This window comes from Astatotilapia calliptera, chromosome 18 (genome assembly GCF_900246225.1).
Source record: "Astatotilapia calliptera chromosome 18, fAstCal1.2, whole genome shotgun sequence".
Classification (NCBI taxonomy): Eukaryota; Metazoa; Chordata; class Actinopteri; order Cichliformes; family Cichlidae; genus Astatotilapia; species Astatotilapia calliptera.
This window is the reverse complement of record NC_039319.1, coordinates 34902471-35015313: the sequence shown is the minus strand read 5'-3', so window position 1 is coordinate 35015313 and position 112843 is coordinate 34902471. Positions and strand designations below refer to the sequence as shown.

General features: G+C 40.2%; 4 protein-coding genes across 6 annotated transcripts in view; 3 read left to right on the top strand and 1 right to left on the bottom strand.

Moving 5' to 3' along the window:
• Window positions 1-2075, top strand: part of cahz (carbonic anhydrase) — a 9603-nt gene extending 7528 nt beyond the window's left edge. Inside the window, exon 7 of the mRNA XM_026150266.1 lies at window positions 775-2075. Within this exon, the coding sequence (XP_026006051.1) occupies window positions 775-894 (120 nt within the window). The 3' untranslated portion in view covers window positions 895-2075. The remainder of the gene's footprint in view (window positions 1-774) is intronic.
• Window positions 2076-16559: 14484 nt separating this feature from the next.
• LOC113011398 (uncharacterized) lies at window positions 16560-24995 on the top strand. 3 transcript variants are annotated; one of them, XM_026150963.1, is made up of 7 exons: window positions 16560-16640; window positions 17399-17680; window positions 21735-22532; window positions 22653-23657; window positions 23738-23827; window positions 24240-24302; window positions 24860-24995. In XM_026150963.1, the coding sequence occupies exons 2-7, from the start codon at window positions 17410-17412 to the stop codon at window positions 24886-24888; spliced, it is 2256 nt and encodes a 751-aa protein (XP_026006748.1). In that variant the 5' UTR covers window positions 16560-16640; window positions 17399-17409; the 3' UTR covers window positions 24889-24995. The 3 variants fall into 3 exon arrangements, with proteins under 3 accessions (XP_026006748.1, XP_026006746.1, XP_026006747.1); XM_026150962.1 differs by adding an exon at window positions 17135-17198 and having other exon boundaries at window positions 16565-16640; window positions 21735-23657; XM_026150961.1 differs by having other exon boundaries at window positions 21735-23657.
• A 7684-nt stretch (window positions 24996-32679) lies between these two features.
• Window positions 32680-67465, bottom strand: gad3 (glutamate decarboxylase 3). The gene is made up of 16 exons (XM_026150915.1): window positions 67425-67465; window positions 65208-65312; window positions 59835-59941; window positions 56826-56961; window positions 54634-54724; window positions 49720-49832; window positions 49271-49386; window positions 48168-48247; window positions 47759-47813; window positions 47566-47682; window positions 46753-46817; window positions 44687-44765; window positions 38971-39120; window positions 38569-38676; window positions 33692-33781; window positions 32680-33359 (listed from the first exon to the last, which is right to left on the bottom strand). Exons 1-16 carry the CDS (start codon window positions 67444-67446, stop codon window positions 33186-33188), a joined length of 1608 nt encoding a protein of 535 aa, XP_026006700.1. The 5' UTR covers window positions 67447-67465; the 3' UTR covers window positions 32680-33185.
• A 13242-nt stretch (window positions 67466-80707) lies between these two features.
• On the top strand, window positions 80708-94614 carry LOC113011412 (cysteine-rich secretory protein LCCL domain-containing 1-like). Its single transcript, XM_026150983.1, has 15 exons — window positions 80708-80931; window positions 81273-81570; window positions 88083-88201; window positions 88691-88823; window positions 89173-89288; window positions 89653-89753; window positions 91550-91717; window positions 91801-91861; window positions 91976-92042; window positions 92128-92258; window positions 92374-92417; window positions 92501-92573; window positions 92826-92895; window positions 93179-93312; window positions 93434-94614. Exons 2-15 carry the CDS (start codon window positions 81304-81306, stop codon window positions 93483-93485), a joined length of 1536 nt encoding a protein of 511 aa, XP_026006768.1. The 5' UTR covers window positions 80708-80931; window positions 81273-81303; the 3' UTR covers window positions 93486-94614.
• Window positions 94615-112843: the final 18229 nt, after the last annotated feature.

Here is a 112843-nt window from a genome sequence, read left to right as displayed (position 1 = left end):
TGTTCAACTAATCCTGTCCTGGGAATCCTGTGAAACAGTGGTGTGAATGTTCTCAGAAAAGTGTATGAAGAAAAGTCCTTTTAGCTTCCGTTTGGTTAAACCAATGCCTTCATCAAATTGGACCAAAAAGCCATTTGACATGATAAGGGAATGCTAAAGAGGAAACTTTTATTGGATGGGCCTCTCCCACATACCAACCACTTGCATGTAACAGTAATTAATGACACTTCAATGGATGTGAGGTGGATGAAACATTATTTCATTAAAAGGTTTATTATTTGCTTATGCATGTATTACTGTTGGGTAGAAGTGCACTGTGAGCGTACATGTAAAATAGGCTGTTTTATATGATACTCAACTGCAAACGTCTTTCTTTCATTTTAAATAAGGCTTAGATGATGATTACAATTTGAAATAGCTGTTTGTTAAATATGTCTGTGTGGGAACATTACGGTGAAATGGTTTTGTTCACCTATAAAAATTTAAAAAGTAATGTACATCATGTAGTACTTTTTGAAAGGTAGTGTACTTGCTTACTAGATACAGTAACTGGTTACATTGCAACACTGACTTTGTAATTTTGTAAGTTATCAATATAACCAGCCCTTGGTGATACTACAGAGTATACATTCACCTCTCACTTGTAATCTCCTAATCTAATCTGCTTGGTGATGATTGCTAGAAATTGTACTAATGCAACTCCAAAATTCTGCAGAAGTCCATGGAAACATGATCTTTTATTACTCTCCCTTTGTCACTTTCCTTCCTCATTAGATGGCCAAGTTTCGCAGCCTCCTCTTCACCGGAGATGGAGAAGCTCCATGCTACATGGTGGACAACTACCGCCCTCCACAGCCTCTCAAGGGCCGCCTGGTCCGCGCATCCTTCAAATAAGCCCTTCTTCCTTGTCAGATCCTCTTACTCTTTTCTTCTTCTTTTGGTGAACATTCCTGTTCCCTGTGTGCAGGCTTTACTTACTTTATTGTTGCTCTGTTGAAATCACATGGAAAATTGTAACAGCCAATAACAATGATGTAGGACTTCTAGTTAGATTAGATTAAATAGATTTTTTTTGCAGTATCTGCATTTTTAAAACAACAACAACAAACTCTTTCCAAAGTGAATTATTATTTATAAGTAAGTGTCAGTAAACAATAATATCTAATATCTAAACAATAATATATAGTTGTTATCAATTTCATCAAAAAGACACTGTAGACTAGGTTTGCTTTTAATTTGTCATATAAAGCACAAATGATCTATTCATGAACAGTTTCCTGTTTATGAAGCAAAAGTCTGCTTAATGTTCTTCTTAAAGTCTTCTAAATCTTTCCTCGTGCTTAAACTTTGCCTTTATCAACATTTTGAAGCTTTCTATGAATTGATTGTGTTGTGATTTGTGCTGCAGACAGCTGCTCAGATTGTCAAAGGCTTACCGATGGCTAATTCTGCCACTGGTCAGTAAACCGGTCAGCAAAAACAGGAAGTTACTGAACTTGGATATGACATTCTTCTGTAGTCGTACTCATCATTTTACACACTATACAGCAGTTGGAGCCACCACCTATCAGGTAGTGCTTTTACGTAAGTAGATTTGACTTTTGACCCCCCCATTATGGTACAATAACAGAAGTAAGTCTGTAATTTTCTTTTCTTCCTTTTTTTGGTTTGTTTGTGTACCGGTCACCACAGTGCCTTAACCACGGTCTTGAAGGCTATTTTTCCATTCTTTCTTTTTTTGGTTTGTTTGTTTGTTTGTTTACTGGTCACCACAGTGCCTTAACTGCTGTCTTTAAGACAAATTGGAAAGAAAGTGGCATCATTTTATGGCTATGAGCATTGTTCCTTTTTACTCTTTTTTTCAGTGCCTTTAACTTATTCTCCATTTAACTAAGCTTAAATAAATAGCAGGTATTTATGAGAGACCAGAGCAATGTAAGTTTTGTTTTTCATATCAATTGTTTTAGGGTGTATCTATAGTAAAACAGGTTTAACTGCTTATAGTCACATTACACGTGTAAATGCCTGTGAGACTCTTTCACTTAATAAATGGAAAAGTGCAACAATTTCAAAAACATATGTATTATTGTCTTATTTCACAGCAATATTTGTTCTTCTTTTGGGAATTAACTGGATTTACTACAGTTCATTTTATATATGCTTGGTTTCCAGAGGAAGACTTATCTTAAAATCTCTTGTTAAAGAATAAAAGTGATCTTCTCACTTGCATCATTTAGCAGGTTTAGTTTTTACTTCTTTAGTAAATTATCAGTGAAGGATCAAGGATTAGCACATAATTTTCTATCACATTCAAAATCAATAGACAATGAATCCTTCTGACTTTGTTAATCTTCCGTATATCTGAAAAAGACAGGCAATAATTGCATCATTTTTGTCAAATATTTTGTCAAGATATCAAAATCCATGCGTCCATTTTGTCCTCCTTATTTGGGTCTGGATTGCTTAGGAAGCAGGCTGAGTGGAGTAGCTCAGGCTTCTCCCTCCCCGGCCACCTCCTGCAGCTCATTCAGGACAATACCAAGCCTTTCCTAGCCAGGAAACGTAATCTCACCAATCTCTCCAGCATGTTCTGGGTCTACAACAGGGCCTGGAACATCTCTCCCTGGAATTTCCCATGAAGCATCCTAACAGCTCCCTGTATGACTTCATCTGGCTCGTTTCAATGTGCAGGAGTAGCATTCTGTCCCAAATCACTGAACTTGTCACGCTTTGTCTAAGAGAAACACCAGCCACCCTTCAGAAGAGCTCATTTCTACCACTTGTAACCACAATCATCAGAGCAGAGCTTGAGATTGAATAATGGATTGGGGCAGTTCCAATCTGTTGTGACGATGAAAAAGCTGAGCATAAATGCAAAGCTGCTGATTTCCGGAGTTACTCGGAAATCTTACAGAGGAGGGGTGTGTTTATACATTAATCAGAAATGGTGTAAAAACTTTATTGTCCGTGAACAGGTGTGTCTGCCGGACATTGAGGTTCTCTCCATGTCTATGAGGCCATACCTACCGAGGGAATTCCCGCAGACCAGTGTCACTGTTGTGTCCATCATAAAGCGAACCCAAAGATTGCGGCTGACACCATCTCCAACGTTGTGTACTCACTCCGATCTCTCTCTCCTGAGGCCCCTAATATTATTCTGGGGGACTTTAATCACTGTAATTTGAAGAAGACATTGGGCAGTTTCTATCAACATGTGAACACACTTCAATAAAAGTCTGGATCTATGTTATGGTTCCATAAAAGGTGCGCAAACATCTGTGGCAGGCCCCGCCCTCGGATCCTCTGACCACAACACGGTGCATCTCCCGCCAGTTTGTGCTGAGGAGCGAGATGGTGAGGAAACACCACATAAAGGTTTGGAGTAACAACGCCTCTACAGGGATGCTTTGACTGTACTGACTGGTTGGTGTTTGTGGAGTCATCCAGAAACATGAATGAACTGACGGACATTGTCTGCAACTATATCTCCTTTTGTAGAGATATGATTCTTCCTTCCTTCAAGTTGTGCATTTTTTTTCTCTAATAATAAATCAGCTCTCATGAGGCTGATTTATGAAAGGAAGAAAGCTTTTAATTCAATTCAATTCAGTTTTATTTATATAGCGCCAAATCACAACAACAGTCGCCTCAAGTCACTTTATATTGTAAGGTATACAGAGAAAAACCTAACAATCATATGACCCCCTATGAGCAAGCACTTTGGCGACAGTGGGAAGGAAAAACTCCCTTTTAACAGGAAGAAACCTCCGGTAGAACCAGGCTCAGGGAGGTTACGTCCGATTGACGTAACCGGGTGTCATTACTGCTGACGTGAATTAAAATTTTAATGAATTGATGTTTATCCTTAGCCAGCAGTTTTAAATTTCTCTCAGTGTCGCCTGCTCTGGCCCCTGGAAGACAATTGACTATGGTTGCCGATGGGGGCTTCTGTTTAAGACTATGCTTCCTCCTCACCGTCACCCAGCCGCCCTCTTTCACCAACTGCTTGGGGTCTGCCGGGGGACAGCTAGCGGGGCCTATGCTATCTTCGGCTGCACCAGCTACAGGGGCCTGGCTAGCTACGGGCCTATCAAGGGTGCGAAGCTGAGTCTCCAATTCAGTAATCCTGGCCTCCAGAGCTGCAAATATGCTACGTTTGTTACAAGTATCATTACTGCTAAAGGAGTAACTAAACATCTGACACAATGAGCAGGAAAGTGCAGGAGGGACAGGTGAGGAGGCCATGCTGCTAGCGAGTCAGCTATGAGCTAAGCTAAGCTAGCGAAACAGTAAAGACACAGTGAATGAATACTTTGGCACTGAATTAGGGAGTGAGTACACAGAGAGTGTGCTTCGGATGAAGCGCGTGAAGATTATACTATGAAAACAGAAGTTATCTAAAAAATTTTAATTAAATTGCTATGGAAATAATCTATTCAAAAACACCACTGTGTGTTGGAAAAGGAAGGGATACTCTACCGCAGAGAGAGCAAACACCAACAGCAACACCAACACCAAGTGACAGCGCCACCTGAAGGAGGCCCTTTGAAGGGAATATCTCTAAAGTGAATCTGAGGTGAAGAAAATTAGGAAGGCGATCAGATCCCAAATAAAAAAGCCAAAATAAAATGCAAGCATAAGGTAGAAGTTGAGATGGGGAAGCTATGACTCCGGGTTGCCTGGGCAGGCATGAAACACATGACTGGTCACTCTCATGTAATAAGTCTCCCTGGTTTTAGCTCAGAATGTCAGTTGGCTAATGAGCTGAAGAGATTTTACTTGAGAATTGATGATAATCATAATTTTAGTAACGCACTGGTTTTGCTAAGAGAGTATTGTAATTTGTCTTTGACCAATACGATCAGACTTTGTAACCTGGTTAAAATGGCTGGTCAGATTTCAGGGAGGTCTCAGGTCCAGCTTGTGGGCTTTTATAACAGGCATGTGCTGAGGAAGGCAGCCTCGGTCATATTATGTTCAGACCATCCTCTCTTTAATGATTTTCAGCTGCTTCCCTCAGGTCGTCGGTATAAAATGCTTGCATTGAAGACCAACAGACAAAGAATGTCTATTCTACCGGCTGCTATTATCATGCTTAATAACACTAAACCACGAGTGTTGTTGCAATCACTACTGCGCATTGCACTTTGTTAATGCTACTAATGAAACTTGGGCCTGTTCTACATTTTTTTTGTTGCTTTTTTGTATATGTGTTGTTTGGTGTGTGTCTGCAAATCAATTTCCCATTGGGGAAAATAAAGTTACCATTGACCATTACCAGTCAGTCTACATTCCTATATTACTTACTTACCCTATAGTCATGAGCTCTGGGTAGTTACATAAAAGAATGAGGATTCCTTGTATCCTTCAAAGCAGATTAGTTTTCTTTGAAGTTTTTCTCATCTAGATTCACTTCTGTCAGTGCGCCCCAGGGCAGCTGTGGCTACATGTAGCTTGCCAACACTGGTGTGTGAATGTGTGTGTGAATGGGTGGATGACTGAATGTAGTGTAAAGCACTTTGGGGTCCATAGGGACTAAGTAAAGCGCTATACAAATACAGGCCATTTATCATTTACCATTTATCCAGATTAGACCAGATACATACAGAGAGGAGGTTGCAACAGAGTCACCAACCTGTCTCTGAATGTGGACAAAACAAAAGAGATGATTTTTGACTTCAGGAGAGCACAGAGAGATCACTGTCCACTTAGCATCAATGGATCCTCTGTGGAGGTCTCCAAGAGCACCAGATTCCTTGGTGCCCACCTGGCGGAGAACCTCTCCTGGTCTCTCAACACCAGCTCCATAACTAAGAAGTTCCAACAGTGTCTCTACTTCCTGCGAAATCTGAGAAAAGCCCATCTCCCTCCATCCATTCTCACCACGTTCTACAGAGGGACTATTGAGAGTGCCCTGAACAGCTGAATCACTGTCTGGTATGATAACTGCACCGTATCGGATCGCAATACCCTACAACGGATAGTGAGAGCAGTTGAGAAGATAATTGGAGCCTCTCTTCCCTCCATCATTGACACTTATAGCACCCGCTCCATCTGCAAAGCCACCAGGATTGTGGAGGACCCACACACCCCTCACACACACTCTTCACCCTGCTACCTTCTGGAAAGAGGTACCAGAGCATCCGGGCCCTCACTGCCAGACTGCAGAACAGTTTCTTCCCCCAAGCTGTCAGACTCCTAAACACTCAGTGACTGGGATGACACACACACACACACACACACACACACACACACACACACACACACACGCACGCACGCACGCACGCCTTCAGACACCAAGGTCCTTTTTGCACAGTATTTTGCACATTTCCATTGCACTGTCTTGTGTCTGTACTGTCCTGTTCTGTCTATTGCTGCACTGTCTTGTCTTGTTTTTTTGCAATGTTGGAACATTGCACTTTACGTAGTCCTGTGTTTGTCTGTGATATGTCATATGCAGCACCAGGGTCTCAGAGGAACGCTGTTTCGTTTCACTCTGTACTGTACCACTGTACATGGTTGAAATAACAATAAAAGCTACTTGACCTGACTTGACTTGAGATACCCCCAATACAGGAAAGTTTGGAATAGGCTCTCAGTTTAAAAAGTCCAAGTTTATCCTGTCTTATCACCCACAAGGCTATGCAGAGCTTAGATGCAGCCAGAGAGGAGACTCGCTCAGTGTTAACTGCTTTTTTGAAGTTCTCCAAATGTCCATCCTGCTCCCTCTAAAGGCACTGTTGCCTGGCTGTCCTTGCAGGTCAAGTACAATCCTTCTGCCACATTAAAATTTAATGGCCTGGAAAATAGCCCCAAGGATCTGTTCATTTTCAAGGCTAGAGTAAGCTGTAAGGACCCCTGGAGTGATATTATAACAATAGACAGGCTTTTAACTTTGTTAACCTAGTTTCACAAAGCATGAAAACAGAATGTCTACAATTTAGACGTTTTGAATGCAGGATATTTTATTAAACCAAATTAGCAGGACCAAAGCAAAATCTAAATCAAATAATAATAATCACATAGTAATCACTGTAATCGTTCTTATAATAATAATGGATTGTATTTATATAGCACTGTTCGAGACCCTCGAAGCACTTTACAATTCCACTAGTCATTCATACACTGGTGGAGGCAGCTACAGTTGTAGGCACAGCTGCCCTGGGGCAGACTGACAGAAGCAAGGCTGCCATTTCGCGCCATCGGCCCCTCTGGCCAACACCAGTAGGCAGTAGGTGAAGTGTCTTGCCCAAGGACACAACGATTGAGACTGTCCGGGCCGGGGCTCGAACTGGCAACCTTCCGATTACAAGACAAACTGCCAACTCTTGAGCCACGATCGCCACTTATCCAATTAATCTCCTCGTAGTTAATGCTGATTTCTAATACTAATCTTGAGAAGAGTGAGAGTGAGGAAAGCAGGTACACCGATGCACTTATCTCTGTTCTGTGTCGATATAATCCAGCAGGAAACCAGCCAAATCCTTGTAGGTTATAATCCAACATGGCAGAAACGTACATTGTGCTGTAGTGGTATATAAACACATGGGGAGTGCATTACATGAGTACTTCTGTCCCCGTGCATGTCCTGCACCATCCTTGTATATTTCACTGCCACCCATGACTTCCTCATGCAGTAGCAGTTCCATCTAGATGCACAGCATCACAGTGAGGCTCCTTCTTACCTTCTCTATACTTCTCCATCAACACTCTCAAAGCAAACATCTGTAGAGCTCTTTCTCAGCATGAAGCAGCATGAAGCCATACACTGCTCACTGATCTTTAGCTGTCCGTTAACTCCGTGTGTGTTTGAGTACTTGTTTTATTCACCTGTGTGAACACTTGTGCATACACCTGTTCGTGTGATGCACTTGTATTCATAAAGTTTCTCCATGTAAGTGTCTAATAGCCCCCCAGGACATGAAGCAGGCATGGAGGAGATCCAGGCTCCAGACATCCAGAGGCCCCCTAGAGCACAAGAACCCAAGGAGGACCACCGCAGCAGTTGCACCACCCACCTTCAAAAGAGCTGATTGTCTTATCTCGCCTATAACGTGTGTTTGTCTGGTCTTTCTGTGCTCTCTTTTTTCCCTTCACCTACCAATCACTTGTGGCAGATCCCATTATCTCCTTCTGGTTCTGCCAGAAGTTTCTTTTTGTTAAAGGGGAGATTTTCCTTCTCACTATTGCAAAGTGCTTGCTTGCTTGTGTGCTTCCAAGAGATTTCTCCAATACTGTACTTACAGTACACAGTGCCTTGATGACTGTGGTTCTGAAGTTGTGCTACATAAATAAACCTGAATTGAACTGAAATGACAGCAAGACATAGAAGAGGTGTGTGTATACTGGTAATCAGCTCTGAGCCCCTTCTTTCTTCCAGTGGTGATGGAGACCCTGACAGATTAACTCAGGAGAGACAAGAGGGATGAAAGTCAGTAGAAGCAAGACACAATGCAGACAGGTGCAACAGTGATGCAAGGAGCAGAGGTAGTGAGGGTGGACTGCTGTAAATATTCTCTATTTGAAAATAAATAAAAAGTGTTAAAATGAGATTTTTTCATTTTTTCTGTTTGCTTGTTTTTGTTTTAATGAAATTCTGTTTATGATACTTGTGTAAAGAAATCCTTGTTAAAGATGTTGAAGACCCTGGTTAAGTGTAATAAGAGGCTGTATGGTTTTTCGGTCAACTTGGAGAACATCTGACATAATGCCCCTGAGCTCAGTTTTGATTTGCAAAACTTTCAAGCATTTTTTCCACATAGCATTGTGGGGTATTTTATGTAGAACTGTGACATGAAAAGTCATTTTGGAATCAGGCTGTAACATAAAAAAATGTGGAAAAACTGAAACACCGTAAATATTTGCTGTAGGTCTGTATTTTTTGTTTTCTTCTTAAAGAATAAAATTGTCGTATTTTTTAGACCACATTACGCAAATCAACCACTCCAGAAATACTTTACATTAAAGCAGATCTGTTGCGTTTTCAAAACAAATTTGATTATTTAATTTTATTATTAAACAGCCATTTTGGTCCAGAGAGCCAATTAGTGATCACCTTTATCGATTCGAGTTTTGCCATTACATATTAAGAAACATACAATTTAAAGGTGTTGGCTCACCAGGAAACGAGTTTATCAACATTTATAAATGCAAACATTTTGACTTTTTGGGTAACATTTAAAACAGGGGGCATTAAAAAGCTCATATATAAGATGGTTAATAATAACACTTTCATACTTTATAAATGTTGGATTAACTATTTCTAAATTATTATGTCAAGTACAAACCAGTTATTTCGGAGCTAGTAATGGTTAGCAGTGTGATTTAAAAAGTCTAAGTAAATAATTACCAAAGTATTTAGAATCACATTTGTATGCCTATTGATTAAGATAAGTACTAATTAACTGTGTGCGTTATGACCTAATCTGAAGGGAAGACTATTTCTGTGTGCCTTTTTTGATCTTTCAAATGTTTATTGCACGATCTTAGGTCTCCTACTTTCAGTCTGCTAATCCATAGTGTCATCATGTCTTGGTTTTCTGTCACATGCTGCACGTGTATAATCTTGTTTAGGGTTGGCTGCGTGGGTGAGGCTCCATTTTTATCTAGTGACTCCAGGCTCTAGGTACAGAATGAGCAACATTTCTCAAAACATAGTTATCAGACTCAAACCCTAACATGCAGTGGCGGTCCTAGCCTGTTCGGCGCCCCAGGATAACACTCCCTCTGCCCCCCCCCCCCCCCCCCACACACACACACACACAGACATAAAACATATTAAAGATTGTACATTAACATAAAACTGTTGAAATTCACCAGAGAAGCACACACACGAAGAGAGAGAGAGTATGCATTGTATGCAAACAGCTACCAAACAGCCATCATAATTCGTCAAACAATGAGAACAGGACAAATCAACAACTGACAAAGACTAATTAATATTAAAATCTGTAACATAATGTATTGTTTGGAGTTTAGTCTGTTACTGTTACTATTTTTACCATTTCTTCTTGGAGCAACTGTAACCCACATAATTTCCTTAGGGATTAATAAAGTATTCTGATTCTGATTGGTTCAGGATGACCTGCCATGATCCAATCACACATCTGCTTACCTGCATCTTTTGCTCGTTTCTCCTCCTCTTCTTTTCTATTTTTTTCTAAGCTGAGCACCTGACGGCTTTGAACTTTTCTTGTCCATCTTCCATTGGGTTTCATTTTGCACTCCAGTGTGAACACCCATCCCCCAACCCGAGGATCACCACAACATAACCTAACAGACCTACACCTTAGTTCACAGATTCACTTTGTCTAAGGTGTATTTCTGGGATTTTGCACAACCCAGGATTCAAATCATGAATACATCATTTACAACATTATGAATGAAATGTGCTCTACTTGGAAGCAGCCCCTCCCCTTTCGACGGGTTGTGTGTGTGACTTTAAATCATCAAACTGTAAATTATACATTTTAAATTGTTATTGATCCCTTTACCACGAGTCCTAAAGTGTATATTTATTTTCTTACTCTTCTTACTGTCTGTAGCGGAGATGACAATAAAGTTTACTTTGACTTCAGCAGCGAGCAGGTGTGACCTCTGTGTAGTGTCTTCTCTGGTCTGCATTCACAACAAAAAGGCAATGGTTAGAATGCTCTCCTTTTAATGTCGTGGGCAATCAGCACAAAATCTAAACGGGAAAGCTACAACAGAGTTAGCTATGCTCCCATTTTGTTTCCTCTCTTCCCAATAAAGAAATCTCACCTAAACATGCACTCAATTCTACATAAAGACTGGAGAAATGACCCGCAACAAATGATGTATAAACAACAAAAATAATCGGGTCAGACTGTATTACTTTAACAACCTGCGATATGATTTTTCTTCCCCCCGACATTTGCACATTCCTTACCTTGCAGGAATCCTCCATTATTCTGAGGATTACCCAGAATCCCTTGCCCTTTGTGAATGTTGCAGGGTGACTTTTTCAACAGTAGGTGGTGCCAATGTCCCATTTAGCGGGATTTAACTTCGACTCTATTTAACTATGTTACACAGGCGCACCGAGGGCTCTCGCGCTCACTTTTCGCGTACAGAATTTCGAAAAAACATCGGTGCAAATTATAAGTCTGTATCATGATGTCTGGTGTTTTCGTGTTTGTTGGTTTGTTTTCATTTTGTTTTATTTTGCGAGTTGGTTATTAGATGCTGCTTCCCGCCGCCCTGCCCTCTCCTCCCTGTGCCGCAAGCAGATGGGTTTGGCTATTGTGTGTGGACATAATAGCCAAACCCATCTGTTCTCTGACTGGATTGTTAAATTTGTGATTGACATGACATTGACCAATCAGATGAAAGGAAGAAAAATAGGGTCAAAATTCATACTTGTAACTTGAAACTTGAGCGCAGAGTTTCACACGTATTTTTTGGCTAAGTCCACATACAAATCTTTTTTACGCACACACAAATTCTTTTTACGCATACAAATCCTGATTTACAAGTACAAAATATTTATGACCACAATTTGAGCCCATACAACCCCATTTACAAGGCAAGAAATTCCACAAATGAACCCTGACAAGGCAGACCGGTGGTCACCTGAATGTAGGTTGCCTGTAAAGGAATTTCTTTTGTTTTTCTCTTTGCTACATAATTCCATATATCCTGCTTCATATATTTGATGTCTTCAGTATGTTTCTACAATGTAGAAAGCAATAAAAATAAAGAAAAAATATTAAATGAGACGGTGTGTCCAAACCTTTCACTGGTAGTGTACATCTATTTCCTGATCTATGAAGTATGACTTGAGGTCAATATTTTGAAGTGGTTACAGCTCTAGATTTTACTGATCAACAATCCTCTGTAGCAGTGCACAATTTCCAATTTTTACATTCAAGAACAAACAACGAACACCTTTAACCGGTTTTACTTGCTAGCAAGGGAGGCTGGTCAGAACCCGGCTCTTGGAGCTGAACGCTCCTCACCCGCCTCCTAGCCAGCATCAAATAAAACAGCCTTCCTTGCTGCCTTTTACTGAAAACAGTTACAGTACACACAAGCACCACCCACTGAAACTGGATAAAGACTAAACATCCATATTCACAATATCAGCAGACTTCAATTATGTTTCTCTCTTATTACAAATCCTGTCTGCTGAGACATTGTGATACTAAAGTTACAGTCAGGAAATGGACACCTGATGCTACTGAGGCTCTAAGGCTACGTTCACACTGCAGGGCCCTATTTCAGGAAGCCGGTTTAGAAAACTCAGAGTGAAAAACGATACTCAGGGTTGAGTAACCCCGAACTGTCCAACTCGGAATATTCGGTTTCAGAAAGGCTGATAACAATTAGTTCAGTCAACGCGGAGTTGTTTTAACTCCAAGTTAAGCGCGCGCACGAGGATACATAAAGCCCTGATTAGTGGAGCACAGATTAAGCGAGTCACCATGGAGACGGAGGGAAAGAAGGCGCGGTCAATGTATTTCACAGCGCTTGAGGCCGAAATCCTGATGGCAGCATATGCCGATAACATGCAAATTCCGCAGAAAAAAGGTAACACAGCCACAGCTGCAAAATACAGTGAACTTATTTTCATGTTTTAAGAATCAGTTTGCGATTATTTAAGATTCTAGATTTGGCAATGCCTTTTCCTGCTAGAAAGATCCACATCAACAAGGTATTTTCACACAGAGAACTGCTGCTCACTGGATAGCTTCTCTTTTTTGGACCATTCTCAGTAACCCTTAAATGTTCTTTCTTACAAGGGATACACATGCAAGTGATATGAAACTGCAATAATTTTAGAAGCTGCATTACAAAATTAATGTAAAAACTAGACTTAAAGGGGGAAAAAAATAAAAAAATAAACCAAAAAATAAAAAAAATAATTAAAAAAAACTAGACTTATATCTAACACTGTAAGTTTTTTACAGCTTTGTTTCCTTAATGCCATAGCTTTGATGATCTATAGTAACTGTGTCCCCACCAATAGGTAACAGGTGAAGTGTCTTGCCCAAGGACACAACGACCGAGACTGTCCAAGGCGGGGCTCGAACCGGCAACCTTGCGTTTACAAGGCGACCTCCCAACTCTTGAGCCACGATCACCCCCATAATAGTGACCTGTAAATCCTTTCCAGCTCTCTTTTTAGCCAGTTGCCTAGATTTCATGCCTAATTGCAATGCAGGCTACAGTGTTGGCTGGATTTGGTGCAGGAAATCCTTTCTTAGTGTCCTTTGATATAAAATACCTGGATGTTAGGCAAGGATAAGTCACTCCATAATATGGCCCGCGCCCTGGAAAGTACAGGGTACTTAAGATGTAAGATGGAAAATATTGTTTGATTTTCTGGAAATTTACCATGAAATAACCCAGTACATAAAACTACTGTTGCTGTAATTAATTTTACTTACAGTGCAATTATTCTATTGTTTGGTGTACAAAAGCAACTACCTGTAATTACAGGTACCTGTGGTCTTACAGTGTAATTATTTTATTGCTTCCTTCAAAAACCTCAATTGTTACACAAAATTACATGGAATTTACAGGCTACTTTTGTCTTAGTTGTGGGTCCAACAGTGTAGTTGTTTCATTGTTTCACAGATCTTGCAGGTGACTCCATAATACGCCTCGCATTCCAGAAAGTACGTTGTACTTGTTGAGCCTAAATGGTGGGTCTTACAGTGTGATTGTTTCATTGTCTCCTGCAAAAACCTGACTCGCTGCCTGCAAAATGTGCGTAAGAACTGTTGCCTTATTTGCAGGTCATGTTATAAAGTGTTACTGGAATCTGTATTAATGCATGCTGTATCCTCCTCTCTGCAGCTCTGCAGCTTTTTGTGAAAACAGTCTTTAAGGGCATTTGTAGTTCCATTTGCTATTATGACATTGATATCAGGTGTCAGGAGGCAAGTTAGGCTGATCCATAATCTGCTTCTCTGCTTATCTGCTGGGTGTTCTAAGATGAGAGTTTTATCAACATACTACTCTAGGCAGATTTATAAAGTGAGAACAGTGGCACCCTGCAAGAAATTCTTATGAACTCAGGCACATTTGATGTTTTTGTGTTTATATCTACACAGCCAGTAATCCTGCTCCGTATTCAAATAATAAATAATATTACTAAATAATATTATTGTTGCGCTGGGCATTTGTGTTTCTTGGGATAAGACTGAAAAAAAGCAAATAGGTTATGATGTGTTGTATGTATATGTATGTATATATATATATATATATATATATATATATATATATATATATATATATATATATATATATATTAGAGATGGACCGATCCGATATTACGTATCGGTATCGGTCCGATACTGACCTAAATTACTGGATCGGATATCGGAGAAAAATAAAAAATGTAATCCGATCCATTAAATATCACGAAAGCACCTCACAAAACTTGCAACACGCCGTAACTCACCTCAGAACGTTAGCAGTCGGAGCAGTATGCATCACGTGATAGAGCAGCTGTGGCATGCGGGACCTGTCGGTGGTCTGGATAGCATGTGGAGCTTCGCTAGCTACCCGGCATTTCATCTCCGACAAAGTTATCCCCAAGAGAAGTAAAGCAAGTGTGTAAGTCCATCTCTGAATGTTTTTAACGCATTCCCACGTTAAGCTTAACAAGCGACTGCCTCTCGCTCTCCGGCTGCTACTTCAATCTTGAAACTGCTTAAATGATCAGCTGATCGGCTTTTCTGTCGCGAGTCCGTCTCTCTTGTTTGTTTTTGGCCCACTTTGCACCAGAAAGAGGAAACCAGCGGCTGAACAACAGCAGCACGTTTAAGCTTGATCAGCTGTTGTTAGAATGTATTTAATCTTACTTTCTACTCGAGGATCTTTTTCTACGTAGCTGACGCTGGTAACTGTGCAGGGGCGGATCTAGCAAAGTTTAGCCAGGGGGGCCGATAGGGCATTAACTGGGAAAAGGGGGCACAAAGACATACTTTTCTTTCTTATTCTCATTTAAAATGTCAAGCTTTTAATAAATAATTATCTGACACCCAAAGTTTTAATTTGATGTAAAATGAATAGAAGTCAATTACTGTATATAGTGACTATTAAGTCTAATATATACCCTAGTAAGCTATAGTACTTTTTACTTTGGGAAGGTACCATCTGTGCAGTCTGCAATTTTGTTGAAGAAAGATGTTGAATCTATTTAATATTTCTTGAAAAATAATTGATTTCTGTGCATTTTTTTTCACACTGCATCAAATTAAGGTTGATTACGTCGATTAAGCATCATGAGGTGGCGCGTGAGGGGTGGTTCCTTATTTTTTATTTATTTATGTTTGTTGTTGCTGGGAGTTGGAACCCTATTAGTTAGGTTGCTTAATATTTACGCTAAGTACTCTTTAAAATACCAGAATAGGGAGGATGGTGTAGGTCTAAGTTTATTAGATTGATCAGTATTGCTGAACTATGAAATATTTTTTTTGTATACAGGTATAACAGAATAGCTTTAGTGTAGTTGTTGTTTTAAACTTGAGTATGAACTTGCAGACTTGCAAAATGCAGCAAGATATTTTAAAAAACAGTTTTGTTGATTAAAAAACACTATATCGGATTCATATCGGTATCGGCAGATATCCAAATTTATGATATCGGTATCGGTATCGGACATAAAAAAGTGGTATCGTGCCATCTCTAATATATATATATATACATATAAAAGATGGTCATTGTGTTTGCAGTTTTCTGACGTGATGTACATTCTGTTTGAAATGTTACATTAAACCACCAATGATCCGTGCATCACTTATAGGAATCTATTTTGAAAGTAAAGTAGATATCATAGATATTTAGTATTAAACAAATCTTTTCTGCCCTAGTCCATGTGCTTGGGGTCTTGGCTTATGCACCTTCTCAAAGGTCACATTGACAGTACAAGCTTTTCCTTCTCCTTGTGTTTGAAGTACCAATATTGACACTGATAAAACAGCAAAAGAAACCTCACAAGATAGCTTGATTGTTCTGTAAATGTCTGCTGAGATCAGATATGGACCTTTTCAGAGTTTATCTTCTGTGGACAGCATTAGAGGATATTTTCTGGGGCAGTGGTAATCCTGTGTTAAGGACAAAGAAGGGTTAAAATCTAAAATTACATAATCCAACACATATGGGATCCTTAACATGGCAGAAGAGTGTTTAAATAGATTTCCTGGCATGTCAATATTTATAGTTTCTTTATCATTTTAAGGGGTAGAATATCACTTTGGTGGCTACTTTTGGACTGTGTGCAACCGATGTCCCAGTATCATACTTTGGGCTTTTGCCACCAAGTTAGTGTATGATGAAATGGCTTATATGAGCACAGGTTAGTTTTCTGACACTTCAGTGCAAAAAAGTATGCAGATGTAATTGTAGCAAATGTTTCATAGAAGACTGAAATCTATATATCTGCCAGAACAGCCTCATTAGATTCATCATTTGTCTGAAGTTTGGCTCCATCTAGTGTTTAGATGTCAGTCTAACAAGACATCTTAGTGTTAGAGACCTGCTGCAAACTCCAAATCAGCACACAGTAGACACATGTGTCTAATCAGGAGCTACTTAAGATCAGGTGTTCATCCCCACTTCTATTTCATTTGTGTTTGCTCTGTCAGTTAACCATTCAGGTCCTTGACAAGGTAAAATTGATAAATATATATGTATATTTTATTATATATTTTTTAAAATGTATCAAAGCAGGATTTTGAATGGTGCTAGTATCACAATGACTGATGAGCTTTTTCCATCTGCTGGTTTCAAGGTTCAGTCCTTTTGGTTTTCTGTTTCTGACTCATTTATTCTCTTAATTAGGCTTGGATAGAAAATGCTGTTTATCTTTGCAAATGTGTTCCATTTCATTGATCATCCCATGGTGGGTCCTAAATCTTACACTATAGCCCACTTTTTTTTTTCTTTTCAAGAAATCAGCTGATGTATGAACACTACTGTCAAGCCAACTTAATGTATTTCTTAAACTGTTAACCTTCTGAACACTTAAACCTGATGCTGCTCCTTGCAGAAATGTTAAATTGACAATGGTGTACAGGTTTTTTGAGTTACAAACACACAGCTTCAAACTAAATGAAAATTTGGTGCCATAGTAAGGATTTGGGCTGTATCAAATCTGTCATAGATCCCACTGGGTTGAGAGATGATGGCTGAAGACCACAGCGCAGGTTTCTCTCTTTCCAAACCAGGTCATTTACTCTCTCCTTGTATGTGGTAATGTTTCTGTATGGCATATGCTGAATGAAGAATAATGACCTTCATTCCCTGTGTGTAATGTCTCTAAGATTTGTCTTACAGGTAGTAAATGTCTTTTCCTTTTTTAAAATTGTTTTTTAAACTGTTCCTATTAATACAACATAGATTCATAACTGACACCCCTTCCATGTAGGTTGACTGAACATGGCAGCAGCGGTTAACACGCCTCCTCTGGCTCCTGAAGGGCCAAGTGGAGCGAACCCACACGTTCAAGTTAACGCTGACGTTGCAAACTCTGCACAGCAAGATCCAGGACTACACAGCACCAGCCAAGATCCTGGACCATCTCATCCTCAACACCCTGTCTTTCCTAGACCTCTCTTTTATGTTCATGCTCCACCGCTACCCCCATTCCTCCAATACCAGTGGCCCATGCCCTTGCCTTATAATCCCTTTCCAGGCTTCCTAGGCATGGGTAAGTTGAGAATTTTCATTAGTTTATAAATATGTTAAATTGGTGCTGTGCCTATGGACTCAAATTGTGGTCATAAATCATTTGTACTTGTAAATCAAATGCGTATTTGTGAACTGGGTTTTGTAACCTTGTAAACCAAAATATCTGCATTTTGTTTGCGTATCTGTAGATGAGAATTTGTGTGTGTGTGTGTGTGGGGGGGGGGGGGGTCTGGTTGCACATGCAAAGCAAAAAAACTACGTGTAAAACTCTGCGCTAAAGTCCCTTCACTTGCGTGCTAGTTTAAAGTTACAAGAACAAATCTTGTTCTTCATTTTGAACCTGGAGGATGTCTTTGTAAATATCCCATAGGGGTCATACAAGCCTTTCAGTAGCTGTTGAAAGGGTAAAGTTTTGTTATATCAGTGGCTAGAAATACCATTTGTACTTTAGGATTAGTCTAACACAACGTCAGGGCTGACCCGGGACCACTGCTGTGAGTCAGTGTGCGCAGCATGAAGGTCCTTTCACAGCGGATGCAGCATGTCCTGCTAATGCTAAACAAGCGCCAAGTATCCAGAATTTGTTTATCGCTAATTCATAACAAAGAAAGCTTTGTAACTATCCCCACTAGTGAAGACTCTTTTTCCACAAAACTGAAAATGCTGGGTTGGCATGTAAAAGGTAGTGGTGTGCGGATCGATACTGAAACATCGATTCTTCTGATACCAGTAATTTGTTCTAGAATCGATTCTCATATTAAAATATCGATATTTTAGTACTTTGGGATAAATTTGCAGGAACACAGTGGAAAGAAACTATCATTCGGATCGTCCAAATTGGAAGGAACTACTTCCTTTTCTGCCTTTCATAGTCATATGCAAAATACGGCTGTAGAAATGTGTCGCAGCCCCTGGCCTTAGTGGCCAAGTATAGTATATTATTCTTATTACTGAATCGAGTTTGAATGAGTCGCTCACCAAAATGAATCGGGTTTGAGTCACTGAGTCAGTTGCCCAGAGTGCAAAAAATGTACATTTTCACTCAAACTTAATGTTTCTCTTTTCATGTAAATCCTACTGCTAAGATGAGTGATTGAAAAACAACTATTTTTATAGAGCAAAAATAATTTAAGATTTCTAAAGGGAACATTTATTTTACTTTTATTTTATTAGTATTTTCCTCAAATGTGTCAAATATATTTTCATCTAAATGTCCACTGAGCTGTGAGCCAGGGGGCGGTATTGAACGATTGGGTCATGATTGGCACATCACTACCTGGCGTGCGCACTCACAACAATGGCTGAGCGTAAACGGAGTCATATGTGGACGTATTTTACCAGAGGTGTGGACTCGAGTCACATGACTTGGACTCGAGTCAGACTCGAGTCATTAATTTTATGACTTTAGACTTGACTTGAAAAAATGTTCTAAGACTTGTGACTTGACTTGGACTTTTACACCAATGACTTGGGACTTGAATTGGACTTGAACCGGTTTACTTGAAAAGACTTGATATTTTACCCCAAATATAAAATTTAACATGTATATTATATAGAGATTGAAAATGTGACGTCATTCACGGGTAGAACCGCAAAGGATTCTGGGAACTCGTGGCAAGCGGTACTAGTGCACGCAGGCTTTCAATTGAAATCAGTTACACAGCGATAAAAAAAAAAACACAAAAATGTCAAGAAGCTGTTGTATTATTAACTGCAATAGCCGGTCGCATGACAGCCACGGGAAGCCGACGGGTAAAGAGATCGGTTGTTATCGGATTACGTCGTTGAAGAGAAATTGTTCGAGCCATGTTTCCGAAGTAACAAAGAGGCGACTGGATTGCAGCCATTCAAAGATCAAATATAACGTCCTAGAACCCTCCAGCTCACAGGTTAGTCTGCTCCAAGCATTTACACAAAGGTCAGTCTGCTGTTGTAGTTAATGCGTCATTTTTCTTAACATAATTGGTGATATAGGTTACAAGCAAGTCTGTCGCTGAACAGAAATTGTCGCGCTATGCTCCTTTATTTATTGTGCATAAATAGTGAATTGTCCTGACACAATATTGCGTTTCGCTTCTGTTATTATGGTACATTAACAAAAACATATACTTTTATTCACAGGATAAAACAGGTTTTTTGTATCACTAATTGCCCAGTACGATTACAGCATACAATATTGTTGTCACTGCTACATTTCTGTGATGCTACCAGAAATTATTTCCACTACTAATTAATTACCATTGAGCTCAAAGGTCCTATTAATAAACGGTTAAGGAATGTGTATTTATGACGACGATTTGTGAGACTGGTAAACTTATGATACGTACGATGGTCTTTCGTTCTACACGGTGCATTTCAAGGTCCTGCACCCATCCGTCGGTAAACTGTACCTGGGCTTGTTGCAGTGACCTGAAGTTACTAAACTTCATGAGTGTATGCACTCACTCCAAGAACCGTATAATTATAAATATGCATATAAATATGCTACGATGAGATAGCTGACTTCATCTAACTAGCAAATGTTGTCCAGGCTACGTTGGTGATACAGTTTTTTTAATGTGTATGATATTTTTGTCATGCGATTTTAAAGCTGGTCCTACAACCGCATCCAAGAATAACATGCAGCTTATCTCAGAACTGTCGGTGAAAATTATTCTTGGAGCTAGGTTTAATTGAGCTGCATTTTAAAGAGGTGCAATTTCACAATTTGTGTATATTTTCTAAGTTCACTATTTTGTCATGTGTTGAGAAAAACACAGATTAAAAAATTACATGGTCTAATATTTACATTTAGCATAACTGCAACATTATTTTTTCGTTTTTTTTTTTTTTTTTTTTTTTTAAAGACTCGAAAGGACTTGAAATTCAAAGTTTCAGACTTGTGACTTGACTCGGACTTTTACACCAGTGACTTGAGACTCGACTCTGACTTGCCTGACATTACTTGAGACTTGAGGATAAAGACTTGAGACTTACTTGAGACTTGCAAAACAATGACTTGGTCCCACCTCTGTATTTTACCTCCACAAACAGCCAAGACTCGGTTTGCGATACATGTGGCAGGACAGTGAGGTGTTGTGACAACACCACTAACCTCGTCAAACACCTCACGGTAAATCATATCACAGAATGATTATGTTGAGGAGGAGCGGGACAGGTGCTACTAGAGACAGACTTCTCTCGCGGAGTCCTTTAGTCCTGCAGGTAGGCAACATGCTCAAATAGCGCACAAGTTCAGATTTTTTTTTCTATATGATAATTCTGCATTATTAAGCAATAAGAACAAGTAGTCTGATGTCCTGTAATCATTATGAAGCTATATTATTACAATTTCATAATACAATTACATATTGTATCATGAAATACCATGAAACATTAAGTTTTTGTACAGTGTATCGGATCAGTATCATCGATACCACCCTGAATTTTACTTGGGATTGGAAAGGAAATCGGTGGTATCGCGCAGTAGTAGTAAAAGGGCATTTATTCTTCCAGGACCTGAAGCTCAGTAAAGCACCTCTCCAACAGCCAAACCCATCTGTTCTCTGATTGACCAAATTTAACAAGCCAATGTCATGTCAATCGCAATCAGCTGAAAGGAATCTGGTCAAGTTTTGTATGTGTAAGCTGAGTAACAAACAGCCAGGGAATCTGAGCGCAGAGTTTTACATGTATTTTTCTTTTTGCTTTGTGTGTGCAACTAGACCTTAATGAAAAAATTTAACTTATGTAAATATTTTTACACACACAAATATTCTCATCTACAGATGCACAAACATAAAATTTTCTGATATTTTGGTTTACAAGGTTACAAAACTCAGTTCACAAATGCCCATTTGATTTAAAAGTACAAATTATTTATGACCACAATTGGAGCCCATACTGTACCCCTTGTGCGCTCTACATGTATGCATGCAAGATTCAGTCTTTCTAACATGTGTGAAATGGCTCTGCAGCTCCTATCATCACATACAGAGCAGTAACATGTTTATATCTTGTAGAGTAATTAAACTGTAAGGTGGTACTGTCTGTATATTATTCCAAAATGATCACCTTCACTCTTTCTTTTTAAGGATATGGTATGGTCATGCCCCCACTTCCCCCTCCCTCTTACCTGGAGTCTCCAGCTTACATTGTACCACACCCTCAGGTACAACCAGTCGACTATAGACGCCTGCTTCATCCCCAAGTCCACAGTCATGCTCCTTGTGGATCGTTTCAAAATTTAAACCAGACTCGCAGAATTCGCCTGCCTCATACTACCCCTGTTAGAGAAACTGTGAATTCTGAGGTCCAGACAGAACCCATACACAGAGGTGGAGGTGGCTATGATGAGGGATGCCCAATTCTCAGCTCAGACTCTGGACGTGCAACTGCCTCAAATTCTCCTTCATCCTTAAGCTCTGGTTCCCAAAAACAAGGCTCAGCTGAGGTCGAGACCTATATGTTGGCCAGTACTGAGGCAAAGGAACAGGTCAAAGGGGATGGCACAAACAGAGTCATACAGGACTGTCACATGGTGCATCCTACAGGGATGACTGTTCAGTCATCTAGAAGGGCAACTCAAGAAATGCAGGGATGTAAGGATGGTGCTGTTCAGGAGTCCTCTCTTATCCCTCCTTGCAGAAATGCACATTGCAACATGTGGTCAGTGAGTTCTCAGGATAGCATGGGGCCAGTATGTAGCTTTTCTCAAAAAGAGGATGAAGTCAACGAGAGGCGCGTCTCTGTTCCTGACATTCTAAGCTGGGGAGGTGATGCATCACAGAAAACGATGACAATGGCAGCTGAGACACTCCTTCAAAATAATCTTGAGATTCCATGTTATGAAAATGAAGTGGAGCATGAAAAGGGTTTTTATCAAAGTCCAAGTAAGCCAAAGAATGATGTAGTGGTGGTTAGCAGTGCTGATGATGTCGATACCGAAGTTATTTCAAGTTCTAAGGACAGTGAAATGATCTTTAAGATCCTTAAACTTCCTTCTCTTTTAGAACCCTTTTCACTGTCAACAAGAGATGCAGATTCTGTGGAACTACTTGTTAGACCTTGCCTGTCTAATGGAGATGAAATTCTGCAGGCACTAAATGCACTCCGCGAGGGGACAGAAAATGGCAGTGAGACGCATGAAGAGTCTACAGAGACCACTCCAAAGCACACATTTTTAAGTAGATGTCAGATGAATAGAAATATTAATGAATCAGTTTGGTCTGTGGAGTCTCTAGCTCCTTTCATTCCTACTAAGGAGTGGCTACAGCAGAATGGTGTATTTGAACCTGAAGTCATTGTAGAGATGGAGAGGGCTGACAATGGTAAATGGTTAACCAAAAAAGATGACCTAATTGGTACATTTGCTAAAGAAAGAAGGCAATCTTCAAGATTTTCTTCTCCGGACTCTGTTCTGGTGTCAGAAAGTGTTCTTACTTTTAGTACCCCAGCTAAGAAGCAAAGTCCTCCAACGACCCCAGACATGGTGTGTGAAACTGAAGTCTCTGAAACAAAAGGAACTGAAGAAAGCCAAAGCACAGTTCCTTCAGAAAAGTATCCTTTAACTTCACTTACTACCCCACAGGGTACAATTTTAACTGCCTCCAGTGATGAAGAGATGAATGACCATGGGTCTTCAAATCCTGAGGCTAACCAAAGCCCAAACCAGGGAACTCTTATATATGAGCAAGAGGAGAAAAGCTCAGTTGAGAGAAAGGAAACCTGCCCCATTAACTCTGCAGCAGAGGACAAAGTCTCATCCACTTCCCAAATGACTCTCCAAAATGACACACAAATGGAGGTGGCGACTGGCGCACAAAAAGTAGATGGTCAAATGAGAAATGTGGAACTGGGCGTGCCAACAACTGACCAGAAGACGGCTCAAGTGACACCATCAAAGGGAAATTTAGTAGACTGTGCAATCCAGTGTACTGAACTACAGGGTCTAAAGTGTTTATGTGAGGAGTTAAAGGGAGGCGTGGGATCAAACAGAAAACCTCATAAATATCCAGGTGGTCTGATTTATTTAGTTTTTTAATTGTTTTTTCCTTTCATGCGGGTATAGTGCTCTAATTGTAATTTATCTCCATAGACTGGAAAAAGGCAAATGATGGAAAAGCTGAAGTATTCTGCAATCAGAAAAATTCAAAGAGGAATGGTCAGTGGCGAAACAGAGGTCCAGGTAATGAGATGCAAGCGTCACATTAAAATAATCATGGGTCATCTGAAGGCCTGCCCAAAAAGACTCGCTGTATCTTTGCTGTCACATTTTTCTAGTGCAAACTTGTTCAGTCCTACAGTGACTTGCGTAGCTTCATGCCCATGGTGAGCAAGTTTGCTGCACACGTGCAAGGCTAACTTTATTCTCAGATGGCCTTAGCTTCAAGTCTTTGATTTATATATTTGACGGCCAGACGAGACTCCTTAATTTGGGAATGCACTGTTGTATACTGTACCTAGAACTGACGCACTGTACTTTAATAACCTGATGAAAAATTGCAGCCGAATGCATCTGGGCCATTGAATGAAAGAGTGGCCATGTAGGACCAGTCATTCGTATTAAGTTAGAGACAACACTACTTCTTTGTTGACAGAAAAGCATAACGGCCAGCAGGAAGACTGCAATGGATACGGAAGCAGACCTGGGAAGTTGAAAGGTGAGTCACTAAATGATCCTGGCTTGTCATTGGATGGAAAATTGTGCTCACATGGGGCAGATCTGATTTTAAAATTGAGTACCAATTGGTCATTTTGGTTTGTTTAGCTGATCAAGTAACATTATCAATAATTATGCAGTAACTCCACAACTCAAACTGAGGTAAATATTGTGTATAAAATAACGTTTCACTACAGTTCTATATCACAAGATCATTAACTTGATATCCTTAATGGTGGGCTGATGGCATCTGATCTTGGAAGCTAACAAAGGTTGGACCTGGTTAGTAGACCAGGTCGGGAAGTTGATGGTTTGATCCCCAGATCCTCTGGTCTGCATGTCCAAGTATCCTCGGCATGGTTGTGAATGTTGGAAAGTATTTAGACATAGATAAAAGTACTTTATGAAATTGTGAAGGTTAAGTCTTTAGAAAAAGAAAGGGGTGCTTGAATGAAAACAAAGCATCTTTGCATAAGAAAAGAAGTAGAAAAGTGTTTTGTGTCAGTTTACCACAATTTCACATCTTACTGAAGTTTGCATTGGTTATTCCTCCTTCAGGTGGGAGTGGAAGGTACCCACGGTACTGACAGTGACCACACTTCACCACAAGTCAACACTTGGTTTTTGTTTTTAATTTAAATTGAGTCATTAAAAAGTTTCTTACTTTTCAATAAAACCCTTGTATTAAACATGATTTAAGTGTTTTGTTTTTTGTTTTACGCCATCTTGCTTGTCAGACATTACTTTGGATGCACAGGTTTCTGACTGGTATAGCAAACTTAACCAGTTCTTCAGGTAAATGACAATGGTTACTTAACAACATTCACCCCAAGTCAGTGATAATTTCACAGCGGTGAAATTGGGTGCTTAGAAAGGTGAGAACTTTTTTTTTTTTTTTTTTTTTTTTTTTTTTTTTTTTTTTTTTCCTCCAGAATTGGAATTCACACTTGATGCAATCATTAAATGTTAGGGTTAATTGGAAATTACTTTTAACACCAATTTATTAATTGGCACTATAAACTTAACCAAAACCTAGTTACCCTCATTTACTTTCACAAATTTTCCCACTTCTCAGTGGGGCCAAGCAAGGATGTCCTCCTCTTTGCTTTGTTCATGGAGCCGCTAGCAACAGTAAGAGGAAAATATATAAAGTATTTAAACAGTCACTACAGAAAACAAAACTATGGACCTTTGTATAAAGATCTCCTTTATACAGTGTTTTATTCAAGATCCATCATATCTATAGTTGTTTAATATGTTAAATCTTAATCCAGTTAAATCGCAATCATTCATTGGCTTGTGGAATTAAAAGGTATGATAAAGTCATCTGGATCAGAACCAAAGGATAGCGTCACCCCCCCCCCCCCCCCCCCCCCAACTAGAACCACAGCAGCCTCTAGAGAAGCCTTTGACAACATCACCAGTCCTACAGAGGATTTGAGAAAGAAATGCGGTGTTTATCTTAGTTTCCAAGTGTTCTGGCAGTAAACTAAAATCTATGAATTAGACAGTCCAAAAATTACTTTGTGGAGTTGCTCTGGAGCTGATATGGTGTCAAGGTTAAAGACTGACCCAAATCTTTTGATAATTTGATCACCAAATTCAAAAGTGTTTAAGGGCATGAACCCTGATCTGGCTGTTCATAGACATTTTACGTCGAAACAAGGTTACAGGAGTGTAGCAGACTTTTAAGTAGATTTTTTTGATACTCTTTAAAGACACCTTGCACTCCTCTGGTTCTTGGTCACCCCTGGTTAAGCCTCCATAACCCAAACACAGACTTGAGCAAAAACAGTAACCTTGGCTGGATTATCTGGTGTCATCACCATTGTTTGAAATCAGCCTCTCCTTCTGTTAACTTGGACTCTCCCTCCATGTCTTTAGATCTTCCTCTGGGCCTTTCTTAATAATTTTCTTTGTTTATTTGGATGACATCCTGATTTTCTCCAAGTCTATCCATGAAAATTTGTCCCATGTCAGGCAACTCCTACACCCTTTTTTTTTCTTTTCTTCTTCTGTCCCATTTGGTTCTTTAGCCATCAGAATTGTTGTCTGAAGACCAACAAGGATACCCAATGGATTTACTTTGCCAAATGGATCATCACGGTCTTGCCATATTAGTCCATTTGATCAACCTTTGTTGTTATTGTTTATTTTATTTTCAGTTGTTACAGATGGGACAGACATGACTGAGGGATAGGAAACAGAAAGACAGATGAAGGTAAAGAAAAACAGGAGTGAAGAGGGACAGTGAGAAAGGAAACTTAAAAAGAGAAAGAGGAAAACAAATCTCCTGGATCACCTTTTGAGAGAAAAAGAGAAAACCAGCAAAACAAACAAAGCAACATACTAAACACGACACCATCACGTTAATCTAGCTAAGTGTAAACAGCAGTAAATACTAAACATTCAATGTTGTTGTGCAGCAAGCAGGACCGACAGCGCACAATGTGCTTGGAAATAGCAGCCAATAAAGGTGTAGTTTATGTCTATGAACAGTGAACACCTGTGTGCACCTGTGTGAATCAGCGCGCTTGTATTCAAAAGGTTTCCCCATGTAATGGTCTGCTAGAGGGTGTAGAGAGCCATAGCCCCGTCTCCCAGGGCATGAAGCAGGCATGGAGGAGATCCAGGCCCCAGACATCCAGAGGCCCCAGAGTGCGAGAGCCCAAGGAGGACCACCGGAGGGGCATCGTGCCACCCTCATGGGAAGAGCTGAGGAGAGCCCCAGATGAGGGGTCACCCAGTAGCCACGCAGCAGAAGCCAGAGGGGGCGCCCGCCGGCTCTGCCGGCAGCCAGCTGTGCCAGAGTGAACCGAGCCGCTGGCCCCTTTGCCCCGGAACAGGCCTGACTGAGCAACAGGCACCCGCCAAGTAGTCACCGGAAGTGAGGTGGTACATCCCCTACACCTTCTTGAGAACAAGCTCTATGGCAGGGGTAGGCAACCTTTCTGATGGCGAGTGCCATTTAAAGTTTCCTCAGAAGTCAGTGTGCCATACGATTGCACTAGCAAAGGCTAGCGAGGCTACAAATACACACAGCCGCTCTATCACGTGACACGTACTGCTGCAACGTGCTACGGTTATGAGCCGAGGTACGCCATGTTGCAAGTTTTGTGAGGTGCTTTTTTGATATTTAACCCTTGGAGATCCCTAAAAAAGACATCCACCTTGATCCCTAATGGACATAAATGTCCATTCCCCAAAAAGTGCAATAAAAATATTATATATTAATATTTTTTTCCACTTTAAATTGGTCAGTCTTTTAAAACTACTTCTCCCTGAAATATTCATATAAAGTTTTAATTATATTTTCGTTGTTTTAACCCTTTAAATCCCAGTTTTACTTCATGAGCGCCCTGTTTTTTTAGCCCCCAAAAACAAAAAAACTCAATATTTAAAAAAAAAAACATTTGAAGTAATATTTGATTGTTATTATAATTAGGCCTTTGGATGGACTAAAGATTGGCACCAAGAGTCATTTCGATCGCCTTTTATTTTTTTTCCAGGAGCGCATTTCATAAAATGCACACTATCGACCACGCCCAAAAAGTGCAATAAAAATATTAAATATTAATTTTTTTTTTCACTTTAAATTGGTCAGTCTTTTAAAACTACTTCTCCCTGAAATATTCATATAAAGTTTTAATTATATTTTCGTTGTTTTAACCCTTTAAATTACAAAAAAACGAAAAAAAAAACTAAAAAACTAAATATTTTCCCAAAAAAACATTTGAAGTAATATTTGATTGTTATTATAATTAGGCCTTTAGATGGACTAAAGATTGGCACCAAGAGTCATTTCGATCGCCTTTTATTTTTTTTTCCAGAACCAGAAAATGGTCTCCAGGCGGCAAATGCTGCTCGTCGAGGCCGAAATGAGTGCATTCTCCCGGGTTAACTCGCGACGATGATCGGGGCATGTTGCGTCGGACTCCTTTTTCCAGCGCACACTTCCGGTACCACGTGACAACAAATACGTCATTTCCTGTTGACTACAAAAAAAAATGCACCCTCTCATGGTCCTAGGGACCGAAAAATGGCCCGCACGATCAGCGGGCGAATCCGCTGCTGCACGCCGGAAAAGAGGCGTCATTTCCGGCAGGTCTGTCCAAGCAGCCCGCTGTTTTCCAGCAGAGGTCAAATGTGAAGCAAGGGCGCCACCCGGTGGACAAATAAAAAAATTACAAGTCTAAGGCCTGTAGTCCAAAACGAAACCTAAGCTGGAGACCTGACTTTCGATTTGACCGTAAATTTTCTGGCGTGAAAAATAGCGTTTATAATGGGTTTCAATGTGGACATTTTTGTCCAAAGGGACTAATGTGGATGGATTGCTGTAACTTAGCCATTTTAGGCTGATTTAATGAATTGACACCACAATTAAAAAAAATAAGTAAAAAAAACATTCTTTGACAAATTTGGCTATATTCCACTCAACACAGTGAAGATGGTTTAAAACTAAAAATAAAAAAGACAATAAATGTCCTTAGGGATCTCCAAGGTTAATGGATCGGATTACATTTTTTTATTTTTCTCCGATATCCGATCCAGAAATTTACGTCAGTATCAGACCGATACTGATACGTAATATCGGATCGGTCCATCTTAAAATCAAAAGGGCTGTATCGCGACTGATTGCGCCCAGACGCCAAGAGACGGTACTTGGAAAAAATAGCGTGCATCGGTAATGTGGACCCGTGTGAAAAAAGGCAGTGGAGTGGAAACCCAGACGGCGGTAGTTGTCCTATCCCGATATCTTCATGTACCTTGTCTGTGGAGTCAGCGCATACACGGCGAATCATTTTCGAAATTATAAATTCCTGGAGGCGCACATCTAATTCACAAACTGTTGGGTACAAGATTTGGCCGTTTTTAAGCCTCCACGTTGTGAGTATGTTGACCATATGACCAAGATACAGCCAGAGGTTGCCAGCTGTGCGTTGCCATGTAAATAGTTTGCATTTCATGTATATGCACTTGCTAAGTACATGTGAATAGATCTTGAATAAAAAAAGATAAACATACTTTTCTTTTCTGTTTCATATTTCATATGCTGGTTTGCCTGCAATAATGCCAAATAATAAGCTACTCTGTCAACATGACGTGGTTCTGCAGCATCGCACATTAGGATGTTTTATCTAATGATCTATGACCTCAGTGCATTCAAAATAACACTAAAACCCTATTAAGCGAGATATGAATTTATTTAGAACTCACCGGAAAGAAAATGCTGCGAGCAAACCAACAAAAAAATGGGGATGGCAGAGAACTCGATATCTGCTCGTAGGACCGCTGCGATCCAAGCCTGACGTTTAGTAATATCGGATACATGAGATCCCTCCCGTTGCCTCCAGGAGGGGAAACAATGAAAAGAGAGCCCATTTTCCAGCTTCTTGCCTTCCCTATCGTGTGATCTAACGTTGCAACCGACAACACAGCACGTACGAACCATAGCTGACGCTTCCGTGTGCTTTGTTTGGCCTACTGTCATGGCGGGAGGGGGCGTGACACCACGCTCCAAAGCCCTATTGTAAGACCAGGAAAGATGCCTTTCCTGGTCCCCGTATTGAGGAGTCTTTAGATATTCTTACAGGCGCATGTTGGTCTTCCACATTGGATTTGGCTAGTGGTTACAACCAGGTTCCAGTTGCTGAGGTAGATCATCCAAAAACTGTTTTTTGTCTCTTTGAATGGACACGCATGCCTTTTGGCCTTAGTGATGCTCCTGATGCAGCAGACCTGTCTGTGTCAGTCACTGCTCCTATATCTGGATGACATTGTGGTCTTCTCTTCTACTGTTGAGCATGTGGTGGAAGATTTCTTTTCTGATATATTGATCACATATTTTAACCATATCACTTTAGTAATTGTAGACTAATATTGTCACCAGTTGTATGTAGAATAGCACCACAAATTGGTCTTATACTCTATCACTCACATACACATAAACAGTCGGGCCATTGTAAGTTCATGGGAGATGTTAAGCAGGTAGTGGGACTCCTTCTGCTTATCAGGGATGTAAATTTCTAGGTGACAGCTAAGCAGAAAACAAGGTCATAGTTCTCTGTCTCTGAAGAGAAGGTTTCCAGGATGAGCTGAGCTGAAGGTGTAGACTCACGTGATGTGTTGTGGAATTTTCTTTGTTTGAAAGTGTCTGTGTGTGTATAGAAGATGTGAGGGAGGCGGCCATCGTCAGAGAGCACCCTGGAGTTTGGCTACAGTGTTTCTCTCCACGTTGCAATGTGTTTATTAAATTCACTTCACTTTGCTCACGAGGTGTGTGTGCCGGTTATTTTAAAACATCCATGATAAGCAGCACATGGAAAGGTTGGAGGTAGTGCTGGGGAGGCTGCATAAAGAGGGTCTCAAGGTAAAGCAGGCCAAGTGTGCCTTCTTCCAGCAGGAGGTGTGTTACCTAGGACATGTATTTCATGCATCAGTAGTCATGCTATTTAAACCAGTGAAGTATTGAGCTGGGGGACCCCATCACCCCTGCACAGGAAGTGTGGATCAGCTCTCTGTCTAACTAATCTGAATCTTTGATCATGTGGGTCTTACCAATAGCCAATACAGGGCTTAGATGGAGTTGATGGGTGAAGGGATTCACCCAGTACTAACTGCCTCAAAGCCCCCAGGTGTCCACCCTGCCTTCCCTGGTATATATAAATATATATATATATATTTATATAAAAAAAACAACAACACAGGAACTTTCATTAGACTTGCAGGCCTGGTCCTACCAGCCACACTCGTTAACAGCAGGTCCCCAACTAGTAGGTCAGTGCTCTTGAACTATAACTGGGCTTAGCTTAGCGGCTTGCTAAACTAAGCTCCAAGGGTCTGTTACTTTTAAAGGCTGGGGTAATGTGTAAGAGCTATTTGTACTAATGTAGATTAATACTCAGATTTCTACCTTTCCTTTTTCACAAAGGGCAAAAAAGGGAATGTCCACAATTGAGACTTTTTAATTGCATGTTTTATTAAATGAATTTAGCAGGAGCAAAGGAAAGCAGAATCAAATAATGATAAAAAGAGAATCAAATCACTTATGTTTATTCAATTAACCTACTCTGATCTAATGCTCGCTTTGTTCTGATCTTTGTGAGGAGAAAGGTTGGAGAGAGAACACCAAGCCTGAGGATGTGCTTATCTAGTGCTCCATGCTTAGTGGAGATCCTCTTGATTTTATAATCTAACAACACAAAAGTAAGCATAGAAAAACCGGAGCAATACAAAACCAATTTAAAAGTTGGGGCAGTGGTACATCCCTCTCATATCTCTGTTGGGTTATCCAACTGTGAATTTCTGAGATCCAATCTTCTGTACTGCTCATCCCACAGAAGACAAAGAGAAGAACAACTTATCTCTTCTGCACAACACTTTTATACCCGGTCATCCTTTCTCCTCCCTTTCTTACTGTATGTTGCATCTTATGAGATGACATCTGGTCTCACCCACGGTGACATCCAATCACCATTGTTAACATTTAATCACCCAACGTCCAGCCACACCTTATCATCCTCTCTCTAACGTTAACACATACTTGATTTAACACAGTTAAAGTTTGAAATCTTTAACTTTAAAATCAATTTATTACATTTTCTTATTTTCTGTGTTATTCTTAACATAGAAAGCTGCACTACATATGAACACTCAGTCACATATGAATATGCTTCATGTTACATTAATTATGCAATCTTACTTAATTTATCGTTAGCTCATTCTCACATGAACATTCATTTAAACATAACTGCTTTTAATTCACATATATAGGAAAACATTTTCTCTTCAAACGCTGTTTGTCAATCACAAAATAATGCAATTTCTTTTAATAAGACATGCCGTTCATAGCCAGACGTTCTTTTGCTGCTCAGTGCTTCTCACTTACTCACTCCTCCCATCCTTCTTGTCCACACACACACAGTTACAACACTTAATACCCTTTCTCTTTTTCAGAATTATGTATAATGATGGGCTGGCAACACAGACACACACAGAGACTAATCTGTCTGTTGAAACCGGATCATATCTATGCATACAAAATCCACAAATTAGAAACGTTTTCATTACTCAACTCATTAATGGTAAATGGACTGGTTCTTATATAACGCTTTTCTACACGCTTCATACAACTAATTCATTCACCCAATCACACAAGCACTTCTTCTAAGCTCTTAAGTGCTCTATCTAACATTCATATGCATTCACACTCCGATGGATGCATCAGAAAACAACAAGGGGTTAGTATCTTGCCCAAGGATATTTGGCATGCAAACTGGAACCTGGGATCGAACCACCAACCTTCTGGTTAGTGGCTGACCTGCTCTGCCACCTGAGTTACAGCCACCCCGGATTTATCAGACTTATATTTTAATTCATGTCTTTGATTAAGAATAAAGATGATTTATTTAAGATAACAAAACCACATGTAGATAGACTATTCTTATGCACTCCGTATAATTTTTAATATAAATGTCAAGTCCTGAATGTTGTCCTTTTACGCTGTCTCAGATGTAATGAGAGGTAAGCCAGGGGACTTCCTCCCTCGACAGAACACATCTTCCACTATTGTTTCTTACACATCATAACAATACATAAAAAATGTTGAGAACAATGAAGATCATTTGATCATTTGGTTATTTCAGATGGTTTCTGAAAGTTAAAGGGCCTGTTGATTAGACAAAAAAATCCATAGTAGAAAAAGACAATAACAGTCAATACTGAATTATTAAATCTGTGGAAAGCTGGAATATAAATCAAGAAAGTTTCCTTAAGCTTCTACACTATCATCAGGCTTTACTTCAATGCATATTATGTAGGCTAATGGAAAACTAAAATTACTTTATGCTTGTATAAATATCAAAAACCTGTTAACTTAAACATTTTAAAGGTCAGCACCCAGCTGGCAAATCTCATCCAGCAGAAAGTCGATGTCCTCTTGTTGAGTGGCAGGATTGGAAAACACACACCTGAAGAAATTGACTTTGGTTCCCAACGGCTGATAGCCAATCAGAACAGAGCCCTTTTCCATCATCCTGCCTTTGATCCGAGGAGCAACCTGCAGAGAAATATATTAAAGATCATCATTGGTAGTATGAACACATGAAGAAACTGAGACAGAAGAGGTCCCAGATGCAGACTAAAAAGACAAATCGTTATCAAAATAACACAGGAAGTAACATGACACAAATATCTAACACAAAGACGACAACCGCCTAATCATAACAGTCACTAATAATAATAGCCTTACTTTTAAAAGGTACCAAAGCTAACTCAGAAACCTAAGGATAAAAATAAGAAAATAATCAAAGAAATAAACCAAGAAATATCTACTACAACAATAACACAAAGCTTAACCAGAACTTAACCACTGTAATGATGTGCACTGACCTGATGGAGTCTTCTATCTCTGTCAGGTCCAGGTGGCAAGCTTCTCAGACTGGGAGGGATGTACCAGAAACACACATTACTGTGCTCTGGCTGTTTGAAGGAGGAAAAGGGACAGACCATGTTTGTTCATTTCAAAAGATGAGAAACCAAAGAGCTAAATAAAGTAAAGAGAAAAAGAGAAGAAAAAAAACAAATAATATCTAACTAGTTAGATACTAGTTAAACTAGTTAAAGGTAAAACAAACAAACCAAAACATGTATGTCCTACAACAGTTCCTGGTTACATGTAAGTTAGACCTGGTTCAGGTTCAGATGGGTTGTCACTTTGCTTATTACTGCCACATTACAGAGCACTGTGGAATTCTGTCCATGTCACACATTTGTCTCTAAACAATCTGTGCTGCTGCGTGCTAGGTGTGCTTAATTTTTATGTTTTGTTGTTATCACCGTTCAGCTAACCAGCCAACAATTTGTCACTGCTGAAATATTTCTTGCACAATTTTCTTTAAATTCTTTTTAATTTTAGTTTGATACATTTCTTTATTTACCGTACAAAATTAAAGCACACTGCACTAGTTTTCATAAGGTAATTAGCAAAAGCAATATTAAAGAGCTGTTTCTGGTTGGTCAATTATCCATCTCCCCATCCGGTGGTAATGTTTGCAGTTACATGTTTACGGCACACTGAGCAGCAGTTTGTTGACAGGTTTAAATGTCTGTATTTTGTTATAATTGCTAGAATCCCAATGCACACACTCACACTTGCTGTTATGAGTCTTTTTTGTTTGTTTTTTCTTTTTAACACATCTTGAACATTAAGCAATACAGTGGTCCCCCGTTTATCGCGGGAGTTACGTTCTAAAAATAACCCGCGATAGGTGAAATCAACTTTATTTTATGTTTTTTCTTTTTTTTTTCTTTTTTTTTACAATTATTATAGATGTTTTAAGGCTGTAAAAGTCCTCACTACAAACTTTATAAACTTTTCTCAGACAAGCATGAACGTTTTCACACTTTTGTTTTCATGTTTAAACACTCTCACAGTCCAAACCTTCGTAGAAAAATAAGTCCAGTATTATAGAGTGAAGCCAAAGGCACCCGCGGCTGCCTTTGACGGTGCAAAACGTTTCATCGACATTGTTGTGTTTGTTGTGGAGAAAACCTACAAATTTACAGCACTTCAGTCACACTGCTAGCGATCGAAGATTTATGTAAATTTGACAAGCTGAACGCATTCTGTACTGTACAAGATACACGGCACAAGATTGATTGACAATCTATAGCCAATCAGGACGCAGAACATGATGCGCTGTAAAAAACAAACAAACAAACAAACAAAAACTAGAAAAAGCTGCATTTCCTGCGAAAATGCAGTGTGAATGCCGTGTAGTGGAATCTGAAAAAAGCCGAAGGAGAACTATCTGCTCAAAACACTGTGTAGAAGCTGAACTCTGCTGAAAACTCCTTTATTTGAAAGACTACACTGAAGAGTGTCAAGAAAGCAGTGAAGATGTGCAGCCAGAGCCAGAGGTAGGATTTCAACCTGCGCTATATGGTCTTAAGGCGGCTGCTCATCTCACTGAGCCAAATTGGTTCTCAGGTGACTAAAAAGAGATGAAACTGAAAATTGTCCTGAAAAAGAGGTGAAGATGCTAAAAATTCTATTGAAAAGGGCAGAAGAGGTTGAGATTTGTGCTGATAACAGGTGAAAAAGCTGAAAATGCCACTGAAAAGAGGTGAAATTTTTGAACTTTCTGATGAAAATAGATGAAGAAACAGAAAATTGTGCAGAAAAGAGGTAAAGAAACTGAAAATTCTGCTGAAAAGAGCAGAAGAGGCTGGGTTTTGTGCTGAAAACAGGTGAAAAAGCTGAACATTCTGCTGAAAATAGATGAAGAAACTGAAAATTCCGCTGAAAACAGACCAACAAGGTAAAAAAATCTGCTGAAAAGACGTGAATCAGCAGAATTTCTGCTGAAAAGAGGTAAAGAAGCTGAAGTTTGTGCTAAAAACAGCTGAAGAAGCTAGAATTTGTGCTGAAAAGTAGTGAAAAAGTGAAAATTCTGCTAAAAAGAAGTGATAAAGCTGAAATTTGAGTGGAGAAGAGTGTAAACGGTTGAACTGTTAACTGAAATTTTTTTTGTCATAAGCGGGAATCGAACCCGGGCCTCCTGCTCCGAGAACGGCTGCTCATCTCACTGAGCTAAAACATGGCTCAGCCTGGCAAGCAAAACTGGTGATCACACTGATAATGTGGTCCTATTCAGCAAAACAACTGATAAAACAGAATTATGTGCTGAAATGAGATTTAGAAGCTGAAGTGCTCGCTGAAGATGGCTGTATGTGAAAGGGTACACTATGCAGTGTCAATAAAGCAGAGTACATGCAAGTACGGAAGATGTGCAGCAAATGTCACATGTTCGATTCGAACCTGTGCCACTAGATCTTACAGCGGTTGCTCTTCCCATTGAGCCAAACCAGCTCTGGTCTCAAACAAAGATATGATGAGAGAAAAAATGTTCACTGTAAAGAAGAAGCTAAATGGTGCTGAAAAGAGGTAAAAAAAATGCTGAACGTTCAGAAAAAAAAAGATAAGAAACCTGAAAATTGTGCTGAAAAGAGGTGAAAAAGCTGAAATTCTTCTGAAAGAGCAGAAGAGGCTGAAAGTTTTCAGCTACTCATTGAGCCAAACTGGTTCTCACGTAGGGCTGTGTGATATGACCAAAATCTCATATCCCGATATAAGAATTCTATCGTCCGATAACGATATAAATCACATAAATGTAACATTTTCTGTAGATTCTGTGAATCTCGGGAAGCTCGTCTTGCGGGAAGTGTTTCCAGCTGTGTGTCATGTAGCTGGATTAACCGATGCATGAAACGATACATTTTTAGACATAAGTTGTAACAGCCGCCGTTTTCTTTGTGAGTATTTATTACACGGCGTGCTGCGGGGGAAAGCCTGTTCTAACGTTTGAGTCTAAGGTTTATTTTTTAGCACCTGGCGGCTCTGTTTTACTTCTCATCCGTAAACACTCTGCTCTTTCACGTGATTCCGTTTATTTTGAAAAGCCTCAACAGGATCTTGAGCTTTATTCTGAAAGGTTTATGTGGAACATAAACAAGCGGACACGCGATGCTGTTACCGTCGTTGTTGCTAACCACAACACATAAAAACAGGCGCTTGTCCGTCCGTAGTGTGGTTATATAAAATATAAGAGAAAGAGAGAACTTTAAGAAATTAATATAGCCACTACAGTGACCATCAAAACGATGAAAAAATATTGCCGTAAACAGTTTATTTTGCGACACCACGAAACAAACGATTCTGCTGAAAAGAAGCTAAAATTTGTGTTAAAAAGGCTGAAGAAGATGGATTGTGCTGAAAAGTAGTGAAAAACTGAAAATTCTGCAAAAAAAGGTGATAAAGCTGAAATTTGCATGCAAAAGAGTTTAAACAGTTGAAGTGTAAAGCAGAGTGCATTCAAGCAGAGCAGAAGTGTGCTAACAGCCACAAGTAGGATTCAAACCTGCACCAACAGATCTCACAGCAGCTGCTCATCTCACTGAGCCAAAGCAGTTCTTGTCCCAACAAAAGATATGACGAGAGAAAAAATATGCAGGGGGCCCAAGAAGCTGAATTGTTGTGAAAAGAGGTGAAGAAGCAGAACTGTATGCTAGAAACAAGTTAAAGAGCTAAAATTGTGCTTAAAAGAGGTGAAAAAGATAAAATTCTTCTGAAAGAGCAGAAGAGGCTGAAATTTTTCAGCTACTCATTGAGCCAAACTGGTTCTCACGTAACTGAAAAAAGGTGAAAAAGCTGAAAATTCTGATAAAAACAGCAGAAGAGGCTGAGATTTGTGCTCAATTTCAGTCCACCAATCAGAGGTGCTGCTTCTGTCTGCTTCATCAGGCTGTGTACTTGTAATTACAGGACTGTGATAGTGTATTAATTTATAGTGAAAAAAAATGTTAAACAAGGTGGAATTGAACCCATGACCTTTGGGCTGCAGACCCGTGTCATTACCAATTGCGCCACCTGGAATGGGAGTGGGGGCCTAGAAAACAGAGTCATGAGCAGTCAGAATTAGATCGCGCTGAGAGGTGAAAAACGCAGTTTTTTGGTGTTACAAAACGTCGTGTAACTCAAAAAGTAGGTGGTATAGAAGCATAATTGTACGCGGATCTCTGAGTTTTCTCGCGTCCCTCCTTTTATCCGTGGGGTGAGGAACCGCGACACAAGAACCACAACACAAGGAGGTGTGGCATCGTCCTCAGAGCAGGGACCGGCTGGCCGTGACCCTCCGCCTTCTCTGGCCGCCCAGCGAGGTTGTCCTCCATCAGTGTAATGGCTGCCTCCAAGCTTGCTGGCTGGTGGCATCAAACCCACCATGCTGTCCCCTTGGAGAGCCCCGCCACAAACTTTTCCAGGACCATCTGGTACCTGTTGTGTGGGATCTCTGATCTCTGAGTGATGTGAAATTAATCTTTCACCTGTAGACATGGAGTGGTTTGGCAACCATGATACTGTGCAAACACAACATTAGGATTATTTTAAATTTGATGTTGAATTCGCGATCATTCCAGCATTTTTGGTATGATGTGTTCTGGACAGGAAAAGTATTTTGCTAAAGTAACAGTAGATACTGTTATAAAGTGGAGGTTTAGTCCAACCTTCTTTGTCACCTCTAATATAATATCTGAACTCAACTTACATAGAAGAAACATTCATCATTTTAAATGGCCATGTACCACGTACACCCAGTCTCCAACATAAGGTCATGTTGCAGTGCAAACTGAACAGAAAATTGGTTTGGCATATAGTACTATCAAAGAATCAATATTTCTGGAAAAATATCTGTGAAGAGCACACTCACTTTGTTTTTGAAGACTAGTTCAAATTCTGTCCTTTTCTGCAGCTGATCATAGAGATACTCAGCATTCTCCAGACATTTGTTGACTTGAGATCCAAAGCCGTCTGAGCCCTCACATATTAAATAGTGGACATAGTGAGAGAGACAAATAGTTATTGTTAAAAGGGCATAAAGACATCTCATAACCTGGTTTTGTTTAGGGAGGGAATTGAAACCATTTGCAAAAAACAAATTACTACAAAAAATAATTCACGATATTCTATTGTATTTCAATAATTTTACTCTTGTTTACTAAATGTTTGATATGCTTATACTTAAAGGTTATGTTAGAGAGGTTATGTTACTGACACTATCGCACACACACCCACACCAACATTGCGGTTTTAGTTGTACTTTAAAATATACCTTTGCCTTCCACATCAGCCAGAGTTTAAACACATCAACGTGTCGGCCACACTGGATGCTTTTATCTCCAGTGTCATAGCTCACATCGTATGGTTTGTCCGTCTGAAAAAGGTACTGGGCCCCCAACTTATTACACTCCTGTAAGAGACCCTGAAGATGAAAGAGGCAGAAATCATTCATACAAACTAAAGCGGAAACTACACAGATGGGCCACTACATCCTGACTACCTGCCTGCCTACCAGAAGCTTGCTAAGGTCTCAGCTCTGAGCTATGTTTCCTATAAATTGCATTTGCATACAGTTAGACTGCATTCATCACATTTTTTGTTTGAATAGGCAACTGGCATTAGCCTGCACTAGGCCTTTGTCTGGTTTACAGGGTGATCGTGGCTCAAGAGTTGGAAGTTCGCCTTGTAAATGGAAGGTTGCCGGTTCGAGCCCCGGCTTGGACAGTCTCGGTCGTTGTGTCTTTGGGCAAGACACTTCACCTGTTGCTTACTGGTGGTGGTCAGAGGGCCCGGTGGCGCCAGTGTCCTGCAGCCTCTCCTCTGTCAGTGCGCCCCAGGGTGGCTGTAGCTGCCATCACCAGTGTGTGGATGACTGGATGTGTAAAGTGCTTTGGGGTCCTTAGGGACTAGTAAAGCGCTACACAAATACAGGCCATTTACCATTTTTAGCACTAGTGGCAGCTTTGTCTTGGAAACTAGTCATTTGTCCAGGAGGCTAGTAACACTAATTATCACTGGCTACCTGTTTTTCAGAGGTGTTATTGCTTGCTTGAATTTACTTATTCATTTCTTTAGATGGCCATGAAATCAAAATATATTGGTACATTTCCTGGCCTTTGCTCAGTGATTTAGAATCTTGACTACCAATTTGAGGTGTGATATATTGTTATTACTGTTAAATATTTAAGGTTATTGTATTTGTGTAAATAAAAAAAGTACAGTTTGTGATAGCTTTTGTTTGCATTTTCTATTTAGAGTTTAGGGTATGGGTATGTTTGTAAACACAGTTTAATTATTAAATAAACTGTAATTTGGGGAGCTGACCATTATTAGCTACCTGTTGCTACTTCAATCATGAAACTGATCTGCTTTTCTCTCTTGCTTGTTTGTTGCCCACTTTGCACCAGAAAGAGGAAACCAGCGGAGGTCGCGCTAAACAACAGCCAAGAGCCAATGTGGGCAGGTAAGTGACGGAAGTGACGGAAGTGACGGGCAAGGTAAGCGACTCATGTTGTAACTGACGTCAGACGCCGGAGATTTTGGCGGAAAATTAAAGCGAATGGTAGTTTAGAATTGAACAAATTCCTTTAAGTTTCAGTTTTACCAAATACACTTATCAATTGTCTTATAACTAACAACATTTGTCTAAATCATCTCCAACACCCTGGAGTTTAGAGGCTCTCCAAGATTACATTGATCAGTGCTTCCAGGATCTCGTAATGAAGAAGGCGCAGAGTGCATCTTCCCTGGCCAAATCTGAGATGCCGTCGTCGAAAAGATGTCACCCGGCAGATTCCCCCGGCACAACATCCCCAACCGGCAAAGATATTGCCGACATACTGGAGTCAATCGACCAACGATTGTCCAGTTTCGATGCGAGGCTGTCCTTGGTGGAGATTCTTCACCGAGAATTTAAATGCTTGCGAGAATCCCTGGAGTTCAGCCAGCAGCAGGTGGAAACGCTCGCTGCTGAAAATGCAACGCTAAGGGAGTCGGTGAAATGTCTCACAGACAATGTTACTCAGCCAAATAGAGAAAATAAAAAAATAAAAGAAACAGTTATTGATCTACAAGCTCGTAGCATGCGTGATAATCTGGTATTTTCTGGTATTCCAGAAGCTGCTGGAGAAGACTCGGAGACTACAGTAAAAAGCTTAATCAAAACCCACCTGAAGCTGCCAGAGGACACCGTAAAGAATATTGTATTTGATGGAGTGCATTGCATCGGCCCCATGCGGTCAGCGGCCGGGAGACCACGTCCTATTGTGGCCAAATTCAGCCACTTCAAACAAAAGGAACAGGTGAAAAGACGCGGCAGGGAATTAAAAAGAACGGACTTCAGCGTAAACGACCAGTTCCCCAAAGAGATCCTGTGTATTAACTTCACACCAGATAAGAATCCGCTACACTCTTCTCCTATCCACTCACACAAACTTGCATTAACATCTGTTTAACTTACCAATATCAAATCGCATCTTAAGTGTGATATCATAGCAGAATTTTTTTCTTCTCGTTTTTTCCCCCCTATGCTGCTCACCCTTGTCCTTGGTTTCTTTCTTAATTTCTTTCACTGCTTCGATCACCTGCTTCCACACTTCCACACACATCCACAAACAACATCCTTTATTTTGACACATACGCACAGCACGATCATGCACAATCATGCGCTCAACAGCAGCACATTTACATCAGTCAGACAGCGCACACAGTCGTATAGGATACACACACTTAAGCCAAGCCTACTCATATTAGTAAATATGCACACACATAGTCAGACTCAGGGAGCATCTCGCCACACATTCTTTCTCTCTCTTCTTCTCTTTATTTACGAACAAGTGATGTATTCTCTCCACCTGTCTAAGCGACACACCCCTAGTTATACACAGACATCTATGGGCGCGCTAAGGTATGTTACATGGAATCTAAATGGAGCTGGCTCCAGAGAAAAGAGGTTAAAAATATTTAAAAAACTACAGGCAGATGTTGTCCTTTTACAAGAGACCCACAGACCTCTTAGAGGTTTAAAAGAACTTAAAACACTTGAGTTTCCTAACGTGTTCTCAGCTTGTTATAATTCTAGACAAAGGGGAGTAGCAATTTTAATACATAAAAATGTTAATTTCACAGTACTCGATACAGTTATAGATCCAGAGGGCAGATTCTTAATCATTAAACTATCTATACGTGATAAAAAGCTATGTATTGCAAGTGTATATGGTCCAAATGTTGATGATCCCTCATTCTTTCACGGTTTTTTCAGAGCACTCTCTGAACACTTAGATGCCACACTGGTTCTTGGAGGCGACCTCAGCCTTGGACTAAATGAAGAAATGGATAGGCTCAACACAACAGGAACTCAGCGTAATTGGCAGTCCACAAATATAATCAAAGGAGTATATGAGTGACTTTGGCCTTTGCGATACATGGTGCTCCCTTCACCCCAACAGTAAGGAATACAGGGAGTGCAGAATTATTAGGCAAGTTGTATTTTTGAGGAATAATTTTATTATTGAACAACAACCATGTTCTCAATGAACCCAAAAAACTCATTAATATCAAAGCTGAATGTTTTTGGAAGTAGTTTTTAGTCTGTTTTTAGTTTTAGCTATTTTAGGGGGATATCTGTGTGTGCAGGTGACTATTACTGTGCATAATTATTAGGCAACTAAACAAAAAACAAATATATACCCATTTCAATTATTTATTTTTACCAGTGAAACCAATATAACATCTCCACATTCACAAATATACATTTCTGACATTCAAAAACAAAACAAAAACAAATCAGCGACCAATATAGCCACCTTTCTTTGCAAGGACACTCAAAAGCCTGCCATCCATGGATTCTGTCAGTGTTTTGATCTGTTCAACATCAACATTGCGTGCAGCAGCAACCACAGCCTCCCAGACACTGTTCAGAGAGGTGTACTGTTTTCCCTCCTTGTAAATCTCACATTTGATGATGGACCACAGGTTCTCAATGGGGTTCAGATCAGGTGAACAAGGAGGCCATGTCATTAGTTTTTCTTCTTTTATACCCTTTCTTGCCAGCCACGCTGTGGAGTACTTGGACGCGTGTGATGGAGCATTGTCCTGCATGAAAATCATGTTTTTCTTGAAGGATGCAGACTTCTTCCTGTACCACTGCTTGAAGAAGGTGTCTTCCAGAAACTGGCAGTAGGACTGGGAGTTGAGCTTGACTCCATCCTCAACCCGAAAAGGCCCCACAAGCTCATCTTTGATGATACCAGCCCAAACCAGTACTCCACCTCCACCTTGCTGGCGTCTGAGTGGGACTGGAGCTCTCTGCCCTTTACCAATCCAGCCACGGGCCCATCCATCTGGCCCATCAAGACTCACTCTCATTTCATCAGTCCATAAAACCTTAGAAAAACCAGTCTTGAGATATTTCTTGGCCCAGTCTTGACGTTTCAGCTTGTGTGTCTTGTTCAGTGGTGGTCGTCTTTCAGCCTTTCTTACCTTGGCCATGTCTCTGAGTATTGCACACCTTGTGCTTTTGGGCACTCCAGTGATGTTGCAGCTCTGAAATATGGCCAAACTGGTGGCAAGTGGCATCTTGGCAGCTGCACGCTTGACTTTTCTCAGTTCATGGGCAGTTATTTGGCGCCTTGGTTTTTCCACACGCTTCTTGCGACCCTGTTGACTATTTTGAATGAAACGCTTGATTGTTCGATGATCACGCTTCAGAAGCTTTGCAATTTTGAGACTGCTGCATCCCTCTGCAAGATATCTCACTATTTTTGACTTTTCTGAGCCTGTCAAGTCCTTCTTTTGACCCATTTTGCCAAAGGAAGAGGATGATGTGGACAAAATACTCATTTGCCTAATAATTCTGCACTCTCTGTACAAATGTACTATTTATAAGGTTAGGAAAAACTGCAGTTAGCTGTGCATTAAGTGCTCTCTTGGATAAAAAAAAAAAAAATTCTCCCACTGAAAATGCAACTTCCAGATGAACAGAATCAACTTTTTAGTAATTTCCTGTATGATTGAGCATGGATGAAGAGATTGCAAGTTGATTGCACACAGTCACAATGATTTTGGTCTTGCCCAAACATCCTCAACCATTGTTTTCCTTAGTGTACTGCCCAAGTTTTTGGGCCCACACCCTCGTGAAGTCTGACAGTTTGTTTAGAAACATGCATAAAAAGCCTGCTGGAAGTCATTTTGTGGGACTCTGGCAGTGTATTTCTGTTCCTCCTTATACACAAAGGAAGAGATATTGGTCCTGAAGCTGAGTTTATGCTCTAGTGTAGCTCTGTTTTACTGTGAACCTGAGCTGCACCTGTTATCAAATGTACCTACATCTACTGAAACAATTTTTCAGTCTACAAGTGGCCAGATTTTTGACCTGCCTGGAGGACCAGGGAATTCGCCATGTTATTCAAAGTTTAGGAATATACTCGGCATTCTAGGTGGGCAGGGTTAGAAATCTAATAGGCCCCTGTAGGCTCAAAGATATTAACAGCAGAGCGGTTCTTTGTTCTTGAGTCACAATCCAATATATTATAGCCCATGTCATGTGCACTTGTTATAAGACAATTAACAAGACAAGTATAGTGTTGCAGCAAAAACTCAAAGTTTTGAACCTCCTCAAATTTTAAGGTTAGGGAAAAATCGTCAAAAGCTCAAAAACGGAAAGTGGACACCTAATTTTACATAACCATGCACATAAATCATGTGTGTGTACTTAATCTGATGCATAATTTATTTTGAAACAGTTTTCAAATAGTTTCAAAAATTATTTACAATATGCTACTTACTACAGTAGTTAACAAAAAACTAAAAATTGTATAAAACACCACAAACATACCTATTTCTTAATGTTCTAACAACATTTTATAGCAATTAATCAAACTGTCTCAGAAAAACTGAAGCCCACACATCTGCTTCATTAAAGTGGTAAACAGAGGAAAATACAGACTGACAATAGCAGTCTTGACTCCAGATTAAAGCAAATCTCTTACTCTTTTCTTGACCAGTATGGCAGAGCACTGCAGAGGGACACCCATCATCTTGTGTGGATTCCATGTCACTGAACATGCTCTGAAAATGAAACAAAAAACAAACACAAAAGAAAACAAAAATATGCGGCACATAGGGTAGTAATTTTTAGTATTATACTGCAATGTGTATGGTTCATATCATATTCATATTTTTATTTTTCCTCTCCGTCATGTCTGTTCCCATGTACTATGCAGCAGGTGGAGGTGTGCATTCTTGATCAGGACTTAGTGGCCCAACCAACCTGAGCTGTATTCCAAGCAGGTTAAACTAACAACTGGTTTTCTGTTCCAGAAAAATGGTTAACTTAACCAGTAAATGAGGTAACGTAAAGCAGTTTCAGTGAATCTACCCAGGTACCAGTAACTCAGGACCAGAACTACCCGAACGTATCAGACTCCATAATGGATCAGCAAACTGGGTCTGTGTCTGGGTCCACTTGCACAACAGGACAGATCTAAAATCGATTCTGGATGAGGCTAAGCTGACTCTAATTCAACTCTGTCATTTCATTCCATCATCCAATCCAGATCTGTTCTGGATCCATTTAGAATGGCTTATTTGTCCCATACCCATGGTATGTGAGCTCCACTGATGATGGCTTTCTTTGTGTATTCGCACATGTGCTCTGCATGGACAAACTCAGTGAACTAATTCAATGAGTTGACTGAGTTCTGATCAGGTCTTCTGGAACAGAAATCTCAGAGTTGCCGATCTATGAGTTAATCAACTTAGAGTTTGTGTTTGTGTTGTGAATGTCTCTTGGAATAGGCCTCTACTCAAGGTTGTTGTTACTGTAATTTGATGTTGTTTTTGTTTGTTTGTTGTTTTTTCTTCTGAGATCTTTTCCCCACAGCTGCAACTGCCCAAAAATAATTGACTAGTTCTCTTCAATTACAAACTGTGTGTAAACCATCTTGGCGCCAAAACCATCTTGGTACTTGTGAGACTTAACCAGAGGTGTGCGCATCAGAGCAGATGCCACTGGATAAAACAGAAAAATATATAGGAATTTTTCTTGGCCTGGTCTTTTTATAGCATATAGCTCCCTTGAAAATATGCTACTGTAGATCAAAAACTGAAGAAAACAATGAATCAACATATGGACATTACCTGTGCAAAGATCAATGCTGCTGCAGTGAAGCAATCTGGTATTCAATAGCAAAAATTAGGCTTTCTTGTCAGAGGTCATTTTTTGGGGGAAAAAGAAAACAAGTGGCCAAAAATACTATACACAACGGTAGACTGGTGTGTAATAAGCAAACAAAAAAGGCAGAATAGTGGGTCGACCTTACAATAGAGAGAGAAAATAAAGATTTTTTGTAAACTGGTATCGAAGTACACTTCCTGCACAGAGATTCTGACGTTTCTATGGATACCACACATGTCTATATTTAAATAACAGATTTGGTGGTACAGCCAATTAAACCAGATGTTCTCCCTTTCACCCCTGGCCCCGGGAGGCATTGGAAAAGATGTGTTTGCTTGTGGATACATGTGAAAAACATATGAAGAAGATCTTGCAATAGGATGTAAATTGTCACAAGCTTGTTGAATCTGCTAATATCTTTTTTTTTATTTTGAAGTTTGACATTAGATACACAACATTACCTTTACCAGTAAATTTCTTTTCTCAGTTTGTGCAATGCACACACACTGAGTTTACCTTCAATTAAATTTTGGGAGGGCCTCAAAGAGAGGCTCAGTGATAAACACAGATGGCTTTTCCATCTGGCAGGACATTTAATAAAGGAGGGGTTTCATTGTGTGTTAGATAATAAAAAAAATGATGCACTTCAAACGTTCTGTACTAACACGATGCAATATAACATAAATGCTTCCTGTGGTCAAGCTGGATGGTGGGTATGTTATTTTCTTTTCAGTTCAACTAATCATTATGTTCAGTGTCATTTGAAACCTTGCTTTGCTTTATTGTTGAGCTGGCTCTCAAATTGCTTGTTGGCTCTTAATAGTGCTGTTCCAGTGGAAATATGCTGTGTGAACTGACTGGGAATATTTGGATAGTTACCGTTCAATGCCCTCCAATTTCATTCTGTGTCTGTCTGACATCAGCAGGCCTCCACCCCAAGCTGCCTGGAGGGACAGAATCAAAGAACACAGGCACTTTAGATAGACCATCTATGTTTCTACAAATGTGTTTCTAGAATTTATTACACACCCCTTAAAAATTGACTATTTAGATTTGGGAGCAGGAAGAGTAAATTACAGGACTGTGGACTACCAAATATTAGGTCCTTGTTAGTAAATGATCAACATATTGATTCAGTCTTCCTCACAAAATTGGTTATGGCAAGATGAATATGAGTCAAATGTGACTCTAAGTCGCATTTGGATGCTTTATCAGATAAATGTTGTTGTGAATTGGGGCTATGTAAATAAAATTTAATTAAACTGTCTCAAAAAGTACTTTAAATGTTATAAGTAGCAGTAATTTGAAAACTTGCACAACATCAAATTTATTTGCATGATGCTAGTGGTGTGCACACAACACTCGGCAATCTGTACTTCCTGATTTTAGATTTCAGATTCTCTTTTCTCAAACACACAAAACGGAAAATAAAACTGGTGCATGAAAGACTCAACTCAAATGTAATAATATGCAATTATGCACAAAGAGAGACTGGTTTGAGTGTATATTGTATTACTCCTGAAGTAGGTGCATAAATTATTTACATAGTCCAAACATGATACTGAAAACAGAAAGCAAGTATGCGCACTGTAATCCATTTGATTTTAGGAAAACATTTTGGTGTAGGTCAAAGGTTACACTGTAAATAATGTCCTCTGTGTGAAAGCAGGGAGAGGTGTAGAGAGCACTTACATCAACGTGCATCCAGAGTGTGTGTGTGTCGCAGATGTCTGCAATGGCATTAAGGGGATCAAAGGCTCCATACACAGTAGTTCCTGCTGTGGCGTTCACATAGAAAGGAACCAAACCCTAGAGAGAGGCAGGGATTTGTACTGACAAGGATTGTTTTTACTGATGTATTTTTTAAAAAACCTTTCATTCATACCTTTTCTTTAGCTGTGGCAATGGAAGTCTCAAGTGCTGCAGGAATAATTTTCCCTCTTAAACAAAAAGTGTATACATGTTCAGTAAATAGAAATGTGCTATTCCCTTTCATTAATCTATAACACATGAAAATCAAATCTATTTATGCCAAATATATGCAATATATTGTAATATAGTGGATCAGAATCAGAGGAAATTATGTAATATAATGTATGACACACATCACTATAAAAATATTTTTATTGTCTTTTGTTTTTTAATATCTATGAAACATAATATCAAATATCTTCTCCTATTGGAACAATTTTAGCAAAACATATAAATGAATACAGACAAACTGGGACAGGTGAGCAAACATGTTTGATTAGGCCGGGTTAATGTCAGGTGTGGTTAGCATGCACCTTACTCACCTTTCATCACATTTCACCACAACCACATTCTCAGTGCCTATGCCCAGCACAGCTGCAGATTTCTTTATTGAATAATGACTCTGAATAGAAGGAGAGAAAGCCTTTCATCTGTATTTGTCTCACTTCAATATCAAGAAAAAGACTTAACCCCTTGATTCAACTGAAAGAAGTGCTCATAGTGGTTCCATTAAGGCATTTGCAGGTGCTCGTTTATATTTATTATTCTGTAATTGTGTTTCACTCGTGCTGCACACAAGCCATTTTAGGATATTGCACTGACAAAAACAGCCAACCATAAACAGCACAGTGCAAAGGTTTTGAGCCAGTGCCACCCTTCTTTTTCATTGGCCTAGTTATGTATTTTCACTTTGCTTCCAAAGAACCAAACTTTCCTGAAATTCTTAAAAGAGCTCATCTTGAGCAGCTCAGCTTTCTGAGAGTTTTTCAAAGTTTTAGTTAGTTCATCACACCACTTGATGCTTGACAGCCAGTCTGCATGTTTAACATAACAATAATCTCAAATGGTAACAGCATACTCTGGAAACACACAATGGGAAGACTATCAGTGATGAGCAGGCTTCCCAATAACCCTGATCTTATTTTTGAAGCAGTTTGGGATCATCTTGACAGAGAACAGAACAAAAGACGGAGAATATTAAAAGTAGACCTTTGAATGGATTTCTGAAGACTACTTAAAGACATCTGAAGAATGCCTTCCTGTTCAGGCTGTGCTGAAGAATAAAGGTACTCGTAAAAAATAGTGATATTCATTTTTAGTTTTTGGAATTGTAGAAACTCTGGTTTTTCTTATATCATTTTACATATATATTTCCCTTTATGTTTGCACATGCTTCACTGAACCTATTTACAACTTTCCTAGCAAAATACAAAGAAATAAGGGGGGGGGGGGGGGGGGGGGCTTGAAACTTGGATTGTAATTGGACTGAAGTACTGTAACTTCTTTTGAAGGTCTTATTAAACACAAAAATGTACATCAGACATGTTAGACCAGAAACAATGCAAGAAGTCAAAATAATGCCACTTTCATGTGGAGCTGCAGGGCTTACGCCCATAGATTGAGAGAGTGTGCGAGTTATGATTACATGTTCTGACGTGAACATGGCCAGCCGAGGCAGAGCTCCCATCCCTCTGGTCTTCACCTCTGGGTAGAAGTGATACCTGGCCAAGAGGATGCTGTACAGATTGGATATCGTGCCTCCTATAGAAAATAGAATGCAAGTAGAAAGTCCATTGTATACCTTTCTTTAACTACTGATACTCTAAACTCAATTTACTCAATCTAAACTCAAAGTCAAATCAATTTTGTACTGATTTGTAAAGAGTGTAAATCATGGTGTGCATGCATTTTGACAAAATCCATGGCAGTAAAAATTCCCCTTAGTGCATAAAATGACCATAATATATAAAAAAAATAGCTTTATCATTCATAGAGGTCAAAGGTTCAGGTTTTTCTTTAATTAGTCAGTTATCCATATCTAAAGGTGTTTACTTTTAACTACTTGAAGCAGATTTTTGTCATATCTTTTTTTACCTGGACAGAAGAGTCCGTCACCCTCATCATCAGCCCACCCCACAATGCTTCGCATTTTTTTCAGCAGAGCCTCCTCAATGAGGAGGAAAACAGGCGAAACTTCATATGTGAACCTGGTAAAGAAATGTACATTCTAGAATTACATAGAAATGTAATTCTATTACAAATAAAGCCTGTAAAACAAGCAGCATCTCCCAGCCAGTTTTAGATAGTTGCACATTCTCATATAAAACTCTGTGAACTCCGCTAACTGGTTTACAGCCTGTGGTTTTCTGAACAAAAGAGATTCATGCACATGATAATATTTAATCATTCTATGTCTATGTCTTAATAAATAATAATTGAAGAAAGAAGTGTTTTACTGGTGATTCCTCAAGGTGGATACATGAATACAACAGCACCCTGACTGCCATTAGGTATCAGAAAGAAATCCTTGGATTGTCAGAGCCTACGCTGGTGCAGTGGGTCCTGGGTTCCTCATGGTGCACAACAATGCCTCATATGCCTTCTGTGGCAAGAGTATGCATTTTCAAAGTGTTCATCCATTTTTTTGGACTATACATACATTAATATGTAAGTTTACACCAGGGGTCGGCAACCCTAGGCACGCATGCCACAGCTGGCACGCGAAGGGTTAACTGATGGCACGACCATAGCTGGACTGGCCATCGGGCATACCGGGCATTTGCTCGGTGGCCCGGTGACTTTTTTTTTTCTTTGTAACGGTATAAACAATGAAAGGTGGTGGATTGGCCAGATGCTGGTCAGTGTGTAAAAATAACTCAGTTGTTTGGTGGTGGCTATGGCGGTGCTTCCTCAGATTCAGTAACATTAGCAAGTGGTGGAGGCCAGCAGGTGGATGAGAGAAAGGGGAGGCAGGAGGAGAGCCCCAAGGCAGCTGCAGGTCCGAGTGTCAGGTGAACTGAACTTCAGGTAAGAAGTTATGACCTGCAGTCTATCTGGGTCAGATATAAACCAAGTTTAGGTGGAGTTTATTTTCGTTGTGCTGACTTTTTACAGTCAGTTACAATAACTCGTACTGCGTGCTAGCTAGCATGATGGAGTTTCTATACAGCTGGGTGGGTGCTATGATGTTACTGATAGTGAAATTTATTTTATTCATAAGGTTAGTTAGTAGAGTTGCCAACCGTCCCGTAAAAAGATGGAATCGTCTCGTATTGAGCGAAAATATTACGCGTTTGGTGTTGAGCTGAAAAAGAACAGTTTGTCCCGAACTTCAGCTAGAATGGAAAAAGACACAAAGCTGGAGTTACTCTGTGTTTACGCTGCACAGCTGCCTCTTCTTCTCTCATTCTCTCCCCTCTCTCTCCTGTTGCTACTTTAATCATGAAACTGATCAATGATCAGCTGATCGTCTCTCTTGTTTATTTATCGCCCACTTTGCTCCAGAAAGAGGAAACCAGCGGATGTCGCGCTAAACAACAGCAGCACGTTTAAGCTTGATCAGCTGTTGTTAGAATTTATTTAATATTACTTTCTAGTATCAGCTGATGTTTGCTGGAGCCACAGCTGTAAAGCTGCTGGTCATGATGTCGGTTTGGATATGTGGTGAGAGGGAAACATGAAGATGAAACCAGGAGATGTCCTTACTGAACCATCAGAGCTGAACAGGTGATGGAGAAACAGGTTTACCTTTTAGGTGACATGAATGAGTTGAAGGGAAGTTATGAACTGTTTCTGAGAGACAAATAACACCAGGATCCTTTTCTAAGCAGCTGACCGCTGGTAACTGTGCAGGGGCGGGTCTAGCAAAGTGTTGCCAGGGGGCCAGGTAGGGCATTAACAGGAAAAGGGGGGCACAAAGAAACACTTTCTTATTCTCATTTAAAATGTCTCGCTTTTATTAAATAATTATCTGAAGCTTACAACCAAAGTTTTTATTTTATTTTATTTTATTTTTTTGTTTCAAAATAGCTGATAACTATTCGCTGATAGCTGCCAACATCTGTGCACAAATATAATTCTATAAAGTTTTTCTATATAGTTTGTAACTGTTAATATAGAGCGTTCTAAAATTGATTGCTAATGCAATCATATGGCACACTGACTTCTGAAGAAATTCTAAATGGCACTCGTCACCAGAAAGGTTGCCTACCCCTGGTTTACACACACTCATCGGCATCGGTGTAATGGTAATTTCAATTATTTCTTTAAACAGTTCTTTTTCCTGGTTGAAATGATTGTCCATATTTATTTAATGAATTAAAAATTCAAATCACAGAGGAGGGGCCTGAAAGCTGGAGACTCTGGCTCCTATCCGGTTGTTCAGTCTGACGTCACTAGCCGTGTCTGGGCCTAAACTCTGCTGCAGGTCCATATATCAAACGATCACTATGGCATTACTGAGAGTTGAAAAACTGTCTAAAGTCTTTCATCTTTAATAAAATGATCAGCGTTCTGCTCTACCAGGTGTAACAATTGAGTTTAACATTCAGGCATCCATTAAAAAGGAATTTATGACATTTAACGGAGTTAGAAGTTAGCAGGGAGTTAGCTCGCTAGCTTCCATCTAAATACAATATAGCATGTCCTGACTGCGGGGTTTTGGAAACAAATTAAAACGTACAGCTCTGTTATCACTTCCAGCATAAATGAAGACAGAAAACTAAACAGCAGTGACGTTTGTAGGGTTACTGAAGTTGAGCTACCTGGTATATAATGATGTGCTACGTGACCGCTAGCGACACAGCTATGTTAGCATAATATAAACAAGCTAACTTTTTTTCCACTCGATAAAAGTTACCGTGAGTGTTCTCGGTGGTCAGGAACAAATGTAATCGCATGGCAGGATGCTGTAAAAGGACCAAACTTCAGCCAGGAGAACAACTGAGATAATCCATCCACAATACGAGGTTAGTCATTCATACTGCTGCATGGGCTGGGCTGTAGTTACATCCTAAGGTTTTAAAAACTGAGCTTAAATAAATGATTAGCGGTAATAAAAGCCGAGGGAGGTCAACAGTGATCACTGACTGTTTTAGGAGCTTTTTGAGATCAAATAGAAGAAAATACATAACATTAAACATGTTAACAACACAAAAGCCATATTAAACGCAGACTACTTTAGACCTGGAAGTAGGATTCGTCGCACTATGAGGTCTTTAAGATAAGAAGGGTCTTGATTATTCAAGAGCAGGAGGACCTTGCAGTTGCAGCAAGATTTCAATCCATTACAGCTTAGTGTGTCACCAATAGTGTTCTTGGTGAGCGTGGTTCCAGCTGCCTTCAGATCATTAACAAGCAAAGGTCAAAGGTAATTTTATATTTCCTCCATTTCCACCTTCTCACCAAGCTTTTCACTGATGGTCTTATAACAAATTCCAGCCTTGTGCAGGTTTATAAGCTTGTCACTGATGTTCCTTCACAATTTTTTAGAATTGCCCAGGTTGGAATGGAACAAACTGATTTTATAGACAGCTTTCTACATTTAACAAGTTCCAAATCCAAATCCAATTTATTTATATAGCACATTTAAAAACTTTAAAAAGTTTTCCCAAAGCGTTGTACAAGAACAAAGCAATAGATAAACCCACTCACACTAAAACACCTGCACAACACACCTTAGTTCTATCCGGTCGTTAAGTGATGACGCGACGAATCCTACTTCCGGGCCTAAAGTAGTCTGCGTTTAATATGGCTTTTGTGTTGTTAACATGTTTAATGTTTTGTATTTTCTTCTATTTAATCTCAAAAAGCCCCTAAAAGATAAGATAAGATAACCTTTATTAGTCCCACACGTGGGAAATTTGTTTTGTCACAGCAGGAAGTGGACAGTGCAAAAGTTATGAGGCAAAAATTAGAATACAATAAGAATAAATACAGTACACAACTGTACAGAATAGAATAAAATAAAATACTATATACAGTAGAATAAAATAAAATAAATATACAATAAGATAAAAATAGAATACAAATACTATATACAACTGAGTAAAAATACAACGATGACTGAAAGGATTATTGCACTTAGTATTATTCTTAGTATTATTAGTAAAACAGTCAGTGATCACTGTTGACCTCCCTCGGCTTTTATTACCACTAATCATTTATTTAGGCTCAGTTTTTAAAACCTTAGGATGTAACTACAGCCCAGCCCATGCAGCAGTATATGAATGACTAACCTCGTATTGTGGATGGATTATCTCAGTTGTTCTCCTGGCTGAAGTTTGGTCCTTTTACAGCATCCTGCCATGCGATTACATTTGTTCCTGACCACCTAGAACACTCACGGTAACTTTTATCGAGTGGAAAAAAGTTAGCTTGTTTATATTATGCTAACATAGCTGTGTCGCTAGCGGTCACGTAGCACATCATTATATACCAGGTAGCTCAACTTCAGTAACCCTACAAACGTCACTGCTGTTTAGTTTTCTGTCTTCATTTATGCTGGAAGTGATAACAGAGCTGTACGTTTGAATTTGTTTCCAAAACCCTGCAGTCAGGACATGCTATATTGTATTTAGATGGAAGCTAGCGAGCTAACTTCCTGCTAACTTCTAACTCCGTTAAATGTCATAAATTCCGTTTTCATGGATGCCTGGATGTTAAACTCTGATCATTTTATTAAAGATGAAAGACTTTAGACAGTTTTTCAACTCTCAGTAATGCCATAGTGATCGTTTGATATATGGACCTGCAGCGGAGTTTAGGCCCCGACACGGCTAGTGACGTCAGACTGAACAACCGGATAGAAAATCTGTCCATTAGGCAGCCAAGAAGCCTAAAGGATTTTCTGAGATGTATTCTACTGTGCTTCCCAACAAGGGTTTCTCCACCAAGTACTAAGTCATGTTTTGATTGGAGATCAAATACTTATTTCCCTCAATATTTTTTCTCAATGACATGCAAATCAATGTATAACTTTTGTATAATGTGACTTTTTTGAGATCTTACATGTTCGTGTTGGCTGTTGAGGTCAACCACTCGCCAGCCACACCAATCACATCCAAACCTGAAGAGAGCTGATTGAAAAAACGTGGATGACCTGAAAAACATAAGTAAAGAAGAATTAGTGTATATATAGTTTTATAGTGTGGGTTTTTTCTGTTTGGGGTTTATATATGTGTTTTTATGCTTATGAGTGCATGTGTGTGTGTGTTATAAAATAATACATAATACTTTACTACTAAGGTTTGACATTTCTTGTGTGCATTTATACATCTCCAATAAAATAAAGACAACAAAGAATGTGATTAAAGATGTACAGTAACAGAAATGTCCTTCATTATTCCCTGTAACAGGGAAGCCTTGTTCCACCAGCAGTTCCGGTTAAAAGGGTTTTTTCCTTCCCACTGTCACCAAAGGACGTGCTCAGAGGGGTCACATGATTGTTGAGGTTTTCCCTGTATTCTTTTAGGCTCTTCACCTTACAGTATAATGCACCTTGAGGCAAGTGTTGTTGTGATTTGGGGCTATATAAATAAAACTGAATGAAACTGAATGTATTTGATGTCTGACTATTGTCTAAAGAATATTTAATCAATTTCTTTCTAACAACCCACATTCTGTTAACCAATACTTTTTATACCTATAGTGGTGCTCTTAAGGCATCAGATTGTTTGTTTGGAAACACTGGCATAAAAAGAGTAACTTTGGTGCATGCATCATTTTACAGTATTTCGGCAGCTGTGCTTGGGTGTGCGCGTGCGTGCATGTGTGCTTGAGTGCATTGGGTTTGGAGTGGCTGACTTGCCAGCATCCCACGAAGGTGCCTCTGACTTTTAAATGTTTGGCTCTTGGTGAGTGGGTTGGGTAAAGTAAATTCAGTTTCCCGATGAATAATGCAGTGGCAATTTTTTAGACAGCATAGATAAAATGCATAAGGTTGATTAGAGTGGTGTAGTGGTGTCCTCGGGATTCCCATATGCTTGTTTGCCATTCACCTAGGGACCATTTTTGATCCAAGGGTTACAGACACAATTTTCTTTTACTGGACCTTCTCCACTCATGTCTCCTTGCAAGTCTCTTCAGTTAAAACATATCATCTCCATTAGAAGAAAAATTGAACCTGGATTTCAAATTTAGGATTGACGACTTTGTTGTTGACGAACGTGCCCCCCTGGCTCGTTACCCACATCTGGTCAGAATTTCGAGGCAGTGGGAATATATTTTCTTAGAAAACTTGTGACATGCTCAATAATTACTTTATCTGCTGTATACGAAAAACACGGGAGAACTTGGACCAGGAATGCTTCGCTAATAAAGAGAGTTTCAATCAAGCAAAAACATTTTCAGTCTAGTCTGGTGAGATCTTAAAAACTCAATGTCACTATCATACACAGGACTGAGGATAACGGTGCTGATTGGAAGAGGAAATCTCATGGTGAAATTTTCCTTAGCCATAGAAGCAGCATCAGTGGTGAATATTATTAAGTATTTTATTACTCCTTCTGTTTACACTGATAAAGTGATGGCAGCTGAGATATTAAAGGTAAGGGCAGTGTTGGAAAATATGAAAGTTTTTTTTATAAATGTTTTTTCTTTTAGCTTGTGGTTAATTTATAATGCTGCTATGCCACAAACTACTCCATAAGACACTGAAAAACAAATTGTTCCTTGCATTTTCCACAAATGACAGAGAACAAGGTCAGAAAGTACAAGTAATATATTTTCCAACGCACTTCCTGCCATCAAATGTTTTAGAAAAGGTTCTTTGTACTAATCAGTGGGGAAAGCAAATATTTGCAGCCAAGGTTCATTAGGAAAATGTAGACTGCATAAAGAAGTTATGGTTCTACATTGTGACTCAAAACCTGACTTGGTTCTACATTCGCTGGAGCACTTGGACAAAACTAGGCTTATTCACTGCTGTTTAGTGTGCTAAAAACCAATTATATTTTTCAAAATAAATACATAAACAATTAAGTATTAATAACAAGGACCTGCAGAAGCACTTCAGCAGATTGCATGGCACACTGAGCACATCTGAATCTCAAGTGATCCAGGTAACGTAATTTGCATAGAGACAAATCCTCCATTGTTGAGTGGAACAGAACTTCTTTGTATTTTAAGTTGCAAAAGAAACACACATCTGTAGGTAAGAACTCAGACCTGACACAATAAACATATTTTAGTACTTCCCATACCTGTACTAACACCATATTTGAGGGTGTCTCTACAGTCCACTAGTAACTGCTCCAGAGTTTCTGGTTGTACTGGCAGGTCAAGACTGAAGCCCTCCAGTCCCTCCTTTAGCTGATGAGGATGATGGAAGTCCAGCACCTACATGGTAGATACTATTTTTTACATTTTAAAATCATACACATTTTAAATCCTACACATACATAAAAACATTTTCAATCATGTCAGTTTCGCTGGGATTTTAATATGGGGACTCATTCCTCTATCATTTTATTAAGAATTACATTTTTTGCCAGTAGGTAGAAGTGAAAAGTGAAAAACAGGATTAACAGCATACATGTGCTTTACATATATTACAAATAGACAAAGTGATTTGAAATTAATGACTATTATTTTAGTTTTTTAGATATTAAAGTAATTCTATAAACACAGAATAACCTGTAAAACTACTGTATATACAGTACTGGCCAAAGGTTTTTAGAACACCCCAATTTTTTGAGTTATTTATTGCAATTCAAGTCGTTCAAGTCCAATGAATAGCTTGAAATGGTACAAAGGTAAGTGATGAACTGCCAGAGGTTTAAAAAAAAGGTAAGGTTACCCAAAACCAAAAAAGAATGTACATTTCAGAATTATACAAAAAGGCCTTTTTCAGTGAAAACAACGTGAGTCAACAATTTAAAGCTGTTCTGCAGTAGTGGAGGTTGATTAAGCCTTGAAAGCTGGTTCTACTAATTCCTACAGGTTTGTTGTAGTGTGTAGTGTAGTTGTAGTGTGTTGCTACAAAAATGGTGAGAAAAAGGCAATTAAGTAATGTTGATCCAGTGCTTGTTACTGGGAAAACAGTGTACAGTTCTAGTTGGGAAGATCCCCACAGAAATGCATATAGGTTAATTATGCAGTCTGTGATGCTGTTGACATATTCACCATTTGGATCACAGAGCGTGTCCCAGTCAGGAGTTATGCAGAGCCTTGCTGGCTTCCTGACTCCACCTCCTCACAGACTTTGTGACAACAGGAGTGTGCAAAACAGAAAGTCCATGTTTTACAGTCAAACACACTGCTGGAAAGTTGTCACAGTGGACTCCAGACTGGCATTACACTACTAAGAAGAATATTAGGACACTAATGGTTTACACTAAGGCTGAACGATTTATCGTTTTCTGATCAAAATTGCGATTTCAGACAAAGTGATCACGTGATCACCAAAGCTGCGTTTTTTGTAGCACTCCTAACTGACCCAGGATCTGTAGGTTTTTTATGTTTTTTTTTTAACACACACATGTCATCTCTCTACCATCCTGCCAAGCTCACCAATCAGAAGTGGCATGCTACTGGACAGGTCACGCTAACCAATCAAAACTAGCTGGCCCCTTACGCTTTGAAATCTGAACATGTGATGATGGCTTCAGCCGAACCAGAAGCGCAGTTAGGAGATTTCTACGGTGGCCCTGAGAGGCCAAACGGACTGCAACTTAAGAAAACACCAGCAATAAGAAAAACGCTGCAAAAGCACACAGAACACAATGGAAATAGGAAAAACGACAACGGAAATAGGAATAGGAAAAAACAGATTTCCAAAAGCACAAGGGAAGTGTTTCTGGGAGACAATAACCCGGCGGACCAGTTGCAGGAACCCAAAACACGGTAGGTGTGCTTTATAATGATTCATATAATACTAATGACAGATTTTTAGGCTAATAGTTAGGCTAACACACTTACCTCTCATCTTTTCTTTCCTCACAAAACCGATAGATCCTCCACTTCTCTTAAGTGTCTCCCATCGCAATTCTTAGCATATTTTGGTCATCAGTATTATATGAATCATGATAAAACACACCTATCATGTTTTGGGTTCCTGGAACAGGTCCATCAGGTTATTATCTCCCAGAAACACTTCCCTTGTGCTTTTGGAAATCAGTTTTTTCTTATTTCTGTTGTAATTTTTCCCATTTCCATTGTGTTCTGTGTGCTTTTTCAGCGTTTTTCTTATTGCTGGTGTTTTTTTTAAGTTGCAGTCCGTTTGGCCTCTCAAAAACCAGCATGTTGGTCATTTGGGAGTATTGCGGGTTTGAGGCTGCAGATGTGCACCAGAAACAGGTACTGTGCAACACCTGTTGCATTAAAGTTGCAACATGTAGCGGAAACATAACCAACTTATACTGACACTTGAAAAATCACCACAGGCATTTGCATGAGGAGTGCATGACAAAAAAGTCTGCTGAAAAGTCTAGTGAAAGTGGCGCTCAGGTTCATTGTAGCAAACAGTCTATAATTACTGCATCTTTTGACAGCTGAACTCTGTTTGATGAGAGCAGCAAAAGATATCAGGCCATAACAAATGCCATAACATATTACATTGTCAAGGACATGGTGTTTGTTAACACGGTCACTAAATACAGATTTAAAAACCTCCTTTGCATGTTGGACAGAAGATATATGATACCCTCCCGCATCTACTTCAGCCAGGTTGCCATCCCACAGCTATATGCAGAGTGTAAAGAAAAAGTAGTAACAGAGCTGAAAAATGTAGAGTAAGAATGCACATGCATGTTTCTTGTTAATAAATACATTTGAAAGCACTTCTTACCTTTAGTTTTCATCCTTACATCATATTAATAGCTTTTAATGCTCTGATGGTATGATGTCATCTTCTGTGATGTTTGTAAATCTTACTGTACATTGTGAATTTTGTGCTGAAGCTTAATTTGAAGAATATCATGAATTGAATTGAAATCATAATTAGATCATTTCTAAAACTGTTCGGCCCTAGTTGACATATTAGTCTATCAAGGGAAAGATCACGAGTTGTATTCCAGGAGAAGACACAATCCCTTTAGGGTTGCACCAGGAAGAGTATTTGACAAAAGAAACAAAAAAAAGTTTGGCAAATTAATCATGTGCCTGATCTGGCAAGCACTTGTGAATAGGGGTACTGCTGTATTCTGAATCACGTACAGAGAAAGCTACTTTGATCAAAGTACAACTGTTTAAAGTAATAATAGAAACAGTACCTTAGAGCTCCTCTGATTAGACTTGCAGATAAAACCCAACAAGATGCCAACCAGTTCCTGCAGAAATCCTCTGGTCATCTCCTCACCGCCTGAAGCTGGGAGCAGGTCTGCGCACAGACACACACACACACACACAGTCATACACACACACACACACACACACACACACAATCCTTTCATAAATGTCAGGTGCCTAAATACTATTTGTTACTTGTAAGATGAAGCATGCACCAAAGCCAGTGTTTCCAATCAAACAATTTGATGCCTTAGCACCACTATAGGTATGAAAAGTCTTGGTTAATGGAATGTGGTCATTAGAAAAAGAAATTGATTAAATATTCTATAGAAAATAGTCAGACATCAATTAAATTCAGTTTAATTCAATTTTATTTATATAATTCCCAATCACAACAACAGTCCATCTTTGTGGACAAGTTGTGGGAAGCCCCCAGTATATTAGGCCTATCCCAGCATAACTAAGTGCTGGCTCAGGGCCGCCTGAAAAAGGAAAGTTTTTAATCCTAATCTTAAAGTAGAGAGGGTGTCTGTGTCACGAATCCAAATTAGGAACTGATTCCACAGAAGTGGGGCTTGAAAGCCGGAGGATCTGCCTCCCATTACACTTTTAAATATCCTAGGAACAACAAGTAAACCAGCTGTCTAAAAAGCAAGTGCTCTATTAGGGCGATATGGTACTGTGAGGCCTTTAAGATAAGAAGGGGTTTGATTATTCAATACCTTGTAAAGTTAATATGGAAATAATATATGCTTCCTCCTTCTAGTCCCTGTCAGTACTCTCGCTGAAGCAGTTTGGTTAAATTGAAGACTTTTTTCAGGGAGTTACTAGGACATGCTGATAATGAATTACAATCTTCCAGCTTAGACATAATAAATGCACAAAATATTTTTTTAGCATCACTCTGAGACAAGATGGCAGCTCTGGAGGCCAGGATCACTGAATTGGAGACCCAGCTGCGTGCCCTTGAAATATCTGTAGCTAGACAGGCCCTGTAGCCGGTGCAGTCGAAGGTAGTGTAGACTGTTACAGCACATGAGTTAATAACTGAACAACAAATCATAAACAAAAAGCTGTAGTTTAAGTATAAATGTTGTTTTCAATAAATTACATGCTCAGAAAATATTTTGTCTCACTCCCATTTCTTCTTGTTGCATGTTGAAGCGCTATACTTGTAACCAACCGATTGTATAGGAATTTCTTTCACTTATGTATTAATCATGTTATTGTAATGCCTTGGTGCCACTGGATTTTAACATGTCTGACACTCATACGTAAGACAAATGGTAGGGGGTGTAGTAAGGATGTTGGGGGAAACAGGAACTCCAGAGGACCAGTCTTTTGTCTCTTTGAGGACTCTGGTAGGTAGCAAGGGAGTGTGAACCTTAAGGTGTGAAACAGCTGTGTACTGCCTTTTGTTCCTGAAGAAGGTATTTAACTGAGAGCCATGCTGGGCTCAGTGAGACTCTGCTGACCGTCTGTCCCGCGGTCATGCAGGGACTTCATCAAGCTTGGTTGTCTGTTCTTTGTGTGTTTGGATCAAAGAATGTTAGCTACCGCTCACCGCTCGTCTGCAGGCTTTATTTAAATGGAAAAATTTCCACAATTATATAGTATTTATTTTATTGTCATTGTCAAGAACAATGAAATTGCGTTTGGGGCTTCCATACAACCCAACACATGCAAAATATGATTTTTATTGGTATTTGGGAGCCATATTCATGCAGACAGGAGCCGGACTTTATTTTGATGGGCACACCATGTGGCCAATACAAATATAGATGGGATCATACCATTATGTAAAAGAAAGGGGGGCAGACATTTTGAAGACAGCTACACAGAGAGACGGGGGAGTCAGATTTAAATGGAAGCGTGTTGGGAAAAAGTAAAGAAACGAATTTCAATGACGTTGGAGACTGCAAACCTAAGTGCAGAATTTATCAAATTAGGAGCTGGCTAAAGTGATACCCATTTTTATCTTCAGCCATTTTCCACCGTGGAGGACAAAAGGCTTCAGGTTTCAGACTGAGCCATGGCTCATTGTCTGAGTGTCTAAATGAGTCTCACAGGCCTGAATGTGTGTTTGAAGCCGTTTATAATTGTTAACTTGTTTGATCTGCTGCTCACCACAAATAAGCACCAACAGAAACTTTGGACTTTTGACTGTATTTTTACAAGTTTTACAGCTTTTCCTAATGATAAAAACCTCCCTTATGGCCGTTCATAAAACACTAAGTAACTAAGTCATAAACAATGAAATGGCAGAAAGGTTTCACTTACTATTATAGAAATTTCCTTTTTTTTTTATGACTACAGTTAAGAAAAGGGCAGTCTGGGCAATGAGCTACCAGAAACTTTTCTGTAATTTTACAGATTTATTTATTGAAGTTCAAAGTCTTGCTGACAGATTTCTTCTTTGTCACAGCAACTTTTTTTTTATTATGCAGAAAAACAGTTCAAATGTAACTTCTTTACACTGACAGAAAGAGGAGTTTCACTGGTTCAGGCCACTAAAGATCAAAGTGGGCAGTATGTGGCCTGTGATGTAAAATTAGTTTGACACCTCTAGTGCAAAACGAGCATTAAACAGAACTGGTCCAACCATTAATCTTAGTGTGTGAAGAGGACTCTCCATTTACATGCACAAACTGGAGTCTATTAGATAGATATGATACAAACCACTGCAGCACAGTACCTGTAATACCTACAGCATGCTCTAATTGCTCTAATAGGATATTATGGTCGACAGTATCGAACGCTGCGCTGAGGAATAGCAGGACTAGCACAGAGATGAGTCCACTGTTCTTATGGTCCAAGTAGGAAATGGTGTGCAGAGCCAGCACTGTTGTATAATCTGTGGATCTATCTGGCCTGTAGGCAACCTAAAAAGGGTCAAGTGTAGCAGGCAGTGAATATGTGATATGAGCTTTGACTGTATGCTTATAACCATGGAGGTGAGTGCTACTGGGCAATCATGATTGAGGGAGCTCACACTGGGTTTCTTCAGAACAGGGATGATAGTGTTATTCTGGAAGCATGAGGGGACTACAGACACCAGCAGGGAGAGGTTAAAGATGTCTGTGAAGACATCTGCCACTACGTCAGCAGCATGGTATCATGGTGTGGAGGGGCAATGCAAGCAGTGGTGCAGAACACCGCTGTAAACTCTCTGGGCAGATAAAACGGTGAGACGAGGTGTTCATGATCAGGAGAGAACCCTTATGAAACTGCTTGTACATCCACACACCACTGTTTTATGCACACATCAATTCCCCTGCACTTACCCAACTTTGTACAGTCCTAACGGTTATTGAAAGAACAGAAAGGTCCATTGGAACAATGGTCAATGGGATCCACCCATGTCTCTGTAAAATGAAAGACATTACAGTCCTTAACAGGACGTAGTTCGTCTAGCTTGGCGTTAGCTAGAAGAATGCTGGGAAGTGGGGAATGCTGTTGTCTGTTCCTCAGTTTGACCAGGACTCGAGGTCTTTTCAACCCTTTCCTCCGGCGGTTTTTCCATACCCACGTACAGTCAATTGGTGTGGTTCCTGATTGTGAATATTTGAGGACATCTAAAAGAGTATCTGTCATAGGTGACCAGTGCATTGCATGCTAAAAAAATAGCGCTACACGAGAAAAATGCAAAACTGAGGAGAACATCGAGTGATGGCAGCCATCCCCACTGGTGCCATCTTACTAACAGACTGCATGTGCATTTGAGAGTTTTACCAGGGAAGAAAGCATCTGAATTGATGCTTTCTTTATCAGAGGAGCCACAGTATCCAGAGTTGTATGATGTGAAGATCTAATACTGTTAAAAAAGATAATTGGCCTCTGTCCGAGCAGTGTTCAGGTAGCTGCTCTGCACTGTGTTAAATCGAGTATTTTACCTACTTTACACAATTTGCTTTACATAACTGGCCTCACTCACCTATTCATTCAAACACATTTTTCTATGCTTTTAAGTGTTTTCTATCTAACATTAACACACATTCACACTTTGGTGGATGAAACTTGGGTTAGTATATTGCCCAAGGATATTTGGCATGATGACTGCACCAGCCAAAGACCAAACCACCAACCTTCCAATGAAAACCAAAGAAATCATCAGACAAAACCGGGTTTCAGTAAATACTTAGAAATGTTCACTTTCTATGCCATATGTGAGAATAAGATCCAGAGTATGATTAAAGTAGTAAGTGGGTTCTTTAACATTTTAAGAGAGCCAGTTGAGTAGTAATAGATTAAATGCCATGTTGAGGATGTCATTTTCAGTATCTACATAGATGTACTAAATCACTGAATCCACTACATCAGTACAATATAAGTTTGAGAAATTAGACAGAAACTCTGTATAAGGACCAGGTGAATGATAAATAAAAACTTCACAGAACACACAGATCACATCGAATGTCCATGTGGGGTTTTGAGAGAAATATCACACTGTCAACTTCACACAGATACACAAATGTAAGCCGTGTTCCTGTCCCAGTGTAAACCTGGGGTATCTGGGCCTCCTGAAGTAAAGCAGAACTTAATCATTTGTGTGTAAATGATCACTATTTATTATAGTTGGGGTCAAACACGTTGTCACATATCTGTGTATTTGTGCGTGGATTTGAGCATGCATATGCGAGTCCTCAAAAATTACACACAAATCACAGTACAGATTGATAAATCTTTGTTTATGTTCATATTGTATGAATTCATAACACTTTTGAGGTAAATTTCTCTCCATATGTCTGGGTCTTTATGATTGATTAATAAAGTTGTTTACACTTTTCCTCCTCTGCCTGCGCTTCGAGGATTCTAACAGTTAGTATGACTTGGGGTGTTGATTCATGTCAAATAATATAATCCTTCTGCTGTAACCAGGTTTCTGTAATGCAGAATAAATCAATATATTGATGAATTATTAAATCATATTCTACTTTCTTTGTTATTTCTTTAATGTTGAAATAAACGTTTGATGATATTTGGTTTGTTTTTAAGTGGTCAAACACAGTCTTTATAGGAATGGGGTTTTGGGAGTATAACAGGAGGAGAGAAGCTGCAGAGAGGCATGTAAGACTGCAACTCTGCCTTCTGGTCTCAACCATGGACAATTATTTTGCAGGGGATTTAATAAATTTGGCCAGATTTGTGTAATAGGACATTATCTAAACATTTTTATTAAATGGGCTACACCACTGTGAGATGTAACAGAAAGAGTAAATGAGACTGTACAGCAGAGAGAGCCAACACCAAGTGACAGCACCACCCATCATTTATTTATTAAAATGTTGCTAACTGGAATCTTCACTTGCTCTTCCTGTGATGATAAAGACCAGACCTGTACGAATCTGTGTTCTCACCATTGCTGTAGATGCCACTGAAGTCAGCTGGTGCCAGTTTTCTTTCACTAAATTCTGAGCTCCGCTTTGGTTTGTCCGTGCTAGCTGTTTCACCAAAGTCCCTGTCTGAAATCACAATATGGAAGATGATCCCTGGAGGGCTTTCCTTATAACTGACTGAAACTGTGTGTGTGTGTGTGTGTGTGTGTGTGTGTGTGTGTGTGTATATATATATATATATATATATATATATATATATATATATATATATATATATATATATATATATATATATATTAGGGGTGCAACGATACACAAAATTCACGGTTCGGTTCGGTTCGATACTTTGGTGTCACGGTTCGATATTTTTTCGATACAAAAAAAATGTTCATGCATTTTTAATTTGTCATTTATTAAAATTATAAATATATATATTTCAACTCAAAAGTACAGTTTTTAAATTTAACCCTAACCCTTGTGCGTGTTTTTTATTTTGACAGCGAATGCGCACCTGCGGACCACTTATGTGCAGCCCTGGTTATTTAGCTCGTCATATTGCAGCCACAGAAATTATTTTGTCCATGAAACCATAAAGCTGCACTTTCTTTTTGCCTCATAGTCTGATTTGTCATAACTTCTCCGTTTTGTGGTAAGCTTTTCTTTGGCTGTCACTTCTTCACCCCGACCTGTCTTATTTGGCTCAGCAGAACTGAAATATAAATCCTGCTGCTTTTACACACACACTCACATAAGCTCAGCGATTCTCTGCGCGATCAACCTCTCACATGTTTAAGCTGCGGGAGATTTCACTTGTCATGTTTGCATAGTAAGCTAACGATTGATAAGACGATGTCAGAGGAATTGGTGCGCAAATTATCATCACTCACAGATCAGTGCTGTCGCTCTCTATACACAGTTCGCACGATTGCAAAGTGAAAGCAAAAAAACAAGCGCAAATTCAAACGCGATTTCAATATGTCACATATTGACAGTGGCTCACCGATGCCAATGACATAATTACCCAGCTACATTTCTGAAAGAATGCAAAAGCATTGACATATATTTTTCCTACAATAGCCCGACGGGCAGGGCAGAGATAGATTTTGGTACCCCGACTGGAAAAATCGCTAGCCCCAGGACGTCGGGCTAGCGATATTGCAAGCCCTGTATCTGATTGAGGAATCACTCATCTTTGGAAAAGAGAGTTTATTACAGAGAAATGTCTCTTTCCAAAATACAAGCTATACTATCTGCTTCTTCTGGGCTATATTCTCAGCAGCATAAGGAGAATCACGTGCTAACAGCTGTCTAAATGACTCGGCTAAAGTTAGTAGCATGCTTGCTTTTTTTTGGTCTGCTTCCACTTGTCTTTGCACTAGGATGATGTCGGCGTAAATGTGCAGTCATATTCGTTGTGTTCCCACTAGTGCATTCAGGTTAATCTCGTTGAAATGACCTTAACGCCACAACACGGCAAATCTCCGTTAACGAGCTACCGCCGATCGCCCCGTGCATGGGGCTAGACGGCCAACACGTTAACGAGCTAACTGCGCTAACACACTAGTTCCCACCCATGTAATTGAGCATTGCATGGTGCATCCAACATACTGTTTTACTTTAGTCCATGACTCGCTTACCTTCAGGGTCATACGTCACATGAAAACCAAAGTAATTCCAAACGCCAGATCTGAATGAGGGTGGGGGAGGTGCCCTGCGCTCTTCCTTCTGACTATGCTGTCTGTGTTGAGCGCTCAGTGGATCTGCGCTGGACAGTGCAGCCTAGGCGGAGTAGTCGAACGCAGATTCACTGAGCGCTCAACACAGACAGCATCGTCAGAAGGAAAGTTGATAAAATAAATTACAAATGTTGTATTGTTCGATACATATGGGTACCGAACCGAAAGCACTGTATCGAACGGTTCAATATCAATACGAATATCGTTGCACCCCTAATATATATATATATATATATATATATATATATATATATATATATATATATATATATATATATATATATATATAGAGAGAGAGAGAGAGAGAGAGAGAGAGAGAGAGAGAGACATATGTATATGACAGCTACACATGGTATTTTCACTAAAAATACTTTCTGAACAGAGTGTATATCTCTGCAGCTAACATGACAAACTCTTCAAGTGAAACTGCATATTTCAAAAACAAAAATCTTAAAGTCCAACATATCTAATAAACATGTATTTGGAAAGCAATGTCTCTTACCTGACAGCTTTAGGAAATTCATATCCGTACAAATCAGAGTCAACTGCTGAAATATGTTTCAAAGTAACTTGGTTGCATCCCACTATAAATTAAAAAGACATCCTCAGAAACATATTTCCAGCTTCACTTTTTCTTAGCGAGAATATAAACTGGATAAACAAACAATACGGTTACTTAGTTCTAAGTTCATACAACCTAAGACATACAAACACTGTGCTAGTCAGTGTACTGCATTTAAAGGACTGCAGGCAAAATAAGGTGTGGCCCACACAATGCTACTATGAGTGTGAGTAAATAGTTTCAAACAAGCACACCTGCGTGTGGTTTTGATTATAAAACATAAAAAGGCTTGGATAAATATTTACTTGAAACTTGAATGAGCAGATTTTTAGTATTTGTGATGCACATTTGATTATCATTAGGTGTATGCAATTTCTGATTCACATTTAACCAAGCCACGGGTGTTGCATCAGGAAGAGTATCTGGCATAAAATCTTTGCTATATTAAACATGAATTATCTAGAATGACATGTCCATAGCAGATAGTTCAGGGCATGGGTTAACAATGGCTGCCCTCCAGTGCTGCTGGCCAAAAATGTCCTGGAGGAAACTGTGCTACTGCTCGCCAAAATAAAACAAAGAAGGGAAAGGTGGTTCAGAAGCAATGAGACATGGACTTTGGAGGTGAGACTAGGGATTTTAAAAGTGGAGACTATGAGAGCTGGTTGATATGAAGGAGAGAAGGAAGGTAGATATAATGTATGTGGATGAAGCCAGGTTGAAGAGAAGTAAGGCCAGGAGCACCGGAGGTAGATTCACTGTGCACTCAGGTGATTAATGTACTGGCTCTTGTAAACCCTTTTCTCTTCACAAAGCACTTTATACAATCTGCCCAAGCACTTTTTAAAAATGTTTTTTTCTAAGTAAGTGCTATCTATCCAACATTTACACACGTTCGTAGTCCTATAGAGGTGGAATGTGAAGTAAAGAGGAGCCTGCAGATTGTTGTAGTCTTTACCTTACAAAATAAAGAGTCTCGAGGCAACTGTGGTAGTGATATGGCGAAATAGAAATAAAATTGAACTGAACTAAACTGAACTGAATTGAATTGCAGAATGGTGGTACGAGGGAATGTCTCTAAGCTACTAAAATGGTAGTCTATAGGATGACTGCAAAGTGATGCTGGTAGACGATGTCACATATTAGTCATCTGTTACCATCTATAGTTTTCTCTGAGCCCCTACGCAATCAGAGCAGTAGAGGCATGTTTAGCCGGTGATTTCAGCGCTAGTCTCACAGGTAATGTAAGCAAACCACTTTCCTCTGCCCTTTCTGATGTTTTCAGTTCCTCCTGACTGGTCAGCAAGCCACTCTCTTCTGCCCTATTTGGTGATGTCAGCAAGCCTCCTCCTCTCTGCCCTGGTTAGAGATGTAAGCCATCAACTCTCCTCTGTCGTAGCTTGTGATGTCAGTAATTTACTCTCCTCTGCCCTGGCTGGTGATTTCGGTTCTGGCCTGGCTGATGAGTTCAGCAAGCGAATTTTCCTTTACCCTGATGTCAGGAAACCACTCTCCTCTGCCCTGGCTGGTGATGTCGTCAAGCCTCCTCTCCTCCACACTGGCTGGTGATGTCAGCAACATCACCAGCCAGTGATGGGGGCTACTTTACAAGGGGGCTTGTGCTGCATGCTTAGGCCATCTTCAGTACACCAGGACCTGGGCTGCTGGCTGAGGCAATCTACACCACACCAGAGCCTTTACTGCACGCTGGATGAGGCCATCCACATTTAACCAGGGCCTGTGCTGCTGGATGAGGTCATCTAAAGCTAACCACTGTCTGTGCTCCTGGTTGAGGTTATCTACATTACACCAGGGACTTTCCTGCTTGCTGAGGCCATTTTAATTACACCAGGACCTGGGCTTCCAGCAAATAGTAAACAGAGCCTCACCAGGGTCTGTGCTGCCGGATGAGGCCATGTACATTTCACCAAGGCCTGTGCTGCTGACTAAGCCATCTAAAGCACACCAGGGCCTGTCCTTTCTCTGAGGCCATCTATACCACACAAAGGGCTGTGTTACCTGCTGAGCCCATCTACATTAATGTCAGCTTGTGTCATTAGTCAGATTATTCAAAGGAGCTTGCAAAGAAAAGCGTCTGGACTTCTTTAAGTTATTGAAGACGTTTCACCTCTCATCCGAGAAGCTTCTTCAGTTCTAAGGTCAAATGGCGTTTTCCCATCTGCTGCCTCACCTGTACCGGAGTATTCGCCTCAGAGAGTGGGTGTCTCTCACCGGGCTTCGGCCGCTCCCTCTCTCGCCACTCCGCTCCTCGCTCACCCACCGCCTGCCCCATTCATCGCACTTTCCACGTCGCCAGGGCGCCGCAAATCTGCCTCCCATCTCGCCTCGATGGAGGCTCTGTCGCTCACCGCGCCTGCTACTACATCTAAGAGTAGGCGAGGTTCACGCTGCCACCACGTTTCCTGTTTGGAGCAGCAGCATCCGGTGGTGAGCAAAACTGACTTTTTTCTTTCACCTCGCCATAATCCAGAGACTGTTCACCATCCACCTAAGCCAAAGACTGTGTACTATGATTATATTCTGGACTACCCAATTAATACTCACCATCCTGCCTCCAAAGAGACTATTCCACCATCACAAGCCACTGCTAAAGGCATTATCCCCGCTAAACCTGATAGTTTCTCCCATTCCCTCATTATTTCCTCACCCATCGCTCAGCCATTTCCTGCCAGCACGGTGGCCCAGATTCGGCCTTCCCCTTCACCTGTTTCACCTTCTCAGGTGAAGGCAGCTAAGGCTCAGCCTGTCCGTGTAACACCCCAACCTGTGCCAGCTCCCAGGACGAGAGCAGCTGTGACCCAGTCTGTCTCCACACCCGTTCCTGTTTCTCGGGTGGGGGTGACTGGTGTCCAGCCACCTCCCGTGCCTGTCCCAGCGCCCAGGCTGAGGGCAGCCGGAACCCAGCCTGACCTCGCTAGAGGCTCGGAAGAGCTAGCCTCTCCACCTGTCACTCCACCACTTCATCCACCTCCTGATCCTGCCTTTCATGCACTAGGATTATCCCTAGTTAGGCTAGCTGACCTGTCCCCTGCTCAGGCACCAGCTTTACTAGCCCAGGCTGCAGCGTTGTCACCATCTTTAGCTCTGCCCGTAGATCCGCCAGCCTTAGACTCACCAACCTCTGTTCATCCACTAGCCTCCCCCATAAAACCAGCTTCTTGCTTAAGTGAAAATAAATGGATGGTGTTTTTTTGCGCTAGTAAAGTTGTGGAGTTGTATTTTGTCTCGCATCAATTATATCATCAGTTATATCGTTATCGCAAATTTTCAAATATATATCGTGATAAATATTTTTGGCCATATCTCCCTGCTCTAGTTCATATCACTCTTTATAGCCTATTAGTTTCATGTTCGATGCACTCCGAGGTCATAGCAAATTAGAACAAACATCCTACTGAGTGATTTTGCAGAACTACCTTCTATTTCTAGAGTTGCTAATTATTTGGCATTATTGCAGAAAACCAGCCTATGAAATGGATGAAATCGTGACTGAGTCCCAGCGCTACACAAGGGACCTGCTTCAAACAAACCACCATGCCAATCAGATTACTTCTTCCATGTGAGGGTGAAGAGGTGACCCTTCTGGATAAGATGGTGAAGGTTTGTTGAACAGTGTGGTAGTAACACCAGGGAAAAATTAAACTTGCTCCTGTTAAATATTCTTAAGTATTTTGCTGTATATTTTTTCCCCAAAAGATACAGTAAATAAAGTAATGTTAGTAGTGGGTGATATCATGTAAACACTGTCATGATTTGGTGTAAACATTTTGTCATTTGTAAACTATAAATGACATGGATTCTACATTGTAACAGATGTGATGTTCTATAAAGTGGTTTTAATAAAATAAAAAAAGGCAAAAATTAGTTTGTTTCTTTAATCAACTTTTGAACAGCGGGACTCAGTCAGTACATATTCAGTAAATGCAAATTATTTACACGGCAGTGCACTACAGGTATAAATCTAGACCCCTATAGATAAAACATTATGGCATTATAGCAGTGACAACTCCTCCACAGTAGCAGGTGGGAGGTTTCTTTTTTGAGGACGGCTCCTTTTACCTTTCAATACGGATGGTCTGTTTTTGTTTGGATCAAGAGCCTTTTTTTGGGCAGCTGAAGAGGAGAAGTCTATCTTATGGCCAACCTCTGGCTGTATCTTGGTCATATTACCCAGCAAAACCCAGTATGCAGGTTCATCTGTAACAGTCCTTGTGCCACGGATCAACACTGTTGCTTCTACATTAAACAGAAGAGCAGGGACATGGCTGCAGGTCTCTGCGACTCCGGCCATACAGCTGCAGTGGGCGGCTTCAACCTTCTCTGTGATGCTCACAGTGACCCATGGCTGCAATGCTGGTTCATTCAGTCTTTGAGAGTGCAGGACCTGAAACACACACAAACTTCATTTAAAGACAAGAACTAATGAGCCAAGGCCGACATAAATGTGTTTTATCTACTTTATCATAAATGTACATACATGTAATTTTTCATTTTATTATGCATCCATCTATAGAACGCTGCATGTTATAGTGTAAATCTGCCTGTTCTCTCTCAGAAACCTGCCTGCAGAAAATGAACCTAAAGGATCTAATGCAAGGATGTCTTCACTTTCAAAATGGAGAAAGCATAAAGTGACCATTATGAATCACTTAATATGATAAGGAGATTCTGCAGGTCATTAATCAATGTATATGTAAGGCAGTGACTGGAATAAGTCACAAGGTGTCACTGTTGAGCTGCATATGTATGGTAGATCTAAGCAATTTTGACTATTTGTCCTCTGCAGGACACCATAATTCAGATTTCTCGTTCGCGCGGGCGCCATCTTGGTTCAGTGTTTACTGTGATTTGCAAAGGGCCAGCAGCAGAGTTGGAGTGGTGTTTGCCCCAGCATCTGAATAAACGGCACTGTCCGAGCCACAAATTGAACGCCTGTGTCCGACTGCTCTCTCTACTGCGCACCCCAATCCAACACAAACTTACACAACGCAGAGTCCGGGGTGTAGGGAGGCCCCTGCACTGGTTGGGTTACATATACAATTAAAATAAAATGTATTGGTAGTGACACAAGATACAAATATTGAAGCAAGATGTGTAATTAGAATTATTTATAATAAATCTGAATAAATTATTGCAATTTCTTTATTTTAATTGGTTTGGCGCAGCTTTCACAAGCAATTGGTACGTTTTCAAAACTCTTAGTACTTATATCACAACAGATCATCAAAAGTGCACGTTTTTCAAACATTTCAGCATATTTTCAATTGTGTCAGTACAATACACATTATGACAAAATATCCTTTTCACTACACAAAATAAGTGTTTCATCTAAATAAATGTTTTGTTCACAGTTACTGCCTTTCATAATGTTATCACTATCAAATTTTTGATTTGCATCTCTTATTATTCAGTTTAATACATTTGTCTATCATTTAATTCAACTGATCTTAATGTTTAATCAATGAATCATTCATTATGTCCATGGATTTTCAACTTGACTGACTGTTGTCTGGTCATTTGTAAGTTACACATTGCTGCAAGAGCTTTCAATCTAGAAATACTAATTGCTAATTGTTTCCCCCTGATGATCACAATTAGTTACCATATAAGTAGAACTGTGTTTGAGACTTTGCACTGTTCAAATATGGAGCAGGATAGACTCATAGGGAGAGGAAACCTTCATCGAAGAGGTGGTGGTGCTCCTCGACAGAGAGGTGGTCTTCAGAGAAATGTAGGCAGAAGACAACGCACCATCATCTCTAATGAAGTCCGGGCCATCATTGTTGACCATGTGGTTAACAGAGGCTTTACCATGGCTGAGGCTGCCAGGTTGGTACAGCCTAATTTACAAAGGTCAACTGTCAGCTCTATCATCAGAACTTTTCACCAAGAAAACCGGCATATAGCAACTTCACTTCTAAAATATAGTACTCTATTGTATAGATGAACAACATGTAATTGTCAGTTTACAGTAATGTAATTTGTAATACTTCAATATTGACAGTATATGATTGTCCTCAGAATTAACAGGAGACAACCTGATGGTGGTCACCCACGTGTTTTGACTGACCAGCAGGAGTTGGCTGTGGTGGAAATGGTCAGGGCAAGGAATGACATACGGCTGTCTGAGATCAAACAGGCTGTTGAGAACAGCAATGACACCTTTGCCAATGTGCCATCAATTAGCCTTCCAACGATTGCCCGGCTTTTGAAGAAGCACCAGGTTTCCATGAAACAAATTTACTTGGTTCCTTTTGAGAGGAACAATGTCCGGGTGAAACAACTGCGTTCAGAATATATTCAGGTACAACACTAAACTGGCATGCAATTACTGTAACAGTACTGACAACTATTAGTTGTAAAAAAACAAAAAAACTAAATTATCATTTTAGAGGGTGGTGGAGCTGGACGCTGCTGTGAATCATCACAAGTATATTTTTGTTGATGAGGTTTCAATCTGGCAAAAACTAGACGCAGAGGACGTAACCTTATTGGACAAAGGGCTACCATCCAAGTCCCTGGACAACGTGGGGGGAACATCTCAATGGGTGCAGCTATATCTGAAGATGGTGTGGTAGGCTGTAGACCAGTTCTAGGGTCATACAACACTGAACACCTGATAGTTTTTTTAAATGAACTGGAGCAGGCCTGTCAGGGAGAAGACATCGTCTATGTTGTTGTGTGGGACAATGTCAGCTTTCCTTTTTTTTTTTTTTTTGTTATGCCTGAACATAAGTGTAATATTTGCTGTGTAAAGTTTTACAGTTCAGTTACACTCATTCATCACCAAGGACAATTTGAAACGCTTACCTTGTATTTTTTGCTCCTGAATGAAATGATTGGTAAAAGTACTAAGTTGAAAAAAGATCTTACTGTTTTGTTTGGGTGATTAAAGCAAATGTTCTCAAAATATATCACAATGATCATGTGTTCTGCAACAATGATTAAGTGGAATATGTGCAAATACAATGAAATCATGACATCAGATTTGAAAGAATGACTAGTGGTGTTACAAATGTGAGTTTTGTACTGAGAGATTTGAAAATGTACACTTTAGTTATGAAAATAGTACCAAACCAATTTTAAAAAATTGTAAATTAGGGAGAAAAACACGTCGGGGGAGAGGGTACCCGGTTCTCCAGTTAGATTGTACTTCACAGCGTCATGTTTCGCGTTGACAGGGTTACTATTGGAGTAAATGGATGGCTGGAGCCTCTGCTCGAAGCATCTCCGATCGCCGCGAGCAGGTTCATATTGGAATGAATTGACAACCCACAGCGTCTCATAGAAACGTGGAAGGGTAGCTTTACCGTCAGCATGGGAAGTTAAGGGACGTGACAAATCGTCAGTATTTTACGCGTCGGGAGTGAGAACGGGTTGGATTTAGATACATGAAAGTCATTTTGTGCTGTCGCATACATTAAGCCTAATTATTGCCTGAGACTGTTCTTGTTAAATGATGAAAAACTCAAAGGCACATTTCAGCAGTGGATCTGTGTGAAATCAGCAACTTGCAAAAATAATAATAAATAAATCAGAATGTGGGCTATTGATTCTAAAAACAGAAATTGCAAAGAAAGTTCAACACTTACTAAAAGTGCAATTAAATCATCTCAGCAGCTTTACTCATGAAATTATTGCAGTTAGCTGAATTCATATGTTGCATCTTTATATCTATCTAGATAGATAGATATTATACATATATTTATTTATGTGAGCAGTGCGGAAACCTGCACTGATCTGACCTAATTTCTTCCTCATCCTGATTGCTGACCTGGGAAGGGAGAGAAATATAGTTTTTATGTTTTTGTTTCTCTTCTTGTTTTATTGAATTCCTTCAAGGAGAACACAGAGTGTGAAGAAGTGGGCAGCAAGGACTTGAAATAGGGAGGCTGGGGATAGAGAGGAATCAGCAGGCACCTAGTTTTGAGAGACAAAGGTTGTTGATGTCTGTGTTGTAGAGTCATTACCCTGTTTTATGTTGCATTATACTTCTTTTTCCCCCCATATATTTTTGCTGAAATTTTCTGTTGTACAATACAAACAAATATTTGAACACCCTCACATTCACACACCCATCCATACATCAAACCTGCCTACATCATATTCAAATGTAGAAATTGGCATAGTTTTCACAGTAATACAAAAATACAAGGAATTAGGATAAACAAGATTCTCCCTTCCTTCCCTTCTTCTTTTCCTTCTTTTTCATAAACGTCCTTCACCTCCACTCCCTAAAATATCCATACATGGCTTCCACATATTCACAAAGTCCCATTGTTTGCCCTTGGCAATATATGTTAGTCTTTCCTGGCCTAGAAAGTCTGCAATTTCCTTCTTCCAGAGTCCCATGGAGGGAGCATCCATACTCTTCCAACATAGCGCAATGGCTCTTCTGGCTTGAAGTAATCCATAGTCCAGTAATTTTCTTTTTTCCGATTGCTTAAATTCCCTTGGGTATATTCCAAGTACACAGAGTTGACCTTTTAAAGGGATTTTTACCTTAAACACTTCAGACAGACATTTGATCATGTCTTTCCAAAATTCCTGGATTTTAGGACATTCCAGACAATGAAGAAGAGTTTCTTTTTCAACTAAACATTTAGTACAGATGTCTGGAAAATCATCGGACATATGATGAAGCTTGACAGGTGTTATATAGGTTCTCATGAGCCATTTATATTGCAGTAGTTTAAAGCGTGTGTTTATTGTTTGTTTTTGTGATTTTAAGCAAGCCTGGTTCCAGTCATTTTCATCTATGTCCTCTTGGATCTCCCTTCTCCAAGCATCTTGCATTATACTTCTGATTTAGAAATTGTGAAATTAGCACACTGATTTGTATTACACTATACTGCTGATTTATTATTGCAAATGAATTACACTGTTTTATGTTTTATGATACCTTATATTGCTGATTTATAAAGAAATACTGTTTGCATGGAATCATGGCTTTGCTTTTCTGATTACAAAGAGAACAGAACATACTGCCTCATTTCACACAGGAGGAGAAAAAACAGGAAGCCTGAAGAATGTGAATGTTTGTGACTTTTGTGGGGGCCGAGGCTATAAAGAGTTTGTGTCCCGTCCAGACGTTTGTAATGCTCAAAGTGTTGTATGGAATAAAGAAAATTGTATTGATTAAAGTGATAGTTGATTGAGCATTAAACACAGAGTGTTGTTCTTCCTTCAGCCCGAAGATCAAAGAATTGGGTTTTTTTACAGATTATGCACACACATAAACACACATGCAGCTATTACCCGTTTCTTCTTTTTATACTTAAGACAACTTTTTCTTGAATGAAGACACCGATCTGTCACATGTAAAATGTAGCCAATTTTATTTATTGTTCCACTCCATCTGCTTAACCTGTGTTCAGGTTAGGGAGATGATGGAGGAAATGGTGGTTGTAAAGAAAGGGGTAAAGAAGAAGAAAAAATAGGTAAAAGGGGGATGGAAAGGAGGAAAGAGATAGAGGAGAGAAAACCCTAACAATCTCCTCTGGGATAGGAGAAACTCCCTTTAAAGGAAGAAACCTATGGCAGAACCAGGCTAAAGAGGGAGCAGTCAACTGCCGGGACTGGTTGGGGGGTGAGGCTGAAAAAGAGAGAGAGAGAAGGAGAGAGGGGAGCGATATGGGAGAGGTGTTAGGAGTTAAAGAGAGGGAGATGGGGGAGAGGAGAGGATTAAGATGGAACCGAGGTGGAGGAACACAAAGTAAGTTCAAGTGAGGAAAAAGTAGTGTCCCTCCTGCGGAAACATCAACATGATGTTGAGACCGATTAGTTGAAAAGCCGAAGCAGCCAGTTCCGCTTCTTCTTCTTCTTCTTCTTCTTACTTGGCGGAATCTCTGGCAGGCTCTTAACCTCAGTTTCGAGTTCAGCCACCTTCACAGTGAGCATTTTCTGTTTGTCTCGTAGACTTTGCAAAGATTCCTGCACAGACAATGCAGGCGGCTCCTCTTTTTCTTCTTTTTCTTGTTGCCTGGTGTCTTTTTCTTTCAGAGGCTCCTGCAGAGACATTGCAGTGGATGGCAGCGAGTCCTCTTTTTCCATCTTCATCTGTTCTCCAGTTACTTTTTCTTTCAGAGGCTCAGATGTTTGCAATTCATTTGCATCAGTGGAATTTTGTTCTTTTGGCTCCTGTGTGATTTTAAGGTAGGACGCTTTGGCCTCTTTCAGCTCTTGGTTAAGAGACTCAACCTTCAAATCATGGAGGGCCTTGTTGGAGCAGAGCTGGGATTTCAGGTCACTGATTTCCAGGTTGAGCGTCTCCTGCTCCTGCATGTGTTTAATAAACTTGATTTATTGATCAAACTTGCTTGTGCTGTGAGGTCCTCCCTCCACATACTCATACCTGTGTCAAACTGTCCAGTTACATGTTTATAAATAATATATTGGCCAAATTTCCATATGTTTTTGACCTGGGGGTAGAACTGATTATAAACAGGTAAGAAGTTCTTATGAACTTATGACATAAACCATTATGCATTTAAGGTTATCCTGTTTGTTTTTTATTTAAGAAGAGAAGTTGTTCCACTGTGCCAACATCGAGGGCCGTGTCTGTTTCTCTTCTTGTAGGTCATGTCTCCTGGCTCAGAGAGAATCCTCTTGCATGAAACTGAAGAGGCTGGAGTGCATAGAAACTGCACTGCAAGTTGGTAGAGGTGCGGGTATATGGTCTTTAAAAGCCATTAGTTGTCCTGGAGTGGATCCTCTGTCCAGGGAATTAAAGGATGTATCATGTATCTCTGTACTTCCACTGTGACTGTCCTCACTCACATGGCTATCCAGCAGATCCCACAGACCATCACCAAAAAGAATAAACAAATTAAATGGCTGCACATTTTGTAGAAAACCTTTTTTTTTTTTTTGGACGGGGGGGGGGGGGGGGGGGGGTCTAACAAAGGGATGGTTTGCTTTTAGTGTGGCTTTACTGGAAGTAAAATTTACTGGAAGTTCGACATAGTGTAAATCTCAATAACAGGATGTGCAGTTCTTAGCTCGCATGTAGTTGAGCTTGCATCCATTAAGACTGAACCACAGCAGCAAAACTACAAAAAAAAATAAATCAACATTTCAGTGTGTTAATTCATTATGTATACTATTTATATACAAAAAGTAAAACTTGTTGTCATTAGTGAGGTGTACGAAGTAACAATTTATCTATGATAGTTTTTTCTACTATCAGATAATGACCCAAAGCAAAGCAACTGGATGCAGAAAGGCTTAGCAGTAAGGAAACAAAGCAAGTAGTGCTGCCCGTGGGTTCTAGACTTCAGGCGGTCATTAACTGCAAAGGATTTCCATCAAAGTGTTTAAAAGAATCCTAATATTTACAGTCATATTAGTTTGTTCAATTACTTTTGAGCAGCTCAAAATGTGGGGCTGTGTTTAAAAATGGATCAACTACTGAAACAGTCAATGCAATACTTTTGCCAAATCCCTCAAAGTAAAGCTGAAAATCTGCACTTCAATCACATGTTGATTATTTGATTTAAAACCCACAACAGTAACTGGTGTAGAGGCAAAATTACAAAAAATGTATCATCCAAAATCTTGTAAATTCAGGTTGCATCAATGTTCTCTCGTTCTCTGAATCTTTAGTATAGGGCCAAAGAGAGGTGCTTGGAGAGTTACTTCACAAGAACCACATAAGGAGTTTGTTTATACTGCCATTGCCTAATGGCAAGAAACTTGAAGTTCTCAATAAGTCACTACATACTGTAACAGAGGCTTTTCAAAATTCAAGATTCAAAGCGTTTATTGTCATGTGTACAAAGAAAAGCATTTCTCTGTACAAGCTAATTCTTTTTCTGCTGTCCACACACAGATGTACAAATAGATAAATACAAATAACATGAATAAATAAATGGGGACAAAAAATATAAGTATTAAATAGATATATGTGCACAAGAGCTATGAGCTTAATGTGCGTGTTTGATATGTGAGATGACCTGATGTGCAAAAATTATTATCACTGTTAAAATAAGTCAGCTGTTCGAGATCTCTGGATCTTTTTCAGGTCTTAAACGCTCCGCTGTATCCAGGAGGGGGCAGCAGATACAAGCAGAGGATAACAAAATGCCTGAAATCTCAGCGAAACTTAAACTGTACACTTGTTGATATAAACCTTTGTAGTGATGTCATGTTTATTTTTGGCTGGATTTAACTGAAGTCAAAGCCCTGTTTACACGATATATAGTGTTTGTATAATAAGAAATGAATCATTTTATGGTAACAACTTCAGATGTAGACTTGTGAGAATGATGGCCAATAAACAGAAAAGTCATTAGATCCTATTTACCTTGGCCTGGCATGTGGGCAATTTTAAATAAACCAACTACAGTCCTCATGTTGCATCGACATGTGTTGCAGCATATCATGTAGCACGAAATATAAAAAAAAGAGATACAAAAATAGTGGATCCTGGGTCTTCTAGTTGCAGTGCGGGTACCATATTTCAAGCTAAATGCCTAAATAATTAGCATCATTTTACCCGTCTATCAACGAAGGAGGCGTGGCCTTTGTTGCCTCATTATTGCCACATTTTAAAAATTATAATAATTTATCAAATGATGAACATCGGGAACAGAGAATGTCTGCGCGCACACATACGCAGCGCACAAACGTTCACAGCTGTTCTAGTGTGTGTGTTCAGGCAGATGAATCAGTGCTTTTATGGTCGTGTCGCAGGGGAATAGAGGCCACCCTGCTGGCTGCTACTGCCGATGCCGTTCTTAAACATAGCAGTGAAGCCTCCCGCTCAAACACCGCTCAATTCAAACTTTATGCAGAGTGCACATGATCAGCATCTGTTTTTCTTTGCTGGACACAGATACAAAGGATGGTCGGTATCTTCTTATATAGGAAGCCATGACTGAAAATCCTTAAATGCCTCACAGCACACTTTTACCACATGATAATTATTGTTTTTCATCGATACAGTTTCAAAATGTGCATAACATGTGAGTGGGCCGTTCTCCTAACGTCCTTCGTGTCACCTTCACGTCACTGCTGATACGATCAGGTGCCTCCTCAAATAGATCGTTCCTGGAGTTCCAGCACGCCCCTGCCGGCGTGTGGATGTGCAAGTGAGGGTCTGTGAGAGTGTGAGCGAGTGGGTGCGCAGAGGCGTGGTCCGTTGCGTTGCACGTTGCTAAGAGCAAATTTGGCATATAAGCGCAAAATGCGCAGCAGTCCGGTGCAGCCCGCTGCTAACGGTATCCAACAGGTAGCTGAACACACTTGTGAGCTCTCTGTCCTGAGTGGATGTTGCAGAGCTGTAGACCGGACTGCTTGCGCTCAGTCCGTGTGATGGATGGATTTAAAGGCTCCTTGGATTGGAAAACTGTCATTATCCAGTGAACGACAGACGGCTTAACTCTAGGAATATTACACCTGGGAGAAAGGTTGGCGCAATTTAGAGGTACACTGGCACTACACTTAGCTATTTAAAAAAAAACACTTTTTATTTATATTCCCATGGCAGAGAATACCTAGAGAATATGTGTTTATTATTCTTTAGTACTTCTCTTCTTATGTTAAAATATGTTATCTAAATAAACAGTTAATATTTTTTTCTTTTGGGTATATTAGCACATGCAGTAGTACTGTAGCTTTTTAGTAATGGCAATCCCATTAATAAGTAAAGGAATGTTATTAATAGGAGCTGTGATATAAGAGCTAAAACAAACATTTTGATTGAGCCCTCAGGCTTTGCTCTCACAGTCTGAGGCAGGCTAATAACCTGCACTGTCTGTCCTGCAGTATTCCTCGCAGCATCAGTGTTTTCCCCATCATGAGGAGGTCTATTGTTTTCCCTGGCTTGCTGAGAGTAGCGATCTTGTTCCTTTGCCTGAACACGACCATCCAGGCCCTGGCCCTCACCAACTCCACCCGGCTCGAGTCCATCCTGAACAAGTATACAAACAAAGATGAGGAGTGGTGGAGGGCCAAGCCTAGAGGGAGGAGGGCCATCAGCGAGGGAGACATGCACCTCATCCTGGACCTGCACAACAAACTGCGGGGTCAGGTCTACCCTCCTGCTTCCAACATGGAGTACATGGTGAGCACCGAGCACACAGCTATCTGTAGGCCAAGTGCACTGTGGAATATTTAACAGTTCTTTCTACTGCTTAAAAGGATAAATAGTACTAATATTAATTACACTTTGAAGTTAGAACTCTATCATGAATATGGGGTCGTGATTAAATTTAGTACTGATAACAAGCATGCTGTCCCTCCTTACAGTAATCGCTAATGAAAGAAATGTGGTTACGTTTTGGATTTGTAAATGTGTCAATATGCTGTGTGATGTATGACAGGACATTAAGGTAGACTGCAATTAAACTTTTCATTGTTGCTTTTCTGAAGCTAAAAACTCCATAGCTCTATAGCTTACGTTTATAGCTTGATAGTCTATGTAGATTTATTTCTTACCTTCTTGATAAGTGCAGTGGTTCAGTTCAATTTTATTTAAATCCCAACAACAGTTGCCTCAAGGCTCTTTTTATTGTAAGGTAGACCCTGCAATAATGCATACAGAAAAAACCCTAACAATGAGCCCCTATGAGCAAGCACTTTGGCGACAGTGGGAAGGAAAAACTCCTGTTTAACAGGAAGAAACCTCCAGCAGAACCAGGCTCAGGAGGCGCAGCCATCTGCTGCGACCGGTTGAGAGAAGACAGGACGAAGACCCTCTGTGGAAGAGAGGCAGAGATTAATAACACCTAATGATTAAATGCAGAGGGCTGTAGTGGTGATTATCTCTATCTGTTAAGTATTAAGGCTTTGTTGACCTTTCAGATAGCTTCCTACTTGTCTGAAAGGTCAGCTTTCAGCTAGTTTTAATCACTTAACTGTACAACATAACTGTTCAACCTGATATGATGGCATGTAATAGACGCACCAGTCCACCATGTAGATTTCATGCTTTGGCTCTCCAAAACATGAAATGAATGCAGAAGTTGCAGTAACAGCAGGGGGAGATATTTTATTTCAAGCCAACACGAAAATAATCATCATTTACATTTATATGTATATAATATATGTTAGCCTCCCAGCTTTATAGTAAGGACTCATACATTTGTTACTCAGTACCAACTTTGTGGCTTTAAATATTTTATCTCTCCCTGCTGGTAATGCAATTTCTGCATGCATGTATATTTCACATTTTGAAGAAGCAAAGTGTGAAATGGACACAGTGGATTGGCATGTCTATTATACGTTTTGCCGTGATACCGAGTCAAAGTGTTTTTGGTCTTCATAGTCTATAAGTTTTCTTTGTCTTTCCCATAAGTCTCTGACAAATGATATGGATTACTTTTACTAACATCCACTTCTAGAATTCTGTGCATCAGTTTTGTTGAGTGATATTCTTGTACAGATTTGCAGGTATGTGGGTATGTGTGATGCACCTGTACAGTTAGTCTGTGGATGGACATCACTAAGCAAGCTTGCTTAAGTTACATATAGTCTGTATTTACAAATAGCACACCATATAAATGATGCATCTTTATAGAATAGATTAGAAGCAAGGTCTCTTTCCAGCTATTCTTTCTAGTTACACTAAAGTGTTTTTTATAAAAAGGCACTTTCCTGACTCTGCCAGCTAAAGACATCAGATTAGGGAATGAAAGAGAGAAAACGAGCTTTGCAGGCCAAAGCCACCGTCTGGCTTGCTCCACCTCCTGTCTCCTGTTTGCCCGCCCTTGCTGACCCTGGCCCAGGTCCAGCTCTCACCCCCGCAGTGTTTTCCTGCCCTCTACCTCAACTATCCTGCCCTCCCTCCCTCCTCTTCCTACTGAGCCTCTCCTTGCTCTATCCCTCCATTTCTCCTCTTGCTGAGTCTTTTTCTCAGTCCTACTCACTTGATCGTCAGCCTCACAAGTTCTCTCTCAGGCTTTTCTTTAGCATCCTCCACTCTGTCTCACAAACTCATCACCTCCTCTTTCTTTCATCGCACCTCACGCAATCCCAAGCCAGTATTAGTTTTTATTTGAGCCTTCGCATATCTCATAGTGCACGGTGGTGCCAGTGTACACTATTTTGCCAAAAGTATTTACTCATCCGTCTTCACACGCTTTCGAAGGGTTAAGGTTAGGGTTTAATATCATGTCGGCCCACCCTTTGCAGCTATAAATGCTTCAAATCTTCTTGGAAGGCTTCATCTCAAAGGTGTTGAGGTCAAAATTCTGTGCAGGCCAGTCAGGTTCTTCCACACCAAGCCCACTCCTCCATGTCTTTATGGACCTTGTTTTGTGCACTGGTGTGCAGTCATGTTGGAACAGGACAGGGTCATCCCCAAGCTGTTCCCATGAAGCTAGGAGCAAAACGTCTTGGTACGCTGAAGCATTAAGAGTTTCTTCAAGGAGGTGAGCCCACCTTCTGAAAAACAACCCCACACCATAATCCCTGTCCACCAAACTCTCCACTTGACTCAGCTCGCTTAGCCAAGTATTGTCTCCTAGCAACCGCCAAACTGAGACTCATCCATCAAATTGCCAAATGGAAGAGCATGTTTTGCCACTCCAGAGAACAAGCTTCCACTGCTCTACAGTCCAGTAGCGACATGCTTTACATCACTGCATCAAACACTTTGTATTGTGCTTGGTCATGTCAGGCTTGGACGCTGCTACTTGGTCATGGTGACCCATTCCATGAAGCTCTCCGTGCACTGTTGGTGAGTTAATCTGAAGGCCACGTTAAGTTTGGAGGCCTGTGGCGATTGACTGCAGAACGTTGGTGACCCCTGCACACTGTGCCTCAACATCCACTGGACCTGCTCTGTGTCTTTTAGTTGGCCTACCACTTAGAGAGTGACTGGAATATCTGAATTCAGTGAATGTGATGAGTGAAAGGAAACTTTTGGCGATACAGTGAATGTTTTACGTGGACTAATCCAATGTTTCTTTAGCAGTGGATATTGTTACTTGTGGTGATGTCGTTGTAAGAAAGAGGACTGATGAAAGCCAAGTATTTAGTTTTTCAACTGCAGGATTTTGGTGCTTTTTTGAAACTTCCTAAACGTTCCCCCAATCAAAGAGACTTTATGTAGAGTAGGTTGTATAACAAGCATACTGCTACGCATACCTTTAAATAGAAAAGGATCTATTTTTGTTTTCTTCTTCAGTAATATTCTCTGCAGCAGTATTCTTTCTCCCAAATGTACTGCTGTAAGAATGCAGATCTTGCACTTGCACTCTGTTGCAGAGGTGGTGCTGGCCAATGTCTGGAAATGGGGCTGTAGCTGAGAAGCTTAATGCTCTTTGGAATGCAAAAGAAGACTGCTCATTTTTACGGTGACCTTTCTCCAAAGGCCAGCAGTCTATCTTCTCCTCTGCTGGATAATCAAGGGGGGAAAATAACAAATGGGGAGAATAATGAAGCGACACAGAACATTACTCTCTGCAGCAGAAAACAGAAAAGGTTGAGATTTGTGCGTTGTTGATGTCTAAGATCAATGCAGGGCAGAAGTGCCTGATAGTCAAAATTTCCCAGACCTCCTACAGCTTGTCTGATTCAGTGTTATGTGTTTGTTAACCATTAAATAAAAGTATTTATTTTTTAGGTTTAAATGATCTAAGTACCTTATTTCCATCTGTGCACTGTGGCTGTGAGAAGACAACAATGTGGCACTGGCAGCCAAATACGTGCAGACTGCATTCTGCTGTTACATTAATGGTACAGATGAAAAAAGTCGTGGAACCCTTACACCTCACTGAAACAATGCTCTATTTTTCTAAAATCCTTGCAGTATAAAGCTTGTCTATCAGAGCTGCGTGCCTGTGCTGTTCCACACACGTGTATGGAACAAAGAAGTTTCATCTACAAAACTCAACAATATTGGTCCTCCTTACAAGAAGTGATAAACAAGAGAAAAGCTCCTTAATGGGGACAGAAGGATAGTTCAAATAGTGCAAAGAGTATGAAGGGAAACATTAAAGCATGTACAAGTTTGAGATCAAGATACAACAGTATCTGAGCACACCATATGTTGCTCTCTCTTAAATCATCAAATTAAACTAAATGAAGCATTGTGGGATCATTTTGACGGAACAAAAGGTAGACAACCTTCAAAGAAGAGCTTTATAACCTCCTTCAAGCCTAGTAAACTATTCCAAAAACTATTTGAAGGAATTACAAGAAGAGCTTTGAAGCTGTGTTAAAGAATAAAAGGGCAAACCTAATATTTATTTTTCAAGTTTGTAAAATTCTGAAAAGCCAGTCAAATGAAGATTCTTGCCTTATATATTGTATTTTTATTTGTTTTTGCACATTTCAATAAATCACTGGGTTTATCCCCGGGGCCTACTCAGGACATGGAGAGATTATATTTGTCAGCTGGCTTGCAAACGATTAGGTTTCCCACCCCTCCTCCCCCATTATATCTGCAGGAGGTGGCCAGGTTAGGGAAGTGTGGGCTTCTCTGCTGGTTGGCTGGGTGGATAGATGGTGCTGCATCTATCTCTCATTTTCTAGTTAAAAAAACAAAACGAGGTGGCTAACGACTTTTGTGCATTATTCCATATCATGTCTTATCACACATTACTGCAACATGCTTTTAATATTGTATGAATACAATATGAATACTTAATTTGAACTGAAAATACATGAGAATTCTAACATTTACAGCATCATGTTAAGAAAACTTTGAAAACGATGCCACACAGGTAATATTAAAGAATTCTCTATGTTGTATATCTATCAGCCAAAGCTGGACTGTGGCCAAAAATCTCCAGTCCAAATATCACTTTTCCACTCAGGCATGAACAACAACTAGCACTACAGTGTGCAACAGTGTGTTAGCCTTAGTCTAAACATATGGAACGTATTATGGTGGTCAAAGCAGTTACAACTCAACACTTAAACATTATCCTATTAGTTTTGACGCGCGATAGCTCTAATGCAACTAAACAGTATGCCAGCAGACTGCACACTGCACCTATTCTTCTCCCTCCCCAACAGAGTCAACAGTAAATTAACTTTGCCGCGACATTAAAATTGCGCAGCCCCCAGTCTGCTCTCTTTAAAATAAGAGGTATGGGAGTAAGTTTCAGGTATTTTCAGCTGATTTTCTTAAGCTTCTCTGGAAAAGATGGCATCAGTCCTTAAAACAAAAAGTCTCTGTGCTCCTGTGTTTGTTAGTTACTTTCTTTTTTGGGGGGGTCTTTGCTTTTTCTAACTCTCAGATTGTTTTATGAGGCCAGAACTTACTGGAAACAAGCTGAAACAACTGCACTGAATAGTAGCACAAAGCTGTCAGTTGATGTGGTGGTCTCTCATGTGTGTGTCTGTGTGTGTTAGAGAGTGTATAGGCCTCGTTTTGACCATATGGTGTCAAATTTGCAAGAGGCATGCATACAGCCACAGTGCTTTCAAGTAAAGACCAGGTCAATGTTTGAGGTGAAATGAAATAACACTTCACATGAAGTTTGTGTGGTTAATTTTAGATCTTTTTTTTTATGGCAGCCTCAAATCTCAAAAAATGGGCCCTTTTGGAAAGTGTAAATCATTTAATGCAATGATTTACAAATGTCATAAAGCCATATTTTATTCACAATTGAGCATAGAAAACATATCAAATGGTTGAACCGAAGAAAGAAGTATTTGATCATTTTTAATTTGATAACAGCAACATATCTCCAAAAAGTGGGACAGGTCAAGAAAAGGCTGGAAAATGTAAGTGGTACTTAAGAAAACTGCTGGAGAACATTGTGTAACTAATTATGTCATGAAACTGCTGTGTGGCAAGCAGTGTGTCCACCCAAATGCAAGACTTGGAAGGCAGGAATGAATTAAAAAAGCAGCTTTACTGCTCTTACGTGCAAAGCTACATAGTATTCCTGACTGCAGAGCAGGACCAGGGACACAGATAACTAGAAAACATGAATCAGGGAAACATACAGCCAGAATGCAAGAGTAGAATCAGGACAATAAAAGTCGAGACGAAACGGGTGGGAAACACAGCAGAAACAAATCAGGACTAACAAGAGAGGGGAAGGCAGACAAGAGACTATCAAAATAAAACAGGAAATACAATTAACTCTGAGACAGAATTAAACGTGCAAACTTGACAAACACTAAAGACGGACACAGAGACAAGACTGGAGGAAGAGAAGGGAACACAAAAGGGAACTTAGAAACATGTCATCAACAAAACAAGGGGCGAAAGGCATGAAATAACAAAAAGTCATAAATACAGAGACTTTAAAATCAAACCACTAACAGGAGACTATAAACCCAGAACAAATCAAATCCCCCCCAAAATGTAAATCCATGTAAACTAGGCTGCAGGAAATGGAAAACCTCTGTGGTCAGATGAAACACATATTACGTTATTTCTTTCAAATCATAATAGCAATAAAATATTAGCGGCCCTAACTTTAAAAGGAAAACTTCTAAGTACATTTTTTTCAAATGCAGTAACGTTTTTATCCAACAACCTGTGTGTGTGTGTGTGTGTGTGTGTGTGTGTGTGTGTGTGTGTGTGTGTGTGTGTGTGTGTGTGTGTGTGTGTGTGTGTGTGTGTGTGTGTTTCTTGAAATCTTTGTGGTGAAAAATGCGTGTGCTCCTCAGGTATGGGATTACGAGTTGGAGAGAAGTGCAGAGCACTGGGCTCACACCTGCAGATGGGAACATGGACCGAGTCACATGCTGACACAAATAGGCCAAAACCTCGGAGCACACTGGGGCAGGTGCGTGCAGGGAAGTGTAGCAATTAAAATATTCTGTCCTTTCTGTGTCACATGTTTGACAGCTCTGAACTAACGCATCTTTATCTCCAATACAGTGTATTTAAAGTTAAATGTACACTTTTAAATGCAGTTTAACAGCTCACATCTTAACCCTCCAGTGCTAAAAAGTGGTAAAGTAGAATCAGTTCTGTCTTGACATCTGTAAACAATTTCCTACTCAGTTTATTCAGTCATTTATTTTGTGTCATAATGAGTAAAAATTGAAATCTGTTTGTAAACCTCTGTAAATTTTATTTAAGACAGGAGGATGTTCGTTAGCTAATGACTTGGGATTGACCAGCTTTAAGCCAATCAGGTGGTTTCAGTCAGACCCCCAATGTCAAACCAAGAAATCTTTCATCTCAAGTTCAGAACAGACTTCAGGAGTGGATGATGTGACAGTAGCTTCATCCATCTATTATACTTTTAACACTTTTTCTATCACATCAGGGACCGGCCCCCAACCTACCATGTCCAGGCCTGGTATGATGAGGTGAGGTATTATAGCTATCCCTACGCCCAGGAGTGCAACCCACACTGTCCATTCAGGTGTTCGGGACCTGTTTGTACTCATTATACTCAGGTAATTGTCTTAGAAGTTATACAGTCACTAGTGATCATATGTTTCTTTTATTTAACAAAATCATATTTACTGGTATATAAATATCTGGGATATCAAAAGTTCTTCTATTTAATTGCAATTACAATTTGAGGAATGAGCTAAATTTAACCAAGAAAATTTGTGCAACTAGGTTGTTTATTTGCTTTAAAATGAATATTTATTGATAACTACTCACAAAACTGAGTAAAATATGACATTATATAACTGTGAATGCGTACTACAACCCATAATTACCACTGCCTTTTCTGTTACATGATACAACTCTGTTCACATCGTCTGTTTTTGTGTGTGTGTTTTGTTTTTTGTTTAGTTGGTGTGGGCGACCAGTAATCGCATTGGCTGTGCCATCAACGTGTGTTACAACATGAATGTGTGGGGAATGATCTGGGCCAAAGCAGTCTATCTGGTCTGCAACTACTCCCCGCCGTAAGTTTTCACCCAGGACATGAACACATTAGAAAATGTTTCCATGCTGCTTCAGTGAAAGAAGAGAGGAGTCAGAGGTAAACATCATCATTTGTAATGAGTGAGTCGCTCACGACACAGGTCTGTCATCAGCAATCACAAAAATGATTAAGCAATAACAGAAATTTACAAAGGCCAGAAGGCATGCAGTTACTTTATTAGATTTTTGTTCCTACTGCGTACATATTTTAATTTCTTTACATGGAAGAAAAGCTAAGAAATATACAACAAAAGGTTCTGCACTTCCTGGCAGGTTACAACTGTGATAAAAAAAAACAGTATTATCATTTCTTTTGTTTGTTTTCTTGTTTGTTTGTTTTTCCAGAGGCAACTGGTGGGGTCATGCTCCATACAAATATGGGACTCCCTGCTCTGCTTGTCCAGCGAGCTATGGTGGGGGATGCAGGGACAACCTCTGCTATAAACGTGGGTTATTGCCTATTTATTTTTGTACATAACTCATGTGTTATTCACATGTTTATTATTATCTTTATTGTATTTTAGTCATTTATATCACTGTGGAGGTTTCCCATGATTTTGACCATTTATACTGAGCCAATGTATGTTTGCACAGTTAAATCAAGAAGAACTAGATAGGTAGATTAGAGATTAGATAAAACTTTATTAATCCCTCGGGTGGGTTCCTCCGGGAAATTCGGTTTCCAATAGCACAGCACCGACAGAAGTTACAGAATGTGAGCAGAAATATACCATATATACACACATATATAAATATAGAGCATACAAAAGGGATAAATAGAATAAATGGGAATAAGAATACAAGGGAATTGCACATTTCAAGTATTGTGAGTCTATTGCACCGTTGGATGTGAACAAAAAGTATTGCACAGTGAAGAGGCACTACAGCTTAGTTGTTCCCCCCTCCTTTGTCCTCCTGTTTCCCCTCCCTCTCCCCTCCAGAGAGGAGTTAAACAGTCTGATGGCGTGTGGGACAAAGGAGTTTTTAAGTCTGTTAGTTCTTGTCTTGGGGAGAAGCAACCTGTCACTGAACAGACTCTTCTGGTTGTTAATGGCCGTGTGCAGAGGATGCCCAGCATTGTTCATAATGTCCATCAGTTTCTTTAGTGTCCTTTTCTCTGCCACTGTCACCAGAGTGTCCAGCTTCATGCCGACCACAGAGCTAGCCCTCCTGATCAGTTTCTCCAGCCTGGATGAGTCCTTCTTTGCTGTGCTGCTCCCCCAGCACACCACAGCATAGAAAAGTACTCCAGCAACCACCGACTGGTAAAACATCCTCAGGAGCTTCCTGCAGATGTTAAAAGACCTCAGCCTCCTGAGGAAGTACAGTCGGCTTTGGGCTTTTTTATACAGGTGCTCTGTGTTGCATGACCAGTCCAGTTTATTGTCCAACCACAGCCCGAGGTACTTGTACTTGTTGACCACCTCCACCTCCTCCCCCTCTATCTGAACCGGCAGTGGACCTTCTCTGGACCTCCCAAAGTCCACAACCAGTTCCTTAGTCTTTGAGGTGTTGAGTTGCAGGTGGTTTGTGTGACTCCATGTGACAAAGTTCCTCACCAGACTTCTGTACTCCTCTTCCTGATCATCCCAGATACACCCCATGATGGCTGTGTCGTCTGCAAACTTCTGAATGTGGCATAATTCAGAGTTGTAGCAGAAGTCAGAGGTGTACAGGGTGAAGAGAAGAGGGGACAGCACAGTTCCCTGTGGTGCTCCTGTGCTGCTGACCACTGTGTCAGACGTGATGTCCTTCAGCCTGACGTACTGTGGTCTGTCGGTGAGGTAGTCGGAGATCCAAGCGACCAGGCAGGGGTCCACCTCCATCCTGTTCAGTTTTTCCTGAAGCATACAGGGCCGGATGGTATTAAAGGCACTGGAAAAGTCAAGAAACAGGATCCTGACCGTGCCTTTTCCTGTCCTGGGCATGTTGTACCTGTGGTCGGAGGAGGTTGAGGAAGAGCCGCTCTAGAATCTTCATAAGATGCGACGTCAGTGCCACCGGTTGGAAGTCATTCAGCTCATCGGGCCGGTTCCTTTTGGGAAGATGTCTTCTATAGGGCGGGCACTCTCCCCAGTCGCAGACTGAGATTGAAGACTCGTTGTAGCGGCTCCTCAAGTTCAGCAGCACACGCCTTTAGCATTCTAGGACATCCTACTACTACTAATACAATCAGAAAAGTGCACAGAAAAATTTATTCAGCTCCTAAAAATTGAATAACTGCAACGGACTGTGTTTTCAGACGGAGGTGTTGACAGGCGTCCGGCTCCTGAGATTGAGGAGACCAATTACATTGAACCCGAACCAGAACCAGTAAGAGACGGAGAGCCCCGACCCAGGGCCCAGGCACCAAGCACCTCGCCCAGTGACAACCTGGAAAGAGACATGGTTGTCAGCACAGAGCAGATGTGTAAGGATGAACTCCTATTACTATAGCTCCCTGAGTAACAGATATGAATACAATATTAATACTGACGAGTTTGTGTACTTAAGGCCAACAGGTGGACTGTGAGACCAAGCTGAGGGATCAGTGCAAGGGAACAACCTGTAACAGGTAGAAGATGATGTGTATAGATGAACTTATTATCATTAACACAGATGATTAGTAGAAACAGACTTGGCTTCAGTACCACTATGATCTTCACTTTACTGTGGTTTCTGTCCATAGATATGAGTGCCCACCCGGTTGCCTTGAAAGGCCTGGAAAAGTAGTTGGGACTGGATACTATGATATGGTAAAAACTCACAAGTAACAGCACTCGATGTATTCTTTCATTTATTATTATTTTGTATAAACCAATCTTTGCGTGATTGATCCAGCAATCCAGTGTGTGTGGAGCTGCGCTACACTTTGGTGTTATTGACAATGATGGAGGATGGATCGATGTGACCAGACTGGGCAGAAAACAACATTTCACCAAGTCATACAAGAATGGTATTCAATCCATTGGGTATGACTCGGCCTCTGTATTTATGTCTATTTATTAAGCTTCATACTTTGGCTGTTTAATTGTGATGGATGGCTATAATACATCAGGCTTACTGCCATTTTTGTCAACTTTACAGGAAAAACAGAAGTGCAAATTCTTTTAAAGTTGAGTCTGTGCCTGGTAAGAAGTTCATTTCTCATAGCCACAGAAATACTGTAGCATATTTGTTTTGCTGTGCTTCATCAGCTGTTTTTTTTTCCCAGTCAAGGCAGTAAGATGTGATACCACTGTGGCGCTTTTCTGTCCTTTCAAGAAACCTGTACGACACTGTCCCAGGTAACGTGTGTTGATTACAGCTATGACCTTTATGACCACCAAAGGTAAAAGTGGTGTCACTACTGTCTGTATACATACATTTTTGTGCATCTTTGAATTTCTGTCTTAACAACTGGTGCGTACTTTATCATTTATAGTTTTCTTCCTCTTTTCTTTTCTTTTCAAAAACTGGTTTAAATTTGAGCTGATTAGTCAAGTTTTGTCTGGAAACAACGGGCTCTTTGACCTTACCTTAGCTCTGGCTTTTCCCAGGTTGTATTGTCCTAGGAACTGTTTGCGTGAGAGCCAAGCACGAGTTATTGGGACAAAATACTACTCAGATGTAAGTTTTTGCATTATTGTCCTCACTTTGGGTAACAATAGTAATTTGTTACTTAACTTATAAGATAAACCAGAAGACTTCACACTCAGATATCAAATGCATTGCATCTGTAAGGCCTGAAGTTAATGCAGCCTTAATTACTGTTGCAATTCAAACCTCTGCTCAGTTTTTAACAACACAAGCAGCTGCATTTGATAATGTGAACACACAGAGTGCCACAGTATAATGCTGATAGGTTAGAGGTGCTTTTCTGCCTAACGACTCATTGTCTTGGCCCATCCAGAAGTCGAGTATCTGCAGAGCGGCCATTCACGCTGGAGTGATCAAGAACGAGTCAGGAGGTTACCTTGATGTGATGCCAGTGGACAAGAAGAGGCATTATAGCGGCAGCTATCAGAATGGCATCACCTCAGAAAGGTAACATCTCATGCAAGCGTGGAATTTTATTGTGCGTATTTGATTGGCATGTAGAGAGATGTTTTGTTTTAAAGGTCCATGCTTTTCATGTAACGTGTCCTTTTTGCTTTTCCTCTTCCAGCCTAACAAACCCCACAGGAGGAAAAGCCTTCAGAGTGTTTGCAGTCATCTGAAAACCACTCAAAAGACAAAGTACCCTCAAATCCAGCTTCATCCACTTCAAATCCAGCAAACCTACTCATTATCAATTTACAACCTATAATTATGTACATTCCTACAGTGAGCACATCAGTGTTACTGATACTGTCACTAAAAGTGTAACTCAAGGCTTTGCTTCTATCTTTGGCCATGACTGAATCACTGTCCAGTAATAATGTAGCAAAGGATGTTTGGCAAATGATGTCTTCTGTCTCATATCTTTCCCTGAACATCTTGAGCTGACCATAGACATGATACCACGACAAGCTGCTTTTAGCTTTCAAAGCTGTGTTTAAAGCATCAGATTTATTACCTTTCCAGCAGCTTGACATTTTAAAAAGACTAAAATCAGCTGTGTTTGCTGACTAATTTAAAAAGCGCACGCATCACATCTATATAGAAAAAAGGAAGGTAAAACACTGTTTCAATTTAGTCAGTCCTAGGTGTGTCTATGGAGGAACAAATTGGCCATATTAACATAATATAAGATAATGAAGTATAAAATGACAAAAGAAAATCCAAAACATATATATGTTATTACACATACTGTCTACAAATCTTAAATACAGAGTCCTTCAAATATGCAAAGTGGGTTCCTCATGGCATAAATGTATCAGTTTATCACAATGCTGAAGTCATATTGTCAGTTTAACATGCACAGAAAGGAATTTTAAATAATGATACAATTTTGAATTAACATCAGAGAATCGTAGAGTTTACATAAAGACACAATACTTTGAGAGTCATTCATCACTGGCACAGAAATTATTATTCGTTTCGGTTTTCTGATACGTCTGGTTGGGGTCTCCAAATATTCTGTCTGGTTATAGTGTTAATATACACACTTAACATGGATATTACATATTTTTGTATATAATGTTGTAAATAATACTGAAAACACGCTTGCTATTCTCCTCTTTTTAATGTACAATTTAACAGCCATGCAAGTCAATGCACAGTAATTGCCACAACAGCTTCTGTATGCAGAACATGCATCTGCCCCTCAAGCTTTTATATTCGCCATAGAGTGAATATGTTGATATGACTGTAAATATTGTATGTGTGCATGTGTAACAGATATTTTTATATTTTATTCTGCATTCCTAGCTCTTGGTTTTGTTTTGTTTTTTACATTTTTATAAGTGGACCTGGCTGGCCAGGAATGCGCATGGCATAATCTTAATTCCCAAAAATTCTTAAAAAGTATTAAAAATGTACAAAAGTATATATTGTGTCATTCTCTGACTTTATTAGAGACTTTTGTGCTTAAAAAACATTCAGCTTGAATGACTCAGCAACCTTGTAGTGTGTAAATCCTGCTAACCCCAAGTTAAATCTGCTCCTGGGTTTACATTGTATTACATTACACATGTTTTCAGTTCTTGCGCACATATGGTTGTGAACATGTGGCTGAGTGGCCACATTATTTTAATATCAGTCCCTTCAGCTTCCAGATAGCCTGAGGAATGCAGGCATTAACATTTCAACATCATCTCAAATTCAGCTGCTGAGAAAACTTGAGAGAAGTTTCTTTCTCGCAAATTGTGGGTGTTTCCGGGTACTGAAGGGAACACGGAGGAAGAGAAAAGTGCTTGTTTCAGTTCCAGCCAGTAGATCTTATCCACCGGTTGGCTTATGCGTGTTTTAAACATAAGAAAAGCACTTACTGAAATACAGAATTAACAACAACCTGTCAATCTGACAGGTTTTGGTGAAAGAGGGTGTGCAAAAAAGAATAAACCCATAAAATATTATTTTTGTTGATACTTGAAATTGTTTTGTGTGTTTTTTTTAAGTTAATTTTGGATTCATTTGAAGAATGAAAAGAGAAATCAAGAATATCCCATTTCCAAATGCCACAGAGGAAGTCTGGCATTTAGCTCGTGTTAAAGGTTTTATCTTTCGCTCGCGGTTCTTTATCACTTCTGGTTTTTAGAGTGTTTGATCTCAGCTCTGTGATGTCAATGTACTCAGGCCCCCTCGCTGTGCTAGCAGCCACATGCACAAAGACCAACTTTGTGTTTTGTTGATCTCGATCGGTTCACTTCCCAGAGTGCATTTCCGCTCCTTCCTCTGGACTGGCGCTGGGTTTTAAGGCTCTAAAGCAACCTCTTAAAACTCCTAAAAAGCAACACACACTGCACTCATATAGACAAAGATGCACAATTATATGAGGAAAACACGCAAAACACTGCTTTACAACAAAAGTTTTAAATCATGCACACAGACTGGGTACAACAGAACTGCTGCGAGCTGCACCTAGAAGTAGACATGACCTCTTTCAGAATGTATAATTACATGAAACAGCTATGAAGCAAGATTATAACCTGCTTACTGGGTTTGGTCCAGGTATCCTGGAGAGAAAAGCCAAGCATCACAGTGCTGTTAAAATTCACAGGACTCTGTTGCAGAGGTGGCCGCTGGTGTAGGACCTCGGTGAACTGCTCGAGTCGGTTACTCAGCTTGTCAGTCAAAAACAGGCCATTCAGTCAGTCATCCACTGTGCCAGTCAAATAGATGCTTATTTGGGTCAGACAAATAGCCACCGTTTAGCCAAGCAGTCTATTAAGCAGTAGAGAGGCTTTTTAGACAGTCAACCAGACTGTCAATTAAGCAAAGGTTGGACATCTGGTTCTTTAAAGCCAAGTGCATCATATTTGAAATATTTTCGAGATTTCAGACTCCTGCATCAGCGATGTGATACCCCCACCAAAAAGGAAAGAAATTGAACAAAAAAAATTTAACCCCTCAAAAATTAAATGATATGATTTTTTTACCTATTTGTTTTATTCAATAAATGGTTCAATAAACACTCAATTTTCCCCAAAAAAGGGTAATTTTCTGGCTATTACATCATGGTTTAGCCTTTAAAGGCCTACTATAGTGTTTAGAAATGTTTAGGGAGCACTCAGTATGAAGTGGCAAACATTTCAGCCAACTCACACACATTAACTTCACTGCATTTGTACATGTCTAACATAATATGTAGAGTACCAATATATAAAGAGGGATCATTTTGCTTTGTCAGTGTAATTAGAACCAATCGGTGTTTGAGTTACTGCCAAAAACAAACAAAAACTGTCTGACTGCTTCACTGTAAGAAGTCATCTATAGAATCTACCCAATAAATCTGAGGTAACAGTTTGCATTGACTTTTTGGGGTAGATTTAGTTCAATATATTGTGTATAAAATAACTTCAATAAAAAGCTATGAAATACTTAATTAAATTGGGTAAAATTTACCCCATATTTATGCATACATTCAACAGCTACTTACTCATTGAAATTAGGTCAAATTATCTCTTGTTTGCTAGTTGGTAATACCTGATAATTAGTAATAAAATTTATTTATTATCAGTTGATAAACATTACCTATTCATATAAGGTAAAATGTACCTCCCCAAAAAAGATATTCAAATGGTTCCTCATCTCAAAATACAGAATAAAGTGCAACACAACAGCTAATGCAGACAACACTTTCAAAGGCCACTCAGTCCATTTTAAAAGCCAAAAGCACAGAAACTCTACAAGGTTGTTTCTGTGCATGTACGTTATCAAACATATGGATAGATAGAACAGAACACTAACACCAACATGCAATAGTTTCTGTGCTTGCTGTCAGAAGAAAAATTACAGCTCCATCAAGCTATGTCCTCTGGGAACAAGAGGGGAAAGGTGTGTGCATTGCATAAGCTTATTTTTGTTGTTCAGTAGTTTGGCCCCGTCAAGTTCCAAAAGCAGTTTTTGAAAAGTGTCAGATGTGTTCTTCAGCTCCTTCGGATATTCGAGGTTGAGGGCATATATCAGTCCCATCAGCAGTACACATGCCTTTGTTCAGCTTCCACATCCCTCCATCACTTGGTTTCCCTCAATCACAACGGACACATCTGATGGATCCTCCTCAGCCATGATGTTGTGGATCACGATCACCTTCATCATATTGTCTGTGTAATCCTCACATTCCTACGTGTTAAAAAGAAAGAAACAAAAAGCATGCACACGTTTTATTTTATTTAAGATGCTTTTTCAATATATTTCAGTTGATCTAAAGAGGGGAGTGGACAGAAGATGAATGGAGAAGGGGAGAACAGGGGATAGGGGAGGACAGGAGAGAAGAACATTAGGATCCCTTGAGTTAATAAGTAAACTGTTATCAATATGACAAACCTGGCAGTCATGAAAAAGATCGTCTTGTCTTTCCCCGAGGCAGCTAATGAGGCAGCAGATAAGGAGATCCCTTTTCTTCTCGATGCTCTGTGTCTGTAGGGAGATACAATTTAGTGAAAAGACTAAGTCGAGTGATTTACTTACATTAGGGATAGCTCAGTGGGTAGAGTGGCGGCCCCATGATCGGAAGGTCGGGGGTTCGATTCCCCTGAACAGCTACCCTGAGGTACCCCTGAGCAAGGTACCGTCCCTACACACTGCTCCCCGGGCGCCCAATGGCTGCCCACTGTTTCACTGAGTGAATGGGTTAAATGCAGAGAGGGATTTTCCCCACGGGGACCAATAAAGTACACTTCTTTCTTTCTTCTTTCTTTCTATTAAGACTGAATTACTTAAAAACGAAAACGTGGCTGATGCCTCTCTCCAGCTTTCAACAGGTGAGAGGCTGGGTACACCCTGGACAGCCAATCACAAGGAAACATAGAGACAGACAGGATAAACAACCATGCACGCACACACTCAAACCTAAGGACAATTTGGAGAGACCAATTAACCTAATAGCCATGCTCTCTGACTGTGGGAGGAAGCCGGAGTACCCGGGGGAACCCACACATGCACAGGGAGAACATGCAAACTCCATGCATAAAGACCCTGGGCCAGGATTTGAACCCAGGACCTTCTTGCTACCCACTGCAGCCCTCCATAATTACATATTTGTGAAAAAAGTCAAATAACATACGTCATTCAAAATGTCCAGCAGAGGTCTCATCTTGGAACCAGCAGCTCCTCCTTTGGCATCCACAAGCTGCAAAAGACCTGGTGTGTACTCATTTCAGCATGAATGTCTCCACCAAAGAAACTGTGGTGATGCGTCTGAACTCTTCGATGAGCTAAGAAGTAAGGGGACAAAAAAAATGACATTTCAATTTGTTGACATTTGTTTTTTGGTGGATAGGAATAGTTATCTCACATACTCACCTGAGCCTCAGTGAATAATGCTGGCCACCTTTCTTTTAACTCACCCACAGAGGGGCAGAGGCTGACCACTCCAAGTCTTCGGCTAGAGAACGTTTTATTCATTTTTTCTGCAATTATCTTTGCGTTGTTTTTCTTTGTTATTTCATAAATTAATTCCAGCCTCTCTTTCTCCAGTGTCTCTTGGGTTTCTCCAGTAGGATGCGGAGGGAGATAATTAACCTCTGCTTTTTTGGGCTTTTTTACATTCTTTGATGGCACTGCATCAGCTGGATGCTTCCTTTTTAAGGCATTAATTTCAATTTCCGGGTAAGAACATTTTCGAGATCTTAGCTTGGCACTGTAATTGTGCATCTTGTTTTTTATGCGCTGCTGCCAGCCATATAAGCCGGCAAATGATCCTGGCTCCTTAAGACACGCAAACTTTGAAACCAAGGCTTCAGGCACTGAGAGGATCTGCTGATTGGTTGGGTAAGCAGTGTACGATAAAATTACTTTTGCAAGGTCTTGCATTGTTGCTGATTTAACACTGGCATCCATGAAAGGTCTTCCAGTGTTGCGATATGAGTTGTTTGCCTCAGCGAGGATTAGTTGTATGTCTCGGGAAAACTCCGGTACTTGAAATGGCACTGGCCACGCAGCAGGGCGACATGAATCAGGGAGAATGATGGTGTCACTGGACCTTGACGATGCGCAGTCGGACACCTGTGAGAGTGCATCATGACTGGCAGGGCAGATGTCCGTTTCAGTAGTACTTGCAGGATGGGTGCTCACTGAAGTCGAAGAGTTCAATGCAGACGATGATCCTGATTCACATACTGGTTGTAAGTCAAGGGTGATTACTGGCTCAGTGGCCTTGTCATACAAGTCAGCAGTTGAGATGACACTGAAAAACTGATTGTCTTTGTCTTGGTATAACAGTCCAAATTCCCCGTGTATCCCCATCCACTGTATTAGGAATTCCTGTTGGAAGTGTCAACTTATGAATGCTGTGTTCTTCTAAAACGACTCTTAACTGGACTGCCATTGTTGTTTGGTTTGTGTTTCCTCAGCTGTAGAGACAGAAAGAAAAGAAATTGAGACAGGTTATTAATAGTTGATAAGCTTACATGCATATATTTTCTTCATTATCTTCTGCCAGAGAAATAAAAGCAGAGATTTAGTTCAGTAGAATTTTGAATAAATAATTTTTGATTGTCATTTTAAGAAGAGGGAAATAACGGCAATAGAATAGGGGAGAGTTGAGTATGCATCACATACTTAACCCTCAAAGTCATCTATATAAAGGATGAGTGGGAGTTTAAGTTCGTCTTCACACCAAAGGCCAGCACTGACAGTGTTGGCCTTTGGTGGTTGTAATCGTGGGTATGATACGCAATCATCGATTGGTGTTTTCTTGCCATTGTCATGAGGATGTTTCTACACCCAGTCTGCCTCACAATCCTTTTAATGAATCGATGTTTGGCTTCAAATCGCATAGTCCAGAAATGTACAAGTGGCCCGTAAACAGTTGTAAGCAAAGGATAGTGCTCGAGAAAGTGATGTTTTGGTCTCAGTTTCTCCTCTGGGAACACTTCTAAATATCTGTAACGGTGTTCTGAGATCTTACTTTGCATGTATCCTATTGTGTGATCTGTGTGGAGAGGAGCCATGACAAGCTCAACAACATCTTTCAGGGTCAACAAAACCTCCCAAGCAGGCTAATCTTCTGGTACTTTGTCACCAATCATGAGTGGTATCATTCTCAACAAACACCAGTTTTCGTGTGCATTACCTCCTACACTTTTTCACGCTGTGAAATTTGGGGCAATGGGTTGTGGACAGTTTGTTTTGTCACTCCATTTGTAAGGAAAGCAACGGATGGAACGGTTGAGCTGCTCAAGAGATATGTATTTCTTCCTGATTACTCTGTCTTCCATCAAGACAGAGTGAAATTTCAACAGGTATAATCCCTTCAAGCAAATCATGCAAAGCATCTGGGGGATAACCTGATGAAGCATGAAAGTGACTGAGTCTGTCTGAGATTGGACACTTGTCTTTTAACTCCACAGTGGTGAGCTTTTGCAAGCTCAGACAGTGCTGCTTTGACATGGATGGCATAGTTGGACTTAGTCCGTAGAGGAAACAGTCCTTCTCCTACTTCATGCTCCTGGATCTGTGACCTTTCGCCAATGCAAAAGCGACAGAAATGTGAAGCTGAAAAGCTTTCAACAAACCCGCCTATTGAGTGAGCGCCAAGATTGTCAGCGACCCTTGACCACTTTGCCCAGACTTGAAACAAAAATACCATTATTTTCAAAGGACTTCAAATCTTTGAGCAGTGGGTCCAAAACTTTTGCATAGCCAAACTGGTTGACATCATTTGCCTTGCATAAAATGGTTAAGTAGATGGAAGTCAGTGTCGATCTCAATGCGGCAGGTATGTCTGCAAACACCCAATACACAGCTGTGACTTTATGCTTCTTGCGGGATGCTCCCAGAGGGTTGCATATCTCAAAGTCATCTATATAAAGGATGAGTGTGTCACGACCTGCGGGGTCGGCAAGGCACTGATCAGCAATCTCTCTCCCCCTCCCCTGTTTTGCCGGGGCGGAACTCATGGCGGGTTCACGCCCTCGGCCCACACCCTCCCGGATCATGCACACCTGGGCCTCATCAGACCAGCTGGTATATCAGAAGGAGGAGATCAGCTGTTCAATGCTGGATTGTTGTGAAGACTCCTGTCAGTACACGTCGAGCCCTAGTTTCCCACACTTCCGCCTCAGAAAGTAACACTTGTCTCTCTGTTCTAGATTCCCCGGACCCGTCCCCGTGTTTCCCCGTGTGGAGCGTGTATGAGGTGGCTGGTCACTAGCGGAGAGAGGTTGGCGTGAGCGTGTGTGTGATCCCCTTGTTTTCCCTGGAGCCCTGGAACCCGTCCTCGCACATCTTGTATATAGCACTGTCCTCGCACTGCCTGTAAATACACTTGGTGAAGATATTTGTGAATAAACTGTCTCTGTTACAACACACTCCGGAGTCCTGCGAGTGGATCCTCAGAGCAACCCGTGACAGAGTGGGAGTTTAAGTTCGTCTTCACATAAAAAGCTGTTTTCTCTTAGCAAAGATCCATCATTAAATGATTTGTATTCCGAAGAGACATAAGATGGCCTTTTGTTTTGTAATATTGTGTTTTGAATGTGTCTGTTGTCCACAAGTTGAGATAATAATGGGAGGATTGGTATATACTGAAATGTTTTATTATCTGTACTATCAAGTATGTACTCAACAGGTTCAGTCAATGAGAGATGCTCCTTTCTAAATTGCTCTCTCCTGAACTGACTGCTTAAAGGCCCTTCCACTCTTAAAGCAGCACAGACAGGGCTTAGCCGGCAAAGGTCTTTGACCAGTTCTGAAATCACTGAGTCTTTCAATGTACAGCCATGTTTTCTCAAAGTGCTCAGAATTATTTCTTTAATGACGGGACCAGATGCAGATGCTGTAAGGAAATGAAGTTCCTCTACTAGTTCGTCAATGCATGAATTGGAGACATTGAAAATGCTCTCCATTTTCAGGAGGAGTAGCCCCACTTTCTTAGTAATAATTGTGTCCTCATCCTCCTCAAGGACTGAGCCACATTCATTGTCATCGTCAACAATGTCACATTCTTCATCCGGGTTCTTTTGGTATTGATGAAGAACATTAGTCTTGAAATCTTCCAAGGAATGTGGGTTGTGTTTTCTACTCTTGTGGCTGTGGAATGTTGTGTATTTGTTAACCTTATAATCACAATCCTCAAAATCACATGGCACAGTTTCAAACTTTTTTAGATGGCCACCAAGATGTTCAAAAAACTGCCTCTCACTGTCGAAAGAGCATGAATTACAGACAATGCACGTGAATGAAAGGATGTTGCCTGGCTGGGATGACTGTGAATGATGCCTTGACAATTGTGTCCTTAATGCACCCCATGTCTTGACAGTGCAAGGGCAGTCTGCATGAAGGCAGGGTATGGAGTGGACTCGACCAAAATGCCCATGTATTAGCCTGACGTGTTTCAGCAGGTCTAATCTTTTTGTGGTTGTGAAGTTGCACAACTTGCATTTCCAGTTCATTTTCCCATAACTGAGGGCTTTGTGTCATGGTCCGGGTGAGTACAGGGTTTTTCCACTCCGCTGGGCTCCACCTTCAGGCAGAGACTCCAATCAGCTTCCACACCTGGTTCCAATCAAGTCACCAGCATATAAGACCAGCATTCACAACAGACCTCTGCCAGATCTTCTGCTAACTCATGACCCACCTGGCAGTCGCGTTTCCCAAACTACTCACATCTCCGCCTGGACGCTGGTTCTGTCATCTGGTTTCTTCCTTTCCATCATCGGACTACACCTGCCTGCCTCCCTGCCAAGTCCCTCACTCCAAGCATATTCTGGATCCTCTCTGGACACTCCTCACCCGGAACCCCCTGGACACCCCCTCCTCGCATGACACTTTAAACCTGCAACGCTGACTGCGTACCTCCATCCAAGCCGCTGCCCCTTTTTTCCATTCCCCGGATCCATCCGTGAAATCTAGCACCTAGCCATAGCACTCAGAGTTTCATGTTCACAGTTTGGCCTCACAGTTCACAGTTCATAGCATTCATAGTTTCCTGTTTTGTAAGTTCACTAGGCACTTGTAAATGTGTTCACGCCCGTTTGCCTCCCTCTGTGTCTGCATTTGAGTCCACACCCACAGCCTGGCCCTCTCGGCCGTAACACTTTGGTTAAGATTAACCACAGGGATGGGTACCGGTGTCCGGTGCCATGATGGCACCGGTTCTGACATAAACGGTAGTAACCAGACCGAAAAGCAGCGCACATTTCAGTGCTTTATTTCGGTGCTTTTTTTTCCCTGAGCTGTGATACACTTTAGATTCTAGCCAATCATTTTACGTTTCCCAGGACAGTAGGCGGGGCCAGGTACGTACATTCAGTTAGAGCAGAGCTACAGATTAAAAATGTCCAAGGCGAAGCGGTCAAAAGTCTGGCTGTACTTCACAGCAAAATATGCAAACTCAGCAGCCTGCAACGAGTGCTTTAAGCTGATACTGTGATACTGTCAAAGGAGGTAACACCAAGAATCCGATGAAACACCTGGCGACGCATAGCGTTTTTTTTAAAAGCCGAGAAATGCGCCGTATTTGATAGCTTGCTGCGAGACCTCACACTGTGCACGTTGGGTGGGTTGCCAGTTATCGGACCCGGAGCAACATCCCCCAAAAACCCGAAGAATAGAGTCCTGGCCCCTAGCCCTGCCAGTGTAGCAGAAATGATGAGCAGCCGTTCTTCTCTGTGTGAGTCGCTTAATGTTGTTCGTGTGTAATTTACGTTGAGTAGGCTAACCACGTTATTACATTAATGCATGTAAGGTGAACTAGCAAACATCATCATAGCTACATGCGGCTGTCCTCTTGTTTGATGGCAGATACTCCCTTCACCCTGGCCAAAAAGGCTAAAATGACCAAAGAAAAAGTGGAAAACAGTTAAACATGAGAGGTTTTTGGACAAAGTTTGTGTTTTTTCCATTGTTTAAGCACTGCTTCCAGCCAAGAGTGATACCATATATGCCCCATAGCTGCAGAAAAGGCTAACATTGTTATCTTTTTACAAAAAAACAGCTGAACATGAGAGGTTTTTGGACAAAGTTTGTGTTCTCCATTCTTTAAGCACCAGTTCGAGCACCGTTTAAGCACCGGCACCGTTTCAAAAGTACCGATTTGGCACCGGTATCGGATAAAACCTAAACGATACCCATCCCTATTTATTTCATTTAGAAACTTGCATACCTATAAGGGATACACTGGGGGTGGGGACGTGGGTGGGTGCGTCAGCCCTAGAACTGGTAACAGAGTCGTCTATCAGTGAGTCTCTGCTTGTAAAGGACACACGTGAGGACCTGAAAAAGAGGGCAAATAGTGAGTGTCCACATACACAGATTCTTCATGCAACAAAAATAAGAAAATACATTACACAAAGGAAATTTTCAGATATGTACCTGGTTACAAGTTATTTATCTAACCTCAAAATTTCTCTGAGTCTCTTTAATGAAGGTAGAAATTAGGTGAATATTGTTCTTCAGTTTTTCTTTGCTCCTCTTATCTGAGAAGTCTGTCTGTCTGTTATACTTAACATGTCTGACACCCATACTGAAGACAAATGGTGGGGGTGTAGTAAGGAAGTTGAGGGAAGCAGACAACTCCACAGGAAGAGTCTTTTGTGTCTTTGAGGACTCTGGTAGGTAGCAAGGGAGTGTGAACCTTAAGGTGTGAAACAGCTGTGTACTGCCTTTTGTTCCTGGAGAAGGTATTTAACTGAGAGCCATGCTAGGCTCAGGGAGACTCTGCTGACCGTCTGTCCCGCGGTCATGCAGGGACTTCATCAAGCTTGGTTGTCTGTTCTTTGTGTGTTTGATTAAAGAATGTTAGCTACCGCTCACCGCTCGTCTGCAGGCTTTATTTAATGGAAAACTTCCACAACAGGCACAAAAAAGTTTTTTGCTAAAAAAAAAGATTTAGAGCAGAAGTTTTTTGCACTGCATTTTAAAATGAAAACATATTGCATTTATTTACAATTAAAGACACAGAGCAGGAAGTGTGTTACTGTTTTACATCCACAGACACACAAGAAAAGAAGCAGGCAACATGAGGTCAAGTTATGGCAATTTTATTTGTGTATTTCAGTACATGTATTTAGATTAGAGTTTTTAAAAAACAAACAAACGTCCCAAGAAGAAGGATGGGGAGAAAGAAAGGTGGAGAGAGGAGGAAGAAACTATTGATGCTGCTGAGTCAGTTCTTTCTCAGCAGTCTGCTCCAGAATCCCCTCCTGTCCTCGGGTTGCTTTTCTTTTGCCTTCAGCTCTTTTAAGGTTTTGTTGAGCTGCTCCTCGGCATCTTTAAATTTTTCTTTCAGCTGCTGTTTGGCCAGTTTCCCTTTGTGTTTGAGGAGCTCTTTAGCTTCCTTTTTGTGCTTTCGCATTTCTTTCAGTGCGTCTTTGCAGTCTTTCTTGGTCACCGTCATTTCTTTCTTGAATACCTTCACCTCAATTTTCTCTTCTGCAAGTTCCTCTTGCACTTTCATCAGTTCCTTCTTCATGTTTTCATTGTGACTCTTTGTATCTTCCATTTCTTTCTTTGCTTCCTGTATTTTAATTTTCTCTTCCTCCAACACTTTTTGAACTTCCAACAATTCTTTCTTCATATTTTCAATCTCATTTTCTGCCTCATGCTTACATTTTTTCTCCTCTTCAAGTTGTTGCTTCACATGCAGTAATTCCTTCCTTAGTTTTTCAGCTTCAGCTGTTACATTTGCAGCTTCTTGAGTTGCCAACTGCATTTTCCTTCTTTCCTCTTCAAAAGCTTCCTGCACCTCCTGTAATTCCTGCATCACATTTCCTGCCTCCTTCTTTGCAGTTTGATATTTATTTTTGGCTTCTTGTGCTGTGTTTTTCTCTTCCTCCAATGCTTTTTGAGCTTGCAACAGTTCTTTCTTCATGTTTTCATTCTCCTTTTCTGCCTGTTGTTTTCCCATTTTCTCTCCTTTAAGTTTGAGACCCACATGCAGTAATTCCTGCAATACTACTTCAGTTTCAAACTGTGAATTTTTAGCTTCTCCTCTTGATTTTTCTGCCTCTTCTTTTAATTTGATATTTTCAGCCTGTATCATTTGAAGTTCTTCTTGCAGGTTAATCAGCTGTACTGAATTGTGAGGTGAAGCACTCGCCGATCCTCTTCTCGATCTCCCTTGATTCATTTTGGCCTTTTAAACAAAGGAACCAACGTTTTGTAGAGGAGTGAAGTGAAGTTTTCGATGTTTCTTCGTCAACTGTCGTTTGTCCTGCACAGAGATGCTGCTGTAGATGTGTCTCTAGCTGTGTCTGGATACAATGAAACATGCTGGAACTAAGTGCTTGTGTTGCACAGTTCTACTAAACATTCCATTTCATGCATGCTCCGCCCACATGGTCAGGAATGTCAGGTGCTGCATCGCCAAAGGCTGCTCCCGTTGCCTAGCAATAACAGCTGTTTACTTTTGGGGTCTGGTTCATTATTTAATAAAGAAAACATGTCCAAGTATTGGGTGCTGAGGCTCAGCGCATATTCTAGCCTGCTGTGTGGGTGGGCAGCTAGAAATCACTGGTGGGCAACATGAGTGAGGAGAAAACTGGAGCAGCCAAGCAGGGAGCTGCAGGTTGCTGGTTTGAGTCTCTGTTCAGATGCTGGTGTCTCCTCTCTCTGAGATGTCTGCAAACTGTCCCAGATAAAACAATAAGGATAATAAACAAACACGTGACTAAAATAACAATTATGACTCTGATGTGTTTCATGTGTAGCAGGATGGCCTCTATACAGCAGTCGCTGCAAACATCCACATCGCCACACTTACTATTCTTTAAGCAGGCGTGCTGGGCTCCTCCTAAGGAAAGTTTGAAACTTCATTTCCTTCATGCTGGTGAACTTTTTACCAAATATTTTCATCAAAGCTTCTCCATCACTGACAGGGATTGTTTGGATCTTCACACTCATCTCCACCAACCCTAAAAAATGAGTCTCACTTTGCTCATATAATGCCAGGAGTGTCTCCATATTCCACAAAAGTCTGTGCAAACATGTAACAGTATCCCATATTCATAGAAATATTATTGATATTATAACAAAAGCTGTCACCAACACAATTGTCCCAAGTGCTTTTGTATTAGTTATTACAAATGCTTGACTGCAGTTCTTGCTAGATGACAAAACCACTTATTAGGTTTAGAAGGAAATGACTTTTTCTACATGAGGTAAAGTTGGAGCTGTTTCCCCAAACTAAATGAAATCATCATTTAAAAAACTACAATCTGTATTTACTCTGAACATCTGTGTTAACATTTGAAATTGGAAACATGTAATTGTAACAAACATGTTAAAACATAAGAAATCAGGAAGGGGCATGTATAGGAATTTCTTTTACTTATGTATTAATCAGATTATTTTATTGTATGATACCTTGGTGCCACTGGATTTTAACAAGGGTCTGTTATGCAGAAATAACAGATTGTGTACTTACCTCACTAAAATAAAGGCATTTGCAATTGCATAAATTAATATTCATGCTTCATGGAATTAGCTTCATAGATCATATTCATAGATGTAATATGCTTCACAGAACATGCCGTATTTCTCCAAATTATAGCCCAGACATATAATATGCAAAATTAATTTGGACCCCAGGTGTTTAAAAGAACCATGTTGCTTTATGTGGCCCGCTGAATAATTGGGGACGTATGATTATGAAAACAATGATTAAGCACTGATGTTCTAACACTACCCAATACAATATTAAATCAATTCAAAAATATTTTACTTGATCCCACAAAACAAAACGTAGGTGCAGCAACAGTGGGTATTTTCACACATACTAGTGGGATACAGTAGTACTTTGTTTTATTTTTTAACATCTGCTGTTTCAATATTTTAGAAAAAGCTAGCATTAACTAATTTTTAAACTTAAAACAAGCAGTCAGACAGTCATGCACAGGCCTGGACTGGGACAACATTTCAGGCTGGGAGCTTTACCCCCCCTGCTTTTATTTTGGTGTGACACCCTGGGGAACTTCAGCTACTTTCTGTCAGAGACCGTTGGCAACACTGATGGTCTCATGAGATGCCCTCCCTCTCTCAGACACACTTGTCCCGCCCCGTGAGCGAGTATCTTAATCATCAGTAAGTAGGAGAGACTTTCTATCCAATCAGAGGTGAGGAAGTCGGGACCTGCCCCTACTTAAAGAGTAAGATACTCTTTAACCACACATTAATAAATACAGTTAATAATTCAAACTCTCAGAGCAGTCTTTGTTTTTTACTGATCGTTTCACGTTGGCTTTATTTGTTTTGCTGCTGAAAAATCTCCCTATAGCTGGAGTTCATGATGCTGCTGTGTCCCAGTGTTTCCCCGCAGTGCGAACAGCTGAGCGGATTATGAAGCAGATACGGGAGCAAAGCAGTATCTGCATGACAGAACAAGCGACTACTGCCGCACACATTTTTAAATACAAGCAAACATGCTTCAGAGCTTTTTCAGAAAGTTCTGGTGCTGCTAAAACAAAGGCGCCAGTTACAGCTGGGAGAAAGCTTTCAGTGAGCTCTCCGGGATGATGAGCTACAGTGAAGATCAATGGGGAGACGCAGACGGATGCAACAGCTGTTTTTTAAGAGTTTTAAAACACGACTGTTGGGAATAATCTGCCCAACAGTCGTGTTTGAGGGCAATGAGGCATGTTGTATAGAGCGCTTTGAGTACTCCGGGAGAGTAGAAAAGCGCTGCTGAAGAATCAGTCCATTTACCAGTGTTCATAGAATCTCAAAGACATACCGGATTTAAGTTTGTTTACCTGCTTTATGTGTTGACCCAGAAGCAGAGCCACCACAACTTAAGGATTGCCGCTCTCATTTCTCAAAAATAATAATAATTAAAAATCGTCTGACATCCATTTTCTTTTCCATCAAGGCAGGAAAGTAGTTTGCAAAGACCGCGATTGTAATTATTGGGGGTGTCCAAATTCATGGGCTGCATCCTCCCGGGGACGCATTTGTAGACCGATTACGTCACAGCGACACGATGAAGGCTGATCAATGCGTCCTCCTTTTCCCCAAATTTGAAGGATGGGTCGGGTGTGTCCTTCGTGGCCCACCATATCCCAGAATTCATAGTGCGGCCCAGCCAAACTCAGTTTCCGGCAATGGCGGCCGCTACTAAGTTTTAAAATTACTCTTATTATTCTTTCTGGGTTATATAATAAACTTTTAACATATTTTCAGGCGAGAATGTGGGTGTGTAAACATCAAATATCTGCTCGGTTTATCAAGATATTGCATATTTGCAAAAGTGCTTCGACGTTTTCGGAGACGTCTGTTACCCAACAGCTCGACAGCTAGCCGGGAGCTCGAGGGTCACTAGAGCCGCCGAGAACGGCACAACTCCCGGCACATCATTTTCAGATCACCGCTGTCTTTCGCTACTCAGGTTAAACATAGGTTTACATCCGGCCTACCCGACCTTCTGAGGACCCGGCCCACATAGCCCGCGAAGGCCGGGCCCTCAGGAGGATTCAGCCCATGAATTTGGACACGACCTCAGTGTTCCGATTACCAGTCCGGGACTGGTCATGCATGCTGACTGATAAAAAGCACACCACGAACACATTTCATTGCAACTTACTGGCAGTTGTCTAGACAGTTAACAGACAGCAACAGATTCAAAGTTTCATTTCAAGTAATGGTGCATTACACAGACCTAAGCAATACAAGTAAAGTGTAATAGCTCATCACTTCAAAAATTACCATTTGCATGCGCTATTATATATTATTCACCCTGTGTAAATATGAGGTATTGTTGGGGCAGTTCTCAATCTACATGTAGGTAATGCACACCTTGAAAACAAGTTATGTTTGATTTGAGATGTTTTCAGCCCTGTTGCCACAGGCGTATAAAATCAAGCACCTAACCATACAGCCAGTTCTGGATCTGCTGGAGGTTTCTTCTTGTTAAAAGAGAGTTTTCCTTCCTACTGTTACCAAGTGCTGGTCACACACTGAAAAAAAGAGAATGGCCATCTCTTGGATTTATGTAAGCATCTTGCGTGTATTCAACACAAATGCCTTATGCTTTAAAGTTAAGTGTAACTATATAGTGTAGAAACTACTTGATATGCAGAGAGTGTAGATTAAATAGTTCATATCATGTTTGAGTGAAGTAAGTCAATAATATAGCAATGTTCAACCTTGCAACACTGCACGTGATTTACATATACATACATATACACACATATACCTACATGCATACATATACGCCTATACATACTTACATACATACAGACATACACATATATACACATAGCAGTTCAAAAATATGGCATACAGAATTACAGAGATTCAAACAAAATCGGGTCTCCTTGACGAAATATAATGTTTCCATTTATCCCAAATCTCAATGAATATGTCATATTGAAATCTGTTAAAGAAGGTAATTCTTTCCATTTTAAACAACCCATAAACAGTCTCATGCCAGTCATTTAGTGATGGAATTTTCACACTTCCATTTCTTAGTAATAGTCTTTCGGGCAGCCAGACTCAGAATACCATATAACAGCTTGGACATTTTATCTACATTCACTGAGTATAAATATCCAGACAAAAGTTCATCCCAATTAAAGGGGAGTTGCATACTAAAAATGGTCTGTAACTCCGAGTGAATCGATACCCAAAAAGTGTTGATCAATGGCCAAGACCAAAACAAGTGGAAGTGTTTTATTCCTTGGGCCCCACAGTTTCTCCAGCAGCTAGAGTGATTAGAATAGTGTTTACTTTGTGCAGGTGTAATAAAAAACCTACAGAGACTCTTCCAACCAAAACATCTCCATATATTAGAACTAGAAATTTTCCACTGAAAGGCACACTGCTGATACCAGATGTCATTTGAAATTGCTATATTTGTTTCCCTTTCCCATTTTTGTTTAATGTAGATAGTGTTCAACTTCTTAACCTCTTGTAAACCCTTGTACAGTCTAGAAATCACCTTGAGGCCAGGATCTGCATGGCAAGCCTTGACAAATATATTCAAAACGGGAAGAGAGAAAAGATCTGTTCTCTTAGGTATAAAGTTATGTAGATAATGCCTGATTTGAAGAAACCTGAAAAAATCCGTATTGCTTAACTGGTATTGATCTTTTACTGATTGGAAGTCCCTAAGAGTTCCCTTATCATAAAACATACAATATGCCATTAAGCCTTGCCCTGCCCATTTTTTATATCTTGCGTCTAACTTATTGGGTAAAAAATCAAGATCATAAGCGCATCATCTTAAGATCCTGGCCTCTTCATTCCAATCATTCTAATTAAGAAATTGTAACCAGAGTTTTAAAGGCAGGTTAATCCATTGGTTTCCTTGATTAATTTGTTTTTTAATAAGTGTCATGTCTCCTAAGCTTGCCTGAATCAGAAAATCTCTTGAGACAACTGTTTCTATTTCTTTCCATCTTGCTTGGTAGTCTACGTTGCACCAACACGCTAGGATCCTCAGTTGAGCTGAAATATAGTAATCTTTCAAACATGGGAACCCCAACCCCCCTTTATCTTTAGCCAACTGGATAGTTTGGTACTTAATCCATGGTCTTTACCCTGCCATATGAACCTAGAGATTATTTTATCCCATTCCTGAAATTGTTTATCAGTTATTTCAACTGGGAGTGTTAGGAACAGTGAAAACACAAAGATTTAAAATTCACATGATATATTTTAGAGAGATCTTTAGTGATATTTACTCCAAGACTAACTTTAGACTTAATTTCCTGATTTGGCTTATAATTAAAAGTTTAAATCTGAGTCTTCGATATATTTAGTTTATAGCCTGATAGTGAGCTAAAGGTCTCCAGAAGTGATAACAGCTTGGGGAAAGTAATATTTGGATTTGTCAAGTAAATCAAAATATCATCAGCAACCAAGGAAATCTTATGTTCTCGACCCATGATCTTGACTCCAGTAATATCAATGCTTTGTATAACACTTTGACTCATGGCCTCTATGAAAGGGCAAAGAGTGAAGGACTAAGTGGGCAACCCTGCCATGTCCCTCTCTGTAGATTGAAAACATTAGAAAGCGCCCCGTTGACTTTGATTCTTGCCCTTGGTGATTTATATAATGCTTGAATGATCATGATAAACGATTGATGAAATCCAAACTTACCCATAACTTTGTATAGAAATTCCCAATTAACCCGATCGAAAGCCTTTTCAGCATCTAAGCTCATAAGGACCATCTGAGTTTTATTTTTACCACCATAATCAATAACATGTAATGTTCAGCGAACATTATCTTGCGTTTGTCTCTGCTTAATAAAACCAGTTTGATCCAAGCTAATTATCTGAACAAGAATATTTTCAATTCTTTGGGGTGGCTGTAGCTCAGGTGGTAGAGCAGGTCATTTACTGATCGGAAGGTTCGATTCCTGGCTTCCCCTATTCAGCATTCCAAATATCCTTGGGCAAGATACTAACCCCAAATTGCTCTCCGATGCGTCCATCGGAGTATGTGTGTGAATGTCAGTTAGAAAGCACCTAGGAAAAATGTGCTTGGGTGAATGCACAAGTTGTGTAAAGCACTTTGAGTGCTCAGAAGAGTAGAAAAGTGCTATATA

What these genes read in the sequence shown, in the direction of transcription:
- LOC113011398 (XM_026150961.1), top strand. Translation starts at nt 17,410, where the DNA reads ATGGCAGCAGCGGTTAACACGCCTCCTCTGGCTCCTGAAGGGCCAAGT. An exon ending in GTGGCGAAACAGAGGTCCAG is followed by an intron (nt 23,828 to 24,239) that starts GTAATGAGATGC and finishes CTTTGTTGACAG; the next exon opens with AAAAGCATAACGGCCAGCAG. An exon ending in CAGACCTGGGAAGTTGAAAG is followed by an intron (nt 24,303 to 24,859) that starts GTGAGTCACTAA and finishes TTCCTCCTTCAG; the next exon opens with GTGGGAGTGGAAGGTACCCA.
- gad3 (XM_026150915.1), bottom strand. Translation starts at nt 67,446, where the DNA reads ATGAATTTCCTAAAGCTGTCAG. An exon ending in CAAATATGGTGTTAGTACAG is followed by an intron (nt 54,725 to 56,825) that starts GTATGGGAAGTA and finishes TATGTTTTTCAG; the next exon opens with GTCATCCACGTTTTTTCAAT. An exon ending in AAATTGGAGGGCATTGAACG is followed by an intron (nt 44,766 to 46,752) that starts GTAACTATCCAA and finishes TTTCATTTTCAG; the next exon opens with AGCATGTTCAGTGACATGGA.
- LOC113011412 (XM_026150983.1), top strand. Translation starts at nt 81,304, where the DNA reads ATGAGGAGGTCTATTGTTTTCCCTGGCTTGCTGAGAGTAGCGATCTTG. An exon ending in TGTCAGCACAGAGCAGATGT is followed by an intron (nt 91,718 to 91,800) that starts GTAAGGATGAAC and finishes TGTGTACTTAAG; the next exon opens with GCCAACAGGTGGACTGTGAG. An exon ending in AATGGCATCACCTCAGAAAG is followed by an intron (nt 93,313 to 93,433) that starts GTAACATCTCAT and finishes TTCCTCTTCCAG; the next exon opens with CCTAACAAACCCCACAGGAG.